Source organism: Lycium barbarum, chromosome 5 (genome assembly GCF_019175385.1).
Source record: "Lycium barbarum isolate Lr01 chromosome 5, ASM1917538v2, whole genome shotgun sequence".
NCBI lineage: Eukaryota > Viridiplantae > Streptophyta > Magnoliopsida > Solanales > Solanaceae > Lycium > Lycium barbarum.
Window position 1 is genome coordinate 923974 of NC_083341.1, and position 144179 is coordinate 1068152.

General features: G+C 34.6%; 10 protein-coding genes, 2 long non-coding RNA genes and 2 pseudogenes across 15 annotated transcripts in view; 7 read left to right on the forward strand and 7 right to left on the reverse strand.

The window, feature by feature from the left end:
• The first annotated feature begins 28325 nt into the window (after nucleotides 1–28325).
• On the forward strand, nucleotides 28326–29273 carry LOC132642152 (uncharacterized). Its single transcript, XR_009583055.1, has 2 exons — nucleotides 28326–28561; nucleotides 28656–29273. It is a non-coding gene; the product is annotated as an uncharacterized LOC132642152 (long non-coding RNA).
• Nucleotides 29274–33380: 4107 nt separating this feature from the next.
• LOC132642153 (uncharacterized) lies at nucleotides 33381–41744 on the forward strand. Its single transcript, XM_060359416.1, has 11 exons — nucleotides 33381–33577; nucleotides 34515–34624; nucleotides 35054–35149; nucleotides 36557–36613; nucleotides 36693–36845; nucleotides 37594–37678; nucleotides 38006–38096; nucleotides 38213–38383; nucleotides 38474–38587; nucleotides 39137–39528; nucleotides 40143–41744. Exons 1-11 carry the CDS (start codon nucleotides 33544–33546, stop codon nucleotides 40793–40795), a joined length of 1956 nt encoding a protein of 651 aa, XP_060215399.1. The 5' UTR covers nucleotides 33381–33543; the 3' UTR covers nucleotides 40796–41744.
• On the forward strand, nucleotides 35250–35367 carry LOC132643231 (5S ribosomal RNA; annotated as a pseudogene).
• Nucleotides 41745–47667: 5923 nt separating the features above from the next.
• On the reverse strand, nucleotides 47668–52918 carry LOC132640030 (patatin-like protein 6). The gene is made up of 4 exons (XM_060356438.1): nucleotides 52190–52918; nucleotides 51246–51440; nucleotides 50351–51003; nucleotides 47668–47972 (listed from the first exon to the last, which is right to left on the reverse strand). The coding sequence occupies exons 1-4, from the start codon at nucleotides 52461–52463 to the stop codon at nucleotides 47694–47696; spliced, it is 1401 nt and encodes a 466-aa protein (XP_060212421.1). The 5' UTR covers nucleotides 52464–52918; the 3' UTR covers nucleotides 47668–47693.
• A 4545-nt stretch (nucleotides 52919–57463) lies between these two features.
• LOC132640031 (V-type proton ATPase subunit G 2) lies at nucleotides 57464–64670 on the reverse strand. The gene is made up of 4 exons (XM_060356439.1): nucleotides 64512–64670; nucleotides 59513–59626; nucleotides 58534–58634; nucleotides 57464–57956 (listed from the first exon to the last, which is right to left on the reverse strand). Exons 2-4 carry the CDS (start codon nucleotides 59601–59603, stop codon nucleotides 57813–57815), a joined length of 336 nt encoding a protein of 111 aa, XP_060212422.1. The 5' UTR covers nucleotides 59604–59626; nucleotides 64512–64670; the 3' UTR covers nucleotides 57464–57812.
• A 4405-nt stretch (nucleotides 64671–69075) lies between these two features.
• LOC132640032 (protein MAIN-LIKE 2) lies at nucleotides 69076–74673 on the forward strand. Of its 3 annotated transcripts, none has more exons than XM_060356442.1 (6): nucleotides 69076–69256; nucleotides 72009–72138; nucleotides 72241–72885; nucleotides 73033–73200; nucleotides 73285–73674; nucleotides 73800–74673. In XM_060356442.1, exons 2-6 carry the CDS (start codon nucleotides 72043–72045, stop codon nucleotides 74406–74408), a joined length of 1908 nt encoding a protein of 635 aa, XP_060212425.1. In that variant the 5' UTR covers nucleotides 69076–69256; nucleotides 72009–72042; the 3' UTR covers nucleotides 74409–74673. The 3 variants fall into 3 exon arrangements, with proteins under 3 accessions (XP_060212425.1, XP_060212423.1, XP_060212424.1); XM_060356440.1 differs by having other exon boundaries at nucleotides 69077–69256; nucleotides 72024–72138; XM_060356441.1 differs by lacking the exon at nucleotides 69076–69256 and adding an exon at nucleotides 69342–71548 and having other exon boundaries at nucleotides 72024–72138.
• Nucleotides 74674–75944: 1271 nt separating this feature from the next.
• Nucleotides 75945–79697, reverse strand: LOC132640034 (caffeoylshikimate esterase-like). Its single transcript, XM_060356444.1, has 3 exons — nucleotides 79285–79697; nucleotides 77178–77445; nucleotides 75945–76452 (listed from the first exon to the last, which is right to left on the reverse strand). Exons 1-3 carry the CDS (start codon nucleotides 79653–79655, stop codon nucleotides 76084–76086), a joined length of 1008 nt encoding a protein of 335 aa, XP_060212427.1. The 5' UTR covers nucleotides 79656–79697; the 3' UTR covers nucleotides 75945–76083.
• Nucleotides 79698–82265: 2568 nt separating this feature from the next.
• LOC132642102 (aquaporin PIP1-2-like) lies at nucleotides 82266–85373 on the reverse strand (annotated as a pseudogene).
• Nucleotides 85374–88128: 2755 nt separating this feature from the next.
• Nucleotides 88129–96410, forward strand: LOC132640033 (probable protein phosphatase 2C 38). The gene is made up of 6 exons (XM_060356443.1): nucleotides 88129–88320; nucleotides 89682–89740; nucleotides 90453–91082; nucleotides 93600–93967; nucleotides 94324–94560; nucleotides 95948–96410. Exons 3-6 carry the CDS (start codon nucleotides 90749–90751, stop codon nucleotides 96176–96178), a joined length of 1170 nt encoding a protein of 389 aa, XP_060212426.1. The 5' UTR covers nucleotides 88129–88320; nucleotides 89682–89740; nucleotides 90453–90748; the 3' UTR covers nucleotides 96179–96410.
• Nucleotides 96411–97650: 1240 nt separating this feature from the next.
• On the reverse strand, nucleotides 97651–100357 carry LOC132642154 (ankyrin repeat-containing protein ITN1-like). The gene is made up of 3 exons (XM_060359417.1): nucleotides 99710–100357; nucleotides 98556–99085; nucleotides 97651–98417 (listed from the first exon to the last, which is right to left on the reverse strand). The coding sequence occupies exons 1-3, from the start codon at nucleotides 100284–100286 to the stop codon at nucleotides 97812–97814; spliced, it is 1713 nt and encodes a 570-aa protein (XP_060215400.1). The 5' UTR covers nucleotides 100287–100357; the 3' UTR covers nucleotides 97651–97811.
• A 16634-nt stretch (nucleotides 100358–116991) lies between these two features.
• Nucleotides 116992–117417, reverse strand: LOC132642104 (secreted RxLR effector protein 161-like). The gene has a single exon (XM_060359377.1). It carries the CDS (start codon nucleotides 117415–117417, stop codon nucleotides 116992–116994), a length of 426 nt encoding a protein of 141 aa, XP_060215360.1.
• Nucleotides 117418–134506: 17089 nt separating this feature from the next.
• On the reverse strand, nucleotides 134507–136860 carry LOC132642105 (uncharacterized). The gene is made up of 5 exons (XM_060359378.1): nucleotides 136274–136860; nucleotides 136086–136167; nucleotides 135876–135947; nucleotides 135082–135423; nucleotides 134507–134977 (listed from the first exon to the last, which is right to left on the reverse strand). The coding sequence occupies exons 1-5, from the start codon at nucleotides 136858–136860 to the stop codon at nucleotides 134507–134509; spliced, it is 1554 nt and encodes a 517-aa protein (XP_060215361.1).
• Nucleotides 136861–138104: 1244 nt separating this feature from the next.
• On the forward strand, nucleotides 138105–138735 carry LOC132642155 (protein ACCELERATED CELL DEATH 6-like). The gene has a single exon (XM_060359418.1). The coding sequence runs from the start codon at nucleotides 138219–138221 to the stop codon at nucleotides 138717–138719; it is 501 nt and encodes a 166-aa protein (XP_060215401.1). The 5' UTR covers nucleotides 138105–138218; the 3' UTR covers nucleotides 138720–138735.
• Nucleotides 138736–144128: 5393 nt separating this feature from the next.
• LOC132640035 (uncharacterized) overlaps nucleotides 144129–144179 on the forward strand; it is a 7721-nt gene continuing 7670 nt past the window's right edge. The window contains exon 1 of one of the 2 annotated variants that reach the window (XR_009582139.1): nucleotides 144129–144179. This exon is cut by the window's right edge and continues 258 nt beyond it. This is a non-coding gene — a long non-coding RNA (uncharacterized LOC132640035). The other variant, XR_009582142.1, reaches the window with a different exon arrangement.

Sequence of the window (144179 nt, forward strand, 5' to 3'; positions counted from 1 at the left end):
GACATTTATTTGCAACTTTTATTAAATGTCACTGATTTTGAAATTAATTTAATTGCGACATATAACGAAATGTCATCAAATCATACCATCCTTACTACGCATACATAGAAATGTCGGAAAATCATCTCTAGTCAATAGCATCATTTTTCTTTTTTATATACTGAAAAAATCTAATTTAATGCCACGATGAATCATATAATTCCAGTACACAAGTTATACACTACAATAGAACTTTGAATTAAACAAAAGAGTCACTTCGACAAACTTTTGAAAAATCTCGTGAACACCATTAAATATATGGTTCCGGAAGAATACAAAATTTTCTCCTAAGCTGAGAATGCTATAAATAAAATCTAATATTGACTAGTGACCACAAAAACACCAATTCATTGATTGTCACTTGTTGAGCCTTCATACAAAGCAGCATCTTGAATCTCTATGACAACATGCATCCTCTTCAAAAGACTTCTCTTCTTGACTCTAATTTTTGCATATCGACTTCTGATGAAGATGAGAAAGAGATCTCTGACAGCAAACCAAAGATAAGGGCAAATATTAGAAGTTAGAAAAATATGGTTTAAACAAAATAGCAGGCAACTTTTATAGAAGACAAAAGATCGTGAAATAAGAGTATTGCTACATTCACGGTACAGTTAAAAAAGTAAAATACAGATCTCAAAATTCAGTGTCAATCCTAAAGCCCACACCACAGAGGATTACCTTCACATCCACAAAAATATGATCCAATGCAACAATCATATTATACAATTAATCTCTTTCGGGACTCCACTTCGTAAAACCTACAAAAGAAAAAATAAATCAAGAAAAGTAAATGACAAATAAAATTCAAGCAGAGAGAGAGAGAAGAGAAATGGAGAAATTAGGCCGCCGGTGCAGCCTATGACGTAAAGGGAATTGGGGAAAGGGAAAAGGTTAGGGTTCCAGCTTTTATTCGTGGAAGTAGTATTTGATTAAGTTTAAAATTATTGGGGGGAAGATTTAGTCTTTGGGGATTTTTTAATTTTTTGGGGGGAAAGTCTGGGTCCAAATGAAAAAGAGTATTAAAGTACATAGAACCAAAATAAAAATAAAAAACTGCTCCTATTTCTATAACTACTATAATTTCATAAGCTTTTTTTTATTAGTAGTAGCAAATAGTATTCCTTGCAAAATCAATTACTTTAATAAGAGCTTAAATAAAGTTCAAATGCATATAAATAAAATAAATATGACACGAATTGTCCCGTAGTAAAATCGATTGTCGTCGATGCCTTTTTCTCGGTTCTTTCCTCCATTACAAGAGTTCGAACAAGAAAAAAATAAGAGTGCCCTATGAAGAATGTTGTAAAAAATCATAATAGAATCTGGCCATAACAATAATGAAAAGATCAATAATGGATAAAAAAGCCAAGTCATATTCTGAAAATAATTAATATTCTTTAAATATTATCCGCAATGACACCTATTCTAATACTACTAGTTAAATACTTTTTAAAAAGTCATATGTGCGATAGTTTTCTTTAATTGGTAGAAATATTCAATAGCTCTATTGTTATAATTGTATAATTTAATTTTAACTAATTTACACAAATAATTTAGTCACGTGTGGGATTACACTGGATGTGTTGTTGTTGTTGTAATTTAGCCATATTTTTAGTTCCAAACTCATTCGTTATATATATATATATATATAATTACTACTTTATGCATCCACTAATTCTTTCCCTAGAATTAAATATAAAGAGTGATGACATAATTTAAAAAGATTTAGATTTCCAACATTAGGTGTAAAAGTCAGTAATTAGCGACTAATAATATGACATTTGAAATAAATGTCATAATATTTTCGACATTTGTATCAAATGTCGTTATTTTAACGACATTTTACGCCAAAAATCGTTGTTTAGCTATATTTTATTCCAAATGTCATTATTTTAGTGACATGTTTCGTCAAATGTCACTATATTTACGACATTTTACATCACATGTCATTATTTTTATGACATTTTTTCATAAATGTCGAGAAATTCCTTTTTCCCCGACATTTATTTTAAATGTCACTAAATAAATGTCGTCGTATCTTTACTTTCTTGTAGTGAGGATTCTCTGCAAGAGATTGCGCGTGCCTAGTTTCAGAAGAAACGTTACTGTCAGTTACGTTTTATGCTGAAGTCGTAATTGCGGGTTACGACTTTAGGATCAATCAATGTCAGATTTCATAGAAAGATTGTTTGTACCTAGAATTTCTAAATTCGTTACTGTCAGTAACGTATTAGCCATAATACGTTATTGGCAGCAACGAATTATATTTTAACGCTGTTAACCGGTGACTTTTTTGTCCGTTGGAATTTTTGAATAAAATAATACCTAATTCGTTACTCAGGAATACGTTTATGCTAGTTCGGTTAACTTTCAAAAAAACGTATTATTTTGGAGAATTGGCTCAAATAATAGCTTGCTTTGGTAAAAAATTCATCTACGTGAGATGACAAATGTGTATTTTCTTCTACTTTCTACTACTCCCTCCTTTACAAATTTTTTCATATACTTTCTTTTTTATTCTGTTTCAAAATGAACTATACATTTCTATATTTAGAAATAATTTAACATAAAACTTTCACTTGTTTTAGATCATAAGTTTTCAATTTTTTTTTTTAAACTTCATATCTAGTCAAACTATATCATATAAATTGGGATGGAAAAAATATTTTATAAAGGGCTATAAGTACGTCAACGTGCCTACTATCTTATAAAGGGCAATAAGCACACAGCAGGTCAACATGCCTTGGCAATTTAGAGGGAAATGGGCATGGTAATAGAGGGAAATCTAGTCATTTTAGTTGAAATGGTGTAATATGATTGGTAAAAAAAGGTATATCACTGTAGTTGCTCTGTATATTTTTGCATTCCTTGACTATATTCCCATTCGAAAGCCACAACTGGCTTTTGACGCTACGCGGTTTGATATTGAAGGGGTTTTTGTCATCTGTGTTTTACCTTTCATTGATCATGCATTCCTTTTTTTCTCCCTCTTTAATAATTACACATAGAGATCTATCATATACATGCTTAAAATTTAAATAATTTGCTAATTAAATTATTAATAAAATATTACCAAAATTTTAGAAATAATAATAATATAGTAACTTACTGCATATTTATGTATTTTGTGCCATTTTAAACATTTAAACCAAAGTTTAAGTATCTAAACTAGTGTTTGATTTAGCTTTAAAGTTAATCAAATCAAACCTGAAAAAGAGAATAAGTCTGTTTTTGGCTGAATTTACGTACACATATAAAATAATATTCGTACAGTTAGATTATTCGAATCAAAATTTAATTGATTATAGTAGGTCATGTCCGTTTACTTCATTTTTCTTGTTATCGACTTATGCTTAATAGTATAAGTAGTAATTTCTATTATTCTAACGACTCAAATAGTAAGGAAATGAACTTCATGTATTTTGCATGTGAATCATCTTCTTAAAATACGGAGTAATCAATTTCATGAAACAAATTATATAAGAAAATATGGAGTTTAACAAGCTTTACATTTGTAATCGCACCTAATAATGAGGTGAAGGTTTTAAATGTATAATACTAACTCCAGCTGAAGCTAACAGCGGACGAAATGCCAAACTGAAATATACTTTGTGGCAAACATATCTTCATATTTTCGTATTCTTTTCAGTGTTCTTTATATCACCAAAAAAAAAATGGGATACGGGCCTGATTTACCCCGCTACTATTGAAAATAGTCCACATTTACCTCTGTTATACTTTCGGCACAAATTTGCCCCTATTTTTAACACCAGTCCGCTGTGGGGCTGATTTACCCTCTACTATTGGAAATAGTCCACATTTATCCTCGTTATACTTTCGGCACAAATTTGCCCCTACCGTTACCAATAATAATTACCAACTAATGTAAACTTATCACAAACACAAATTCACGAGAATTCAATAGTTTTTTTTTTATCAAACTTATATTTTTAATTAAAAAAAATCATTGAATAACTATGATTTAGATACCAAAAATTTTACTCGTTTTATCAAACTTATATTTCCTGACTTATAACTTTTGGCTTATAAGTCAAAGCCACAAGCCCATCCTGACGTACTCTAAATGTGAACTATATTAAATTCTTTTATTTTCACAATTCATTTGGAACGTGCTCTTTATAAAATTGCCGGTTCACGAGATTTTGTTTTACCCCAATAAATGATTAAGTTTACTAATTGGGAGTCATGTACCTGCTCTTTATTATGGACAAATTAGTGGGATTTGGAAATATTCGGTCGTCTGGATCTTTACTGCAAAATTCAACCCCATTTTATAAATTTCATACATATATCCCACATCTATCACGACAAAATTCACGAGATCAAAATTCAACATTGATCCCTTTTCGTTCTAATATAGAGTCACCACAGAGGAAGAACGACTGAAATAGTGCATCGACTTGATCTGTGTATACTTATATTCAATCAAACTTCTGATTAGATAAAACGAGTAAAAAAATTGGTATCTAAATCATAGTTATTCAATGATTTTTTTTAATTAAAAATATAAGTTTGAGATAAAAAAACTATTGAATTCTCGTAAATTTGTGTTTGTGATAAGTTTACATTAGTTGGTAATTATTATTGGTAACGGTAGGGGCAAATTTGTGCCGAAAGTATAACGGGGGTAAATGTGGATGATTTCAAATAGTAGAGGGGTAAATCAGCCCCACACTAGATGGTGTTAAAAATAGGGACAAATATTGCTACTTAAGTAACGGTAAGGGCAAATTTGTGCTGAAAGTATAATGGGGGGTAAATGTGAACTATTTCCAATAGTAGAGGGGTAAATCAGGCCCTTATCCCAAAAAATATTAAAGAAATTGTCATTAGTTCTACATAATTCATATATCAAATAAAATTTTCATGGTGGGCCCATGCTGAGCACGAGCGTCCTTCCATCTAGTCGTTTATAAAGGTGTACGGAAAACAGAAAATCGAATCAAATCCAAGAAAAAAATACAATCCCGATTTAAGTATCTTAGTTTGGCAGGGCACGGATCGAGTTTAAGAAATAAAGAGATATTTTTGAATCTTTCGATCTTAAATTAAAGATGCATATAGTCATTTAAATCTTGTCACGTAGAATATAACGTTAGAATTGGAAAACTTACTAAATATAGAAAAAGACACTTGTTCAGGATAGAACAAAAAAAGAAAGTGAGACACTTGACATCCATTTTGGCCACGAAAATTATTCACTTTATTTGAAAACCAGAATTTAAAAAACACCTAAAACTTTATTTTTATTTTTTTCACTTTTAGTACATTCAAACAATCAAATATTTTTTGCAAAACTATAACCAAACACAACTCTATCTTCAACTCCAACTTCAAAAATTCTAAACAAAATGAAAATATTTGGTTTGTATGGCCAAACGCCTACTTAAATTAGGACGGTGGGAGTAGTATATATTTTTAATTTGATCTGATTTTTGTTTTCAATTTAGAAACAGTAAAATTTAGTTTGGTATTAATTTTAAGTAAAACATATAAGAAGAGATTGCACGTTGAGAGGAAAATTTTCCTCCTCAACATTCTTGCAATCCTTCACAGTGTCAAGATATAGCCTTATAAGAAGTGGTAATACTAAAAATAGGGGTGATTGTTTAATAGGAATATGACATAGACTACCGACTTAAGACTTTTATTACAAAATATAATGATTCTTTTTCTTATTTACAAAATATAATGGATCTTCATTTTTCATACTTTAAAAAAAAAATATTCTTAAAAAAATATTTTTTAAAAAATTTGCTCAATGCTTAAAACATTCAGTCAATTTGTTGTGTACAAAAACTATATAAAATATGTATATGTATGCAAAAAGTTTAATACACTTTTCATACACAAATTTTGAGCGAACTTTTTAAGCCTTTAACGAGATATACACATTTCATACATTTTTCAATTTTGAGCGATTTTTTTAAGCCTTAAATATTGTATGAATGTTGTATACAATGTTGTTGTAGTTGTATAATTTTTTAGAAACCTAACATGAACATTATAGACAAAAAATGTGACTGAAATTCTAAGCCTTGAGCGAGATATACATAATTCATATTGTTTTTATACACAAAATGTGTGAAAGTTTTAAGCATTAAACCAGATATACACATTTCATACATTTTTCATACACAAAATTTTGAACGATTTTTTAAGCCTTGAGCAGAAAAAAAAAAAAAATTTTCTTTTAAAAAAATAAAAAATATTTTTAAAATAATATTTTTTAAAAAAAGCCATGGAGACTTTAAAAAATGGGTAGACTTTATTTTGTTTAAAGCCAGGGTAGACTTTTTTTTTTTAAGCCAAGGAGATATTTTTTTAAATGAACCACACCTGACCCACCAGAAATAAATTTATCATGTGGCGTTAGAAAAATATGTCTACTAAAAAAAATGATTAGACTTTTTTTTTTTAAAGCTACATGACATTTTTTTAAAATCCCGTTAGCTAAAACGGTATATTTGCACTAATTGTGTAAAGACAGGGGTATATTTACACTATTTTGTAATGGGAAGAGTATATATACACCATTTTTTTAACGGGAAGTATATCTGCTCTACATCACAAGGTTGAAGGTATATTTATACTTTGCCCTAGTTAAAATTGAGGGGTAAATGTTGAGATCCTTTTTTCTCAAAGTTTGGACGTAAAATCCACTCTTCATGACTAGAGCCCTCTTAATGGCAAGGGTATGAACCAGTGATAAAACCAGGAATTTTGCTTAGGGCGTTCAAGATTTAATATTTACTTATAAAAAATAATTTTTGACCTAGCATATTATTTTCTTTATACATAGTATAATCTTCCAATAAATGGTGTTGACTGGTCACTTTCAATCAATATAACTATGCCACTGATTTGAATGACCAAATGGGTAACACATAACAGATTTGAACAATTTCTCATTGTAAAGTATACAAGTAGTGGTTCTCTAATTACACAATATTTAAGTCGAGTAATTCTTTATGTTGTATTTTAGTTCAATAATTTGTATACGTTGAATTTATGGTAATCGATTGAATTTTTTTTCCTTTTTTCTGAATGTCATCAACATACAAATGATTTAATCACTGATCTGTGTTCTGTAAGTTTTAGAAGAATAATATGTGAAAATTTTCTAAAAATATATTCTGCATTCTGTAGGTTCTGAAAAAGGAGCATGTACTTGTAAAGATTCTAAAAATATTCAAACTTGCATGCATCACCCCTCCCTCTTTTATTCCTAGTTTGATATCAATAATTAACCACCAAGGGATTCGTGGTGGAATATGGATGACATCCTCACCTTAAATTAGAGATGATCTTGGATTTGAATCTTGTGAATAGAGAAACCCTCGATAGAAAGTACTTTTCGTTATTAATTACTCCATCCGTTCCAATTATTATGCGGCACTTTTAGGATTTTGAGATTCAAACGAGTTATTCTTTGACCGTAATTTTTTCATATGTCTTTTATATATTTTGAATTGTCAATTATTGTGATTTATAGTAATTTTTACATAGTTTTCAAATATGTAAATTCTATATGAAAAAACTTAATGATTCAACGTTCAAATCCATGGTCAAAATAAGAAGGTTTGACTTTCGAATTCAACCTATGCCATATAACGACAAAGGGAGTAATTATCTTACATAAACTGAAACTCGGATTAACGGATAGACAAGAAAAAAGGACTCCGAGTTGGTGCATAGTTCTATAAATCTCTGAATTAAAACATCCTTGCAAATCTTATATCGATAAAACACGTGAGAGATGTTATATATATATGTGTAGAAAAGTAAACCTTAGGTTATATATAATGATACATTTAAAGTCGTACGAGTTTGGGTCTAATGTGATCAGTACTACTAGTTGATTATATTTCTGTTTTCAATAATATTACTAGTAGATTGGATTACTTTAATAGTATCGAAGCCCCTTTAAATGCAAACCTTAGGCAATGTGAGACAAATCTCGGTGATCTTGAGGGAATTTAAAAGGCGGGGCTTGAAAGCTTACCTTATTATTAGAGAAAGGTTTGAAACCCTAACCAATGTTTTGGATTTTGAGTGGTATATGTAACACTATATATATCCCACAGTAACAAATTAGAGGAAAAATCTCCTGAGTCACAGGGGCCTAAGTTTAGGATTTTCATGATATAATTGGTGTGAGTGTTCCATTTTAAAATACAGGGGGTTTCTCTGCAAGTGAGTCATCGTATATATAGCGGTGTTTAATGTAATTAACCCTACAAAAGTTTTAGATTTTAATGACACGTTCCGTATTATTTATTTACTTGTGTTTTCATTTACATTGCCTATTAGAGGAGAGAAATTAAATTAGGATGACAAAAACATCGAGCTTATGCATGCAGTTCCCATTAGGATGAAAAAAAAGACTCGTAATAAAGCTGAAGATGAGGTGATAAATAAGCGCGATTTGGATCAAACTTGAATAGATAAAAATGGAATAAATAAATAAATGGATTATGATTCAACTGTTCAAGTTTGATTTGACCAAAAAGGGTTGGGTGTAAATTGTCAAATGACATGTCATAATTCAATCCTGTCAAAATAGTTCGTTGGATTGCACTATTGACAAGCTTTATTCAAAATTTTGATGGATCATTAAAAGTTCATTACAGTTTTTGAATGAATCTCTTTGTTTCCACCGCCTAAATTCCTTGTAAACTCTAACTATCATCTCTTTTTGGAGAGGTTTATCTTCTCTAACATTAATAATTGTATATTTATATGTTATAAATTAGAGTTTTAGGATGACAAGCTGATGGGCTAATCAACACCCTTTATGGACTTGACTCCTGAGAGGCAATATTGATATATTTAGTTTTTGGACCAGTTAAGCCAAGTTGAGTAAATAACCTCAGTTAGAATTTGGAACGAGGTACCTTATGATCATTTTAATCTTAAGTCCAAAGATTATGGACTATTTTTTTTTTCTTTTTCTACGTCATCGTAAAAGCTCTTATCAGTGCAAAATTGGGCTCTAGCTGGTGTCTTTTAGTTAGCACAATTCTTAATTTGTGATATTTTTATGTTCTATTGCAAATTCTTGACTTCTTAGCAAACATTGGCAGGGGTCGTTTGGTACACGGACTGAATTATTCGGGGATTATAATTCTGAAACTAATTTATCCCATTGAGAGGTGGGATAATATAATCTTAAGGTTAATGGAAAAAGGTGGGATATCCCATCATTAATTTTGAGATTAATTTTGTACCATGTTTGGTAGAACTAATTTATCCCATTAAGAGGTGGGATAATATAATCCCAATGTTAATGAGAAAAGGTGGGATATCTGTCACACCCCATTTTAACCCGGAAGTTAAATTTAGGGTACAACATATTGGTGATTCCTATTTGTTTATTTTAAGGAGTCGCCACCTAATTAATTTAACGGTGAATTAGGACACCTAAGTATTAACTAAGGGAAAGTTAAAACTAAACCTCAATTAATAGTCTGCTTAACCAGTGTGATTCTAAGTAAGGGCTCTATATTATCCTAAAGGGAAGGGGTTAGGCATCCTTTAGAATCCGTTAACTTACGATTATCCGGCCAAACTTAGGTTAATTAATTGAAGTTAAAGATGTAGCATTTAAATTTTAAGAAGTGGACTTGTAATGCTGCTAATGTTGCAAAAGAAAAATATGAACTGCTTAAAATAAGACTTATACATATTGCTAAGGCTTTAAATAAGAAGGTTATTAAAATAAGACTAATACTTTGTATAAAAGAAAATCTTAAAATACTATTTGAATAAAATTTATAATAGTTGCTAATAGTTTTAAAGGAAGTAGCATAATAAAAATGAAGTTTACAAAGTATGATAACTTACATATGAGTAGAAGAAGATGCAGATTTATGCAATGTTTTAATAAATATTTAAAAGACTAAGCAATGAGGTATTAATTGACTTTGAGTTTTAGAAGTGTGAAAAAAAATACAAAATAGCTAATAGATTTCCTTTATCCATTTTTATTATCTTTATCAACTATGCTTAATGAAGAATATGCGTGATTGACTCAAAAACTTGAAGAGTTATAAAAAATGTGTTTGAATTTATGTTTGCATATTAATGATGTTTTGAAATTTCTAGGATAGTAAGAATAAAATACGATTCTCTTAACTCGAAATATAAAATCATGCCATTTTGCAAATCAAAGAAATGAAACCAGAAAAGAAGAGAATAATCTTATGGGATTAATTGTTAATCTTCCTTAAACTAACTACCCATTACTAAAACTAAACCTACTGATTAATTATGATTTATCTAAACTAATAAAAACAAAACAAACAAAGAGTTAGTCACATAATACAAATTAAATGCACAAAATAAATAGAGGAGTAGATAATTTAAATGGGCTCAGCCCATTTTCGGACTGCTGCTGTGTGGGCTTTGGCCCAGAAAATTTTATGTCTTTCTATTTTCTTTGCTGCGAATGGGCTGGACACAAAGGAGATTTCGTTGGGCTCTTAGCCCGACACCGAATGTGGAAGAGGAACGAATCCCTCGGACTCATATGTGATGGTCCTTCTTCGGGTGCAGCGAAGTGGGTACGGGTCTTCGATTCACACTCGAAACACTTCAAATTTGATGTTGCGGCAATCAACAGAACAGATAAAAATTGTTTGAGTATTTTTTGATCCGATATTCGAACTATCACAACGAACTGCGAATTTGATGTTTTTGCAAAAAAAAAAAAAAAGACTTTGGGGTGTTCAAACTTTAATTTCAAGAGGGAATTTCCTGAATCCCCCCAAAAGATCCCCTTTTCTTGACTTGGAAAACGATCATATATAGGGTGAATTTTGGGGTTTCTTGTGACGAAGAGAGAGAGGAGCGGGGAGACAGCGTGTAGTGGGTGACAGAGAGCGTGGGGGACAGAGGAGCGTGGTGGAAGTAACGTGGGAGAGAGAAAGTGGGGGGGGGGGGGGGGGGGGGAGCGGAGAAGATGAGAGGAAGGGAAAGAGAGGCGGAAAAAAAAAGAGGAAAAAATGAAGGGGAAACCTTTAGGGTTTCTCTTATCACGAAAAGGAATGGGTCGGACCCGGTCCCTTGTGGACTGGGTCAATTTCTTTTGGACCGGTATTAAAAAAAATGGGCTAGTGAATTAAAGCACGGACTGGTCCTAAAAATTGGGGTCAAAAATATGGGATGGTCCAAAAATATTTATGAGTTGATTGGACTTTGATTTGGGGTCCGATAAATCAAAAATACGGACTGAATGCAAGGAGCAGTTTGGCTTCTAATTTTAAATAAAAGGCTTATTTTAATCAAACATATACTGAGTGTGACAAATATTACAAAATATGTAATTATTAGGACTCGGGTAATAAAATTATATGATGTTGTAATAGCCGTGCAATAGTATTTTTTAAAAATAAACGTTATCATTTAACTGTGCGAAATAAATGCGATGCGTGGGTGTAAGCTGGTAAAATGCCGAAATGATAAGAATGTGAATTATAATAATAATAATAATAATAATAATAATAATAATAATAATAATAATAATAATAATAATAATGGCTAGTAACTGTAATAAAATAATGAAATGCCAGTATTGATAAGAGGCTAATAATTATAGTAAAAAATATAAATATATATTTTTTAATTTTCCAAAAATATTAGAAGCGTAAATTGGGTGTCAACAACTTATCCCTCTTTGCCCGGTAATGATGAAAAGAGTTGTCGGGCAAAGACGTTGAATCAATAGCCTATTTTGTCCCGGCTAAAGGAAACTTGAGAGGATTATGACCGAACTCCGGTCTCTGAGTTGCCTACATATCTCGGGCTGCACGAGAATCAGGTCAAGTGTAGTTCTGGAACAATTACGACACCTGAACCCGATTAGCGCGAATCTTGCAAAATATTGTCCCAGTGTTGAATTATGATAACACTGGGTATTATGATAGAAACTTGAGAATTCTGAAAATTGAATTGCTGGAATGCAAGAGAATACTTGTAACTAGAGACGAGTGTTCGAGGTAGATCCTTGACCCGTGTCGGGAAGTCTGATTATCTTTCCCGACAAATTGCCCCAGTTCGCTGCCGAAGAAATAGTTCCACGAATTGATGTGTGATGCCAACTTTAATATTGTCAAAAGCCACAAGCTAAAAACAATTGTTAGCAACAAAGAAATATATGTGTAAATAAGACAGGGTTGGAGAAGTTTACACTTGTAACCCCTGTTTCGAAAGTTGAATCCACAACATACTTTGGGGATGAATTAATTTTATGGCTTCCAATTGAGTCGACATTGAGATCCACTTTAACCAGAGCTAAATCCACATCCACGTTTATTTTAAGGAAAAATATAAATCCACATCCACTTCTACGGTAAAAATATAAATCCACGTCCCGAACCGCATTCTGAGGCGGGTGCCTGAACTGAAATATAAGATACCCGCATTCGGAGGTGGGCGCCTGAACTGAAATATAAAATACCCGCATTCGGAGGTGGGTGCCTGAACTGAAATATAAAATACCCGCATTCGGAGGTGGGTGCCTGAACTGAAATATAAAATACCCGCATTCGGAGGTGGGTGCCTGAACTGAAATATAAAATACCCGCATTCGGAGGTGGGCGCCTGGACTGAAATATAAAATACCCGCATTCGGAGGTGGGCGCCTGAACTGAAATATAAGATACCCGCATTCGGAGGTGGGCGCCTGAACTGAAATATAAAATACCCGCATTCGGAGGTGGGTGCCTGAACTGAAATATAAAATACCCGCATTCGGAGGTGGGCGCCTGAACTGAAATATAAAATACCCGCATTCGGAGGTGGGCGCCTGAACTGAAATATAAATCCACGTCCACTTCCACGGTACAAAAAATGTAAATCCACATCCACTTCCACAGTGCAGAAAAATAAATCCACGTCCACTTCCACAGTGCAAAAAATAAATCCACGTCCGCATTTCACGGTACAAAAAATGTAAATCCACATCCACTTCCACAGTGCAGAAAAATAAATCCACGTCCACTTCCACAGTGCAAAAATATAAATCCACGTCCGCATTTCACGGTACAAAAATGTAAATCCACATCCACTTCCACAGTGCAGAAAAATAAATCCACGTCCACTTCGACAGTGCAAAAATATAAATCCACGTCCACTTTCCACGGTGCAAGAAAATAAATCCACCCATTTCCAGAGTGCAGAAAAATAAATTTAAGTCCACTTTCACAGTTCAAAATATAAATCCACATCCGCATTTCACGGTACAAAATGTAAATCCACGTCGACTTTCATGTCCGTATTATACGGTATAAAATAAATCTACATCTACTTTCACGTCCGTATTATACGGCGCAAAAAATAAATCCACTTTTACTTTCGAAAATATAAATCTGTATCCACTTTCTACAATTATATGTATATTTTTTGTAATATAATTCTACTCCCACTTCCATGCGCGCATCCACAATGTAAATGTAAATCCACGTCCACTTTAGAAATAGTATTGTGGAAAGATATCCACATCTTAATCCAAGTCCCGTTGTGACGGAAGTTACATCTACAATTAACCTCACAACTTGATATATGATGCAATATTTCGATCTTGTCATCTTATTAAAATACCTCATTCTAAAAGAATTTGATAATGATTTGAACATGTATGAAGTGATGATGAAATTGAGGAATTCTAACCAATAACAGGTGATCAAGGTCAGTGTCCATGATTATATGTATTCGATCCATCGAGGAATGTCACGAGCTAAAACAACTGTTAGTGATAAGAATAAATAGCTGGGTCTGAAAGAATTATACTTACAACCCTTGGTTGAGAAGATGAATTTGTGTCCACTGCTGCAATCGAAATTTCGTGATGAGTGGAACGACGTCCGCCGTTCGGCATAAGCTACCTTTGCATCCACGTTGAAGAATGTTTGCCCTTTTGAAGAAAGCTAACTTTTCGATCACGCCCATAATTAAAGTTTTAAGATGAGTCGAATATGCACAACCTTCGCGTTAATTGAACCTGCCTCATCAAAGAAAAATTGTGAGTTTAAAAGAAAAATTAGTTGACTTGTGCGTTTCGGGGAATTTGGCCCTTGAATTGATCTTGTCTCGGTCGCATCCTTCATTCTTCGATGCTTCACCACACATCTTGCTTTGCCGGGGAGTTTCAGTTATACAAAATGTATTTTGAAAATAAAAGTAATGAGATTTGGATGATTTTGAAAGACAATACTCAGTGGCTCTAATCTGTAAAATGACTTGATTTTTGAATTTATTTGCATTTTAGAAATATGGAGAGATTCTTATTAAAAAATGGTTAAATATTTAAGACAACTTTTATGCCATTTCTAAAAATTTGTCCCAGTTTCAGTCCTGGAGATGCTTGATTCTGGACAATTGAAAAGCAAGAACTTATAATGAAAGTTTTTGAAAGTGATTTGACCGACTTCAAAATTTTGTCCCAGTTTCAAGTCCTGGAGACACTTGGTTCTAAACAATCAAAAGGTGAGAAAGTTATAATGAAAATTTTTTGAAAGTGATTTGACCGATTTCAAAAATTGGTCCCAGTTTCAAGATATTAAGACACATGAATTTAAACGGTGGGAAGACCAAGTCTTGTATAAAAATCTTTATATATTTTATAGGAACTAAAATGTTTTGGACAATCCGAAGATATTAAAAATTTAAAAATAGAAGGGCCGAACCCGCCTCGGGTTGCCTACGTATCCCAAAGGAATCAGGCCAGACGTAGTTCGTGATCAAAATAAGAACTTTTGAGTTTTTGTTTTTAATAAAAAAAAGGGAGGGTCGAACCCTATATGGGTTGCCTAAATTGAAATTTAAAATACCCGCTGTCACACTCCATTTTAACCAGGATGGATTTAGGAGTATGACATATTGGTGATTCCTATTGTTTTGTTTTAAGGAGTCGCCACCTAATTAATTTGACGGTGAATTAGGACACCTAAATATTTAGCTAAGGCAAAGTTAAAAACTAAACCTCAATTAATAATCTGCTTAACCAATGTGATTCTAGGTAAGGGATCTATATTATCCTAAAGGGAAGGGGTTAGGCATCCTTTAGAATCCGTTAACTTACGGTTATCCGACCAAACTTAGGTTAATTAATTGAGAGTAATAAAATGCTTAAATTTAGAAAATGATTTATAAGATATTGCTAGAGTTTTAAAAAGAAAATAATGTTAGTAAAAATAAGATTTACAGCAAATATAATAATTTTTATAAAAAAAGAGAGACTTTAAATGCCATTTTTTTCTTAAAATACGATTTATGAATGTTGTTAAGGTTTTAGGCGAAAGTATAATAGTGCTGTTTAAAATAATACTCGTAAAAAAACATAATAACGTGTGTAATAGAAGATTCTAAAATTTAAATGTGACTTGAAAATATTGATGAAGCCTTAAATAAAAGATAATATTCAATAAGATTTATAGGAAATGTGATAATTTGCATGAAATAAACTTATAAGCATTGTTAAGATAAAAAAAATGTCATTTAAAGAAGATTTATAAATGTGGCTAAACTTTAAAATAAAATGTTGTTTAATATAAGATTTGTATAAAATATGATACTTTGCCCATAAATTATAGCTGTTGAGAAGAGATTTGACAATTTTGCACTGTGAATAAATCGTATTATTTGATTATAGCAATGTAGAAAAATCTAAGCTTATAAATAGAATTTAAAAGAAAGTGAGTTTTCTTTATCATTTCTTATTAACTATGATAATTATGCTTAGCTGAAAATATACGTGATTGACTCAAACTTGAAAAGGTTATTTATAAAATATGCTTGAATTTATATTTGCGTATTAGTGGTGTTTTGAAATTAAGATAACAAGAAATAAAATATGATTCCTTTTACTTAAAATATATAGTCATGACATTTTGCAAATCAATTATTCCAAATAAATATTAGACTTTGTAAATAGTTTTAACATGAAAACAAGAGAATAACTTATAGAATCAATTGTTAGTCTTCCTTAACTAACTACCCCTTATACTAAACTAAGCTGCTAATTTTACTAGGATTCATCTAAATCAATAAATAAATAAATAAATAATAAAAAAAAAGTTAGTCACATAATACAAATCAAATGAAAATGAAATAAGAAAGAGCAAATCAAATGGACCCAGCCCGTTTGGGGCTGTTGGATCCGTTGGTTGTTGGGCTTCGGCCCATTTTGGAATGACTGTGATTTTGCTGCTGTTGGGCTGGACACCGGAGAAAATTTCGTTGGGCTTTTAGCCCAACACCAAATGTGGAAGAAGAATGAGTCCCTCGGACTCGTATGTGATGTTCATGCAAAAGAATAGGAGAAAAAAAAAGAATTAGTATGTAATCGATGGATGAGGTTAAACATGCAAAAATGTGAACTCGGAACAAATATAAACTTACTGAACAAATTACTAAAGGGATTTAAGTAATAAAAGGCAAACACGCATAAGTCATGTATTCTTATATCTATGTCAAGTGTATGTACTGCATTAAGGAGAATGAAAAGAAGAATGGTAAAAACATGGAGATTATATATGAAACCAGAAAACCATCTTGCAGCGGAACTAATCCTATGAATTCAAGGACAAACAACTAAATTGGAATGAGTCTAAACCGAAGAAGGAACTCAGTTATCAAATTCAACAAACCTTAAGACTGAACGAACCTCACTGAATTCATTATAACAACAGAATATGAGGATGACCCAGATCAATGAACAGAATCATGGAAGCAGCATAATGTGCAAAGAAAAAAATTCAGAAGCATACGAGGAACAACCATATCTTGTCACAACACTCAGCAGAGTATTAGTATAGGTTCACGAATGTTGAAATTGAATCTAACATGTTTTTTTAGCCTTATAAATAAGATTCTGAGGTCATAACACTAAAACTGGACAAACAACCAACTTCACAGAGTCATTTTAGGGGGGGAGAACATACAAAGGTATGGTTCATCCATTAAATTAAATGGAATTTCATTTTTTAAATTATATAAAACATTTTGATCTAGGCAAGTTAAACAAACTCCCATGCAACTTAACATCAAGGTCTAACAATAGTGACATACAAGCAACACTTAAACCCTGTAAAGCAAAGTCCATCTTTGAAATGCCAGCTACATCAACCAGAGACCAGTTTTATACATACTTAGCCATGATTATATGTTGTCAGGTACCAGACGGCAACTCTAAATCATGTATAGATCAGGTAAACCAACAAACAAATTATTCAAATATAGGCATTTTTTTTACAACAGTTTTGATTTACACAAGATACCAAAGTTAGCATCATATTCATCAAAACACTCAGTCACATAATTAAATAGACTCCAAATGAACAGGACCTCATAAAGAACAAGAATAACCTATTTTCCATATATCTCCAAACTTATGAAACCTACAAGTCCAAGCATGATCATACACCTATCATATACAAGTTGAGTTGACTCACTAATATCACCAGAATTAATCAAACATGTGGCTAAACCTAGATAGTTCAAGTAGAGGGATTATAAATCGTACATAAGATACTATTGCAGGCTTACACAATAATCATGTTTAGACAGAAGAAGATCATACTCCAATTTCTTACCTATTAAGTTCTAGAATTACTTGAGTACCAACAAACAGTTTGAGAGAAGGTATAAAAGTTCATAATATGCTCTTCAGATTTCTATGTTTCAGTTAGGCAGCTATGGGGGGACAGGGTAAGATAGATTGGCTTAGTAAGCTGATAAAGTCAAAACATTGCATGGAGGACACAGAACAGATAGGAAAGCACCAAGTATATACATGCAGTGAAGCAAAGAAAGGCATACATGTGAACCAGTTACACCCAGATCAAGATACAAATAAAGTTACACCATATGCAGATGAGCAGATGCTCATTAAGAATGAATTCAGATGAAGCAAGGTGCAGGCAAGGATACAACATGAAACATTGAAAACTCAGATTCTTTAAACCAGAGACACTATATTGTATAAGCTAATTGAAGTTGAATTTAGATCCTTATTAATTCTATTCGGATCTAATGATGTCATTTGAATCCTATATCTATCATGCTGAAGAAACATATAAACCAAAACAAATTCAAACCAAAACCCAACAGAATCAGCATATAGCCTGACATAGAGACATTAATGACATCCTGTTTGTACAGCTCACACTGACCCATAATCATACTACTAAACTGGAAGTTAAGCCAAACTAAATAGGAAAAACATCCTTATATTTGCCTTCTGAACCGAGACTGGCCTGACTGGACAGGAATATTACATAATGCTACTGAGCTTAACTGAAAATACGCTAACTGAGACAACAATCATGAATGAATACCTAAACATTTACCAGGCCACCAGACTGCAATCAATTAAATAACAAAGAGTTGTACACATACTTAAACAAACTAAACTACATAGTTATATAAAAAAAAATGCTCAACCACATAAACAGGCCAAACAGAAAACAGACTTATCTAACAAATTAAATCAACTTAACCAAACTGGTATGCTCGAATCACGGAATAATAAACCCAAGTAACGCAGGACAAACAACGAATGCAAAATAGAATGAAGATAAGGAATGGAGAATTACCTCCTTCGGGTGTAGCGAAGTGAGACCAAGGTTTCGATCTAACCTCGAACACTTTAAATCTACTGCGAAATACTAAAAAAAAAAGATTTTTTACACCCTTCGAATCTAGACAGATGCTAAGGACAAAAAACAGAACAAAATGGTATGGGTCTTAGACTTTGATATCGAACAACACAGCTAAAAAAAAAAATTAATCTCGTCTATGGGATTTCTTGTGATTTCAGAGCTTTAATTTTCGGCCTCTTTTTGCGACTAAAAAAATACTCTCTTTTTTTTTTCGATTTTTTGAGATTCAGGAACTCGCTTTTTTTCTGTCTTTTTCTAATGGAACATCCCCCTTTCTTGATCCCACTCCCCCACTACTTATAGGTTTTTTTTTAGGTTTTTGTGTTGAAGAAGAAGAGAGGAGCGGGGGGGCAGACGAAGGGCAGGCGTGGGGGACAAAACTAAATGGGGGGTGACAGTGAGGGTAACGTGGTGTAGTGGGAAGTGGAGGTGGCAGAGGTAACGTGGTGTAGTGGAGGTGTCAGACGCGTGGGATGGAGAAAAACAGTGGGGTGTGTGTGTGCGGCGGCTAGGGTTTAGGGGTAAAGGGAAAGGGAGTGGCAGAGAAGGGGATGGGGAGACGGTGGTGTAGTGGAGGCGATGGTGTAGTGGAGGCGACGATGGGGAGGTGGAGGAGACGGCGGAGAGGAAGAGGAAAGAGGGGAAGGGAGACGGAGGTGAGAAGGAAAATGAGGGGAAACCCTTATTTTGAATAAAATGGGTCAGACCCGGTCCATTTGTGGACTGGGTCAATTTTAGACCGGGTATTAAAAGAATGGGCTAGCGAATTAAAACACGGACTGTTCTAAAAAATTGAGATCAAAATATGGGCTGGTAAAAAATATTTATGAGTTGACTGGACTTTGATTTTGAATCCGATAAATCAAAATACGGACTGAGTGCAATTAATAGTTTGGCTTCTAAATTTAAATAAAAGACCCATTTTAATTAACGATATACCGAGGGTGACAAAATATTGTTTAATACAAAATCTGTGATTATTAAGACTCGGGTAATAAAATTATATGGTGTTATAATAGTCATGCAATAATATGTTTTTGGAAAATCCACAGTAAAATAAAATACTATTATTTAATTATGCAAAAAATAAATATGATGTGCGTGCGTAAGCTGGTAAAATGCTGAAAAAATGATAATAATAATAATAATAATTAATAACTGCAATATAATAATGAAACACCGGCTTTGATAAAAGGCTAATAATTATAGTAAAATATAATATATATATTTTTTAATTTTCCATAAAACGTTAGAAACATAAATAGGTATTTTGGAAGAGAGGCGGGACAAAATTGGGTGTCAACACCCGCATTATGAGGTGGGTGCCTAATTCAGAATGAGCTGGTCGAGAAAAGGTAAAATAGCTTGCTTGGTTTGAGAATCTGACATAGGCAAAGTCTGACGAACCCATGAGATGGAATCATATGTGGCGGAGTTTGAGAAAATGACCGATTTTGAAGTACCATACGACTTAGTTTATCAAACCGTTGCTCCAGACGGGCAATGATCTCCAAATGTGTTTCTGGTTCATTAGAGGATGTGGGATTACTTGTGATCGGTAAACTAATAGATGGCTCAGATGAAGTGGTTGCATTGATCAAAATTTGCTACATTTTAGAACGAGTCTTTTTGGTTAACCAGGTGATTAGTGATGAGCTAGAGTCTAATTTATTAGCTTTAGACTGTGTGAAATATGGATACTCCGCCAATTCCCCTTTTAGCACAAGTCAACCTTCTTGTTTTGAAAATAAGTTTAAAGGAAAAAAGATAAAATAAGAAAGAAAAAGGAAACGAGTCAGTATACAGTAAGGACATATAATCACATTATTGCACATAATACATCGCGTTTTATAATGCAAGGGACCTCTTTATGCCAGAGGTAGGCCTAACGAATATTTGAAGGACAAACATGTCTTTATGCATCATTCCATAACTCCTCCTAAAAGTAATTTACAAGAATAATAAAAATTATTACACGCCAATCAATAATACATCTCAAAATTGACCTAAGATATCTAACACTTCATCTTCACTAATTATCTTTGGTTGTCTTCAACCTCCGGCATTAATTTGGATGCTCCACGGCAACCTGCAACAAAATGTCAACTTCCTCGAAATATTTATTTATAGAGCACTAGGTCCACATATTCCACATATTTGTCCTTCAAATAATGCACATAGATAGTGAATAGTGTCCCTTAGAGTCATAGACTCATTTGGACATTTGGTAAGGTTGACTAATGAACTTAATACACCAAGGGTATTAAGCCTCTTAGGTTTAAAATGATGCATGTCCTTACAAGGTTTTGGTTTTCGCTCTACCTAGGTAGACTAAGAGTGATTTTCCTATGACACAAGGCTCCCCCAAGCGGACAACTTGGGAATGGAAAGTCCATGGCCGTCGACTGCACCGCCGATCGACTAAATCCACAAGAATGATCCAACTAAAAGGATAATTTAGTAGTGCACGGGCGCAAACTGTGAAGCCGCTTTAAGTGTGAATATGTGTGAGTTTTCCAGGAGTGGAGGAAATATGAACGGAATGTCAATTTAAGGAAAGCAATAACATACATATTACATAGAAAATTTACATAAGGAATAAAATAAAAACATTCAAAAGCATATAAGGGAAAAGCGATAATAAAGGCAAAAAGAAAAGCAAACAAAATATCCGACAAATTAACTATTAACCTAAGTCTGTTATGGTTAGACCCTAAAGTCCCCAGCGGAGTCGCCAAGCTGTCACACCCCATTTTAACCCGGAAGTTAAATTTAGGGTACAACATATTGGTGATTTCTATTTGTTTATTTTAAGGAGTCGCCACCTAATTAATTTAACGGTGAATTAGGACACCTAAGTATTAACTAAGGGAAAGTTAAAACTAAACTTCAATTAATAGTCTGCTTAACCAGTGTGATTCTAGGTAAGGGCTCTATATTATCCTAAAGGGAAGGGGTTAGGCATCCTTTAGAATCCGTTAACTTACGATTATCCGGCCAAACTTAGGTTAATTAATTGAAGTTAAAGATGTAGCATTTAAATTTTAAGAAGTGGACTTGTAATGCTGCTAATGTTGCAAAAGAAAAATATGAACTGCTTAAAATAAGACTTATACATATTGCTAAGGCTTTAAATAAGAAGGTTATTAAAATAAGACTAATACTTTGTATAAAAGAAAATCTTAAAATACTATTTGAATAAAATTTATAATAGTTGCTAATAGTTTTAAAGGAAGTAGCATAATAAAAATGAAGTTTACAAAGTATGATAACTTACATATAAGTAGAAGAAGATGCAGATTTATGCAATGTTTTAATAAATATTTAAAAGACTAAGCAATGAGGTATTAATTGACTTTGAGTTTTAGAAGTGTGAAAAAAAATACAAAATAGCTAATAGATTTCCTTTATCCATTTTTATTATCTTTATCAACTATGCTTAATGAAGAATATGCGTGATTGACTCAAAAACTTGAAGAGTTATAAAAAATGTGTTTGAATTTATGTTTGCATATTAATGATGTTTTGAAATTTCTAGGATAGTAAGAATAAAATACGATTCTCTTAACTCGAAATATAAAATCATGTCATTTTGCAAATCAAAGAAATGAAACCAGAAAAGAAGAGAATAATCTTATGGGATTAATTGTTAATCTTCCTTAAACTAACTACCCATTACTAAAACTAAACCTACTGATTAATTATGATTTATCTAAACTAATAAAAACAAAACAAACAAAGAGTTAGTCACATAATACAAATTAAATGCACAAAATAAATAGAGGAGTAGATAATTTAAATGGGCTCAGCCCATTTTCGGACTGCTGCTGTGTGGGCTTTGGCCCAGAAAATTTTATGTCTTTCTATTTTCTTTGCTGCGAATGGGCTGGACACGGAGGAGATTTCGTTGGGCTCTTAGCCCAACACCGAATGTGGAAGAGGAACGAATCCCTCAGACTCATATGTGATGGTCCTTCTTCGGGTGCAGCGAAGTGGGTACGGGTCTTCGATTCACACTCGAAACACTTCAAATTTGATGTTGCGAGACTCGGATTTACGACAATCAACAGAACAGATAAAAATTGTTTGAGTATTTTTTGATCCGATATTCGAACTATCACAACGAACTGCGAATTTGATGTTTTTGAAAAAAAAAAAAGACTTTGGGGTGTTCAAACTTTAATTTCTAGAGGGAATTTCCTGAATCCCCCCAAAAGATCCCCTTTTCTTGACTTGGAAAACGATCATATATAGGGCGAATTTTGGGGTTTCTTGTGACGAAGAGAGAGAGAGGAGCGGGGAGACAGCGTGTAGTGGGTGACAGAGAGCGTGGGGGACAGAGGAGCGTGGTGGAAGTAACGTGGGAGAGAGAAAGTGGGGGGGGGGGGGGGAGCGGAGAAGATGAGAGGAAGGGAAAGAGAGGCGGAAAAAAAAAGAGGAAAAAATGAAGGGGAAACCTTTAGGGTTTCTCTTATCACGAAAAGGAATGGGCCGGACCCGGTCCCTTGTGGACTGGGTCAATTTCTTTTGGATCGGTATTAAAAAAAATGGGCTAGTGAATTAAAGCACGGACTGGTCCTAAAAATTGGGGTCAAAAATATGGGATGGTCCAAAAATATTTATGAGTTGATTGGACTTTGATTTGGGGTCCGATAAATCAAAAATACGGACTGAATGCAAGGAGCAGTTTGGCTTCTAATTTTAAATAAAAGGCTTATTTTAATCAAACATATACTGAGTGTGACAAATATTACAAAATATGTAATTATTAGGACTCGGGTAATAAAATTATATGATGTTGTAATAGCCGTGCAATAGTATTTTTTAAAAATAAACGTTATCATTTAACTGTGCGAAATAAATGCGATGCGTGGGTGTAAGCTGGTAAAATGCCGAAATGATAAGAATGTGAATTATAATAATAATAATAATAATAATAATAATAATAATAATAATAATAATAATAATAATAATAATAATAATAATAATAATAATAATAATAATGATGGCTAGTAACTGTAATAAAATAATGAAATGCCAGTATTGATAAGAGGCTAATAATTATAGTAAAAAATATAAATATATATTTTTTAATTTTCCAAAAATATTAGAAGCGTAAATAGGTATTTCGGAGGAGAGGCGGGACAAAATTGGGTGTCAACAATATCCCATCACTAATTTTGGGATTAATTTTGTACCATATTTGGTAGAAGGTACTTAGTGATGGGATATCCCACCTTATACTGTGCACCAAACGAGCTCAAATTGGCCACTTTGTGGTTTTGAGTTTTATAAATTTTAGACAATATATTGTTTTATGCGTTCCTATTGGGCCGAACCTACGTGTTGAATATTGGGCTGAATTCAACTATATGAACCAGAAAACCATCGGGTCATTTGCAATATTGTGCCTATTTTGTGCTGGTCTTTAATATTTGTCCTTTAAATGGGCTGGTCTTTAAATTTTAGCCGTCAAAATTGAAATTATGCGTCAAGGAGCATAAGTTACGCATCATAATATTCATAATTGTGCCAACACTCTTTAAAAACTTATGTCTCGCTATACATAAATTTGATTTTGAAGGTCAAAATTAAAGATCAGTCCATTTATGAAGGACAAACCGTGTAATTACTTCAAAACCGTCTTATTGGTTCTGGCATTCTTTCAGCTTCTTGTTCATCCGATACATGATAAAAATCTATAATCCTCGTATTTTCTCATCAAATGGTGGAAAAGTATCATAAATTATAAACTATAGATACATTTTAAAATTTCTGGTCCATATGTTGATGAAGCTGAAGAAATTTATCTTTAGTTGTACAAAGTACTTTATGAAACAGACAGAGGGTGTTTGACTATGCTTATAAGTTGATTAAATTGGTTTATAAATATTTTTCTGCTTATTTACTCGTTTAGTAAATACGTAAAGTATTTATAAGTTAAGTACTTATAAGCTGAAAGTCATAAGTTGATCACCTCCAACTCATATTTTTTCAGCTTATAAGCACTTTTTATTTGATCAAGATTTTTATTATTTTAGCCTTACTATTTTTATAAAATCTCAAATAACCCTTTTTTGAAACAAAACCACTAACTTTCTCTCATTTATATCAGGCGTTTCATCTTTTTCTTTGCAAAGATACTTTTATATTTAAGTATTTTAGTCATTTTATCAGAAGAACAATTTAGCATTTTTTTTACCGAAGTCTTCAACTATGAGATAGTCATAAGGGATGTGTCTGATGAACGTCAACAGGGGCGGATCTATTTGGGGGCCAGGGTGTTCACCCGAACATCCTCGGCAAAAAATTACAGTGTATATATATGATAAATTTTCTGTGTTTATGTGCATATATTAACTTTTAAACACCTTTGACAAAAAATTATAGTGTATATTTAGTTTTTTTTTTTCGAACACCCTGAATGAAAATCCTAGATCCGCCACTGAACGTCAAGTGGTTGATATTATCCCTCATGGACCAAAACTGTTTACTATTCTCTCTGTTCCAATTTATGTGACACCCTTTCTTTTTTAGTCTGTCCCAAAAAGAATGTCACATTTCTATAATTAAAAAAACTTAACTTTAAAATTCTATTTTCACCCTTAATGAAATGATTTATAGCCATAAAAATAGATAAGTTTTATTTTAGACCACAAATTACAAAAATCTTCATTTCTTTTTTAAACTTATGCCAAATCAAATAGTGCCACATAAATTGAAATGAAGAGAGTTTCACTTTTACCTAAACACGTAATTACTTCCTTGCAAAATTACTTTCAACACTTTCAATCAGCTAATCCAAACGGGCTCTTTTTCACTAAAAACAGAGGGAGTGGTATTTGTTATATAAAGAGGGAGAGTATTCTAAGCTTGATTTCTTCGGCTCTGTGGAAAAGTATCATAAATTATAAACTCAAGATTCATTTTAAAATTTAACAAATGCTTTGTTCTGGTGCATATATTGATGAAGCTGAAGAAATTTATCTTTAGTTATACAAAGTACTTTATGAAATAAACACAGAGTGTTTGCCTAAGCTTATAAATTGATTAAGGGCCTGTTTGGAAAGTCACCCAGGTAATTGGAATTGGGTGTAATTACACAGTTTGGCCTGTTTGTTTGACCAAATAATTACACAGTTAGGTGGAAATTTGGTGTAATTGACAGGGTGTAATTACACTCTCCAATTGTCAAGAGAGAGCTGAGAATTGGGTGTAATTACACCCTGTAATTACAGGGTTACTTTTTAGTTTGTTTATTTTTTTACTTTAATTTCTTTTTATTTTTAATTTATTTTTAATTTCTATTATTTTAGTTTTTTGATTTTTAATATTTTTTTATTTCTATAATTTTAATTTCTTTTTTATTTTTACTTTTGAATTATTTTTATTTTTTAAAATGTATTTTTATTTTTATATTATTTATTTTTCATTTTCTTTCTTCTCAATCCCAACCTTTACTTCTTGTGGTTCCATATAATTGCTCGTATTTTTTTTATTTTTTTATTTTATTCATTTAGCATAACCTTGTTATTATTCTAATATTTGAAACTACACCTCTTAATATTGGAAAGAATGAGTCATTAACAAACTTGACATACAACAAGTGACGTTATTAAAGTAGAATTTCATTGTGAATGAGGTTATAGACTTATATTTTTCCTTTCTTTTGAATTATTTACTTAAGTTACGATGAAACTTATTTATGTAATGTTAGAATTTGACATAAGAGTATTATGTTGAATTTTTTCTTCTGGATTTTGAATTTAGGTTATATTTTCAATTTTAAGTTATTTGCTTTCACATTGCATGTTGTTTATTTTTCACTTACATTGTTGGATTTTTTGTGTCAAACATTTGAATAATGTTATGGCATTATATTTATTAATATTATTTTTTTTATCAAACATCTAATCCATGACGTTCTCACAAAAAAAGTCTTCTTTTAAGTTTTATAATTAATTAAGATTAAATATTAATTTGAAATATATATATCAATTATTTTTGTTACAATATTAGTTACAAATATATGATTATTAATTAATATATTTTCAAGAAACAATGTGTTATTAAATAACTAATTTAATATCATTTATAAAGGCAATATTTTTTAAATATTAATTTTAAATTTTTTATAATTAAATTTTATTTGTAAATTAAACTGATTGTGTAATTACACTGATGCAACCAAACAACATACTTGTAATTACACTGTAATTACATCATGACAAACAAACAGGTCGTTGTAATTACACTATTGTGTAATTACTAGGCTGTGTAATTACTACCCTAGTAATTATACCAATTCCAATTACCAGGTGGCTTTCTTTCCAAACAGGCCCTAAATTGACTTATAATAAACACTTTTTGATTTATTTACGCATTTGGTAAATATGTAAAGTATTTATAAGCCGAAATTCATAAGTTGGTCACCTTCTACTTATATTTTTTCAGCTTGTAAGTACTTTTTATTTGATCAAGATTCTTATTTATTTTAGCCTGACTATTTTTATGAAATCTCAAAATGCCCTTTTTGAAACAAAACCACTTCTTTCTCTCATTTATATCATACGTTCATCTTTTTCTTTGCAAATATGCTTTTAAATTTAAGTATTTTAGTCATTCTATGAAAAAAACAACTTATCGGCGTTTTTACCAAATACAACAACTACGAGATAATTATAATGGATGTCTCTGATAGACTTCAAGTGGTTCACTAAAACTTATTCCACCCAAACACATCAACTATGACATAACCATAATGGATGTGGCAAATGGACGTCAAGTGGTTGATATTATCCCTTATTGACCAAAACTGTTTACTATTCTCTTTGTTTCAATTTATGTGACACTTTTTTTTATTTAATTTGTCCCAAAAAGAATGTCACATGTCTATAACTAAAAACAACTTAACTTTAAAATTCTCCTTTCACCCTTATTGAAATTATTTGTAGCCAAACAAATGTCAAAGTCTTCCTTTCTTTCTTTAAACTTGTGTCAAGTCGAATAGTGCCACATAAATTGAGATGGAGAAAGTATCAATTTTTAACACTTTTACCTAAACATGTAATTACTTTCAAACACTTTCAGTATGCAATTAGCTAATCCAAACCGTTTCTAAAAAGAAGATGGGTTCTCGCTAAAAACAGAGATAAATCAATGGCGGATTCAGGATTTTCACTTAGGAAATCTGAAAAAAATCAGCAAAAGCTAAATATAAAAAATAATGTTGTCCCTAGTAATCGAACCTAGGACACTAGAGCTAATTTTAAATATTTTGGACCGCTTGAGCTAACCTTTTGCATTTATTCAGAGTATTCAAACGTAAAATATGTATATAAATACAAAGAATCTAGCCTATATCCACCCTCTAAATCCACCCCTGAGTAATCTATATCTATATAAATATATAAAAGCAGGACATAAGCCCGCTGACGTGACGCAACTAAAACTCAGGAACCCTATTTATCTTTTCCCTCATTTTTTTTTTTTGATCTTTACCATCTGTTTTATAAATAAATAAATAAATAAATGTGCACTGTTCCCGTAAAAGGCCAACACATCGTTTCCGAAAAGAAGCAACGTTTCCGAAAAGATAAACGCACGCTAAATCTACTGTAGAACTTCAACAGCCACTTAAATTCAAACGTCTCTGTAAATAGTTTCAAACATCCTGTTATTTGACCCACAACATAATCTTCATCTTATCATCTTCTCTAACTGTCCATAAGTCCATTCATCTCATCCAGACATACTATTTCATTGCACTCACAAGATTTTCAGAAGAAAAAATCAAGTGTAGGATATACACAACCACGAAAAAAACAATATTGAAGGTATTGAAGAAACATACTGCTCACCTTCGCTGCCAATTTTTTTAATCTATATAAACAATACAATGCTATGTTCAGTTTTTTTTTTTTTTGGCAGGAATCTATGCACGTGGCAGGAATCTATGCACGTTATGACTAGAGAACATGGAATTTCTGTGTTATTCTTATTGTTTAAATCACTGGTATTCTCTTTATTTTCCTATTGTAATAGGATGCGGTCCGGCCCTTTTTTGGATCCCGCACATAGCGGGAGCTTAGCATACTGGGCTGTTTTTTTTTTTTTTTCCACTTAAATTGTATTCATTCTTATCATTTTCTTAATACAATTAACATTATCCTAACAATCCAATGAGTATGTTTTCAGTTACTAATCTATTCTTTAAACCTTATTCATTCTCTCTCATTTTTCATGCGTAGTTGACCTTCCAGATAGTGAAAGTGGAAGTTTTCCTTATCAAATTTTCAAACTGAAGGCCGAGATCACCTTGTGGTTTTGAGGATGAAGTACTTAAAAGGAGTTTTCCTGAATTTCGCGATGATTCAACGGCAGGAGTAGGATATTGTTCAACGACTGAAGAAACAAGGCAACTCTTGAGGTTCTTGACGTAATGTTATAATCTCAAAAAGTCCATAATACAACTCCAGCCTCTGTTTTTCTTTTTCTTTTTAATCTTTATGTAGAAAATAAAAATTAAGATGAAACTTATCTTTAAGATATTCGGCTCCCTGCTTTTTCCTGTTATTTATATATAGCGAAAAGGATTCAAAACACACTCAAACTATGGTCAAAGTTGCCATAACAAACCTGAACTTTGCGGGGGTCCGTCCTATGACCCCCTGTACTTATTTTTTGTGTATTTTGTACACTTTTATATGGTGACCTGTACAAGTGATTGTATCTACTCTCTTTGAGCGCGTAAGATTCCATATAAAAGTGTAAATAATACATAAAAAATAAGTCCGGGGGTCATAGGACCCCCGCAAAGTTCAGGTGTGTTATATCAACTTTGGCAAAATCTGGTCAGCAAATTACTGTTCATCTTCTTCATAGAGAATTGGACTGAAATTTGATCCTAATGCACTTCAAATCTCAACCAAACATCACCAAATTTTATATTCGAATTTCTCTCGACGTTCCGGTTCTTTTGATATATCACCCACTCAAAATGGAGCTCATTTGCGGCAACCCGAAAATTCGAGTTCGAAGCTTCAAGCTTTGTTCATGGCGGTCATGGAGTCATTCAGTTCTTCTTCACGTTCCAGACGTCTTCTAAGCTCGAGTTCAACTTCAAACAATCAGCAACCAAGAATTTTATTCATCAAATTCGGAATTTGAAAACCCAGATCTGAAAGCTTCAAGTCGAAACTCGACGTCCCTAATGGAGTTTTTGTTTACTGGTTCTACTATATGAATCCACTATGATTAATCATGTTTTCAATGTCGACAATGTCACAAATCCTATATAATATCGAAAAAGACCCGTTTGATTTGGTCGTTACAATGGAGTTTTTTTGGGTTTGAAATTTTGGAAAGTGGAGAAATGAAAAATACCCAATTGAAGAATAATTAAATCTTTTAAACTCAACACAAAGGAAAGCAAAAAAGCACAAATTCTTGAACAATCACAAACTCAACACAAAAGGCACAAAGCAAAAGACACGATAATTGAAAGAAAAATTAGCTCTAACGACTGGAAAAAAATTTGGTCACTATAAGTGCACTTATAACGACCGGATTCATCTCCCTTCATTAAGAAGTGGTCGCTAAATATCAAATTTCCTTTAGTGGAGCACGTGCATACACTCAAACTAGTTTGGGTGACTTTGTCCATTTGAAAGCGTAGATAATACACAAAAAATAAGTCCAGGGGGGGTCATAGGACCCCCGCAAAGTTTAGGTATGTTATGACAACTTTGGCCATGGTTAAAGTGTGTTTTGAACACTTTTCCCTTATATATATATGTATATATGTATGTATACATATACACTTTAATATTTAGTTGCTAATTTTTTTCACACCGACTCCGTCATCGCTCTGAGAAAAAATGAATTTATTTAATTTACAATAAGACCTTTCAATTGATAGTACGTGAATTTTGTTCGAGATAATCTAATTATTTTTTCATAGAGTAGTATTTTAGGTTTAAGTGATATCGGTCAATAATATAGTGGGTTGCATTTATGCTTCTATCTTTTGAAAATATTTAATTGAAACAAAAAACTTTTTACCTTTATAAAAATGTTTTAAGTTTATCCATTTAGATCCGAGGCCTAAAATACCTTTTTAAATAAACAAATGCTTAGAACCATGAAATTCACTTATATTTTACTCCCCCGTTCCATAATAAGTGGTATTTTTAGCTTATGCACGTCCTTTAAGAAATTGTTCATTCCTAGAAAATTATGAGTGTTTTACTAACTTATCCCTAATTAATGCCTAGAAAAAGAAAAGCTACTTAGTGATTCTTGATTATAAATAAGGATAAGTTTGGAAGAATAAGATCAATTTCTTTTTGAAATCCTAAAACACCACTTATTTTAAAGGAATTTTTACTCATTGTAACTTCTTTTAAGACCTAATTATTAATATTAACTACCCTTTTATTTAATTATATTTAGTAGCTAATTAACTTTTCTAAATTACAATTGGTAGCTATATAAAAAATACATACCCAAGCACATATATCTTTCTTTTTTCCCGATCACTATCAATTTCAGACTTTTCATTTATTAAAACCCTAAAAAATCTCTCTTCCCTTCTCTCAACCACCACACCATGGCCGCACCTCTCTCTCTTCTCTCTCTCCCTCTGTGTTCACCCCTCTCTTTCTCCGTCGCACCTCTCTCTTCTCCATCTCCCTCTGTGCTCACCCCTCTCTCTCTTCTCTCTCTTTTCACTCTATCCGATGAGGCGATGGCACAGATCTGACCGTGTGTGTTGTTGTTGGTGGTGGCAATGACACTGGTTTTGAGATAGTGGCGGAGAAGATGACGTGGAGGTGGAGAGATTAGAGTTTTATTAGTGGTGGAAAGATTAGGGGTTTTTGGGTGGTGGTGGTGTCTCAGATTTGGGTTTTTGGTGGTGGTGGAGAGATTAGGGTTTTTAGTGGTGGTAGTGTCTCAGATCTGGTTGTGTGTATTTGTTAAAAGCCAAATTCAAATACATTAAAAAAATTACATCTCACAAATACACTATGTTTGAATGTATTTGTCTTTGTATTTTTTGAGTGTATTTTGTTAATAGCCAAACACACTATTTTTGAATGTATTTGTCATGCATTTGAATTTTTTTCTCTTGTATATGAATATATTTGTTGAAATCCATTCAAATACACGAAAATTTGAATATATTTGGCTTCATATATAGTTGGAATGTACACAATGTATTTGAAATACATCGAAAAAAAATCACTGAAATACATAAAAAAAAAAAAGACACGAAAATACATTATAGCAAAAAACAAAAAAAATCACTGAAATACATCAAAGCAAAAAAAAACAAATCACTAAAATACATCAAAAAAATATATTAATATCTAATTTAATAGCTCCACCGTTAAAGGCTAAAATCAAGGATCCTGTTTTTTTTTTTTTTTAACCATGTTCTCATGTATTTGTTGGCAACAAATACACGCGAAAACATACATTGTTTTGCCAAAATGTAGCTACAAATGGTAATATTTAAAAGGGTAGCTACAAATGGTAGGAAGTTACAATAAGGTAGTCATTTGAGTAAGTTTGCCTATTTTAAAACAAAATGAAAAGCTAAAACACCACTTATTATGGAATGGAGGGAGTAGCTCATTAGATTCTTTTCTTATTTGGACATTTTATTCCGAATTCAGGGAGTGAATGTAGTTTGGTCGACCAAAAAAATGAATAGCAAATTTCAATAGAGTTACTCATTTCAATTCATAGTTCAGTTTGATCATTCGTGTATTCTACACAAAGAGGTTAACGGTCATATGAAAGTATTATATATATATTGAATTGATAGACTCTTGGAGTTGTGGATACCAGACATATATATATGCAATCGATAGTTAGTAAGGAAGGGCTCATTATGCTTTAGTTTACTACAAATATAAAGCGGGGCAGTAGTAAAGTGACGTAACACCTTTCATAAAATAGAAATGCTATTTATTTCCCTCATTTTTTCAATTTGGTGCTCTTTTATATTTTTATGGTGAAATTTGAGAAGACTACTGTTGTAAAGGTTGCCTCATTAGATATTTAAAATAACTACACCTTCAATGACTTTTGTAACTCCTCAAGAGTTAAGGTATTCATTATTTTACTCTTTGAATATGCCATTGTTGCTACTTGTGAGAAATCAATGAAACAAATTAAAAACATCTTCGTTAGAGGTTTTGGAATACGGATAATTGAAGTTTCTCTTCACTTTTAAGTAAAAATGGACTGTGACGTGATGCATCTTTGATTTATTTTTGTGATATCTTTTCACATATTTTTTTCATATATATTTGATTTTCAACTTTTTTCTTGTGAGTGTCATACATTATATATTTATACAAATCAATTTTTATTTCTTCCATATTAACAACATTTTTTTTAAAAAAAGTTCAAATTAACTATTATTTATATAAAGAGAGGGAGTATTCTAAGTTTGATTTCTTAGACTGTGTGCATGCGGGTCCTCGTATTTCCACACCATCCCCACACAGTGACGTGTTTTCGTTGACTTAATGAAAAAATGAAAAAAAAAAATAAACAGAGGAAACTGAAAGAGACAAGAACATAATATGAAAATGATAAAAAAGGTACTAGGAAACATCAGCATATAATTAAAGCTTGTTTTTGTCCTTGTTCACCTTCTTTCTCTGTAATTGTCACTTTAGCCAAAAAAAGATTGCTTTTTAATCATCTTTTCGTTTGATAAGTCGAATTTGGACTCAAGAAACAGATGGCTATGTTTGATTAAATTGAGTATTTGCAAGTTGTTGTTGCATGGTGTGTCTCAGTTATGGAGTCAAATTCACAGCTAAAGCATTTTGAAGGTCATTGAATTTTCCTTTTACAATTTCTTGATTTATTTCATTATTTTCTTGATCTCGTTTTCTAGTGTATTTGTGCTAAGCCTCTGTTTGGATGGTCGTTACCCATGGTTTCATAATGTACAATATGATATGATATAGTATGGTATCGTATTGTACTGTACTGTATTAATGAATACATTATTTGGATGGATTGTATCGTTTGTTATGGTTTAATAACATTTTTATTGTTTGGTTTAATTGTGTGGTACTGGATAATAACATGTAAGTTTACTAAAATACCTTAACCCTTAATTACAAACTAGTTTATATATGTTAATAAAACTAAGATAAAGAGTAAAATAAGAACTTTAAAAAATAAGTAGGTGATGGGCGGGGGTGGTGGGGGTAGGTGGTTGTGGGTTGGGGGTGGGGGTGGGAGTGGGTGGCAGAGGGTGGGGGTTGGTTGGGTGGAGGTGGGTGAGGGTATAATGGGGAAATAAAATACGTAACCACGCAAAAAACACCAAATTCGTAGTTACCAAAAATTGATTTATTTCTAGAGTCTAGTGCAGCTTTTTGAGGTGTAATTTCAGCTATTTTTTTATATAGTGTCTAGTGCAGCTTTTTATGTTGCATATTTTAGGATTTGAGGTTGCTTTCTTGGTGTTTATGATTGAATCTTTTCTTTCCATTGTTCTCCTCAAAAATAACATATAGAGTTCGTTAAATATTTGAAGGAAACTAAAAGTGTTTAACTTTTGGCAAACTTAAAGAACTAAAATTGTTCAGTGCATACTTAAGGGACTATTGAACCTACCCTCAAACATAAGGGACCATTTTTGACATTTTTCTCTTAAATAATTCAGTAGATATAACACATTAAATTTAGTACCTATTATTAGTACCCATAAAGTTGAAATTTTAGCACCACCTTTGGGTGGGTGGTGATATTTTTCAGGGGATGATGCTCTGTGTAGGGAAATATGGAAGGCCTGTTCTGGTTCATTGTTGGATGTTCCCAAGGTTGGGGAGAGAATTTACTACTTTCCCGGACTTCACATGGAGCAGGTTAGTAGTAACTTATTTATTAGTACTTTCGGTTTCAATTTATATGTCGCTCTTTTCGTTTTACTCTGTATTGAAAATAGCTACAGTTTTCTACATTTGGCAATTGTTTAACTTCACAATTCTTAATTTTGTGCTCAATGGCATTGCTCTTAGGGGTTGTTTGTTAAACTGTATTAGGTAGAATAATGCTGGTATAAAAATTTTGTATAATGTTTGGTTGCAAATTTAAGTCAAGCGCCGCCATGTAAAATGAAATGGGTGGAAGTATTAGAATGAAATGGACCACTACAGCGGAATAGATGTAGATTCATATTGTGGCTCTAACTGGTTTTGGTTGAGGCACAGTTGGTTTATTGGTTTGTTTGCTGGAAAACTTATGTTAAATTTTAGGTAGTTTTTTCCCTAATATATTGCTGCATTTCTGGTCAGCTGGAGCAATCGTCCAATCTGGAATGGATCCAAGGACTACAATTGTCAAATCTTCCCCGAAAGATATTATGCCGTGTTCTTCACATTCGTCTTCTGGTATGCTTGACGTTACTATATCGTTCACCATTTCCTTTTCCCTTTTTCAAATGTTTTAACATGTATCCCATAAACTTAGATATGCCTCTTGTTAGGGGGTGGATGCGTCATACCAACACTAACGCACCGGATCCCATCAGAACTCCGAAGTTAAGCGTGCTTGGGCGACAGTAGTATTAGGATATGTGACCCCCTGGGGACTCCTCGTGTTGCATCCCTCCTTTTATTGTTGCTTCTTGTTAGGGGGTGGGAGTGGACCTTTTGAACTTTGGTTGTTACTTTTAGGACTAATTAGAATGGCCAATCTCCTTTATGTAAGTCTCATTTATTCTCTTGGAACAGTCTTATTTAAATTTGTTGCATGGACTCTATATACTCATTACTCGCAAATATAAAAGGTCTCGTGAGACATAAACATTCTCGAGTTGGGAAATTATTGTTATTGCTTTGATAAGGTAAAAGTTTTATTTATGAAGGTACCATGAAGGTAACAATTATAGCAGACTAAACTACTGCCAAAAGCAGAAAAGCAACTACATATGTCCTATCTCCTCTAAGAAATCTAAATACTGTTCCATGTTTTCTGCTAGCTGTATGATAATTTGTGTATTCCATGCATCATGGAAATAGATCATTCATGTGGATCTTACCCTATAATTTCAACTTTGAGGTCTAACGTGCATGATCCAACCATGATCACCAACAGAGTCTAAGCCTTCAAATTGACGAGGAAGTATGATTAGTGCATTGAGCCCTAACAGTTCGAGTATTTTACCTCGCAAGCTCCCTATTTGCTTTTGGGTTTTTGCAAATCTCATAGACTCTAGAAAATTGAGGTACCCAAATTATCTGAGGCTTATGGTCCATAATTCCAAATAGTAATTATCTTCCAGCACCTAAAGAGTGTGGCCTAGTGGTCAATGAAGTGGGTCGAGAACCATGAGGTGTCTCAGCTTCAAATCCTAGCAAAGACAAAAAAAAACTAGGTCATTTTCTTACTGTATATCCTAGCCCCCCCGGTGGACAGAGTTACCTGATACCTGTTGCTGGTGGGAGGTGGCAGGTATCTCGTGGTGCGCGCAAGCTTGCCCGTACATCATAATTATAAAAAAGAATTAATAGTAATTATATTCCATTTTCAAAGTGATACAATTATTCCTGTTCTGTTTAGTGAAGGAAAGTAAATAATGAAGTTCCTTATTTTCTTTTGTAAAATTGAACTTTCTTGACTCTTTTCGTATTAAGCTTATTGCTATACTTGTCTATACATGCTGATATTCCATTTCATATTTCTAGGTGCCACTTAATGCATTTTGTTCTAAAGAAAAGGAGCCGAATTAGGGAACAATGCCTAGCTCTAGATATATAACGTATAACTCATTTTACAATGATTGTTTCTATATGCAGGTCGAACATGACTCGGAAGAAGTTTATGCTGAAACTATATTGTTGCCGAATCAAGACGTAAGAATTTAATTTAGGAGTACTTGTTATTTCATGTTTTTCTGGTATCACTTACAGCACAAATAACCTTTTCTCTCAGCAAAATGAGCCAACAACTCCAGAGTTTTATCCTCTTGAACCTCCAAGGCCCAAGTATCAGTCATTTTGCAAGGTTTTAACTACCTCTGATATAAAAAGTAACTGGGGATTGTCCGTGCACCGAAAAGATGCCAACAAATGCTTCCCTCCCCTGGTAATGCACTAAGTTCTTATACTTATTTCACCAATTTTTCCTGTATGGATTTCTCTATATTTTTTTATATGAATGATTGATTATCTAGCACCCAAGAGCAGTGTTATCAAAGGCGAAAAGCCACCTGGACTTTAAGTGCAAAACGCAAGAATAGCATGGGCTTTAATGAAGAAAGGCGCAATGGAGAAAATATACAAATATTTATGTGTAGAATAACAAATATACTGACAAAGAAACCGAATAAAATTTACGATAAAGTGAAATATCAATTGCTTGGTTCGCCTCTTCAGGATTATGCTCATGGTCAAGGAAAATTGTGCCTTAGGGCGCTGATGAAGACACTAAATCGCCCGCTAAACGAGGCTCAACATGGTTTGCTCCTCGCTTCAGGGCTTAAGCACGCCTTTGACATCACTGCCCAAGAGTGTGACCTAGTGGCCAATGAAGTGGTTTAAACCTTGGAGACCAGATTTCAAATCTTAGTATAAACAAAAGTCACTAGGCGATTTCTTCCCATATAGCCTTAGTAGGAAAACTTACCCGGCACCTATGCTGGTGGGAGGTCGGTGGACTAATCGAGGAGCGCAAAAGCTGCCCCTACAACACCAACAACAAACAACAACATACCCAGTGTAATCCCACAAAATGGGGTCTGCCCCGACACCACCGTTTTTAAAAAAAATATGAACAATTGTTTATCTGGTTGACTAATTTTGATTTTCTCGAACTCTTTCTTTCCCACAATCAGGACATGATGCAAGAAAAACCGACCCAAGAATTGATAGTCAGCGATCTTCTGGGCAATGAATGGCGCTTTAAGCATGTATACCAAGGCAATTCCTCCTCTCTATGTTAGATTGAATATTGTCAGACTGGTTTCCTTTTGTGTTATTCTACTATACAGAAGTATGATGACTAAGAATTGAGCCTAAGACACTACTTTCTGTAATATATCGTAGAGTTTATTGATGATCATCATTAAACAATGCTAATGTTAAAGGAAATCATCATTGCTTTTAGTTTGTCTGAATCTGGTATCCACCTTTGCTTAAACTAAATTAATTGTAGAGTGTTAGTTTAGTCTGAAATTAAGTGATTGAGTTATATCCTGCTGTCTTGTTCTCACTCTCCAAGTCAATTTCTCCATGAATTACACTTAGGCCAACCTCGGAGGCATTTATTCACAAATGGCTGGAGTACATTCGTTACTAGTAAGAAATTGCTTTCCGGGGATTTAGTTGTGTTTTTAAGGTACTCCCATGGCATCGCATGTTTTTGACTTTACTGTTGAGCTGCATGTCCTTGCAATTTTGTATCTTTATCTTTTCATACCTAATTTGATTTCTTTCCTTTTGATTTGATTCAAGGGATGAAACTGGAAAACTACATGTTGGGATTAGACGTTTATCTAATCAACGCTGCTCCATTGGGTCATCAACATTTTCAAGGCAAAGCATGGAAGGGGTTCTTGCAGTTGCTTCCTATGCATTTGCAACCCGAAGTCTCTTTTCTGTCTACTACAAGCCATGCTACAATAAGTACAACTTGTGAACTAAAATGAAATTTGCTATGAAAAGAACTTCACAGCATCATATTTATGTGGATATGTTTTTGGTTGAACATTACAGATCAAGTCAACTTATTATGAGCTTGAGCAAATATTTTGAAGGTGGAAACCATGGCCGTGGAGCTGGCATGATCTCTAGAATGCAACACGGGGATGAGGACTCTCATGTGAGAAGGTAATGGAACAATGAGTTCCTAACTAAGGGTGTGTTCGGTATGGAGGAAAACATTTTCCGAAGGGCGTTTTTCAATTTTCCCATGTTTGGTTGGTCAAAATTGTAGGAAAACATTTTCTTTAGGAAAACAAGTTCCTTAAAATTTAGGAAAATGACTTCCCCGGTGGAAGGAGGGGAAAACAAGTTCCGCAAGTGGCATTCCACATTGATTATGTCCTCCCCACTCTCCAACACACCTCATCTTCATCCCCACCACCCCACACCCCTACCCCCACTCCCACCTCCCATAGCATTTGTCTAGATTATGTACAAATGCTTTTAGGATAATATGTTTTGCTTACGTACCGAACACAAGCAATAAGTAAGAAATTCACTTATGTTCCTGGAGAACATGTTCCAAGTAAACCTTTTCATTCATACCAAACACACCCTATATATTCCTGGAGAACATTTTCCAAGTAAACATATTCATTCATATCAAACACACCCTATATACAAGTCTTTGGCTGAAAGAATTGTTGTATATTAATTTGCTATTTTGATATGCAGAACAAATGATTTCGACCAGATATCTTTATCTCAGGGTCAACAGACAACAAATCTTATGCTCGAGGAGGATCAATACATGCAAGACTCGGGAGCAATACTCAATTGTGCTCAACCTACTATGATGGATTTGGAGATCAGACAACAGACAGTTGGATCGCTTAATAATATCCATTGTTTTGCTCCTGCAGAGGACAATAGACTGGAATTGCATGCAGCAGTTTTGAGGGAGAATAATGAGGGTTCTATTCCGAATGAAACTGTAGCCATCCAAGCTCAAGATGAGGACTTTTATGAGCTATTCAAGGAAATTGACTTTCCAGACTCTATAAACACTAGTCTCGACACTGTAGCTTTGGATTTGGACAGTGATTGGTTCAGATCCACGCTACAAGGTAATTGTCCATTTCAATTTATGTGTCTTACTTTCCGTTTTAGTCAGTTTAGAAAAATAATATAACTTCTCTATATCTATTAAGTTTATAATTCCAACATTCTCATTTCACCATTAATGATACTCACTTATAGGAATGACATGGCATGTAAAACCACAAGATTCAAAGAGTACTTTGGTATGTTATACATACCGTTAGTTGAAAACCACAAGATTCTTAAGTTTTTTTTTCTTTTTTTTTTTAAACTTCGTGTCCAGTCAAACGAAACTATATAAAATGAAATGAAGGGAGTGTATCATAGAATGACTATACCACAAAGAATATTTTCTCGAAATTGTAAGTTTTGTCCGTCCATATTCATGAGTCATGATTCCCACAATTGCCGAGGGTCTATCGGAAAAAACATCTCTTTTTTCCACAAGGTAGGGGAAAGGTCTGCGTACGCACTACCCTCCCCAGAGCCCTTGGGATTATACTGGGTATGTTGTTGTTGTTGATTCCCACAAGTTGGATAGTCTCGCAAGGCTGCTGTTCCATCATTGCATAAAGGCCTGGCTGTAACTAGTTTATTCATGCTCCTCTATCTGGATTTGTCATTGTACTTGTCCTTGTAGATTTCGATGAATGGCTTGAAGAGCAAGAGGAGACTATTCCTCCCGGTCAGCAGAATTCCTTAGAAGATCACTCTAGACAGACTTATTTTGTATTGGAGCATCCGACTTCCTCCCAAGTGATGTCTATCTCTTCAACCCCGAGTCAGATTCCCTATGAAGGACCTGGTCGTGGTGACGAGCAAGTTCCTTGGGGAGGCTATCAAGTAGCACGACGATGTTTACCAATACTCAGCAGGGTTGTCTCGCGGTACCCTGATTCACTCGTGAACTTCAGGGTCGCAACTAGCATACTTCAGTCGGGGTATTTGGAAATATTGGCCGAGTTAGTCTACTTTCTTGATAATCTTACAATAGTGAATTTGTCCAAGGATCAGTTCAATGTTGCTAGGCAACATATCTGGGACTTAAAGTCAAGTGGCATTGAAATAGGTTGGCTTGAAAAGCATTTACTGCACATCGATGAAGTATTTAGCATGGAAAGTTTACTGCAACGGCGACAAGCAGTCACCCGTAGAATGGAGGAGACGTTAGCTACGTTTAGGCAGCTGGATGAGGAACTAGGATATATAAACAAGGAGCTTCATGAACTATGTCTAAAGGTTGGCCCAAATCCCCCTATGAGATTGCACCCTGTCTTGGAGGGTTTATTGTAGTTTTCAGTAATGTTATCCTTGCTATTTGACTGCATGATAAGGAGAAAAGGCCCAACATAGTCCACCATATCTTTGGACGGAGACTCAAAATGATCGTATTTCTTTCACAGGAAGCACCTATAGTCCGTTTTCTTCAAAATGGGTCATTTGCACGATTATCCTTCGAAGGCACTGGTCTTTAATTTTTGTCCCGGCGATCTTTAATTTTTATCTTTCGCCTAATATCATGAGGTTTGGGTTCAAATTCGGACTCGGTCATAAAAAAAAAGCGAGACAGAGTTTTGTAGCAAAGTTAGGCCTATTCGGGCTAAAGTTAGCCCTCAGGCCTGCAAGCAGAGTTTTGCATTCAAAATTCTGCTTGAGGTAGAGTTTTGCATGCAAAATTTTGCCTTGAAAATTCTTTTTATTTTATTGAGCTGGGGTTCGAACCCAGAACCTTAGGGTATTAGGCGAATGACAAAAATTAAAGACCACCAATTTGAGGGCCAAAAATTAAAGACCAGTGCTTTTGAAGGACAATCTGCACAAAAAAAAAATGTCTTGAAATTGTATTACTATTGTTGTTTCTTTTGTTTGGGATACCCTTGTAATTTTTGTTGTTTACTTTTCTTTAAAAAAATGTCTTGAAATTGTATTACTATTGTTGTTTCTTTTATTTGGGATACCCTTGTAATTTTTGTTGTGTACTTTTCTTTTTACAATATTTTCACTGGGTTTTGTGGGTGAGAAATTGAGAGAACCCCCTGAACCTAACCCTCTGTTTGGATGGTTGTTTCCCATGGTTCATTAATGTACAGTATGGTATGGTACAGTATAGTGTTGTATTGTATTGTACTGTATTAATAAATACAATGTTTGGATAGACTGTATCGTTTGTTGTGGTTTAATAACATTTGTATTGTTTGGTTTAACTGTATGGTACTGTATAATAACTTGTAAGTTTACGAAAATACCCTTAGCTCTTAATTAGAAATTAGATAATATATATTAATAAAATTCAGGTAAAGAATAAAATAGGAATTTTAAAAAATAAGTAGCTAGTGAGCGGGGGTGGTGGAGGGGTGGGTGGTTGTGGGATGAGGTTGGGGGTAGTGGGTGGTGGTGAGGGGTAGTAGGTGGTGGAGGGGTGGGCGATGTGAGGTGGGTGGTTGTAGGATAAAGGTGGGTGGGGGTAAGTGGCATGGGTGGGGTGGGGTGAGTGGTAGGGTGGGGGTGGGGCGGATGGTGGAGCGTGGGGCAGTGGTGGGGTAGGGGTGAGTGGTAGGGTGGGGTGGATGGTGGAGGGCGGAGAGTGGAGCAGGGTGGGGTGGGGTGAGTGGTAGGGTGGGGGTGGGGTATAATGGGAAAATGAAATACGTAACCACGGAAAAATCACCAAATCCGTGGTTACAAAAATTGGGACTTTTCATGGTTATATAACCATGGGATGAACCATAGGTTTACAACACCATACAACATAATTTTAAGAACAATGAAAACAAATATGATTTCATACAAAACCATACATTAATGAACCACACGAAACCACCATCCAAACAGGGGGTAAGTCTCTCATAGTTTCTTCCTGGTTTTCATTTTTGAAAACGCTTTTTGAAACCAACGATCTATCGGAAACGGTCTTTCTACTCAACAAGGTAGAGATAAGGTCTGCCTAAACCTCACTCTCTCCAAACCCCACCATGTGGGATCATGGTATGTTGTTGTTGGAAGAAAACCGTCTTATTGGTTCCTTTTGGGTTCTTGTTGAAAACATCTCCCTTTATTATTAATTACTGCATAAATAACACTTGCTTTATAATCTCCACATAACTAGTAATTGACAGATGATCCCTAATTCCCTAATTGGAGGTACTGATGAAAAGGTGCAAGAAATCGAAAGGTAAAACTTTACCCTACTGAGTGTTACCAAATCATTCAATGCAAGATATGTGTCTTATATACATCTATTTAATCTCTTAACCATTGTTAGGTGATGAATTTTCCCTTAAATTCTTAATTCTCATGATTATATATTTGATTTGATGTAAACATCAACGTCAATATTTACTGAATCAAAATAAACAACTTCTTGCCCCAAATTCTAAAATAAATATACATGGATTTTGAAATAAGTGTCATTTTTGTCTTTGACCTTTTCCAAGGTGTAACAATCACCACAATGCCTATCGGCAGGCAAAAAGTTCCGACCAAGAGCATCCAATCCCTTCTTCTGTTTCCCTTTTTTTGTTTTTATATTGTAAACAATTGAGTGTCCCTTTCACTTCAATCCCTGGAAATTTCCCCATTTCACTCTTCAACAAAGTAAAGGTTGACATTTCATCATCTTCATGTTTTTTTTTTTCTTTTCTTTTTTGAAAGCATCTTCTCCTGCAGAGGATATAATAATAAATATTAGTTGAATATAGTAAAGGGTTGGTTTGTAAAACATATGAGATGCAAAATTTAGGCAATCAAATCATTGAAATATAGGGTATGTTTGGTGTGAAGGAAAATGTTTTTTCAGAAAAATAAGTGATTTATTTATTTATTTTTTAGTGCTCGACAAGTGTTTATTTATTTAATATTTATTTATATATAATTGAAGCAAACATTATGTGGGTGTAGGTGAGGTAGGCACAAGAGGATTTACAATACATGGTTACAGGTTTGGCAGAACCTATAGCTTTGGCGCAAACTCTATATTATGTAAAAAAATTCACTTAATATGTATAAATAATCTAATCTCGAACCCAATAAACAAAAAAGATCGTGAATTCAGAACCTATACACTTAAAATCATGCATCCGTCTCTGATAGTGGGTGGGGGTGGAAGGGGTTGGTGTTGAGATACTCATACCTAATCCTGTTCACATTGCTTTTAAAGGATTCAACACATACACAAACATTTTTAGAGAATTCGAACCACGCAGCTCAATAGTTCGACAAAAAGCAGCACCAGTTTTTTTCCTTTCTCCCTGTTGCATACACTCATCAACAACAACATACCCAGTGAAATCTCACAATGTGGGGTCTGGGGAGGGTAAAGTGTACGCAGACCATATCCCTATCTCGGAAAATAGGGAGGCTGTTTCCGAAAGGCCCTCGACTCAAGAGAAAACACAACGAGAAAGGTTAGATAAGCACAAGCAGTTCAAAGCAAAATGCAAATGAAACTAAAGAAAGCGAATAAGTCAAAATAGAGCAGTCTGAAAAAAGGGAGCAGTAGCTACCACAGATAAATAAGATAATCGAAGTACAAAAAACAACATATAGTAGCAAGAAACAAAGGACAATAGACTATAGATCGAAAACAGCGAATACCTACTAGCCTTCTACCCTAATCTGAGTCCTCCAAAATCTCCTATCTAAGGTCATGCCCTCGGTAAGCTGAACCTGCGTCATGTCCTGTCGCAGCACCTCTCCCCAATACTTTTTCGGCCTACCCCTACCTCTTCTGAAACCATCCATAGCTAACCTCTCACACCTCCGCACTGGGATATCTATGCCTCTCCTCCTCACATGCCCAAATCATCTCAGCCTCGCTTCCTTCATCTTGTCCTCCACTGATGCTACTCCAACCTTATCCCGGATATCTTCATTCCTAATCTTATCTCGCCTGGTGTGCCTACACATCTATCGCAACATTCTCATTTCCGCAACTTTCATCTTTTGGACGTGAGAGCTCTTGACTGCCCAACACTCTGCCCCGTACAACAAGGTCGGTCTCACAACCACTTTGTTGAACCTGCCTTTAAGTTTTGGTGGCACCTTCTTATCACCCTGCACTCCTGAAGCAAGCCTCTATTTCATCCACCCTGCGTCAATACGATGTGAGACATCATCGTTAATATCCCCATTTTCTTGTATAATAGACCCAAGATATTTGAAACTTCTTTTCTTTGGGGTGGCCTGGGTACCAAGCCTCACTTCCACGCCAGGCTCATGTGTCACGTCATTGAACTTGCACTCCATATACTCTGTCTTGGTCCTACTCAACTTGAACCCTTTAGACACCAGAGTTTGTCTCCAAACCTCCAGCTTAGCGTTCACTCCGTTGCGTGTCTCGTCGATCAAGACTATGTCATCCACAAATAACATACACCATGACACCTCACCTTGAATTCGCCGCCTCAGACAATCCATCACTAGAGCAAATAAAAATGGGCTAAGAGTTGATCCTTGGTGCAACCCCATCTCCACTGGAAAGTACACTCATAAAAGTATAAAAAAAAAATAACCATAATAGCCTGCTTTCTCCTCCTTTTAACATGATGACTTTTCTTTTGACCCATTCTTCCCTGTTGAATTTGATCAGAAATAATTGAAAATTCTGTAGCAAAGTACTATAAAAATTAAATAAGTAGGACCAAGGGATTGCACATCACTATCTACCAAATAGTTTTCTTATTTTATTGTCCCTACTCTAATAATTGTGTCCAAATTACACACTACTCTTTTTATAAGAAAAATGTTTGGGTCAACTTACACGCACTTAACTTAAACTAATTTATCGAGTATTTATTATCTCCAACCTATACGAATACCGAATAACTCTATTTTTCAAATTTAGACAGATAAGAAGAAATCACCTAGCATTTTTCCATCTTCTGGAACTTATACAAATACTGAATAACAAGTTTTGATATTACCAAGATCTGGACAATTTTATTTTCAGTTGGAGATGAGAAAAAAAAAAGAAGGGTAACATGAAAAGACAGTAGATTGGCCTACAAACCAAAAGAAACAATCAACTTAAAAAGAAGTGAGAAATAAGTAAACAGATTTCTGATAATAACATATCCAAGTGTAACTTTCAGCTTTAAAAGTAAAAGTGACACCATGAGAAAGACAAACTAGAGAAAAATAAGGCGCTCTTTCTACCACTTTTTTATAACCCTCTGCTATTCGAAATTCATTGATACGGTTAATTTGGATTTGTGGTGGGGCTCATTAAAGGAGAAGCGCTCCCAGACAAGAATTTTTCCACTCTCAGTATTCAAACCCGAGACTTCTAGTCAAGAGTGAAGAGACCTCATCCATTCCGCAACATTTTTTATTATGCTTTTTCTAACCGTCACCCACAACATGATTCATGAAAACAGGGAAAGCTAGCTGTCCCTTTTCTTTATATCTTTCCTGACTATGGACAGTAACAATGCAGCAACATTTATACCCTACACCGTCCTCCCCTAATCTCCTTATTCAATGGTAAATTTAACTTATATACACCGATAATATACATATTATTTTACATTATCATATAAATGTGACATGGAATAACAAATAACTGTTTATAATAAATGAGTTTATCTTCTATATTTTAGTTGTATTAAAAAATATTTACACTATCAAATCATTTACATAATAATTAAAGGTAATGATCCATAAACAGTAGAATTAGTTACCCCAACAATAAAACAAATTACCTACTAAAACATGCAAAACAGGCAGTATAGAAATTATTTACACTTCAGTATATAAGTTATATCCATAGTGAACAGCTACTAAAACAAACAAGTATACGGATGTTATAAAAAAAGTTACCCTATTAAGTTAAATCACATGAGGGAATTTCCACCTATGTTGCCTGGACTCTTCAAAAATGTCGACGATACGTGTTGGATCTTCAGAAATAGTGAATCTTTGGAGGACCCGATGATGGTTCTGACAACATTTTTGAAGAATTCAAGCAACATAAGATTTCACAAGGTCACCTGCAATTTTATTTTATTTTTGTTTCACTGCAAATTGACTAGAATGACCTCAGTTCCAAAAAAAAAAAAAAAAAAGTATTGTGGGGTTTCAATATCAATATAAGATGATTCAAAATGTCATCTTAATTCAAGAACCAAAAGTGTCGGTAGACTAATAGGGAAAGATTCTCTTCCCATCACCTATTTGTCAAGCATCTCTCATAAACTATTACAACCACCACCAAGTGATTGATCTTTTAAAAACAAAAAGATAATGACAAGATTGAGCCCACGGATGCATAGAAACAAACACCTAAATCTTCTCGTGATTTCGACTAAACCAAACCTAAATTATTGCTAAGAAAAAATGTTTTAGGTTCATATCATAATGTTCGAATAATGAGCCTAAAAGGTCCTAGTTGACAATAGCAACGGCTCTGGATTATAGGATAACGACCTCAAGTGTTAGTATTTGAGTTCTGAAATTATTTTTTGTACAGATTTAGCGAATTTCTTTAACATATACAGGATTTGGACTAAAACTACTGAATTCTAGCAAACTTGTATATTCAAGCCTACATCTGCCCTTGAACATGCTTGGAACATAAAATATGGTTGTCAACATCATCAAACCTGAAGTTATTTCAAAAAATAGAGGCGGATTCAAAATTTTAAAATTATTGCATCCACTATATATACTTTTTAGTTTGGAGTAATCTCGGGTAGGCTTTTGGCTCGATTCCAGTTGGGGCACAGGTTAGAAACTCTAGGGAGTATAGCTCCACCCTTTTACCCTTCTCCCAACTTAAAAACCAGGCTTTGTAAAGTACGGTTCAAACTCGATGTCAGGAGGAAATCTACAATATTACGCGTTCCGCAGAATTCAGTAGGTTTGGCCTACACCATACTTAATATGTACAAATAATCTATTTCGAATCCAATAAGAAAGAAAGAGTTGCGTGTTCGTAACCTATAAATTAAAATTCTGAATTTGTATCGGCTCGACGTACGCCTAACTCACACTTCACGTGTTGCAAACCAAAGCCCTTCAGGCAACACCACTACTACTTTGTCAAAATGGAAGCGACTTTTGTATAAATATGTATATTGATATATATTTCACTAAAAGTTATATAGTACAAGTCGAAGGCAGTGGACAGATCATACAAAATGGAAAGATGGGATAGATAGAAAACTTACCAAATATTTTTTCTGATCTTTTCATTTTATTTTTCTTGGTAACTGTTTGGGAGATGTTGTTTAAATGCAACAGTGGGAGCTATCCTGCAACTCCTCCTCTGATGCTCTTGTACAAGTTCTCCAGCGAACCAATCAAGTTTCTGGAAATTGCTCTGCTCTGCTATTTTCTTTCCACCAAATAGTACAGACTCTACATTTTTCTGTTTCAGCATTTCATCTGCAATTCCCACAAGCTTTTTCACATTGCTAGGACTTGGATCGGCATCTATGTTCACCCCACAACGACAGAAGCTCGATCCATTAGCCTGTGATTGAGAAGAAGAGTTTAACTTCTACATACTTATTGTATAAAGAAATTGTATACTATTAAATCATCTTAAAGATAACAGGTAACTGTTTATAAAAAAAGGGAGATTAGTAACTTGGAAAATAAAGCAAGTTAGTCCTACTACATCAGGTCAAAATGTACAGATTGTGTAATAAAGGTGTATAAGTTAAATTCAAGAAATATAGTCGAGGCTTGAAGTTTGGAGAAAGCATTAATCATTTACTATACAAAGAAATCATACAGTAATAGTTGTATGGTGACAAGTTGTTCTACTTTGCATGTCAATATAAACCTAGAACTCAAAACTGTCATATGGTTTTTTTGTTTCCCACTCGACGTCCACGTAAGGTCCACTAAGGGGGAAGCATTCCCTACCAGAATTTTTTCCATACTCAGAGCTCAAACGCGAGATCTCTAGTTAAAGATGGAGGAATTATATCTATCCCACCACAATCTTTGGCGTTTGTGAGTTATATGGTTAGCAAGTGTAGCTAGCATATATTCCATACTAGAATTTTTTAAGTTATCCCATTATTTTCTGAATCATCCTCCACTGGAGATTATTATATGTCATCAAGTCAATTATCTTATCTTTCTGCATATAGTATTATAGTGTATACACCATTGTCAATTTCCCCACCTCACAACAGTACCAAGAGTACCTTTTTTACATCCACTACACAATATATATGGTAAGCTTTTAAGAAACACGGTCTTTTTCAATCTTCCTTTATAAGTAATCTGTAAAGGGTAAAAACCCCACCTTTGGCTGAACTGTAATAAATCAACACGAGAATATTTGTAACCAATCCATACTTTGAACAACAGAGTCTCACCAATTAGACTTCAGGTTATATAGGAGTACTTTAAATGCACTGATAGTGAAAAATTTTACACTATCAGATGATCCAAAAGATAACTATAAGTAACTGTTCATAATAAGTAGATTAGTAACCCAGAAAAAAAAAGTAAGTTACATACACAACAAGTTAGTGTAAAATTCTTTACAAGGTAAATATGAGCAAGGGCGAATCTGGAGGGTTGGCTACGGTTTCACATGAACCCCGTAGCTTTTGTCTAGATCCTGATATATTAAGAAAATTGTTTATTAAATATCTACAAATATCTGACTAAAATCCAATTATTATTGCAATATTAACTTGAGGTCGTTGTAGAGCACATAAATTTTAAATCCTGAAACCACCTTGCAATATGAGTAACAAACTTTTGCTAGAATATGATGAATGGTCATTCCCATCTAAATATGGAAAACCACAGCTGTGAACAATTATTGTACTAATTGGCACAGAGTGCCACATTGATGATTCTGCAACTAGCTACCAACAGATATCATCCATTTCTGCCAGTGAGACTACAGAAAAGGACTGCCTTTTATTATATTCCCAGGTGGAAAATTCAATCTTTTATCATTATTACTATTATATATTATTAACATCCACATTTTCCCCTTTCTCAATCAAGATCAATATATCCCCTTTGTCCAGTTGTTTGGCAACGACAACATTGTTTCTAGTAGACACATTCATTACAAAAAATCCCCTAGTTTGTAGTGACAACTATGATTTTCCTAATTATGCATCAAGATTCAAGAATTAAAATGCACCCAAAAATATGAAGGAAAAAAAAAATCATTTTAGACTCACCCCACCCCTTCCATGTCAAAGACACCTTTCCCAGCCTGTCCCCTTGAGGCCCAATGCAAATTGTAATCAAAATTGTCCTAAACCAATAAAACCCATGTCATATTTACAATGTTACATGCATTGGTAAGTGTATCTATACGTTAGGCTGACTTCACAGGTTTGGAATTTTGGGAACTCACATTTCATTCATTTCTTTGAGCTCCAAACATATTCATTTTATATGTACTTATCTAGTGTGTTTTCAACACACACACATATATATAGTGGATGAACCGAAACTATTGGTTCGATCGAACCTGCTCGTTATACTATAAATCCGCCCGTGACTCGGTGTTAGAACACAAACGGGATAAATTATTAACAATTGAGACTCAATCTAATTTGCACACACATCAAGATACTTGTTATCTTCTACCAACAAAAGTATTGGGTAACTCTGTCCATTAAAGGCATAGTGAGACGTAAAATATCACCTAACTTTACTCGTCTATACTAGAATTCGAACTGTACTCTCGTACGTTTTTCACATTCATTGATCACTAAGTCACGGCTCGAATGTTTCAAGTAAACTTCTATCATCTAAAAATTAGTAATGTATATTTTACTTTAATTTGTGACTACTATGTTTGTGATTATCATAAAGTTAAGTTAATCCATTGTAAAAATATCGAGTGCAGATAAATATGTTTACCTGAATGCGGACGTAGTTACTACTCCGACATTCCCCGAACGCCATGGCGACGGAATGATCCACCATATCAGCCGCTCCGTCGCCGGAGATTCGGGCCATTGGTTTAGCCCAATCCTTAGCCTTCCATTTCTTAACATGCTCAAATTCGAAGTTTCCTTCTAGAAGCTGCCCTGTCCCAAGTGAAAGTACCAAAATATCCTCAACACCTCTCACAAAAGGAAATTCCTGTTTATTATGAAGCACGTGCGTGATCGCTGCAGCGGTTGGGTTACTCATAGCTAAACCGCCGTCAACTGCCACACACCCCGTTTTTTCATCGACAGATTTCATACAAACCGGTTCAAAAATTCCCGGTTCAGCTGATGTAGCCTGGCAAACTTCCCATAACCGAAAATCAAAGCTTTCCGACTCGAAAGCATCGGCTCGAGAGAACAAAAAGGGTGCCGTACTGGATAAGTCATAACAGGGGATTAAAACCGGTTTAAGTGTATCCTTTAACGTAAGGCTTCGACCAGTTTTTTTATCCATAAATGCTTCTTTCATCACTTTATCTAAACCGGCAGCATCTGAATCTGTTGCCCCACGTCGGAAAACACGCCGGAGAAAACCATTTCCAGCGGAACTCGACCCCTTCGAAGGGTAAATTCTTCTACCTTGAAGGAAAAATATATTATTCAAAAACTCATAAATCTTTGAATGCTCACTACAATTTTCCAAAATATGAAAATAGCTAGCAGCACTTTTATTTATAATAGTACGAAACCTACTTTAACTCAATATAGGAAAACCTATTCCTATATAATTCTGACTATAAATCCTAACCATACATGAATTAGAATATCAAGTCCTAACAAATTTTGACTTTCTACAACTTTGAATTATTTTACCAACATACCTTGTTCCGCTAGAAGCTTCCACGTGTCCTCGGCGTGAAAAACCGGACGGTTTTGATCCTTTGTTGAGAATAACATCGCTGCGAAAATTCCTCCGGTGCCGGAACCGACAGCAACGTCGAAATAATCGGCGATTCGAGCATCTGGATTTCCCGATTTAGCCTTCAATGCTTGTTCCAAATACGCTAAAGCTTTCCCTGATGTTAGAAAAATAATTCAAAGTAGTAGGAAACCAAAATTAGTTAGAATTTGGTACTTTAATTCATGTCTGCTTAGAATTTTATAATCAAATTTATATAGGAATAGGTTTTTCTGTTGTCAGTTATTCGTACTATTTTAAATAGAGATGATGCCGCTAGCTATTTTCATATAATAGAGAGTTTGAAGAACGGTAGAGAGCATAGGGTGTGTTCCATACGGAGGAAAACATTATCTGGAAAATGTTTTCTAACTTTCTCATATTCGGTTTGTCAATATTTTTGGAAAACATTTTCTCTAAGAAAATAAATTCCTTAAAAATGAGGAAAATGAATTTTGTAATGGAATTAAAGAAAACCAGTTCCACAAGTGGCATTCCACATAGATTATCTCCTTCCCACCCACCCTACCCCACCATCGTCGCCCTCGCCGCCCACCCCTACCTCCACCACCCAACTCCCTCTCACCCCCACTTCCACCACCCAACCCCACCCCCACCCCCACCCCCTGTCTACCACCCACGCTACCCGCCCTACCCCATACCACCCACATATCCCACCTCCTACCCCCCGTCTATCCACACCACCACCAGAAGTTGCACTCCGAATTCAAAAATTTCATACTTTTTTGTTTTGGATATATGCACATGTTCTTAAAATGATATTTACACAAAAAAATGAATAAGAAAAATCACTTATTTTCCTAGAAAACATTTTCCAACCTTAGAATAAAATATTTTCCATCTCACCTGATAATATGTTTCGCATTCCACCACCATCAATGCTGAGTATACATATTTTTCCTCGTTGATTTTTAATCGCCTGAATATTCTCCATTAAAACTTCATCATTTTTCTTCTTCTCTTCAACAATGGCAGATGTTAAATTTTTAGGTACCCAAAGCTTTTGATCATCATAACCAAATAAGAATTTGCTTTCAAGAATTGAAAAAATCTCATAACTTAACTTATCTGTATCAATACTAGGTTCTAATCTCATATCTGATATACCATTTGACTCCATTTTTCAACCAAAAAAAAAAAAAAAACAAGATTTCAACAACCCTTTATTGGAATTGCCTCATTTGTCACAAATCATCAATACCCATATGCTAAATTTTCCATCTTCAACCCATTTTTTAAATTTAATAGGTAGAACATATATATGTATATGTGAGGGAATTTTGGTTAAATGTTTGAAACGTGAAGACAGTTTTTTTTTTTTTTTCTCTGCAAAACTATAAGAGAAGATTAAGGGTGTGTTTGGTGTAAGTTTACTTTCCTTTTACCTCACAAATGCTTGACAAATTGAAATGAAATGTGATTTTGAAGAAGGAATTGATCAATAGATGTATATATTTTTTGGTGGGTATATTTCTGTTTCTGTTTCTCTTTTTCCTCACTCTGTATGTATACAGAGAGGGATAGATACACACAAAGGAGGAGTATATCAGGAAGAGAAAGTTATGAACAGAAGTCAATCTAGAATTTTAATTCAGGGTTCGAAAAAAATAACAAAAGTTAAATATAAAATGTATAGCACTCAAGATAATTTTGAATATCCTGAACCACTTGAGCTAACCTTTTACATTTATTGAGCATGTTCAAAAGCTAGTATATATACATAAACACAAAAAATCTATTCCATATATACACTGTAAATTTTTGCCGAGGGTATTCGGGTGAACAACCTCGGTTGGCTGTGCATCCGCCCCTGAACAATATAATCTTTCTTTTTCTTTCTTTTGGTTTCCACTCGATATTTGATACCCGCATTAGAGCCCGATTATATTCAGATATGTGCTGCGTAGAGTCCCATTCGAGGGGAAGAACTCCCGATAAAAAAAAAATCATATCTAAGACTCGAATCTGATACCTCTAGTTAGGGAGAAACAACTCAATCTGTTGCACCACATTTTTTAGTTACTTTCAAATGTACAAGTTGAGCACTTGTTTGATCATGGGCGGAGCTTGCTCATCAGATGCGGGTTCGGCTGAACCAGTAGTTTTAGTCAGAATCTTATATTTGTAATAAAAATCTATTGAACATATACAAATTATTAATTAAGAACTCAGTAGCTTTAAAAAACTAAAATCCCGAGCCCATAAACGTCAAATCCTTTCTCCGCCTCTTTGTTTGAGAGTTTTGGTTCTCTAAGTTTTTGTTTTGTTTAGAAGTGCATATTTTTAGTCTCGTTTAAATATTTGATAAATTCTGACGGTCAGATGTTAGTAAGAATTGTATTGAAAAAGCATTAACCAAAATTATTAGAAATTACCACCGTCAAAATTCTAGAAATCGTAACACAAAAATGATATCCAAATACAAGAATATCAAAAATTATGCTTCTAAAAGCTACACCAGACTCTAAAAATAGATCAAAAATTGCAAAAAAAGACACCTCCAAACAAGGGCGGAGCTAGAGATCAAGGTGTGTGTTCGGCTGAATCAAGTAATCTTGGCTTAAATACTATATTTATCTTTAAAAATTTATTTAATATGCATAAATTATTGACTTAGAAATAAACTTAAAAGGGCAAGAATCTGAACCCATAAGCTTTAAAGCGTGACTCTGCCTCTACCTCCAAATGTGAATTCATGTTAAAATCGTATTTGTTTTAAAAGTTCCTTTTAAATCTACCGACCGGAGAGTTTTACATATTTTAATAGAGACAAAAAATATTCACTATTTGCAAATTTAAAGAACTAAAACTGCTTAATTACTGTATTTAGTAAGTCATATAAGATTTTCTTCTATTACTTAAAACTATTTAAATACTTTCAATAATAAAATTTGATTCCTCATAATCATTCGTACCAATATTAATGGCGAAATTCTAAATTAAAAAGATGGAATCCTACCAAAGTAATAAGTCACAATAAATGCCATATTTTTTATTAGAAAATTTGTTGATATTGTACGTACTTATACTAAAGGCTTCAAAAACGTGTGATAGCATTTGTTCTGTCATTAAAATCCAGATATTTGGGGGGCCAATGTTAATGTCCCTTCCTTTTTCCTTTTATGTTTTATAATAAACAGGATTTTCTGTTTTGATATATTTATATTTTTGTCGGCAAGTTTTGGGAAAGCACTAATAATTGCACAATTTGCAATATCTAAAGTTATTCCCTTTTGGAGGACAAGAAAAAGAAAATCATTTCCTTTTTCATAGTTGCTACTTGCTAGTTGCTACTTCTACTTGCTACCGATGTAATTGATTAAATTCTTAAAGACAGATAATATAAAGCGTATAGTGGAGCGGTAATTAGTTTGACATCCTTAATTAGAAATCTCGTTTTGAGTTGGAATTTTGAGAATAAAGTCACCTTTAATAGAAATTATTTTACCAGTCAAAATGAAACTTTCCAATACGAATCCCGATTAGTCATGCCCAACTTAAAGCAGTATCGCGTGAAAACAAAAAAGAACATTATTTATAAGCTAAAATGTTGAAAAACTCATGTATATGGTAGGGCGGCCTAACCATCGAGGTGAAATATCGAAACTTAAAGATGGAATAGAACATATATAGACAAGCAAAATTCGTTATGATTTTCAAAGTACTCCTTTTATTGTTAAGAGCTATGAGATTTATCATTTTAATCGAAATAGATTATTCCAGAATTTTCAATTTTACATATTGAAATTAATTTGAATATAGAATTAACAGAGGATGTAATTATTAAAATCTTGCTTCAGTTTTACTGGGATCTTAAGTAAGGATTAGACCTTTTTATTTTCGAATGATTTAAACTTTGAAAAAGATAGTTCTTTTTTCCTTATTTGGTGTACCTACTTGGGTACTTCAGTTGAAAACTTTTCACGTACTAAGCGTCAAGAGTCTCATGCACCTCGAGAGTCGAGTATTAAGGGACTCTAACATGATTTGACTGCATAACTCCAAATATAGATTATTATGATATCTCGTTACTATTAACACTTCATAATCAAGTTTTAATAATATTCTTTTCATGTCTAATAGGTTTTGTTCGCCAACCCCATGAAGAATATGATGTTCCTGATATTGAAGTAATTGTTAATTAAAAAATACAACATTGTTAATTAAACAATACAACATTAATTAATTAAATTTTAGTTCAATAAAATGAAAAATTAAACATGAGTTGTAATGTAACTACTCTTTAATATAACGGAAAAGGGCCAAATATACCTTTTGTTATACTTTAGGTCCAAATATACCCCTGTCGTTATTAGGTTTAAGTATATCCTTTCTCCGTTAAAATTGTCCAAGATAGACACCAGATATGACGTGGCACTAACAACTCAGCGAGGTGTACCACCTCACCACCCAACTCACTTACCCCTCTCTTCCCCTTTTCAACCACCACTACCATCTCCTCTCCCTTCACAACTACTGCCACTGTTAGCACCACCACACCAGCCCAATTAGCCATTTCAAGAAATACAACTGTTGAAAATTCATTTACTGAGTTGAATTCTGTTTAACTGATCGTATGCAATTTATGTTGTTTCTCGTTTTGAAATTTTCAGAAAAGGTATAAATTCAATTATCAAGTTAAACTTATTTTGAATGGCCAATGAAGTTTTTCTAAGTATCCAGGTTGACATGAAAGCTCCAAGAATCTCAATTAATCTTTGTTGGAAGCATACACTTCTTAATTTTTATCCAAGTGAGGATAATGTTGCATTTATATTTGGTTTTTTAACTTAGGTTGAAATTGTCTAGGCTGTGGTATTCTAGTTAATCTTATTGCTTCATTCGGAAAAGGAAAAAGAGAGAAGCTAAAGTAACTGAACATGTTCATCATTCAGTTACTGACCTAATCGCTATATACATGTATTTAAAGAGTAATCTGAAATGGTGGTGTGGTGGTGCTGATGGGGACATTAGTTGTGAAGGGAGAGGAGATGGTACTGGTGGGTGAAAAAGGGGAAGAGAGGGTAAATGCGTTGGGTGGTGAGGTGGCATGCCACGTGTTGTCCACCTCGCTGAGTTGTAGTGTTACGTCATATTTGGTGTCCACCTTGGACAATTTTAATGGAGGAGGGGTATACTTGAATCCAAAGTATAATGACAAGGGTATATTTGAACCCAAAGTATAACGAAGGGTATATTTGACCATTTTCCAATAGTACAGGAGTATATTTGGCCCTTTTCCGTTAATATAATCCTCCAACATGGTTAGTAAGAGTAACTTTGTTATAAATATACAATCAACTTGTAGATCTTTTAATTTTTTATATAAATGGTTGGTAAACATGATTGGTAAATATATCTATCAACTTATGGGTCAACTTTTACATTTAGAAAAATTGAAATCATGATTTGAAATCCCAAATCACGTCTTTTTAGATAATTTGGGATTTCATCTCATGAGATGAAAACGCATGTCCAAACGCCTACTTAAAAAGAACAATTAATTATGTTGGGTGAGGTGAGCTTAGTGAATGTTTCAACAATTTAAAGGTTGCAGTGGCATGGCTAGAATTCTAGTCCTTAACTAAATATCTCAGGTTTGAGCCTGGATATGAAAAAAAATCCTGCCAGAAAGTATTTCCCATTTTAATGAAACTTATGCGATGCGAATCCGTAATAGCTAAAGGCCCAATGCATCGAGTGAGAAATGAAAAAAATGCTTTCTACACACTACTATTCGTCTCCATTTATTTTATTTTCTTTGATAACGTGATGTCTGTACGCGTGTAATTACATTGTAATTAAGTTATGGCAAACAAATAGACCGTCGTAATTTCTAAGTTGGGTAATTACTACCCTAGTAATTACACCAATTCCAATTACCAGGTGGTTTTCCAAACAGACCCTTAGTGTTTTGTCTCTGTTGAATTTGAACCTGAAACCTTACAGTGTTCAATCCACTTCATTGACCACTATTCCATTCCATTACTCAACAATACTATTTGTCTCTATTTATTGTTCGTTAATATATTAAATCAATAACAATTACTCTCCATCTTTAACTACTTGTAACTTCCAATCTCTTTTCAACTTAAAAGTAGTAGAATAGTCCAAGGAGAATGAATCAAAGATTTTAATATAATAAATAGAAAGCACCAAATCAATTATTTTTTCCACAGTGAGAATACATATCGCTTATCAATGTGCATGACACCACTTTTCATTCATTTGTTTAATGTAAACACACAGTGTGGGTAAGTTGAAATAAAAAAATTGCCCTCACAGAATATCGGTACATGATTTCTTTTATTCAACTAGGGCCAAGAAAACCAATAGTGATAAATAAAAATACAAATGGACGACACTCATTAAACTGGTGTAGCAAGAAAACCAGCAATAGTGGTAATCAAAAATCTGCAAAAAAAAAAATGACCATAAACTTGAACCTGCTCATCGTTCAGAGATGATCTTAGTTCTTTACTGTTGTCACTTGCCTCAGAAGCATCTGGACAACATCGTTGGAGATGCTTTTGGATTCTGCTTTCAAGTTCTGGATCTTTGCAAATGTTTCTTGATCAAGGCGTTTGACATTAGCACCCGAATCACCACTAGTCTGTAGACAACACGGATATTAACAAGTGTGCTTAATCAAGGGTAAAGTAAGTTGAATAACACATTACTTCCCCTACCCCCCTCCGCCCCACACACGAAAAAAAGGAAGTTCGAATTGAAAATAAAAGACAATTATCCTCTTAATCAGCATCCTAAATAACGGACTGACCAAACATTCTGATTACCATCAGCAAACAGACGAAAGCAGAAAAGGTAATCATGTTCTAAAGATCTAAGAGGAGATCACCTACAATATGGGCACTGATCAAGAATACAGCAAGGGGAAAATGTAAAGAAACACTAGTTTTGGTCTTAAATGTTCATGTTTGCTTTTTTAAATATTCGAGTTCATATTAATACATGCAACGCAGCATGTGTAAACTTGCTCACATAGCAGCGCCAAGTCCGGATAAAAGAAGAGGGTTGCAATAAGTTTGACAGCCAACGTAAAACTAGTCAATATGTGAAGAAATACCCGATCTTAACTTGCTTGGGATTGAAGAGTAGTTGTTGTTGTTATTGTCATACAGGTACACGAAAATTGGTTTCTTTTCTGAAACCATTTGTTTCTTATTTACCTGTTCAACCTTTCTCTGAAACTCGGCTTCCATGTAAGCACGAAATTCAGCTATCTCCTTCTCAGCTTCTTCCTTTGCCTGTCTCATTCTAGCCTGTTTTGCTGCATGTGAAACCAAAGTCAGGATATAGAACTTGTTTATACAACTGATTGATTCCAGTCCAGGTGCTCTGAAAGACGATAGCCACAACTCATACTATTAGTTAAGACATGGGAATAAGTATAATTAGTTAAGACATGGGAATAAGTATAAGAATTATCAGCTTTTTGCTGCAATAGTTATTAAAGGCATGACATCCAAAATTTTACCAATATCCAATAACTTGGGCTCTCATCCCATATTCACTCCCTATTGAAAATATCCATTACAAGAAATGCCTGAATTTGCATCTTTTCTAGACATGCCCTATATATGAATTAAATTCCTTTTCGAACATAACAAATGCATATTAAGTGGAATGTTGCAGTTTGATCGGAAATACAACTTACGGTATTGAGAAAATGAAGTGTACTTAAAACTGTGAAGGCAAAGTGGCGTATTGTTAGGAAGAAACGTCCAGCTTAGATTTTACTTATTCAGTGCACATCAGAGATGAAAATCCTCCAGCTTTTCCCTTTTATTGGAACTGAGTTGGTTAAGACTGAAAACAACCCCTCAATAAGTACCGCACACCTAAGAATGCAATTAGTGTCTGTCAAGTAATAGGTTCAGAAAGTGTGACACTATAACCAAAACGTGGTCTTAAGGAAATTTACCATGCACAACTACGCATGAAGGGAAAAATTTGAACTGCAATGGAAATAGACGTTATTATGTGGAAAGAGGAAATTATAGCAATGAACCCATGACTTGAAAATAGCATATGTATGTCGCTGATGAACTAGGTCTCCTGATCGTTGCACTACAGTTAGTGAAAGTAACAGAAATCCAATTCAAAAATCAGAAAACTGGAGGTGCTAAAAAAGGGGAAATCAATTACCACTCTTGGCAGCATTGACAATGTGTTGAGCTTCTTGCTCTGCAGCTAAAAGTTGTTGAATACCAGTCTGGTTGCCCCTGTTGGATTCCATCCTTGCCTGATATACTTATAAAACTACAAAAAAAGAAGAAAATATGTGTCTTAAATATATCAATGAGATATTTGAAGAACACAACAACCATTATTCAGCACAATGTTAGCAAGCTGTGAAACTATGCTAAAAAGAACAGCCAATGACGTCTTTTATGCAAAAAATTTATGGCCTTGGAGTAATTGACAAGACCAAAACTTATAAGTATTATGTCAAAAGAAAAACCACACATAGTTCATTTACAACACGGTTCAATTTAAGGACCAGTTTGTACTAGGATCTTTTCTCGTGTGTAGTCCAGGTTGTAAATTTATAGGCCAGACTTCGAACTACCCAACATTTAGGCTAAACAGAGGTGGATCGCAAGTGGGACAGGGAGGACACATGTATTTTGCATGTTAGCACACTTCAATTGCTAATTTTATGCCCGCAAAATGTGAGGATGTCCCTGTAATAGCTTTGGTGTCATTGCAATTTCAGCTATCCTATAGTTTATTAGCTATAGTTCCCAATCTACTGCGGCAGCCTGGTCTAGAATGAAAAGAATCCTAGGTCAAATACTTATGAGCTCAGAACTTGGTAGATAGTTGAAGTAACGCATGCCTCACAATTAGCTTTGAGCTGACAGAGAAAAAATATTCTTGGCTCAATAGGAAGCTATTCCTACAACTTCTTAATGGCCAACTAAATGGGAACTTAAGTTAAACTTACAATTAATCAGCCATGCCAATAAAATTTAAGAGTGGCATCGGTGGAGGACAAGATGCGGGAAGCGAGGCTGAGATGGTTTGGGCATGTGAAGAGGAGAGACACAGATGCTCCAGTGCGGAGGTGTGAGAGGTTAGCTATGGACGGTTTCAGGAGAGGTAAAGGGAGGCCGAAGAAGTATTGGGGAGAAGTGATTAGACAGGACATGGCACAGTTTCAGCTTACCGAGGACATGACCTTAGATAGGAGGTTGTGGAGGACTCAGATTAGGATAGAAGGCTAGGTTGCTTATCCTTTCACCCTAGTAGTTGTAGTTTTGCTCATTCGTTTATTGCCATTTGATTTCTGCATTTGATTGCTACTTATATTTGTTGGGCATTTGTACTTTGACTATCTTATTTATCTATGGTAGCTAATGTTCCTTTCTTTCCAGACTGTTCTATCATGACTTTCTCGCTTTTGTTATCCCTCGTTTTCATATTGTTTTTGATATGCTTGTCCCTATCTGACTTTTTGTCTTGTTTTCCTCTCTTGAGCCGAGGGTCTTTCGGAAACAGCCGCCCCACCTTTCGAGGTGGGGGTTAGGTCTGCGTACACTCTACCCTCCTCAGACCTCACATTGTGGGATTCTACTGGGCTTCTTCTTGTTGTTGTTGTTGCCAATAAAATTTAACTCCTCTCTTGTGGGTCGACTAAACAAGCTACAATAAATTCAATCAGGAAAGAGAAGAGAGGTATCAAACAGCTATGCTCCAACGACTCTCAAAATACAAATCTTTACTCAATCAACAGTTTCTCTTGTCCAAGTACTGCACAATCTCAACAAACCAGATGCAACACGAGTCCGGAATCATGCAACCTCGTTGTGTTGGGTGAACTTGGAGCTTCCCCAAATTGGCATGTACACCAATCTCTTCATATGTTTGTACTACTTTGATTTTCACATTGGAGCCCATATGAAGCGTAACTGTGCATGTTGCATTAGATATGCTCAAGGAAGCTTAATTTTAAATACTCATACATAAGACTTTAGAGAAACCACCACCTGACCCGTCCATCAATTTCATAGCCTAAATTTGAGGCAAAGCAAAATTTATATTTAAAAAAAAAAAAAAAATCTGAATACCAAACTGGAATAGTCATCTAAATGGTACTTCTAGTCAAACAAAAACATGGAAACATAAAACTGGAGCCTGACAGAATGATACAATTTTATTCTAAAAAAAAAAAAAAGACGGGTATAACCTTTTCAATCAGATACAGAACCTACTTAGAAATGAAGGAAAAACTAGAGGATTAGCAGTTAACTTCAGAAAGAATCAGAAAACCACGTCAATTCTCCAAAGTAGACCACAGTAATACTGCTACACATAGCTTAGTTGAATATTCAGAAGGCTACTGGACTGTTAGTTGAATATTCAGAGGGCTATTGGACTGTTTCCTTTAGGACCATGAGCAAACACGAGCAGGCAATCATATTCATATCAAAGGAATCTACATTATACAAAATCCAAGACAATAATTTCAAACCCGGATCAGAAACTGCTAACCGTCAACCATCCCCTCTTTCTTCCCATCCCAAACTCAGAAAAAGGATATTTCAGAATAGTTACTCTTCCTAGAGCCTCGGGATTAGTCGGGGCTCTAAGAGCCTCGGACACCCGGTGCTTAATCAAAAAAAAAAAAAAAATAGTTACTCTTCCTAGAATCTCTCTAGAAATAATAGATCCATCAATACAAATACATCATTGTCAACAAGTCAAGCAGCTAAAGCTGAATCATTTTCCAGAAGCAAGTCAATCAATCACCTAACCTCAATTGCAAACTAATTAGAATCAACTACATTCTGCTTTAATCACAATTCGAATATTTTTATACTGATGATTCAAGGTCAATTAACTGCAAACCTTCTATAACTCATCATTGTTTGCGAATCTCACGTAAACCTCAAATTACTATGCAGAAACAAATAGTTGATTATAACTAGTTACTATTCCTAGAATCGCTCTATAGAAATGATAGATCCGTCAATACACACAGATATCAATCAAGTAAACCTCAATTTCAAGCTAGTTAAACTCAACTACATTCCGCTTTAATCACAATTCGAATACTTTTACACTGGCAATTCAAGGTCAACCAACTGCAAACCTTATAATAACTCATTCTTGTTTGTGAATCTCACATAGACCTCAAATCATTTAGCAGAAACAAATAGTTGATTATAACTAGTTACTATTCCTAGAATCGCTTTATAAAAATGATAGATCCATCAATACACACAGATATCAATGAATTACCTAAACCTCAATTCCAAACAAGTTAGAATCAACTACATTCCGCTTTAATCACAATTCTAATAATTTACAGTTTTACACTGCCTGTTCAAGGTCAACCAACTGCAAACCTTATAATAACTCGTTATTGTCTGTGAATCTCGTGTAGACCTCAAATTATTAGGCAGAAACATATAATTGATTATAACTAGTTACTACTCCTAGAATCACTCTATAGAAACAATAGATCCATCAATAGACAAAGATATCATTGTCAACAAGTCAAACACCTAAAGCTGAAGCATTTTGCCAGAAGCAAGTCAATCAATCACCTAAACCTCAATTCCAAACTAGTTAAAATCAACTACATTCCGCTTTAATCACAATTCGAATATTTTCACACTGGTGGTCCAAGGTCAACTAACTGCAAACCTTCTAGAACTCATTATTGTTTTGCTAATCTCACGTAAACCTCAAATCATTATGCAGAAACAGATAGTTGATTATAACTAGTTATGATTCCTAGAATCGCTCTATAGAAATGATAGATCCATCAATACACACAGATATCAATCAATTACCTAAACCTCAATTCCAAACAAGTTAGAATCAACTACATTCCGCTTTAATCACAATTCCAAAAATTTACACTGGCCGTTCAAGGTCAACTAACTGTAAACCTTCTATAACTGATTATTGTTTGTGAATCTCACATTAACCTCAAATTATTTTGCAGAAACAAATACTCGTAGTTGATTATAACTAAAGCGGAGTAACAAATCAAATTCATAGGAATCACAGATCAAAAGTAGTCAATCAATCACCTAAACCTCAATTCCAAACTAGTTAGAATTAACTACATTCCACCTTAATCACAATTCTAATATTTTTACACTGGAAATCTTCTACTATTCATTATTGTTTCAAATCTAACTAGACCTCAAATTATTATGCAGAAATGAATACTCATAGTTGATTATAACTACAACGGAGTAATTAAATCAAATTCATAGGAATCACAGATCAAAATTAATCAAACAATCACCTAAACCTCAACTCCAAACTAGTTATAATCAACTACATTCCACTTTAATCACAATTCAAATATTTTTACACTGGTGATTCAAGGTCAACTAATTGCAAACCTTCTAATAACTCATTATTATTTGCTATCTCACGTAAACCTCAAATTATTTTGCAGAAACAAATACTCGTAGTTGATTATAACTAAAGCAAAGTAACAAATCAAATTCATAGGAAATACTCGTAGTTGATTATAACTAAAGCAGAGTAACAAATCAAATTCATAGGAATCAAAGATCAAAATTAGTCAAACAATCACCTAAACCTCAATTTCAAACTAGTTAGAATCAACTACATTTCGCTTTAATCACAATTTCAAATATTTTCCAGAAACAACTAGTTGATTATAACTAAAGCGGAGTAATAAATCAAAGGAATCACAGATCAATATTAGTCAAACAATTAAACTAGTTAGTCTCAACTACATTCGGCTTTAATCACAATTCGAATATTTATACATTGACGATTCCAACTGCAAATCTTCTATAACTCATTATTGTTTGCGTATCTCAAATAAACCTTGAATTCATTTGCAAAAACATATAGTTGATTATAACTATATTAGAGTAACAAATTCAGATCAAAATTAGTCAATCAATCACCTAAACCTCAATTCTAAACTAGTTATAATCAACTACATTCTCTGCTTTAATCACAATTCAAATTATTTTACAAAAACAAATACTCGTAGTTGATTATAACTAAATTGTAGTAACAAATTCAGATCAAAATTAAGTCAAACAAATCATCCGATCTAGATCTAATCTATTTCAAGCTAAAATTAGCACATTTCAAATTAAAAATATATCTATATCCATATATATATATATATATATAGTACCTGTAGAAACTGAGATTTGAAATCGGTGCAGAGAAATTTGAAGGTTTTGTTTGATATTTTTGTATAGAAAGAGTCACGTACTCACGTTAGCTCTTCCTTTTTCTTTTTCTTTTACTTATAAGTTGTTTTATTTATTTAGATTTTAGAACTACCCAACTGGTAATTAGGAAATTTTGTATGAACCAAAAAAGGTGTTTTTACGTAAATATAGGCATTATTCTGTTAAAGTTGAAAGAGTTTCAATTAAAAAAAAAAAAAAAGGGTCAAAAACACACCTCAATTATGGTTTTTTTTTTTTTTTTGATTTCTTACCTGAAGTATTAGGGATGAGATTTTCCTACCTAAACTATCACCGACTAGTTCAAAAAATACACCTTAACTATCATTTGTTTACTTTGATAGGAAAAGTGAATAAATGATAATTTAGGTGTGTTTTGCTAAGGTAGAAAACTCAAAAAAAAAATGATACTTGAAGTTGGTGGCGAAGCTGGGATTTTTACTAAGGAGATTAAAAAATATAAAGAAGTAAACAAAGAAGGAGCTAAGGGGTTCAACATCTACTATATATACATAAAAATAATTTGTAATCTTGTGTATTAGTGTAATTTTTTGTCGAAGGAGGTTTGAGTTGCCCAACCTAGCTCAGCCCCTGCTTGAGGTGCATTTTTGACCCTTAAATCTTAAAAAGAAATTATTGTTAACTATTATTTAACGATGGACCAAAGAGAATTACCTTATTATTCTTAACCAGATGTCTCTGTTCGAGTCACAAGAATAGAGTCGTCTTTTGTATAGAGCCTTTTACTTCTAAAGTGGAGTTTTCCAATGAAAAAAATTAAATTAATCGGACTCAGGGTCCAATATCGAATGGGAAAAAAAAATTAGGATGGTGAGAAGGTTTTTAGATTTAACAATAAGATATTTTCTTGGGAAGACACTAAACTCTCAATTATAAAAATACTAGATGGCCTATGCCCGTGCTGCGCACGGGCCCAATATTTCGGATTATAGTGTATCTATGTATATGTAGTTGTGTTTAGATAATGATAATATATATATATATATATATATATATACACACACACTATGTTCAAAATACGATTAATATAACATTGTAGTTTGTGCTCCGTATCTAAAACTTTATTTTATTCGTGTTTGCTACGAAAATTTCTTAATACTTTTTAAAAGAGAAGATTTGTTTAAAAGAAAACTATTTTCTTCTCTTTGAGATAAAATAATAGCAATATTTAAGCATCAGTTGATACTTTCAATTTTAATTCGATTAATTTAAAAGTGTAAAATACTTATTATTTTTTATCAAATTTTAATTTGGATAATTCTAATTCAAATTATTAAATTAATTTTACATGTTTGAAACGAAACAAAGTAGAAATTAATTTTCTATTTAAACGAAGAAATGCTATTTTTTAATTTTTGGTAAATATTCTCGGTTTAACTCATTTTACTTGTCATGTTGTCTTTTGCATGGTTTTTTTAGGAAACGCGAATTAGAATTATAATTTGACTAATTTATCTTATTCATTATTTGATCTTCATTTGATATTAATCTATTTTCACATTTATTAGAGTAAGAATAAAAATAAAAAAGTAATTAAATTGTATGTTATTTTTTAAATATATGTAAACATAATAAATAAATGACATGGCGGAATAGAAAATTGAAAAAAAATAATAATATGAGGTCCATGTTTTTTGCTGTGCAATAATTTCATTTGCTCTCACTAATGGGTTAATATGCATGTGGCAATGAATCCACTATTATTGACTTGATGGGGATACTTTGGGAATTATATGAATATTGTTTGATTTTTTAGTATATGAGATGCACGTTTTTTTTTTTGACGTTGCCTTTTTTTTTTAAATATGGGGTCCATTTTTTTTTTCATGAGTTTGAAGAGGATGGGGTCCACTATTTTTTCATGAGTTTGGGGAGGGTGGGGTCCAGTTTTTTTTTTTTTTTTTTTTAAGAGTGACTGTCGACGAAGCATGGGTAAACCGATGCTTCTATATAGTAGAAAAATAGAAATATAATAAAGTATTTCTATCTACTTTTTAGAAGAGTTGGTAATATAAAGTATAAAACGTTATTTTTTTTTTTGCCTTAAATAATAAAGTGGGTGGGACCACAAAGGATTTTTTTTAATCTTAAATAAAAAAATAGGACCGAACACGGACGACGATGTTGCCTCTATAAACTGGCTCTTCTATATAGTAGTAATAGTAAAGTAATACATATAATTTTTTTATCAAAATTTGATTTGGATAATTCTAATTCAAATTATTATATTAATTTTATATGTTTAAGATGAAACGAAGTAGAAATTTGATTTTCTATTTAAATGAAGAACTTTTATTTTTTAATTTTTAGTAAATATTTTTTGTTTAATTCATTTTACTTGTCATATTGTTTTTTACATGTTTTTTAAGGAAACGTCAATTAGAATTATAATTTCACTAATTTACCTTATTAATTATTTGATCTCTATTTAATATTATTTTTTCTTTTATGACATTAATCTCTTTTCACATTTATTAGAGTAAGGAAAAAATGAAAAAGTAATTAAATTCTATCTTATTTTAATATATAAGTATTTTAAGTATGTTGCTGTACAATAATTTCATGTGCTCCCACTAATGGGTTGATACGCATATGGCAATGAATCCATCATTATTGATTTAATTGTTTGATTTTCCAAGCACTTTTTTTTTAACATTGTTTATTTTTTTAATATGGGATTCATTTTTTTAATATTAGTTGTTGTTTAATATATATGGGGCCCACATTTTTTTCCCCAAGAGTTTGGATATGGTGGGTTTCACTTTTTTTTTTTTTTTAATACTGATTGGTGTTTAATATGGGGTCATGAAGAACTTTTATTTTTTAATTTTTAGTAAATATTTTTTGTTTAACTCATTTTACTTGTCATGTTGTTTTTTACACGGTTTTTAAGGAAACGTCAACTAGAATTATAATTTCACTAATTTAGCTTATTAATTATTTGATCTCCATTGAATATTATTTTTTATTTTATGACATTAATCTCTTTTCACATTTATTAGAGTAAGGAAAAAATGAAAAAGTAATTAAATTCTATCTTATTTTAATATATAAGTATTTTAAGTATATTGCTGTACAATAATTTCATTTGCTCCCACTAATGGGTTGATACGCATGTGGCAATGAGTCCATCATTATTGATTTAATTATTTGATTTTCTAAGCATTTGTTTTTTAACATTGTTTGTTTTATTAATATGGGATTCACCTTTTTTTTTAATATTGCTTGATTATATTAATATGGGGTCCACTTTTTTTTCCCGTGAGTTTGGATGTGGTGAGTTCCACTTTTTTTTCTTCCTTTTTTTTATTGCTCGATGTTATTTATTATGGGGCCCACCCTTTTTTTTGAAGAGACAACGGACGATGAAGCATGGGTCTAAACCCATGCTTTATATAATTTTTTTTTTATTATTGGATTCACCTTTTTTTTTTTTTAAATATTGCTTGATTCTATTAATATGGGGTCCACTTTTTTTTTCCCGTGAGTTTGGATGTGGTGAATTTCATTTTTTTTATTGCTCGGTGTTATTTAGTATGGGGCCCACCTTTTTTTTTTAAGGGACAATCCCATGCTTTATATAGTTTTTTTTATTTTTTATATTGCTTGGTGTTGTTTAGTATAGGGCCCACCCTTTTGAACATTATTAGTTTGCACTATTTTTATGCATTATATATATATATATATATATATATCAAGCTTGGTGTTGTTTAGTATGGGGCCCACTCTTTTGAACATTATTAGTTTGCACTATTTTTATGCATTATATATATATATATATATATATATATATATATATTCAAAACACGATTGATATAACATTGTAATTTGTGCTCCGTATCTAAAACTTTATTATATTAGTGTTTGCTAAGAATACAAAGTCTGAACTTTTTTTTTTTTTGACATTGTTTATTTTTTTAATATGGGATTAATTTTTTTTTTTATATATATTGCTTGATTTTGTCAATATGGGATACTATGTTCAAAACACGATTAATATAACATTGTAGTTTGTGCTCCGTATTTAAAACTTTATTATATTAGTGTTTGTTATGGATACGCATGGTGTTTAATATGAGGCCCACAATTTTTTTTAACATTGTTTATTTTTTTAATACGGGATTCACTTTTTTTTTTTTAATATTACTTGATTTTGTTAATATGGGGTCCACTTTGTTTTCCTGTAATTTAAATGTGATGGGTTCCACTTTTTACGGGGGGCCCAAAATTTTTATTTTTTATTTTTGTGGGCCTGTTTAATAGGGGGGAATTTTTTTATTTTATTTATGAGGGGGCCCAATTTTTTTTTTTTATGGAGGGCCCACGACGGACGAAGAGTGAGTAAAACTCACTCTTCTAAATAGTAGAAATATATAATAATAATTATTAATTTTTTTTACTTTTTAGTTGGGAAAAACATTTATTTATTACATTTGTCCTTTTTCCCCTATTCCAAACAAGAAGTTTTATGTTCCATGTACATCCAAACAAAACCTTATCGACTCAAATTTCCCAATTTATAATCTCTTTAAAATGAAAAACCTAACCCTACGACATCGTATTCATCAATCTCCCTAATTTTGCCCGCCGATTCCAATCCCTACGACACCGTATTATCAATCGATATCTTTTTTCCACCCATTGCCTTAACTTGCTGTTTTAACTGGTACATTTCTATCTCTCTCTATATGTATGTATTTTTTATTTTTTAAAGTTAAGATTTTTCTTTTTCTTGTTTTTGTCTATTGGTTTTTTTTTTTTACCTATAGATTAAAATTGTTCTGTGTTTGTAAGTTCTTTTTATATATGTATGTATATATGTCCCATACTCCCATTGCCTTGACTTGCTGTTTTAATTACTCCGTGTGTCCCAATTTATGTGATACATGTTTTTTTTAATCCGTCCAAAAAAGAATGATACATTTTCTTATTGGCTTAATACATATTAAGCCCCCTAAACTTGCATCTTTTTTCCATTTTGGCACACCTCAGTTAAGCGTTATTCCTGCTGAATCCCTGAACTCGTCCTCAAGTACTTACATAGCAAATTTTGCAATAGGATAGAATTATTTTTTGTATGCGCGAGTAGATATCCAGTTAGTTTCATTAGTGTCATTTCTTACTTAATTACCAACTTCCAGTTCACGTGCCACGGTTTTTTGGTTGATCATTGATTGAATTGATTTCTAATAGGTGTTACTGTTTTGTTGCATTTAGGTAGTCAAATAATTGAAAATATTCTAAAGATTTTGTTGCGGGGTATCTGATTTAGTAATATAAACTACATGGGGTTTACACTTTATAGAAGACAATTTTGTTTGAAGTTTCTGGAAATGAAAAAAAATATATGGAATTTTGGTATAAGATGGTCCATTGACCAGATGGCTAGTTTTGTAATAGTATGCTTTGATAGTCAAAGAAATGGGTTCGTATCTACTATTTGAAAAATGCTATTTAAGTTGGATTGTGTTTGATAGACACACTTGAGGATGAGTTTAAGGGTTCAATAGGAACAATGGTTAGTTGAGGTGCCAAAATGAAAAAAAGGTGCAAGTTTAGGGGGCCGCATATGCATTAAGCCTTTCTTATTTGACAACAATTTAACTTTAAACTTTACCTCTTTGGCTTGTTTTAGAGCACAAGATTCAAAAGTCTTCCTTTATTTCTTAAACTGCTTGTCCAGTCAAACTATATCATATAAATTGGGACGGAGGGAGTAGTACATTTCTCTGTATCTATCTTTATGTATATGTATGTATTTCTTGTCTCTACCCTGGCTGTTATAAAGTTAATATATTGTGTCTATTGTGTTTTTACCTAGTAATTTTAGTTACTGCGATTAGATTGTATATATTGGTTATTCTGTGTTTGTAAGTTCTTTTTTAAATTTCTTTTCATCATTTGGAAGAAAACTTATCTTCCATATAAATCTACTCTTTTCAATTTGTTTGTTGTACTTTCCATTTTAGTCTGTTTAAAAAAAAAAAAGAATGTCTCTTTCCTTTTTTGGCAACTCTTTAATTCCAACTTTCCACGTGACATGTTTAAGACCACATGATTAAAGGGCAATTTTGTACATTCTACACATCTTTAGTTTAAGACCACAAGATTCAAAAGTCTTCTTCGTTTTCTTAAACTCTGTTCCAAGTCAAACCAGACAACCAAATTGAAACAGAGGGATTATCTTTTTTTGTGGTATAGTGATTTATATAATTGGATACAACTAGTTTGGGACTGAGCAATAATTGATTGATTGATTGGTAATTATCATATTTCTAAGATGATTTATACGGTTGATCCTAACTGCGTAGAACTGATGCAGTAGCTCAACTATGTAATCATAGTGGACATCTGATAGAAAACCAAGTCTGGTTTAAGTGCAAAAACACTTGAAGATTAACCAGTGAACCCACAGTTACAGAATCAACTAGGAAAATGTTAGTGAAAGCTTGACATTCAATCAAACACAAATAAGAATAAAGTAACTATACGGTTATTTAAAATCCATGGGGAATAGCGAAGAACAGAATACAATGGAAGGAAAGTATCCATACGCGATGCTAAGTAGTGGGGATTAAGGATCTTACGTTAAGTAAAATGTTTAACATCAGTCTTGTTAGTTATAGTCGTGGTTGTTTGGCATTGTAGGATAGATGTGACAGTTAGAGAAGTCCTTGTTTGTCCTAAAAGTCAAAACTATTAAGTAGTGAAATGAGGCGGACCCAAATGAAATGGAATCAATAAGGAGACCAGTGCAATTAAAAGCCATTGCTTTGTCGCTTAGCAATCAAATGATGCAAAGCGAGGGGTTGTTGTTTCATGTGGGTGAGGCCATGTGATTAAAAGAATTGTGCTCTTCAAAGTTCAAACAATGACGCCGCAAAGTGATCCAAAAGAAAAGGCGGTTCTTTGAATCTCAGCTTTGAGGAGTTGGATTAATATTAGTGTATATTTATTGGTAAGCTTAGTTATCTTGATTATTATAATATTAAGCTCGTATATGTTTGGCATTTTTAAATTTCCGTAAATTATGCATTTCACTTCAAAGAAGTGTGCACTTCGCTTCTCATTTTTTTTTTTTTGCTTCAAGCCCATAAACCTTGTTGCTTTGTTGTGCTATTTCCTTTTAGAAACACTGGTTGAGGTGTAGTTGTTTTGTTGTTGTAACGTTACAGTTATTTGGACACTGTCCTTTCTAGTTACCCTTAGATCATACAATTATTTGGAATTTCCTTCTCTAGGTACCTTCCCCAAAAAACCTAAATGCTAACAGGGAGTATATTGTAAACAAAAGAAGATAAGTTAACTTTGTAATATAGAGTTGCTATAATTCTTTTCTTTGCAACTTTGTAATGTGGTTAAGTTGCATTATATTTTTCAAATAACTCCGTAATTTTATTTTAAATAGGAATCTTAAGTTTGTATTGTTGCAGAGATATGTCATAAGTAGTGATGGTGGACTACTATGCAAGTAATCCTGGACCAATTGAGGATGCTGTGTTATACGATCAAGATAAACATGTATCATCTGCTATTTGGGAGGGGCAGGTATTCACTAAGATAAACTTCCTCCCCTTCTTTTTAATTGACACTTGATAGCAACTCTGTGATTTAGACTTGACTTGAACGGCTTATTTTCATTGTTGACAGGAGCGTGGTGCTCTTAGGTGTCATGAACACACATCAAAGCTCGATCAGTGGATGCTCACAGAGAAACAGGTTGGGTTGGTTAAAAAGGCTGGATTTGGCTATTTGAGAATGATACCGGCAATCAGTTTGGATAACCCACTCATATCTGCCCTAGTTGAGAGATGGAGGAGAGAAACAAACACGTTCCATTTCACCGTGGGGGAAATGACTGTGACCCTGGAGGATGTCGCCTACTTGCTTGGGCTACCAGTTGATGGTGAAGCTGTTATAGGTGTGACATATACTTCATGTGAAGCAGTCTGTATCAGATTGTTGGGGCAAGCACCCGACTCTGGATATACGAGTGGTGGGATGGTGAAGCTTAGTTGGTTGAAAGAGACCTTTTCCCACTGTCCGGAGGATGCTTCCATGGAGGATATTGAGCGTTATACACGTGCTTATCTTCTATACCTGGTCGGTAGCACCATTTTTTCAACTACCACTGGCAATAAAGTACCTGTCATGTACCTTCCACTGTTTGAAGATTTTGATGAAGCTGGCAAGTATGCTTGGGGTGCTGCAGCCTTATCCTTCTTGTACAGAGCGCTTGGCAATGCTTCCCTCAGGTCCCAAAGCACAATTAGTGGCTGTTTGACACTGTTACAGGTATGATGAGGCTAGGAAACTTTTTGCCTTTGAGGTTCCACGGGAACACAATTGACCTGGCTGTCATGCTTTGACAAGTAATTGAAAATGTAATCACTGAATTCTTTATATTAAATCTGCCTGTGATTAGTTTTCCCTCTCTTGCAGTGCTGGAGTTACTACCACCTCAATGTAGGTCGGCCAAAGCTTAATCACGATCCAATCCATGAGTGTTTCCCATTTGTTCTTAGGTGGAAAGGTAAACAAAGCAGTCCAACGTCAAACCGTGATGTGGCATTCTACCGAAAATCATTGGACTCTATGAAGCCATCTGATGTAAGTTAGTTTCCAGAACTTGCTTTGTGTGACTTAATCATTTACCTCTTAAAGAGCTTTAAAAATGGATAATTCTATGTCCAGGTCGACTGGTGTCCTTACTCAAACATTAGTCATACTGTCATACCAGACCATGTATTGCGCAGCCTCATTCTGGGGAGATCAAAGACCATGTTGATATGTTATGACAAGGCAGAAAGACACCTCCCAGATCGTTGCCTAAGGCAGTTTGGCATGCATCAAACAATCCCCGAAGAAGTACAGAAGTGGGAGAGGAAGAGTCGGGGAGTTGATGGTGGTGTAGATCTATCAGCAAAAATGGAATCAGAGCTTAATGAATGGTCAAATCGTCATCTCTACATTGTGGAGGCAGAGGAAGATGTGGAGGAAAGTGAATACATGCAGTGGTACTTGGGAATTACAAGGAAGTTGGTGGGGAGGCCTGTTCCTATCTCGTCTGAGTTTCAAAGAATGGTAAATTATCAGATAAATGTAATTTAGGATTTTCGCAATTTTCAGTTATCCGCAACCTCTTTTCCCTCCTTACTCCATGTCGCACCTCCAATTTTTTGTTTTAATCTGTTTGTTTGTTATTGCAGAATGCCGCACTGAGGGAGATTGCCCACATAGTGGACACCGTTTCAACTCATGGGATGGATGATCAACAGTTGCAATCTGTCACAAGAATCCGATATATTACTTATGAATGCCTGAGGGATCAGATTGCAAGTACAGTAGTTGCATCGAACTCACAAAGTGAAACTGGAAAGAGAGCACGTGGAAAGGAGAGAGTAAGAAGAAAGGGGATGGGTGGAAAACGTAAGCGTAAAGAAGAGGTAGAGCAATATTATGCAGCAGGGATACCCATGCAATCTCGGATACCTTCTGCAACTTTTGATGTAGATCCTGCTCACCTATATCACGTGGGGAGTGAGGTGGATAATTCTCATTTATGCATTACAGTAAGTGAAGATGATCATGGTCGGATATCTCATGTAGGTCAAAGTGTCGATGATATTGATTTCTGCGAAGATGCTAAGGAAATTGACGAATCACACTTCCATCATATAGCTGGAGAAGAAGATGGACAGCTCACCAGTGAAGTAGCAGAAGATAAACCTCATGCTTCAATTAATATTGTTCCTCAGGTCTCCCATGAAACTAGAGAGGATGTTGCACAGCAGAACGATTACGGAGTTCTTGTTTAGACCAGTAGACCAGTAAAGATGAGATTTTTATTTTGTTGGGGGGTTATATTCTTTCTAAGATTTATATAACTTTAGAAGTCCAAGCTTCTCATCTTAGGCTTGTTGTAATTAATTAGCTAGAGATCTTTATTGTGGCTTTCTCAATTTTCAGTTCATTTGGAGATGATTCCCCCCTTTTCTAGTTGAGGAGAAGAAAATTATGCAACATGTAGTACTTGTGAATGGTAATGTTATGCTTTATCTTCTTCAACCTTTATTAGACCTGTATCCTGTATCCTGCAGCTAGCGTACCTGCTTTTACAAGTTTATTTTCGTTGTTTGATTAAAAAATTTACTCTTTGTTTTTCTTTCTCTACTAAAAGGATTATTGAGTGAAAAATGTTTTCAGCCGATGCTGGTATCCAGATAATGCAAAGGACGGTGATTGAAGGTGTTAAAAAAAACGAAGTGGACCTAAAATACGAAGTGACAGGTGCAAGCAAGGAAAGGTTCCTTGGATGATTTGATCATATTTGCATTTACTTAAAGATGCAGATGATAGTAACTAAAGGTGGTAGAGGGAATGAGAGTGATGGGAGGTGCTAAAAGGAACGAAGAGAGACTTAAAACTACAAGGAAATTTTCTCGAAAAAACCTAAAATCTCTCTGAAGTCGTACATAGAGCAAAATATGACACAACGGAAGAGGATTTACATACAAGCATTACCAATTAATTGTGGTTATGGTTTAGTTTGAAAGGGATTCTTTTTAGTTTTGTTAGATATTTATATGCCACTAAAAGAATAACATAAACCACCAAATATTGCATTGATATAAGTTTAAATGGAACCACAGGACTAATGAAGATTCATATGAAAAAGTGCTTCTAAAAGTTTATTTCCCTTAAAGTTACATCACACTGTTTGTCTGTTCTTTAACTAACTTACTGCATTTCTAACCACTCCTCAACTACAATATCCCAAACTAAATCCCACTCGCCACTTCCTCACGGGCCTCCGTCCACGGTGGTCTTCTTGCCGGTTTTACCCTCGCTCTAGTTTTAAGCCACTCGACGAAATCTCCGATCACTTTCTCCACATTCTCCTAAGGTTCGCCAACGAGCTGGTGCCACATCCCGAGATATATTTTCAACGTCTTATCCTTACTCGTTGATCGGCGATACAGCTCCTCCACACACGCTGATCGCCTCAAAAGATTTGTAATCTCATATCTGCATCGACTTCAAGATACAAAGGTGCTGACTGAAGGTGTTAAAAGGAATAAAGTAAACCTAAAACTACAAGAAAATTATCTCGAAAGACCAACAATCTCTCTAAAGTCATGCAAACATAGCGCCAAATATGGAAAAAGAAATCATACATACAAGCATTACCAATTAAGTTGTGGTTATGGACTAATGGAAAGTGGACTTTTAGTTTTGCTAAATATTTATATGCCAGTAAAAGGATTAAAAATCTTAGTTTAAATAACCTAAAATCATCAAATATTGCATTGATACAAGTTTAAATAGAGCCACATAAATAATGAACATTCATATAAATGAACTGCTTCTACAAATTTATTTCTGGCACTTTTAAGTTACATCACACTGTTTGTTTGTTCTTTAACTAACTTACTGCATTTCTAACCACTCCTCAACTACAATATTCCCAACCAACTCCCACTTGCCACTTCCTCACGCGCCTCCATCCACGGTGGTCTTCTGATCGGTTTTACCCTCAGCTCTCGTTTTAAGCCACTCGACGACATCTCCAAACACTTTCTCCACATTCTCCTCCGGTTCACCAACGAGCTGGTGCCACATCCCGGGATATATTTTCAACGTCTTATCCTTACTCGTCGATCGACGATATAGCTCCTCTGCGCACGCAGGATCGCAGATGATATCATCACTGCCGTGTACTATCAGAAATGGCACTTTCACCTCTTCAAATCTCCCCTGTAACTCCCTGCATACTCTCATCAACTCACGCGCCGTCGCTGCGCGTGGTTTCATAACTGGCCTCTTTGGACTTGCTACTGCCAACTTCCTCTTCCACTCCTCCTTCGTGAATTACCAGAAAAGAACCAAAAATTAAATAAAAGCCACAAAAGAGAAATGCTCAAATGGTAAATTCGGTTAGCTTTTGCTCATATAGTATATTCGTGTTTAAAAATTAACTACATCTTGACCATAAAAGTTAGTATTCACTTTTTTCTGAAATAATTTTTCACTTTATTTGAAAATTAGTGTTTGGTAATGAAAATTCCACATCCAACTTGAAGTTGTATTTCAAATTTTTGGAAAACAACTTATAACCTGTTTTTCAACTCATATTTCACTTTTGAAGTTGTATTTCAAAAAAGTACATTCAAGCATGAATATTATTCCTAATATTCTTTACACAAGGTATAGCCAACACAACTCCATCTTCAGCTCCAATTCCATAAATTCCAAAAAAGGAGGCAGCCCGGTGCAGAACTCTATAAATTTCAAATAAAGTGAAAATATTTGAAATCTATGGTCAAACACCTACTATGTATATTGATGTTTAGACAATAATTGGAAAAATTCAGGACGGAGCAAGAAGCTTGGATATGGATAAGACAACTTTGGCTCAAACAGTGTAATTTGCATTTAGAAATTTATTAAATATGTCTAAATACCAGTATAATTTAGAACTCAATTATTAATATTTGAAATAATCGTTCTAAAATTCAGAACTCATAAAGTTAAAATTCTGGCTATGCTTCGATCTGAAATCACATTTCACTTGATTTATCACATACCTTGAATGCAACCATAGGCAACGAGCCGCGAGTGGGAACCACAGGCCAAGTCGGAATCAAAACTGCAGCAATATCAAGTAGATATTCCAAAGGCCACGGCGGTTTAAACTTATTGCTGATCCCACACATAGCTCCATTTAAAACAACACCGTCAAACGGCCTGTGTGGAGCAGAATCGCCCTCCCGGAGAGTTATAAGTAGCGCGATAGCACCGCCAAGCGACTCCGCGTAGAGAAACGACGGCAACGATGGCGGAGCGTGGTGATCCCTAAAGGAATCGAAGAAGTTAATACAGTCATCAAACAAGTTAATAAAGTCATCAACAACGAGATTTAAATCAGGTATACAAACAACAACATACCCAGTGAAATCCCACTAAGCGGGTCCACAAAGGGTAGAGTGTACGCAGACCTTACCTCTACCTTGGGAGAGGTAGAGAGGCTGTTACAAAGTAATATGAAAAAAGAAATGACGAAGCGAATAAGCCATGGCAAAATCCTATAAAAACCATGATAAAGTAGTCTGAAAAAAGGAGCAACAACTACCACAAAGCAATACGATAATCGAAATACAAGAAAAATCAGTCTCAATCGCACATACAATGAATCCGTGTTTTTGACCAGTTTTCAAGTGAAAATTTGTTTTGCTCATAAAATTTTAACTTTTTTCCATGTTAAATGCACGTTTAAACATAATTTTTATGTTTAAATACTCTTTTTTAATTTAAATTCTGTTACAGTCAGGTCTTTCTATAACTGTCGTCCTCTATCACAACATTTCATTAAAGCGGCCAAGTTTTCCGTCAAACCGTCAAATGCTGAGAAAATGATAAAAACAGTCTCTAATCATTGGTAGTAGGTTCAAATTAGTCCCCTAAGTATTAACTTAGCAGTTCCAATCCTTTAAGTTTGCCAAATATGAGCATTTTTTGTCTCCGTCAAATATTGACCAAACTCTGACGGTTAAAGTTTATGTGATAAGAAGAATTTAACCAAAAAAACACCAAAAATTCCTGTCAAAGTTTCAGAAACCGCATCACTCAAATAATAGATAAAGAATAACAGAAATTGCACCTCAAAAAGTTCACCAAATTCTTGAAAAGGACCAATGATAAACATAAACAACAAAATATGTACTCTTAAATGTGACTTCCCGTTAAATATTTTATTTTCACAGTTCCAACTAAATAGAGTTTGGTAAATATGCGACCTAAAGAACTCACTTTTGGCAAACTCAAAAGGACCAAAACTGCTAAAGTGATACTTAAGGGATCAGTTTTGTCATTTTCTCCTCAAATGCTATATTGAAGCAACTTATCTCTTGCAGAAGCAATTAATCCATCAGAATATCCATTTCCTTGATGATCAATCGCACATACAATGAATCCGTGTTTCGCGATGTTTTTAATTTTAAATATCTAAAATTTTAATTTTAATTTTAAAATGTTAAGTTGATCTAATTTAATTTAGCTTAAAAAATTAGTTAAAATTGACACTCTAAAAGATAAAGTGCCACACAAATTGAGACGAAGATAATAAAAATTACTCCCTCCGGTTGAAATAAGTGTCCACCTACCATTTTTTCACACCCGAAAACACTAATTCCTGGGAGAAAAAATACGTATTTTGACTAAACTATCCTTAATTAACCAAACTTTTACTTATTTATTGTCTTGAGTAAATAAGAACAAATCTGACAAAACAAAATTAATTCTTTTTTCGATTACGTAAGTGAACACTTATCTTGAACCAAAATAAAAATGCAGTATACACTTAATTTCAATTCCAAGAGTAATAGCCTATTTGGTCCGGCTTATTTTTCTAATAAAAGTACTTATTTTTTAAAAAGCGAGCTGTTTGGCTAAGCTTTTTAGGAATAGCAAAAACAATTTTTTAGAAATTAAAAAAAATTAATTTTTTCCAGAAGCACTTTAGAGAAAAATATAATTGCACTTTTTAAAAGCTTGATCAAACGCTAATTGCTGCTTAAATATGTTTTTTAAATTAATTAACCAAACGCAAATTGATTTTAAAAATTTGGTCAAACAGGCTATAAATCTAAAACTCAATTATTAGCACTTTGAGATAAAATTGAAATTATCTCATACCTGAAGGAATCAAAGAAGCTAATACAATCATCAACAACAACATTCAAATCAGGTATATGAGCAATTAACCCATCAGAATAACCATGTCCTTGATGATCAATAGCACATACAACAAATCCATGTTTCGCTATATGAACTGCTGTAAGTTGAACGAACCAACTCGATTCTCCAGTGAATCCGTGCACTACGCAAACTACACCAGTAATTTTTACAGGTGGAAGTGGGGACCACCATTGAGTGAATAGTTTTAAGCCACGTGGATTTGTAATGAACTCGGAGTTACGAGTTACTGAGTGATGCGAGTAAAACTCGGATTGACTCAGTGAGCCAAATGGACTTGACTCGTTTGCTTCACAAACTGGATGCTTCATTTTTTTCGCTATAATGCGCCTGGGGATAGGATAATGTATAATGTATGTATATATAACATATGGAAGGAAGAAGATAACAAAGATGATAGGGAAAAATAGTGTGTTTTGTCATGTATTGGATTATTATTTTTTTAAAATAAAAATATTAGTGACAGTTGGAAATTGCAATTAATTATTTAGAGCCCGTTTGGATTGGCTTATAAGTTGTTTTCAATTTTTTTTGAGTGTTTGGCTGACCAGCTTAAAGTCATTTTGTGCTTAAAGTAAGCTCAAAATAATAATTGGACCTATTTAACTTAGTTTATCTAAAGCAGTTTATAAGCTGAAAACAGCTTATAAGCTAAAAAAAATAAGTTAGACTACCTTAACTTATTTTTTTTTAGCTTATAAGCTATTCGCAGCTTATAGGCATAAGTCCATCCAAATAGGCTCTTAATTTCAACTTGAGTGTAATAACATTTAAGTAGATTAATAATTTGTTTATTTATTAATTTTATTTTATGATCAACTCAAATTTAATCCAACCCGATCAATTAACACTTTTATATAGGGGTGTTAATAGTATGATTCGGTCGGTTATTTAATATCATATCAATTTCTCAATTATTTCATTATGTATAATTAAAATTAGACTTTTCGAAACTGTCTCATCATCTCAGATACAACGATTCACCACGTGCACAACGCAAACTACGCCAGTAATTTTTACAGGTGGAAGTGGGGACCACCATTGAGTGAATAGTTTTAAGCCACGTGGATTTGTAATGAACTCGGAGTTATGAGTTACTGAGTGATGAGAGTAAAACTCGGATTGACTCATTGAGCCAAATGGACTCAACTCGTTTGCTTCAGAAACTGGATGTTTCATTTTTCACGGTGTTGTTGCTATAATGCGCCGGGGGAATAAGATATGTATATTGCTAAAATAGGGGACATGGAAAGAAGAAGATAACAAAAAAAATAGGGAAAAATAGTGTGTTTCGTCATTTATTGGATTTTCTTATTTTAAAATATAATAATATTAGTGACAGTTGGATGTTGGAATTAAAATAATACAGGTAGGAGTGCCCGTCTAATCCTCCAAAGTTTGGATGAATTAATAATCCATCCAATTATAATATTTTTTTAGGATTTTGCCTTTTAATGAAAATAACTTTTTCACAAGATTTAAATTTATATTTTCGTATTAGAATATTCTCTGCGCTCTTAAAGAACTTATGCGACATAAGTTCAATTGATAAGGGCAAAAACTAAAGGACAGCCCGCTTGAAGGGAAAAAGTGCAATTTTTTCATTATTGATTTAATTTATTTTGCTCGTTCAGTACAACTCATCTAAAAATGCAGTTGATATATAGACTAAATTGACTCATGTGAGACCATTTGATATATTTTTGTTTGATATGCTATATACAACTATAATAAATACAAAAAATAAAAATAAAGGTAGTTTAACAAATTATAAGAAAACAAATAAAAAAAAAAAAACTTGATGAGAGTTGTGGTTAGACTATGAACCTACCCATTGTATAGTTCATTTTGATCAAGCTAATAACATTTAATGATCGATACATTTATTAGTTTAATCAGTTACGAACTGCTCAAATTCGATTTAACCCGCCTATTTTAACACTTTTATATGTAACTATATGGTAGAAGCAATAATGGAAGAAGAAATGAACCAGTGACAATTATTAATGGGAAGTTCCTATCAGTACTATTGCATTATAAATTTTGGTAGTTAAATTGGAACTAGATTGACGGCTACAAAAGGGCAGTGGACCTATGTGTCAGGTTAATTTATTATACTTAATCAGGGGTTATTAAGATTTTATTGGGCTAACTAATTTTGATTCGGATTGTGTAGAATTCATGAAGAAAGAGCGTTTTCTACTAAAAAAAAAAATTCCGGTTCATTCTCAAGATTCACATCCGAGACATCTGACTAATGATGAATGAATCCTATTCATCTAACTCACACCCCTAATGGCTAAAAAAAGGGAAAAAAAGAGTTTGATAGCATGTCTGTTAGCTCATAACAGAATGCACACTTAAGAAAATGGCCACTGAGCCCAGCATCGGAGTAACATGATGATCCCACCCTTTTAGGGGTGGCAAAAATTCACTCATAAAAAGCATGATCTGTCTAATCCGTTTAAGTTTCTCAACTCTTTTTGATCTTTTAATTTGGTTCAACTAAAAGTTTAATTAATAAGTAGCTTCAATCGATCCATGAGAAATATTTTAAATCTTTTTCTTTGTTTGATATGTTATATAAAGCCGTAATAAAGAAAAAAAATATTAGGTAAATATACAAATTATTAAAAAAAATAAACAAGGAAACAAAAATTTAGAAAAGTTGGGCGGGTTGGACTATTTTGTTTTACTCATTCTGACTCAGTCCATTTCATCCCAAGTAACTCTTGGACGGGTTAGACTATAACCATTTATTTTGTCCGATTCAATAACTTTGGGGGTTGGGGGTTGACTGACTCATTTATTGACACAACTCATTTTGACCTGCCCAAATTTAGCTCGACCTGTCTACTTGGCACATCTAACCCACTACAAAAGTAAAATGAATTGCTTGCAAAAGATACAATTTTGAGCTGAGAAATGCAATTAAAACCAAAACATAAATCAACATTATTTCCACACACTAAACTTCACAATCACAACTACTCAATTTGAGGAGTTGTCACATATTGTAATTTATTATATGTCACGCCATTTTTGACATTACAACCAAAAGCTTTATCTCCACCTGCACCCCCTCAATATTAGTTGGTAGATTGCTGCAATAATTGTTCTTGTGAAAGGTCCTCCTGGAAATATCCCAAGTAAACGAAAAAAAAAAAATCCCAGCACGATGTAATATTTATGTGTATGAAAATACTATTTAACATATTTACGTAATATACTTTTTTGGCAACAACTTTGATCAACCGACCACCCCTTGGCATACGTAACTATGCCTCTGCGGTAGCTCGTTAGAGGCAGATCTACTTAATAACCTATGCGTTCATATGAACCTAGTAACTTTTGTCCAGATCTTGTATAGTTGTATATGTATCAAAGAGTTCATTAACCAACAAGGGGTTGTGGAAGAGTGTTAAGTTCTCCTCCATCCTTAACCAGACTCTCAGGTTCGAGGAGTATAAATCCGTCCTCCAATGTGGGATAAATCCGTCCTCCAATGTGGGACTTTCCGACACGAATTTAAATTTAGTTAAGCCCCAATGTAGATACCTGACACCATGTGGAGAACAAAAAAACAAAAACAAAAAAGTAACTCAGTTGTTATTGTATATATATTAACTTGAGGTTGCTGTACGGACTCACAAACCATGAAGGGGGAAGGAGTCCAGATCATGTATATGCGGGGGGGCTCTTACAAGATCCTTCCATGCTATGTGTTTATTGTAGATGACAGCAGCTCCAAGACTTCTAGCGGGGTTGATCCCTGTGCCAGTGATTGAGATTGTGGCCAAGTGAACCAAGAACGCTGCAAATCCAATTGGAAGAGGTGCCAACACCTACAATTCAAGAAAATAACATATACATTTTTACATCATTATTTAATGTACAAAGTGTAAGAATCTTGATGATGTTAGCAATTTACATAAACATTGAATGTGGTATTATATTTTTAGAAATGTTTTGCTAACACGAAATTGCTTTGTCCATATTGGTACACTTTCTTTCAAATGCCATTATTTGAAACAATAAAAATTGGGAATATGCTAAAGATGACAAGATAAGTCTAATTATCTTAAGGGAGAAGTTGTCATAAAATAATTGCAAGCTTTCAAAATCAAAATAGATCGTGCTAAAAACAGAAGTAAATGTAAGCAAAAGCTCTATATAGGTTATTTTACTAATCAGATCCAAGACAGCTCTTCAAATTACTTTTTCGAAAGCACTTCTCACAAAAAAAAAAAAAGTTTTTTTTAAAAATATACCTGCAGATTATAGAAGTTTGACCAAACCGGCTATCGTCTACTTAGGAACTTAGATTAGATAACCTCCCATTTTAGATAATTCCTATAATTTGTCTACGTTTTAAGTAAAACAAATCCAAGTAAAGCTAAATACATATGCGAGAAGTTAACAATATCAAAAAAAAAAAAAAAAAAGAGATTAACCAAAGGTGTTCAAACAGGCATAGGCCAACTAAGCGGCTTTCTCGAAGTAGCGCAATTGAGGTTATTTTAAGGACTAAACTTTAAAAAGCACATATTTTTACGCGGTACAATTTAATACTAGTATGTAATAACAAGTTCATTACCAATTTTAGTAGATTATCAGCTTATCATATCGATTTACTTATAATATTGCTATGACTAATTAATCCGATCGTACAAATATATATTACACATCTATCAATATGTAGAAGTTTAAGTCAAACGGTACTATAATATTACTCATAGGGACATGAGAGTCTCTGGCGTTCCTCTTAGAATATGTGGCTGATAGAACCGTGTAGACAAGAACAAAAGTTCCGATCATCTCCGCCGACCACGCGATGCCCTTACTGTAGCCAGGGGAGATCAAGTTAACACCACCACCATAGAGTTCGTAGTTAGATTTATAAATGGCTTTTACTAGAGCAACACCACAAATGGCTCCCAAATATTGAACTATAATGCACAAAAATCCTCTAAGGATATTTTGCTAGAAAGGAATAGCCCAAAGATCACTGCTGGATTAATGTGACCACCTAAAATAACCCCAAAAGTAGAATATCAGAAAATAGGTAAAAAGAACTTATAAGTGTCTGGTGTTTATATTGAGTCAATAGATATACATATGACATGTATTTGTATATAGACTTTTGGCACGTACGCGTAGTTAATATGCATTATTACCTCACTAAATTACTTAACTATAATAAATTTACATGAATTGGTGGGGGCCAGTATTAAATGAAAATTTTCTGGAGTTTCACATATGGAATTTGAAATTCTATAATAGTGACTATTTTTCAATTACAAGCTAAAAAGTGGCTACTTAAGGCTATTACTACTTTATTGCCTTTATCCATTTTGTTGACACGTTCAAATTTAACTCAACATGCTCATTTGCCACCCTTATCAAAATAGAAAATAAATAATAGGGAGAAAACTCACCAGAAATGCCAGCAGTGCAATAAACAAGAACTCTTTTTTTGCGCGGATTGCCCTTCATTTGGGGTGGTCTTTATGTTTTACCCCTCGCCTAACACTCCAAGGTTGTGGGTTCGAACCCCAGTTCAGTAAAAAAAAAAAAGCGCAAGGCAGAATGTACCGTGTAAATTCTGCCTGAAAGACAAAATTTAAAGACCACCATTTTGAGGGATAAAAATTAAAGACCACCCCCAGCGAAGGCCAATCCTGCAAATTGCCCAAACAAGAATGAAGACCATGCCATCAAAGGCCCAAGTAATTCCAAGAAGCCCAACTCCACTACATGGATCATCTTATCTTTGCTCTTTCACTCACATTTCCAATTATGGTCGACACTCCAGTGTAAAGCAGCAAAAGAGTTGCTACAAACTCTGCAATCAAGGCCCAATACAAGGACCACTTTTTCAACTCCGCCGCACCGATGAATGGCCCTGGCGGTGGCTCGTGGCAGTCCCTCGCCGGAGATGAACTTTTGTCCGGCAATGCACTACTTCCTTTGCCATCTTTTGTTATAAATGCTAAGAGTGAGTTTGGCTGTACAAAGTTTGTATACATAGTGGCAAGAATCAAGGTTATATAATTATAGGACTTGAAAAATACACAGACAAGGTTTCATTAATATTGGTTATTGGATAAGAGTGATGAGGTTGTTGACTTGGTCTTTCACTTCACTTTCATTCAGTCACAGAGCCAGAAATTCATACAAGAGATTAAAAGTGACGAAATTAGCTATGAAAACATAACTCGTCCAACCTGTTCATTTATTATCTGGCCCATTGATTCACTCAATTTAACTCATCAAAATGTTGGAATGCTTTGAATTAAATATGTAAGTTGTAACCCAAAATGACCCATGGTAACAAATTATTTTGTTTGATATATCACATATAGCCATAATAAGGAAAAAATAAACTATTCAGCGTCATACAATTTGCTTTATTACTCATTGTTTAGCCAATTGACCTAGTTCATCTCAACCTTTAATCGGTTTAAATGACCCGCCCATTTATGAACTCAACCAATTGAATCCCCTTGTTGCTAAACTAAAGTTTTACCCATTTCAAGGATATTCAATGACTTATATATAATCGGATAAAATTATTTTTTTATTTTATTTAAACAATGTAATTTTCTGGCGGCTCTTGTCCCATTTTCTGCATTCTCCTTTAGATAATCTTAACAGAAACATGACATGAAATACAGAGAAGCAGCATTCAGATGGACACGAAGTTAATATAAACCTACCAATGCGAGAGCCTAACTTCCACCCACAGGTCTAAAGTTTGAATTGCATTAATGTATGTCTAAATACATTATAAAAGCGTATGTCTAAAAGCTTTCTACCGAGTTCGTCGAAGTCTATGGGCTAAACTGTTTTTTAGTCCAAACACTAAACAGAAAGTCCAATAAATGTATGGGAGAAAGGCCCAAAGGCAAGTCAAAAACTTATTGTCCTTCATATGGACTTGCATTTTTTTTTATTTTTTTTTTGTGCGGAATGGCCTCTGTTCTTTAATTTTTGTTCCTCAAATTGGTGGTCTTTAATTTTGTTCTTTGCTAAAAACCCCTTAGTTTCGGGTTTGAAACCCCCGCTTAGTCAAATTTAAAAAAAATCGCAATGTAGAGTTTGAATTTGCAAGGTAGAGTTTTGCCTCAAACTCTACCTGATCAGGCAGAGTTTTGCCTTAAACTCTACCCGATCAGACAGCGTTTGAGGCAAACTCTGTCTTAAGGCAAAATTTGAAACTCTGCCTGATTAGGCAGAGTTTGACTGTAAACTCTCCCTGATCATACCGAGTTTGAGGCAAACTCGGCCTTAAGGTAGAGTTTTGCCTTCAGGCATGGGTAAGGCCTAACTTTTTTCCGAATAGGCCTAATTTTGCTATGAAATCCTGCCTTGGGTTTTTTTATTTAGTTATTGAGCCGGAGTTTGAACCCAGGACCTCGGGGTATTAGGAGAAGGGAAAATAAATTAAAGACAACCAATTTGAGGGGAGAAAATTAAAGACCAGTGCCTTTGAAGGGCAATCGTGCAAATGACCCATAATTTTGCCCTTCAAAATAGCTAGTCTTTAATTTTTGCTCTACTTCTCATTTAATGAAATTTGTGGGCCAAAGTATGATCTACGAAAGCAGAGATTCTGTATTTTGCAAGGCAAGGTTTCATAAAAACTATGCCTATTCGTGTAAAGTTATATAAAAACTATACTTTGTCTGGCATAATTCTGTAGAAATTAAGTTATCCTTCCAATCGTCAACCTAATTCTCGACCTCCATATAGAAATGTACACTTTCAATCTCTATGAATGTTCACAAAATTTTAAAATAATTAACTGTTCCGCTATTTAATTATCTATGTATTATATTAAACTTGTCCTGTTACTCCATATTTGATGATAATATAATTCTAAATATAATCCAAATGCCACATACTTCCTACATAAAATGACCAAAACATACTTTTTAAGTAATTAAAAGTTAAACGCACTTAGTTAAGTATCATAAGTTTAATCACTTCAATTACTAGAAATGCACACTATTAATCCTTTCAATTACTTGAAATGCACATATTTAATCCCTATGAAAATTTACAAATATTTAAATTTTTAACCTTCATGTACCTCTATATTTGACAATAATATAGTTTAATAGTAGTCCAACTATAAATCAAGTATAACACACTTCTTACGTAAAATGACCAAAACATACTTTCTAAGTAATTAAGGTTAAACTCAATTAGTTAGATATCATAACAACGCAATTCATATTCACACTGAATGTTTACATCAAATCCATACACTGTATCATGGTTAAGTGATTTAATGAAGGAATATATGATTAGTTAATCATGGTTCAATGATAGCAGTATATATTTAAAAAAAACGTCATACATCCATTGATTTGGTGTAAATAGCCTGTGTGGGTAAGTTTTTACATAAAGTTTTATAACAATAATTGAGAGATCAAAAGTGTATTCCCTCCGTCTCAATTTAAGTGTCTTATATTTGACTAGACACAAAGTTTAAGAAATAAATAGAGACTTTTGAATCTTGTGGTCTTAAGTTAAAGTTGTGTAGAGTAAGCAAAACGTCATTTGAATCTTGTGGTCTTAAACTTGTCATATATGATGTTTGAATTAAAAAATATATTAAAAATAAAAAGAGACACTCTTTTTAGGATAAACAAAAAAGAAAAATAAGACACTTAAATTGGGACAAAAGAAATGTTACCCAAAATATATTTTATATTTTTTGTGCAACCTCTTTATTTAAAAAAAAAAAAAAAAAAAAAACCAAAAGACACTCCACTCTCACCCCACTACCCCCATTTTTTTCTCCCCACGCTCCTCTTTCTATCACCCTTTTCCACATTGTAAAGAAACAATTTTTTTTTTCTCTTTTATTGCAAGAGAAAAATCTTCTTTTTATTTTATTTTAATCAAAATCTGATTTAAGAGGTCGATATTTTCATTGCCACATCAATTGGGTATCTCTGATTCAAGGTATTCAAATGCAATATACAATCTTGGTTTGATATTCCAATGTGCAAAATTCATTTTTTCTGTATTTGATTTCTATATTGTGTATAATAATATTGAAAATGAAAACCCATTATTCATTTAATCTCAAATTTTTCATTTCTTGTGTCAAAAGTTGTTCTTGGTTATGTTGTTATGCAGATTAATGGTGTATACATTGGTTGCTTTCTGTATATTGTGTATAATAATCTTGAAAAATGAAACCCCATTATTCTTTTTAATCTCAAATTGTTCATTTCTTGTATCAAAATTTGTTCTTGGTTATGTTGTTATGCAGATTAATGGTGTATACATTGGTTGATTTCTGTATATTGTGTATAATAATATTGAAAATGAAACCCCATTATTCTTTTTAATCTCAAATTGTTCATTTCTTGTATCAAAATTTGTTCTTGTTTATGATGTTATGCAGATTAATGGGGTATACAGTGGTTGATTTCTGTATATTGTGTATAATAATCTTGAAAAATGAAACCCCATTATTCTTTTTAATCTCAAATTGTTCATTTCTTGTATCAAAATTTGTTCTTGTTTATGTTGGTATGCAGATTAATGGTGTAAACATTTGTTGATTTATGTATATTGTGTATTGAAACCCCTTTATGTTTCTTATCTTAATTGTTCATCTTGTTGGTCTGTAATGTAGTTTCTCTGTTTAGATTGTTGTTCTTGTTTATGTGGGTATGCAGATTAGGGGTGCCGAATGGGCGGGTTGGGCTAGATTTGGGCGGGTCAATGAGTTGGGCTAAGGGCAAAAAATGGGTCATAACCCAACCCACACAATTCTTATTAAGTTTTAATTTCCTTGTTTATTCTTTTATAATTTTTTTCTTTTTTGACCTGCTTTGTTTTTGAGCGGAAGGTCTACCGGAAACAACCTCTTTACCTCCCAAGGTGGGGGTAAGGTCTGCGTACACTAACCCCACTTGTGGGATTACACTGGGTATGTTGTTGTTGTTGATTCTTTTATATTTTTTGAAGTACCTAATAAAACTATGGTTACATGTATAACATATCAAATGAAAAATATGTCTTTTTAAAATATTCTGACAAGGTTTCTATGAGTCAATTTAGGCTACATGTCAGCCCAATTTTGAGATGGGCTGAAATGTGTTAGGCTAAAATGAGTTGAGCTAATAAATGGGCGGGTTAATGACCAACAAAACTTGAACTGGTTGGGCGGATCATGTTTTCATGGGCTAATTTTGTTACCGCCAATGCAGATTAATGGTGTTTGCATTGCTTGGTCTCTATATTGTGTATAATCTTGAAACCCCATTTACTTTTTAGATCAAAATTTCTCATTAATTGTGTCTCTAATGCAGGTTTTTTGGCTACATTATTTATTTAGGCAGCTAATTGTTTCTGGGTATGCAGATTAATGGTATGGATTTCTAGATATATGCATAAAGTTTGAACTTTTGGCAAGCTTTGTAAGAGAAAATGACAAAAATGGTCCCTTATGTTTGAGGGCAGGTTCAAAATAGTCCCTTAAGTATGCACTTAACATTTTTGGTCTGTTAAGTTAGCCACAAATTAACACTTTTAGTCTCCGTAAAACATTTATAAACTCTGTTTGTAGATTTGACGGAAACAATGGAAAAGAAATTAACTATAAACATCAACAAGTCTCGTCAATTCCTAAAAACATGCAACATAAGAAACTACACTTAACATTAAGAAGATATAAAAAATTACCGAAAATTGCACCTCAAACAGCTGCACTAGACTCTAGAAATAAATTAAAAACAGCCGAAACTACATAAATCGTACCTCTGAATGTGAGTACCTGGTAATTTCCTTTTTTCTCTTGATTAAAAAAAAAATCCTTTTTTCTCATAGGTTCCATCAAAACTAACAGACAGAGTTCGGTAAATATTTGACGGAGACTGTAAGTGTTAACTTTTGGCGAACTTAAAAGACTAAAACAGTTAAATGCATACGTAAGGGGCTATTTTGAACCTACCCTCAAACATAAGAGACCATTTTTGTCATTTGCTCAGCTTTACAACACAGGTCTCGAGCAGGGGTTTGGAATTTTGAACAATTGTTGTTTGATGAATCTTCTGATCGCTGGATCATTTGGTTGTATACAGATTAATGGTGCCTGCATTTCTTGATATATGCACAAACGCCGGAACATTTGGCAAGATTTTGGAATAATTGTTGTTTGGCAAGTACTTGATTGCTGGACCCTTTGGGTGAGTCGTAACACAGTCAGACCTCTCTATAACTACCATCCTCTATCACAACCAAGTTTTTTGGAACTGATTTTCATGCTATGTTATATTATATGTTATGTATAACAACATTTCACTATAGTGGCCATAAAATATTGGAACAAACGACACCGTTATAGAGAGGTTTAACTGCAACAATAACATGCAACGGTATGGTGACAACTACATGGAAAAAGTTTGTGTACCCTTGTTGGAAGCCATCATTAGATAATGAAAGTGAAAATAGCAGCAGTAGAGGAGGAGACCCAGGCGGCTGTGTTGATGGATTGTGGTGGTACAAAGATTCGGGGCACCATGTTAATGGGGAGTTCTCGATGGCTGTAATTCAAGCGAATAATATATTGGAGGATCAGAGCCAGCTTGAATCGGGGTCAATGAGTTTGGTTGAAACAGGTCCTCAGGGCACCTTTGTGGGAATATATGATGGCCATGCAGGTGCGGAAGCTGCCCGGTTTATAAATGGCCGCCTTTTTGAGAACGTCAAGAGTATGTTTTTTCCTTTTTTCCTATGCTTTGCTTCAAATATCAACTATATCTGTGGCATTTCATTTGTGTCTTACGTATATCTGCTTCACAAGCATGACTTATCTACTTTATTCGGGCACCTCGACTAATTCCACGGGGTACCTGCTACCTCCCACTAGCACAGGTATTGGGTAACTATGTCCACCAAGGCTTGGACATATGTGAAGAAATCACCTAGTATTTTTGCCCCGCTTGGATTTGAACCTCAAACCTCATGGTTCTCAACCCATTTCATTGACCACTCCTCCTGTTTGTATTAGATCATTTTGTTAAATGTGCTATTGAGGTGTGGTTAGACACTAAAGCTAGAGTGTCGTAGATCCCACTTAGGTTGTGGTTCGTGCAGACACCAAGGTGCTAATGCTCGTTCCTTAGATGCCAGGCGCTCTTTCTCGGAAAGGGCGGTACAAGAAGATACAGGTACACACACCCTTTAATCAATAAAGCACGTTCTTTGTTTGCACCATGCACTAAAAGTTCCAGTAGGCCTTGGCATTTTTCTTGAACTTTGCGCCTTGGTTTACAGTTTACACTGTGTTGAACTCCCTTTTTTTTTTTTATTTTTTTTAAGGATAACTTTTAGTTCTTCTGATCATATATGATGAAGTATTAGGTCAAATGCTCTCATATGTTACCATTCTGGTATATAATGCCCTTACTGAAAGGATAACTTTTAGAAGCAGGATTCTGGATTCTAATTACGCAAAAATAAAAAAAGATATAACTAAAATTACAGATCATAGTTTTTTTTTTTTCTGAAAAAAAAAATTGTATTACTCTTCATATTTCATCCAGCTTTCTAGTAATTTCTGATGCGTTCAAGGCTATGCTTGATTTTGGACATGCGATACCTTTTGTTGGGAGTTATTCCTTTTAGGAAATGTTTAAATATTCTTTGCAAGTTGTAACAGAGAACTAACACGAGCTCTGTATCCTAGCCATATGGATTACTCAACAAAAGAGTGTTTTTTTTTTCCTTTGTTAATCACCTGAAAGAAAAGCTAGAGACAGGAATTATATTTTTCTGGATAAGTAAGATTGTGATGGGAAATATTGAGCTTATGATTAGAGATGAAGCAACTGACATGAGGTTCAACAAAAATAATCTTTTAGTTTCCTCATCCAGGGATTGCAAATTACTGGATTTGAGCCTTATTTTTTTTTTTGTTTTCCAGTACTGTTATATGTGGATGACACACTGTTGTTGTGTGGGGCTGACAAGTTGCAGTTTTTATTTAAGTTTAGTACTCCTTTCTGTTGAAGCGACTATCTGTTGTTTTCTTGTGCTTCGATTATCGTATGCATTTGTGGTAGTTACAACTACTTTTTTTCATATAGCTTTATAATGCTTTTTATATTATTTTGCCCCGACTTTTTATACTGCTTTGAATTGCTTGTCATTATGCCGAGGCTCTACCAGAAACGGCCTATCTGCCTCTCGAGATAGGGGTAAGGTCTGCGTACACTCTAGCCTCCCCAGACCCCACTGAGTGGGATTCAAGTGGGTGTGTTGTTGTTGTACTCCTTGCTTTTGAAGCAGTTTCTGGTCTAAAGATTAACATGGGCGAAAACAGGATTTTTTCTCGTAGTGCCAGTAAATGTATCATGGATCTGGCAAGCATTATGGGTTGTAAAATTGATGTTTTTCTGCACCAAAGGGTGTGGCTAGTGTTCAATGAAGTGGGCTGATGAGGCCTCAGGTTCAGATCCGAGTAGAGACAAAAACACTAGGTGATTTCTTCCTATCTGTCCTAGCCTTAGCCTTGGTGGACAAAGTTTCCTGGTACCTGTTGCTGGTGGGAGGTGGCAGGTATCTGGTGGAATCAGTTGAGGTGCTTGCAAGCTGGTCCGGACACGATGGTTATAAAAAAAGTTGCCACTGTTTATCTGGGGCTTCCTCAAAGGGGCCAAATATAATAATCAGGAGGTGTGGAGGTGTGATTGATAAATGTGTTAGGATGCTGTCAATGTCAATCTTACATTGATTAGAGACAAACACTCATGGTATTAGGATAGCAATGTAGATCTTACAGGTTCCATGTCCATGAAATATCCATATAACTTAGTGTCATCACGAAGGTGACATCTTGTAATTCAAATCATGATAAGTCGCTTGGGTTTAAAGTCCCAACACCCATTTGCTAATGGACAAATACCTACAATCATAAAAGAGATCAAATCATATTGGTTGTACTAGACCCCAGCTCTGGTAATAAATCTCATCACTAAAAACTAGCAGAACAACCAATTAAAATTTCTACCTGTAAAAAAAAAAAAAAAAAAAAGATCTCATCACTCATGTATTATGTTATAGAAAAGTTGGTTAATGCCATCTGCTTATTCCATAAAATAGCATTGGATCAGCCTCATTTTCTGCTTGCTCACTCCCTCCTCAGAACAAAGAAAACAATTGGGTAAAGAAAGCTTTGGCGATTCTCTCTCACCCTTTGAAATGTTAACATACTCTTTGTGATGCAGAATTCACCTCAGAGGATCAAGTAATGTCAGCCGATGTTATAAGCAAGGCATATTTGGCAACAGAAGAGGAGTTTCTCTCTCTAGTGAGAAAGCAATGGCAAACTAGACCCCAAATTGCTTCAGTTGGATCATGCTGCTTAGTGGGTATTATATGCAGTGGGATATTATACATCGCAAACGCTGGAGATTCTCGTGCGGTGTTAGGAAAACGGGAGAGGGCTCTCAAAGAGGTCAAAGCAGTTCAATTATCTTCTGAACACAACGCGAGTTTGGAATCCGTCCGTGAAGAACTGCATTCTCTGCATCCTGATGATCCACATGTAGTAGTTTTAAAGCACAAGGTTTGGCGCGTGAAGGGAATTATACAGGTACTTTACTTCCATGTTATCATAATCAGTTAATCACTGTGCAGCTCATTACACTTATTTATTGGATGTTCTGACTGATTGCCGTTTCCACCAGTAGGTCAAAACGGAAATTTGTATAAATAACACTATTTTAGATTTTTGGTCTTTCCTATCCTACCTCTGACCTTCATTTCGCTGCCCATCATTATGTCTGACTCTCTTGAAAGAAGCATGAATAGAATACTCTCCTCCTTACGCTAAGCTTCAGTGAGGAAGACAATAATGCTTCAAAGAACTTTTGCCACATTCCTAAGCTTTCTGAAGCAGATGACATCAACTCGATATCGTGATGCTGAAATCTCAATGCACTTTTGCAGGTTTCAAGATCAATCGGTGATGCATATTTGAAGAGAGCGGAGTTTAACAGAGAGCCTTTGCTCCCTAAGTTTCGATTTCCTGGAACCTTCCAGAAGCCTATTCTCCTTGCCGAGCCATCAATATTTGTACAGAAACTCCTTCCAGAAGACCAGTTTCTCATATTTGCGTCAGACGGCTTATGGGAGCATCTAAGCAACCAAGAGGCTGTGGACATTGTCAGCAGTTGTGAACACCATGTAAGATTGTTCTCAATTTTTTTTTAATAATGAAAGAATTTCCTCTTTTGTTAATATCTTCTATTCTTTTTCTTGTTATCATATCATTCTCGTTTGTTGGTGTGTGTCTGGTGTGTGTATGAGTGAGAGAGAGAGAGAGAGAGGTGGCAGTAAGATTTCTCTAGTATAAATCTTTCTTAATAGATCTTCTCCTTTATGGATCTAGTAGCTCAGTTCGTTGACTACTTGAACTTTCACCTAGTTGGTGACGGTTGGAATGCCCACGTTGTAATCCCCTCCCCATTTCCCCTTCCCCTACCCCCTATATAATTATAAAAAAAAAATAAAAAAATTAAAAGATCTCCTGTTCCTCAATCTTTGGAGAATACGGCGTTTTAGTATCTGTTAGTTCTCTGTTTGCCAGCAAGGAGTGTGGTTTTTTAGTAAATCTGTTGTTTAGTGTGTGCTTGAGATATTTACTCGTGTTTATATTTTAATTTTGAAAACTTGGGACGAGACGAGAAATACGTAGAACTAATAGATTAGTGTACAAGTTTAACAAGCCATTTCCCTGATTAAACCTTTGATTGATGTCATTTAAAGATGACTTGAATTAGTCGAGGTGCGCACAAACTGGCTTGGATACCACGGTTGTAAAAGAAAAAGTCTTAGATTGCAGGAAAGGAAATGAAACAAAGACTACACAAAAGAAAAGAGATGAGAGGAGAGGAGAGGAGAGGAGAGGGAGGGATATCACTCTCTTTTGGTTTTACCAAAAGAGAAGGAAGTACTAGGCATTATTTGACATTAATACCTACAATTACAAAAGGACCTTGAGATTATGAATTAAATATGTGTTTTCTTATCTACTTATCAAAGAATTATACATATTACACTTGTCAAAGTACAATACATATTACAGTTACGTATCAGAGAATAATACAATTTTAGAAATTTTAGAGGTGTAAAGTATTATTTGGAATTTTTTTCTTTCCTTTTTGTGGTTTTGGTCTCGATTCAATGGGTATCCAATTCCACATGTATGCTTGTACTTGTGTATTGTGTTTCACTAGACATCAACACTAAGTTGATTATTTGCGTATAAATTTTGTTTTCTACATGACCCGTCTACTTCAAGAAACAGCAATTGACATTTTACCGTCTGTTGGAACTTTTGCTCATGGGGAGCACATGATAAATAGATCTATGAAGTTATTGCGTCAGCTGTTTTCTCTACTGAACTCAGTGGCGAAGCCAGGAATTTTAATGGGTCATGGCCCCTGCACATATTAAGTGAATTTTTATAACACAAATACAGGGTTTGAGCCAAAGCTACTGTTCCGTCGAAGTTGTAGCCTCCATTGTGGCTCCGCGCCTGAGTGAAACTAATATTTACAAATTTGTGCAGGGCATTGCTAGAAAACTTGTAAAAGCTGCTCTTCAGGAAGCAGCAAAGAAACGAGAAATGAGATACGCGGACCTGAAAAGGATAGATAGAGGAGTGAGGCGGCATTTTCATGACGATATTACGGTCATAGTTTTGTTTCTTGATTCTCATTTGATTAGTCGAAGCTGCTTCCGTGCGCCAGTGGTTTCGATAAAAGGAGGCGGAGGAAGTCACCGAGATGCCAATACCTAGAATAAGTCACCTATAACCTACCTACGTTTAATCCCTCGAGTTTATTAATGAAAAGTTTTCTTAAAACAGAAAGTGAAACAGAGAAAAAGAAAAAAATATGTATAAATGGTAAGTTGATGATTATGCCATGAACATTACTTGGGGCAAATTCTGTCGAAAATTTCCATATATTGGCATATGAAACTTTGAAAGTTAATGGCAAAACTGAAAGCTGATTTAGTTTCTGAAGTGATGTTTAAGACTCCCATATTTGAGTGTTCACAATTACTTTTCTTGAATTCAATTGTTTTACTGTCAACTTCCATTTAATCCAATTAAATTTCTTTTTGCTGTGTTATAGATGTTTGTAGTAATTTGACTCACAAATTTTGTTTTGCTTTTTACGTACATACAAAAATGTGCAGGGTAAAGTTAAATCCATTTAAGTTATATTTACTGATAGTGTCAAAAGCAAATCGATGCTATTAATGCAGTTTAGTAGGTTATAGTAACGTAGTTATCATTTCCTCCACGCTAGTAAGTCATTTTGCTATCGATGTGAACTCACATTTAAATGTTGATCTTCTAGAATTGTCATCCACTCCAATGATTAAATTGTATTTGTTACTCTCTCTGTCTCAATTCTCATTTATATGACTCAGTCCCAAAATAAATCTTTTCTTTTTAGTTAGTCCCAAAAAAATGACACATTTTCTTATTTAACAACAATTTAATTTTAAACTTTACCTTTTACATTTAACGAGATGATTTGTAACCACACAAATATTCTTGGCTTGTTTTAGACTATAAGATTAAAAAATCTTCATATATTTCTTAAACTCCATGTGCAGATTAGCAACAGCTGAGCGGTTAGTGAATTCAACTTGCACAAAAAATATACTCCTCAACTTTGCTATTTAAAGCAGATATACCTCTCGTTAAAAAGTGGTGTATATATACCCCTGCTGTTATAAAATGGTGCAAATATGCCGTTTTTGCTGACAAATTATTTTGTCAAAATCATTTAGCTTATTTTTTAAATTAAAGATATGCCACGTAGCTTTTAAAAAAAGTATACCCATTTTGTTTAAGTAGACATATTTTTCTAAAGCCACGTGGTAATTTTTTTTTTCTAGTGGGTCGGGTCTGCACTAGAAAAAAATTACCACGTGGCTTTAGAAAAATATGTCTACCCAAAAGCCACATGACATTTTTTTAATTAAAAAAATAAGCTAAATGACTTTTTTTTTTATAAATTTCCGTCAGTGAAAAGGATATATTTGCACCATTTGCGTAACCGCGGAGGTATATTTACACCATTTTGTAACTATAGGAGTATATATAAATCACTTTTTTAATGAGGGTATATCTGCTCTAAATCGCAAAGTTGAGGGATATATTTACACCTTTTTCCTTATATAAATGCTCATTAGAAATAATGAGAGATGACAGAACATATTAATTAGAATAGTTCATTACGAGTTCCGCAAAATTCAGTAATTTTGATTCATTCCTTGCATATGTGTTAAGAAATTTACCAAATATATATAAAGCTTTAATTCAGAATCCAGTTACTTAACACACTTGAGATCCTATCTCTGCTCGTGTTCACTAATCCCTCTAGCCCTTTTCTGAATATTGATATATCACGAGTTCAGTAGAAGGCAAACCACAGAGCACTGTACACAAGGAAAGAGGCGCAACCGATGACACAGACAGTAACAGCGAGGCCAACTGAATGTGCTAAAGTAGCATACGTACCAGTTACAAAGGCAGTTACTACTCCTAACATCGCCCCATGCTGCAAAACATCCCCCATCCCAAAGAGCGGAAGTATAATTTTTAACTTCTTTGTAGCTGCTGTATTATCTCCAATGAAGAAGTAGCTGAATACAGCACCAGCGGAGCATGTAAAGGCAATGGCATTCGAAACAGCAAATACATGGAACGCTGTTTTCCTTATCAAAATCGCCATTCCTTTATTAGGGCCGGGATCGCTCTCAAAACCTCCCGGCACTGTCAAACCGGCTGCGAAGGTGACCGTCACTAGTAAAGCGGCCACAACTAGATGTATTTGAGTTGCCGTCATAATATCTTGCAATTTGCGTATTTTATCTCTCCTAGCTTTGTTCTCCCTCTGTTGTGTATTTGTGCCCCTTGACTCCATTTCATCCTCTGGCTCCTGCATGTTCTTCCCTCTTATCTCGAAGTCGCGTCCCCCCAGTCGAAGGCGAAGCCTTCGCTTGAATGACCATTTCTCCTATTTTGGAAGAACATGTAATTTCAGTAGCTATATATCCTCTACTTCTATCAACTATGAGTATCAAACGTGATATTTTAGATGACAAGAGTATTCAATAAATTTGAAGATTCACATTTCAGAATAAACAGTACGTACCATTTGTGTTGTCTCTGTGCCAGACAATGCTATGTCAAGTGGAGTCTGTTTTTTCTTGTTAAATAACATCTTTGCACGGGGATAACCACTTAGGTTTAGAGGCACACGTAACCTAGTAGAGGCAGCGAGCAAATGGAGAGGAGTGTTGCCATCATTATCCGCCTCGTAAATAAGGTTATGAAACTCTTTAGAATTCTGTATGAATCTAATTACTCTTATTTTATTGTTCGATATGGCAACATGAAGAGCATTTTGGCCACTGCTGTTAAGCATTTCCCAGCAATCTGGACAATGATTTAATAGCTCATTTATCATGTTCGCATAACCTTTACTGGCTGCAATGTGAATTGTTGTCGTCCAGTCATTTCCACTGCCTGCTTGAATGTAGGCTAATGATTTCTTCCACCCCAGCATTTCACGAACTACTAATTTCAATCCTCGTTTAACAGCATAATGCAGTGGATTCCAATCCCATTGGTCTGATTCCTCACATAACGATTTATTCCATTGCCATAGTGATGTCGCACAATCTGAATGTGTCAAATATTAGTAAAAAAAGAAAGGAAGAAAGAAGGCAGCTTGGTGCACGAAGCATCCCGGGTGTAATGTAAGCAGCCTACCCTAACGCAAGCATCAATAGCTGATTTGACGGCTTGAACCCATGACCTATAGGTAATTCATTAGAATCTAACTTATATATACCCACAATATAGAGAATTTTTACACCGTCAAGTCATTCCATAAAAGGTGGGATTTATAATCTTGAAAATAAGACAAGTTACCTGCTACGACAAGTAAAGGTCACCTGATAGTGAAAAAATTCTTAATAATGTCCGTTTACATAAATTAAACTCAATTCTATATAACAAGCATTGATGGTGACCTTGAATAAGAAGTTAACTAACATGCTATAGTAAGTTACTTCACAACTGTAAAAAATTGTCAAGTGTATATAACTTAGAAGTATTCAATATACACTTCCAGAGTCAAGTATACACTATTAATTCACTTTAATCGAATATAGGAGGATATTACTCTATTTTTCCAGTTACCTTATCAGGCTTGCTATGATTATTGTAAGTCAACTAAACCTGATTGTGTAAAGAATCTACACACTTACACACACAACTTAACTTAAAAGCCGAAATAATTACCACTGTGTTTCTGGATCATTGCCGCATGCAAAGCCGTTCGACCACATGGACCGCCATATGTTGGTCTGATGGAGGATCTCAAGATTTCCAACAAACAGTCAAGAAAGCCAGACTCCGCCGCCAGATACAGTGGTGTCTCCCCTGCTTTGTTTGCTGGAAATTCGAAATCAGGATCTTCTTTCACCAAGAGTCTGACAGTGTCTACCCCTCCACTCCTCACGGCCTTGTGTAGGGCTGTATCTCCATCGTCATCTGTCATCCTCATGAGTGTCTCCTTATTCCCCTCTCCAGCTGCGCGAAGTAGCACCCGGGCTACTTCACTGTGCCCTTTGTTAGCTGCCAAGTGAAGTGCAGTTTCATTTTTCTTGTTCTTACAGCATAACAATGCGGAAGTAATCTCAAGGACTTGTCCCAGGAAACCTGATTGGCCATACAGCGCTGCGACGTGGAGGACAGTGTTGCCCTTTGGAGTGACCTGGTACCCATTTTCCTCATCCCTTTGTAGATGATCAGCAAGTATAAAATCGGCATCTACGATAATTCCTTCCATCGCAGCATTATATAAGGTTGGATCCATCCCTTTCGATCTCCAAAGTCTTCCGATGTAATAATATGATTTTGTGAGTAGTCTTCCGATGTAATAATATGATGTTGTGAGTCCTTTGCTTTCTCCGGGTGAAACATCATATAGAAATTAGAATTCTTGACTTGGTCTTTGATGAGTCTTTGTCTTAGAATAAAATAAAGGGAAAGGCTCAAATATGCCATCAATCTATCGGAAATGGCTCATTTATGCCACTCGTCAATAGGTTGGCTCATTTATGCCATCGCCGTAACCAAAATGACTCATTATATCATTTTTCATTAACGGCAGTTTTACAATATCATATATGACACGTGGCCTCCAATTAAAGGTCCATGCCGTTTAATTAATCCAGCTCAATTTTAAATCCCAAATTAATAAAAAGAATTTGATCCATACACCAAATCGACCCAAAGTCCTTTTAACCCACACCCATAATCTCATCTCTCTCCCTATCATTCAATTTGTATTGAGAGAGCAATGGTAGCGGTAGTATACCATCAGTTTGTATTGAGAGTTGGAACAGTAAAAGCTTTGGGATCTTTCCGCAGCAACCCAACTAAGCAAGGTATCCACCAACCTCATAACCAGAGAAGAGAAGAAGAGAAGTGCATTCACAAGTTCAAATCTTCCTGTTTAATTGTTTGATTTGTGCATGAGGATTATTAATGTATCTTTTTTTTTTGTTCGTTTGGTAAGTTTCATCTTTAATGTTATCGTTGGATGTGTCTGAGTAGAGTTGGTGGTGCTTTCTTTTTCAATTTCTTCTCTCTTATGAAACATACACATATCTGATATTGTAAAATTGTGTGGGCCGAGTGTATGAGTCGGATTTTTTTTATTAATTTGGGATTTAAAATTGGGGTAGTTTAATTAAACGATGTGGAAGTGGAGGTCACGTGTCATATCTGGTATTGTAAAACCAATGTTAATGAAAAATGACATGGATGAACCATTTTGGTAACGACGATGGCATAAATAAGCCAAACTATTGACGAGTGACGTAAATGAGTTATTTCCGATAATTCGATGATATATTTGAGTCTTTTCCTAAAATAAATTTACAAATATCAGGCTCATCTATTTCACATGGTGCACGCGGCCCAACTTGGCATCTCTAAGCCATGTTTTATTGATTTTGAGAGTGTGATCAACAACCCCTCACTAACCCATAGAACGTCTCTTTGTCGTTTTCGCATTAGAGTATCTTAAAATGTCATACTGTTCATAAACTTGTGGAAGAATATACATATCTTAATGAAGTCTTTGCTGAGTCTTTTTATAATTAGGATATCTTAAAATGCCATACTGTTCATAAACTTGTGGAAGAATATATATATCTTAATGAAGTCCTCGCTGAGTTTTTTTATAATTAGGATATCTTTAAATGCCACACTGTTCATAAACTTGCAGAAGATATACATATCTTAATGAAGTCTTCCCTGAGTCTTTTTATAATTAGGATATCTTAAAATGCTATACTGTTCATAAACTTGCAGAAGATACACGTATCTTAATGAAGTCTTCGCTGAGTCTTTGTATCATATTATTATACTAAAAAGGAAAGCTCCTACCTTTAAAGTTAGATTATCATTTTACCCCTACATTAAATCAAAATCTAATTAAATATCTAATTAAGCACTACATTTAATTAAATAATCATATTTTATTTTATTTACGTAAAGACAGAATTAGAATTCCATCAGTTGCACTTTAATTCTTTAGTTATTGAATTGTAAATTCCCTTAGTTATTGCTAATTAATACAAACGTTATTCAACTTAGACAAACAACTTCTCTTTCTCACTCCAAAACTCTGAAGAAACTGAAGAGTTGCAACCGAACTCAATATAGATTATAGGACAAATTCATTTACATAGTGAAAAGTCTATATGAATAGTCATACTCTTTATTGCTATTTAGTGATTCATGAAAATTATAAGTATCTCAGAATGTGGAAAAATTAGATAATTAAAGGAGTTATAATTAGGTGCATATGATCTTGCTTCATTCGACAAATTCTTTCAAGAGTTGCATTGAGTAATTAATAGATTAAATTCATTTAACTAATTCAATACATGAAGCATATTCATCTAACCTGGACTTTTGGACTTTGGATAACCCGGTTTTAAGGACTCATTTTCCTCAATCATTTCTTCCATTCAATTTCCTTTAAGTTGGTACATAAAGTCTTAAGTTATAATTCTCCAACTTAATTTTTTTCTCCTATTTATTCTTTATTTATGGCTTATGGCATTGTAAATTTCCTTAATTATTAGTACTAATTATTTTTTTCTTTCATCTTCCCTGGTATTGCCTTTTCCTCACTATCTTTTCACATTCTCTACACCACTCTATAAAGGTTCGCAATTAGGTGTTTTTGTCCCATTATCCTATTTGTTTTCTCCCTGCCTCAAATACATTTTCCGCAGGTATATATGTTGTTTGGTATACTGAATATATGTTCTAATAACTTTCATTTGTGTCCTTTTTATATTCTTAATTTGTGTATCATCTCAGATGCAAGTGTTAGTGCATTATTGTCACGACCCAGCTAGGGGCCGTGACGGGTACCCGGGGCTGACCACCGAGCACCACTCGCTCTATGTCTCATCATACTCATTTCATGCTCTTTTATTACTTTTATACTCAAATCGTAGGAAAATCATATTTCATATAAAACATAAATACTTATATATATGCCTCTTGGCCATCAAAATAACATTTATACTATATAGCATCTCGTGAGACCATCTAACCCACACTGCGTATCTGCGAGCCTCTACTAGAGTACTAGTCATATGGACGGGACAAGACCCCGTCATGCCCAAAATATATATATACATATATATACACAAAAGTATAAACCCGATTAGCACCTCCGGAATAATGGAGTGCTCCTGAAATTCTGCTGATAGCTCCTATAAGTCTGCACCGTCTCCCTGTCTACCTGTGGGCATGAACACAGCGTCCAAAGAAAAAGGACGTCAGTACGAATATTGTACTGAGTATGTAAGGCATAACAATGAAAATACGTCGATGAGATGAATGAAGCATCAATAAGGATGCAACTGTATATGACTGTAACTTATAGACGAAATAACACATGCTGACTTACTCATAATCATCATCATCTCATGTATGCAACAATGTAAAAGCTGCCCGTCCATATAGGTACGGTGTGATAATATATAAGCTGCCCGTCCATGTAGGAGCGGTGTAATAATCATAGCCTGCGTCCAGGCCTCCCGCGTCCGGGGCATAAGCTGCCCACTATAGTGGTGTGTATGTCTGCCCGTCCATATAGGAGCGGTGTAATATCATCATCATAATATGCTCATCATAATACATGCATAAGAACTCAAGGACAACTATACTTTGTCGGGGTGACGTAGAGTCGTGATCCCCCGACTTCATTATGGACATCTATACGTATTCTGCCTCACCCTGAAGGGACAATACATAAAGTGAGTATATACAATACATGACATACTTAACTTAATGGTATTCTGCCTCACCTCGGAGAGAACAATTTATGAGGTGAGTGTATACATCATACGACATAACCAGCGTTATAGGAACGTCATGACATGAAATCTAGAGTCTTTAGACTCAAACTTATCATCATTGTACTCATAGCATATCTCTTATCTCATATAGCTATTCATGATCATAGACTCTTGACTTTCTGGGGTATATATAGAGAATTCATGTAGAGAAAGGAGATTCATACCATCGGATTCATGCCATAGAAAGAAAGGACTAGCCTCACATACCTTTGACGTTTACTATTCTTATCGCTTGCTTGCTTCCCCTATGATGCACTCATGTATACCTTCAAGAGAATTCGTGTCGTCGTTAGCTAACCAATTATAAGAACGGACTACTATTTTTAGGGAAAATTAGGCAGCGTTTCCTTTGTTTCTAATACTTTTCCCGTGTTTCATTTCAGCTACCAAACATTCACAACAACACTCACAATATCGTATCAACAATCGCAATCTATTTGCATTTACCACATTCCACCATTTTCTCCAATCTCCCCATATTTATGAGTTTTAGCTCATCATCACATTTTCTCATAGATCACACCTATTTCATGGTCTATACGCCATTTATAACATGTTTATACTCCCAACTCATCAATAATCATAATCTAATCCAACTATCATTCAACTATGACACTATTCATGTTTTATGACCCATTTACTACACTCTTCTATAATCCAAGTGTTTCAACGTATAAATACTTCAATCATCATGAGAAAGTCACGAAAGTTACCTTAGATAGTGATAGAACAAGTCTTGAGTGGAGTTCCCCTTTCTAGCACCAAAACCCTACCTCACCTTCCTTAGGGTTTTCTTGAAGAAGATAAATCTTATTTGAGTTTCATACACTTTGATTCCTGAATTTGATGTTGTTAATCTTGGTTTCCTTTGATTTTCTTGTGGATGAGATGTTAGAGAGAGTTCTAGAGGTTTTTAGGACCAAAATGGTGAAAAAAATGAGTTAGAAACTGTGAGGACCCACAGCTGGGCGCTAACCATACTGTGAACCTCGGGCCTTGGCCCCATGCATGACATGACATACTCAGGTATTGTGCGTGAGAGGGTGCTTAGCCAGTTCGATATACGCTGCAGCGGCTGGTATCGAACCCGCGACCTTGCAGTCACCTTTACATTCCCCTGAGGGAATCGACTCTTATCAATTGGTAAGAGTCGATTCCCTCAGGGGAATGTAAAGGTGACTGCAAGGTCGCGGGTTCGATACCAGCCGCTGCAGCGTATATCGAACTGGCTAAGCACCCTCTCACGCACAATACCTGAGTATGTCATGTCATGCATGGGGCCAAGGCCCGAGGTTCACAGTATGGTTAGCGCCCAGCTGTGGGTCCTCACAAAAAAGATGACTTTTTGTCGAGGATCCACAGTGATCTGCACTGTAGGTTGCCCCCTCTGCTGACATGCATCTGCGCATGGACTACTGGGTCATTGTATGTGAAAGGGTGCTTAGCCAGTTCGCACACTCTGCAGAGCTTCGAACCCGCGACCTTGCAGTCACTTTTGTCCTCCCAAAGGAAGCGCCTCTTACCAATTGAGCTCTTTGTCACGCCCCGAACCATGGCCTGGACGTAACACGGCACTCGGTGCTTGACTACATGTGACCGAGCGAACCACATGACTTGCTGAATCATCATGATGCATAACATAAGCGGAATATAACGTGAATGCATGATGAGCCTTTTTAAAACGTAATAATTCATAATACTTAACAAAGTACTTGTTTAAAACATGAGTGAGCCAAAATGGCTATACGACTCCAAATGTCTGACATAACATAACTGACTGGTCTAGTCTATGAAACCTCTATCATGAGTCTGACTGGAAAACATAATTACTGGGACAAGGCCCCCAGCATACCTTTACATGCAAAACTAAACAGAGAAATACAATGTTTAAACCCCGAATGAGATGGGGCTCACCGATAAGCTGGTACGAGTAAATCCTAATGATCAGAAGCGTCGTCCTGTAACTCCGTACCTGCATCGTGAAATACAGGCCCCCGGGCAATAAAAGGGGACGTCAGTACATTGAATGTACTGGTATGTAAAGCAACCGGAAGAAACAACATGGGACATGGAATAACATGATAAGAACTGAAACTGAAAACTTAGACATGAACATGAGCATGAGCATGAGTACATATACGTATACATAACATGAGTAAAACATGATAAGTAGGGAGAGCATTTCATAAACCGACATATCATATCATATCATATCACCACGTGGGTACGTGGAGTCTGGTACCTCGCCAGACCAGCAGAGCCCCTATACCTTGCCAGGGTATAAGGTAGTAATTTACCACGTGGGTACGTGGAGTCTGGTACCTCGCTGGACCAGCAGAGCCCTCATACCTTGCCTGAGGTAGTAAGGTACCTGATGGATCCATTCAGTGTAAAATTAAGGTATCGTCTTATCTGGGCGGAGCGATCCTTGTCCTACGGTGGCTCCGTAGTTTCAGGCTATCTGAGCCTTCTCGGTAATTTGTGCAAATCCCAAAAACATGAACATAATATAGTTGGCTAAAAAGCCCATGAATTTCGTGAATTTACTTGTACTTGTCTTGAAATCATGATTTCACGAAATGACTTGTAAACATGGGTTCATGCAATAATCTTGTAAACATGGTTTCATGAAATAGTCTTGTAAACATATCCTTGAGTTATGAGTAATACAATAGTTCATAATCATATATTTGTAGTTGACTTGAAAACATGTTTATAACTTGCAAAATAACTCATGCAGTTTCATATGAACGTAATGAGAACACATGAGAAAAGAATTCATAATTCATGGATTAAGTTAGGATTCCTAATATCCATAATGGAAGGTTAGGAATACAATAACGAACATAGATACGAAACTCGTGTACATACATACATAATTACGGGCTACCAATATGTTGGGTTTAATGCCCTAGGATTTGAACTTCATAGATTTTACGAAACGGATCATGGGGAAAACGTAGAGGTTCCCACATGTAGATGGAAGTTCTACATACCTTAACTTCCCGCTTTTGGGCGTATCACAATGTCCTTCAATCCCTTCAACTTCAATCTATAGCAATACAAGTCATAGGGATTCTATATTAGCAACAATATCCATGTTTTGTTCATCTAAGCATTTTATCAAACACTTAGTGGGCATGAAGCTCTATAACCCTCATAAATGGTGTTTTCTTCACCAAATCCCCATTCTTTTACTTCTAGATAATACTAAAATCTCAATTAGATGTAATTAACATCATTCTTCATCATCCATATGAATACATCAATCCCATTTCAACAATCCAACAATTCTAGCATAGTTCATATAATTCTCTTCAACAAACCCAATTATTATTCTCCCAATAATTCATCAATTCACAACTATAAATGATTAGGGAGTAGAAACATTACCTTTTTTTTGGGTAGTCACCACGAAATCAACACCCCCAAGTCCGATTTTTAGCTTAAAATGACGGCAACAACTTGTACTACACTTTATCCTTCACGAGCTTCGGGATTTGGGGCCTTAAACTTGGTTGATTTTCTACTTTCTCTCTCTATCTCTCCTCTCTCTCACTTCCTCTCTCTAAAAATCTGAAATTTGAGGGAAATGGAGGCTGCTAGGGTTTTTATTTCCCTTAAATACTAAGGGGGAAATGGGTTGACCCAACTTGAAAACGGGTTGGGACCTATCTGTCTTAAAACGTCCATATCTCCCTATCCCGACGTCGCCTATGAACCCAAAACCTATGGTTGTAAAGGTATTTCAATTATCTACAACTTTCATTCTTTGAGTTTTCCCAAATTCTCAACTTACGATAGGGTTATGGCCTCCCGAAGTCAGGTGACCCGAAACGTACATACAGACCAAGATACGGTCACTGTTACGGTCCCGTAACACAAAGGACGGACCGTAACTTGGTACCGTAACTTGGTAAAAATTTCTAGTGAGGTTCTGGAAATTTTTGGTGCGTTACGGTCCACTGTTACGGCCCGTAACACGTGTTACGGTCCGTAACTTCACGTTACGCTGGCAGAATTTCCAGCGAACGGTCTTCAGTAAAATGGGCATAACTCTTTGCACAGATGTCCGTTTGACCCCCATCATATACCGTTGAAAATCTATTTCAAAGGGCTACAACTTTCATCAAGGAAGTTTTCCCAAATTCAAAATTAATAATGGGGTTATGGTCGTTGGAAGTAAGACCTTCTATAAACTCACTTGCAAACATGCCCCGTAGAGTGGTTTTCAACTTTGCTTTGCCCAAAGACTCTTCTCATGTATTGATTGGGTTTCAAACATCATTTATACACTACTCAAATTGGGTTTATTATACCCCCATCTTATGATACAAATCTTAGCCCGAAGCTACGAGGTGTTACAATATCTCCCCCTTGGGATCATTCGTCCTCGAATGATAAACGTTCGGGATTCTACAAAAATTTCGCCAGAGTTTTCCCTGTAATATGACACTAACAACCTGTCACAACAACTCATAATATCATTGCCTCACAGGGCTACATCACAATAGCACTATAAATTTGCCACACACAACTAAAAGCATGAAAAGAAAGCTTACATACCTCAAAATCTTGGTGCTTCATCATAAACCTCTTCTGGGGGCTGAAACAAATGCGGGTACATGGATTTCATATCCTCCTCGGCTTCCCATGTAGCTTCCTCAACTTTCTGACTCCTCCACAGTACTTTCACTGAGGCTACTTCCTTAGTTCTCAACTTGCGAACTTGACGGTCAAGAATGGCTACGGGGATCTCCTCATATGTCAAACCATCCTTAACTGTTATAGTATCAGCAGGGACAACCAACGACGGGTCTCCCACACACTTCCTCAACATGGACACATGAAACACGGGATGTACAGCAGCCAAATGTTGTGGCAACTCAAGTTCATAAGCTACTAGACCGACCTTTCGTAAAATTCTGTAAGGTCCAATATATCTGGGACTGAGCTTCCCTTTCTTGTCAAATCGCATAACACCCTTCATAGGTGAGACTTTAAGGAACACCCAATCATCAACTGAAAATTCTAAGTCCCTTCGCCTCACATCTGCGTAAGACTTCTGGCGACTCTGAGCCGTTTTCAAACGCTCCTGTATTAACTTGACTTTCTCCATAGCCTGATAAACCAAATCTGGTCCTAACAACTCTGCTTCACCAACTTCGAACCAACCGATTGGTGATCTGCACCTTCGCCCATACAGAGCCTCAAATGGTGCCATCCTAATACTAGCATGATAACTGTTATTATAAGAAAACTCAATGAGAGGTAAATGGTCATCCCAATTACCTTTGAAATCCAAGACGCATGCTCTCAACATGTCCTCTAGAGTCTGAATAGTACGCTCTGCTTGGCCATCTGTCTGCGGATGAAAAGCTGTGCTAAGGTTCACCTTGGTACCCAATCCTTTTTGAAAGGATTTCCAGAAGTTCGCTGTAAACTGAGCACCACGATCTGAAATAATGGACACTGGTGTCCCATGCAATCTGATTTCCAGAAGTTCTACTTTCTCTCTCTATCTCTCCTCTCTCTCACTTCCTCTCTCTAAAAATCTGAAATTTGAGGGAAATGGAGGCTGCTAGGTTTTTTATTTCCCTTAAATACTAAGGGGGAAATGAGTTGACCCAACTTGAAAATGGGTTGGGACCTATCTGTCTTAAAACGTCCATATCTCCCTATCCCGACGTCGCCTGTGAACCCAAAACCTATGGTTGTAAAGGTATTTCAATTATCTACAACTTTCATTCTTTGAGTTTTCCCAAATTCTCAACTTACGATAGGGTTATGGCCTCCCGAAGTCAGGTGACCCGAAACGTACATACGAACCAAGATACGGTCACTGTTACGGTCCCGTAACACAAAGGACGGACCGTAACTTGGTGAAAATTTCCAGTGAGGTTCTGGAAATTTTCGGTGCGTTACGGTCCACTGTTACGGCCCGTAACACGTGTTACGGTCCGTAACGTCACGTTACGCTGGCAGAATTTCTAGCGAACAGTCTTCAGTAAAATGGACATAACTCTTTGCACAGATGTCCGTTTGACCCCCTTAATATACCGTTGAAAAGCTATTTCAAAGGGATACAACTTTCATCAAGGAGTTTTTCCCAAATTCAAAATTAATAATGGGGTTATGGTCGTTGGAAGTAAGACCTTCTATAAACTCACTTGCAAACATGCCCCGTAGAGTGGTTTTCAACTTTGCTTTGCCCAAAGACTCTTCTCATGTATTGATTGGGTTTCAAACATCATTTATACACTACTCAAATTGGATTTATTATACCCCCATCTTGTGATACAAATCTTAGCCCGAAGCTACGAGGTGTTACAGAAACGAAGTTGGGTCTATATATAGTGGTCCAGAAAATTCTAGATCGACACAACCTGCGGCACGCTTCGCGAGTCGCGAGCATGATCCGCGAGTCGCAGGTGGTGTCGCGGAGCTTGCCAGCTGACCGACCCTCACTGGCACAATCTGCGATGAAACGGCGTTGTCGCGGGTCGCGTCCGCGAGTCGCAGGTCATCCGCGATTCGCGGATGGTGTCGCGGATGGTGCCAGAAGGTGCCCGTAACAGTCTGTCGTAGAATGGCCATAACTTTTGATCCCGATATGTTGTGGGGGCCCACGACATATGGTTAGAAATCTCTTTTAATTTTCTACAACTTTCATCCTGTGGTGGTTTTCCCAAATTCCAACTTTATAATAGCGTTTTGGCCCCTCCAAATCAGATCATCCGGAAATACTTCCTTAAATCGCCCTTTTGGGATGGCTTATGCCCACATTTGGCTTATGGTTCCTTCTTGAAACTTACTTAACACTTCATTACCAATATAAGGGAAATTATAACTCTTCTCCAAATTGCCATTAAGACACCATTAATTCGACACTCGTAATTCTGGCCCGACGCACCACATATACCTTGCTTTCCTTAACAACTTTCGTCTCCTACCCCAAATATCTTTGAAACCTCATTTAAAATCATTAAATATTATTCCTTACTTATCAACACATCATGTGCATCATGCCCTTCGTCAGTCAATCCACTGTGCATGAACGGAGAATTTTTCCGGGGTGTAACAATTATGTTGGTTGTTTTCATGAACAACGCCTATCATTTTTTTTTTGTGGCCTAATTAAGTTGCTGGAAGTTCTCAATCTTGATGAGCAGGACTATAAACTTCTACGACAATTTAGTTTCTAATAGCTGCTTTGTAGGTGTGATGCATGCTTAAGAAATTTTGCAGAAAAGAACAAATTCATTGTGTTCCCTTCTATTTTCTTTTTCCTCTTAATTTAAGTCAAATAACAAACTTTTTGAGTGCACTTGAAGCCGTAAAACTACGGTGGTTGCTTTTGTTGAATTTCAATTTTGGTTAATGAAGAGGTTTGTTGTATCATAGCTTCGGCAAGAGTTAAAGAGACTATTTTTTTTCCCATTGTGTAATAAGCTTATAGTAATAACACATTTGATAATTCGATAAATGAAACTATCAATTTTATTCGATTGAAAATTACATTTATCATCTGTTAGTTTATTAGAATTTGTTGATGGAGGCTTCCGGATCAAAAGAGTTTCAAATTATCCATAACTCTTACTGCTAGATGCATGGGTTGACTATCTTACTGCTAAGAGATGCTATAGACTTGAATTTTAGTCTTCTTAATTTTGGGTTGTATTTTTGTCTTCACATTATTTGTTGCTTATTACACTCCAGTTTAATTATGATTTATAACATTTGTACTACTTGACATGGGATGCACGTGCAACGCACGTGTCAAGAACTAGTAATTAGAATTTCATAAAATGCCATATTGTTCATAAACTTGCAGAAGTATATACATATATATATCTTAATGAAGTCTTCGCTGAGTCTTTGTATAATTAGAATTTCTTAAAATGCCATACTGTTCTTCAACTTGCATAAGTATATGTTTTCCAAAACTGTGTTCAAAATCAGAAACTGGAAACGAAAAATAAGAGTACATAAACCAAAAACTGAAAACGATCAAAATAATAATTTAGAAACTAAATATCCGAGTCCACAGAATTCACTGTGTGTCCTTAAGGAATTTAATCCCCTCAAGTATCCGAGGTTAAGGATTACTTCCTCCCAGGATAAAACGGATAAACCTGTCAAAGGAGGAGCAGTACCTCAAAGGCCTATGACTTCACGCGAACTCAAAGACGGCAATGAATCACATAAGACACTGATTTATTTTGTAAAAGTATGCAAAATGCAGATGGTATGTAGAGTATATTCGAAAATTTAGTGCAGAAAATAAGGCATTACCTCTGTCCGAAAATAAAAATGTCTGTTGGGAATTATTTTGCGAATTTATAAATTAATCTTAGCGCAAAAAATTTTTAGAAATGGAAAAATGAATAAAATAAATCATTTGACCAAATCCGAAGCCGAAGCCGAGTGATGACAATGGCGCGAGGAGTTCCTCTTCTAGACTCTTTAAGAGCTAGAAGAAGTGCTTCTCTATTTAAGCACACTTATTTTCCTGTAACATCCCGTAAATCATATTAGTTTGAATGTGTTAAACAAGTATTAACGTGAGATTTTAGCCATATGAAGCCCCATCGGGATGAGTTTGAGTGGAAATAGTTGGTTTAAGATCAAGACGAATGGCGAGCTACATAAGATTCGATAGAATATGTTAAATTTACGGTAGGTCTGCCTTCTATCCCGATTTAGTGAAAATTCGTTGGGAATTTGAGAAAACTTTATACATGAAAGTTGTATTCCTTTAAAATACCTTTCCAACGATATATGGTGGAGCTCAAACGAACATGTGAGTAAAAAGTTATGACCGTTTTACTAACCTGCGACAGTCTGTGGCGCAACTTGCGTTTCGGAGGTTGAATAACAAAAATCAATCACATCTTACTGTGACAATCTGCGTTCAGTCTACATCCAGCAGGTCGCACCTGCATTTTGCAGGTCGAGCTCGGCTATAAAAGTACAGATCGTGAAATTTTCGAAAATTATTCTTTCCACTTCATTTTTGGCCGAATTTTTGAAGAGAAAAGACCCTAGAACTTCCCCAAACCTCTTAAGGTAAGTTCTTCCTCAAACCCATATACGGATTAACACCCACTTCATTCCATTATATTAGCAAGGATTAACATCCATTTATGGATTATTAATAAGATTCTACTCTACAATCCTAGGATTTTTCAAGAAAACCCTTCTCAAGGATTCAAGTTCAGATTTTTGGGATTCTTCTTCAATGTCTGAATTCTTCGTTGGGTGTTGAGGAGCGATTAAGGTATGTAGGGCTCCTATCTACGTGTGGGAACATCTTTGTTCTTCTCCACGCCACGTTTGATCCATGTAAAGATGTTGTTCCTCAGAACCAAGACTTTAACCCTAGTTCATGAAAACCTTAATTAGTTACAGGCCATATAGGTTTGGTTATGCTTTCGTTTATTGAATTCATGATACGTTATTATGACTACCATGAATCGGTCCATAATCCATGAAAGACTCATGCTTGAATTCCATGGATCCTACATTTGCATGTCATGAATTAATATTGCTCAAGTACATGAATCTTACGTGTTTTTCATGTTTCATACAAGTTATTATATATATCTTTCATAAAGTTTTAAGGAGAACGATGGAAAAAATATTTTGGACGTTGAAGAATAAGTTACTATGGTATGTGTGACAATAAATGACATCTTAGTGCTTTAGAGTTAGATGGTATTATCTCTGAACTTAATTTCTAATACAGGTGTCCTGTTATAGAGGTGATGCATTTGTAACGAATATAAAAGGGCAACATAAACAATACCTTCTTTTGCCCAATGAACTCAGTGTCTGGTGTAAATAGAAATCACAAAAATTGTGCTACTTAAATAGTGTCTGGTGTAAATAGAAATCACAAAAATTGTGCTACTTAAATTATGCCCAGTTGCTTAATTAGTATGATGGTGATTTCTATTATACAAGTTATAGGCTTCCTAGACAATCATATCCATGTTCATGTTTTGGGAGTTGCACAGGTTACCGAGAAGGTTTAATACATGAAACTACGTATGCCAATGTAGGATAAGGATCGCTCCGCCCAGTTAGGACGATTCTTTCATGTTACCCATTGAGGGTTATTGGATCCATTCATGTCATGTTCATGTCTCGTACCCCAGCAAGGTATGAGATGGCTTAGCTGATCGGGCAGAAATCATACGCCATGTGCTCACGTGGTGGTTACATGTCAGTTATACTAAGGCTCTCCCACTTAAAATGTTTTACTCATGTTATATATATTCATGTCAGATGTTACCCATGTTCATGTTCGACTTACAGTTACAGTTTCAGTTTCAGTCCTTTGTTACTTCATGTGCCATGTTTGTTTATTCAGTTACTTTACATACTAGTACAATTCAAATGTACCGACGTCCCTACTGCCCTGAAATGCAGGTATTGATTTGCAGGACAACGGATCTGCTCGTTAGGACATTGCTCGTATCAGCTTTTGGTGGGCCCCATCTCATTCGGGGTGTTATCTTTATTTATGTTTATTTCATGTTAGTTAGAGATATGTCGAGTGCCATGCTTTATTCATGTTGTTCATGATTTAAGTTATATTCCGCATTAGTACATGTTCCATGTTGATTCAGCAAGGCATGTGGTTTGCTCGGTCACATGCAGCAAGGCACCGAGTGCCGTATTACTCCCAGGTCATAGTTCGGGGGCGTGGCATTTCCTTTCCACCACCTATGTGGGACAAAGCTCCTTTCCAAAAAAGACTTTGCTTTAAATCTCATATTCCCTCCATTTTCTTTTCCCTCAATTTTTCATTCACACCCACTTAGCTATCTTCAACAATATATACATATCCTAATGAAGTCTTCACTGAGTCTTTGCATGAATAGAATATCTTAAATGGAAAAAGTTCAACTATTTCCTCAACTATTAACTACTACTATTGTTTAATTATACCATCTGCTAGAATCTGGCAACAAAAATACCTCAAATTAGCGGAATTTAGAATTGAAGACACTACAACACAAGGCATATATTGCTACAAAATCTGTTGTAGCTAAACATGAAATTTTTTGTGGCTAAACACTTTAGCTACAGTTCTTTTTCAGTAGCATCTGTAGTAAAATGTAGCGTAGCTAAAAGTTAGCTATAAACTTTACTTGGTCTGTGGCTAAGGACATAAACTTATTGATACGAGTTTTTTTTTTTTTATTGTGTTGTAGCTGTGATGGTAGAACATTATTGCTACGAAAAATATACTTGTAGCAAGTGATTTTATTATTTTGCCACGACTAATAAAATTTGTTTCTACCTTCATATTGTAGGCACAAGATGTTATATTGTAGAAAATATTTAATTTGTTTGCCACACAAACTCAAATTGTATGGCTATTTCTATAGCTTAGTTTCGTGACAATAGTACTCATATTTAGTTACGAATTAAAATTCATAGCTATGAATTAAAGTATTTTCCACAAATATTTTCATGTTGTAGCTAAGAATCAATACCTTTAGCCATGAAATAAATAGCATTATAGCTAAAAAGAATCTTCATTTGCTACGGAAATTTAAAATTTATAGTCTTGTACTTGATACGTGGCAATATGATATGTCTAGCTATGAATTCAAAAGCTCATAGCTAAAAGTTCATACTTTTTTTGTCACGAGGGGTAAAATTGTAGCAAAGGATTTTATTCATTTACTATGGAAATAAAAATACGTATCCATGTACTCATTTGCGCGGCAATTATATGTATGCTCAACTATGAATTCAAAAATTACATAGCTACTAATTTTCACCATTTTGTTTTTATTAATTTGTTTCATCACTTACAGAATACTCGTTAAAATTCACGATTATCCAACGAATTGATACGAGTGACACATGTAATATAAGAGTGTAACGTTTATTTTGTTGGGGTTGACTTTTTTTTTTTTGGAGTTAATAATAAAAAACACACCTGAACTATTATTATTTCGCGAGTTTCACACGCCAACTATCAGTTGTTCTCTTTTCCTAGCAAAAAAGCAATAGTTCAGATGTGTTTTTAGCCATTATCTTCTTTTTGTTTGATATCCCTTAATCTACACTCTCAATTACCCTCTCAAATCCGATACGCCACTGCCTCGCAACAATGGTGGAAGCCCTTTTCGGAGCATTTTGTTGGTGTCCTTCTATTCCCCCCCCCCCCCCCCCCCCAAACCTTTTTTTTTGTCTATTCTTTAGTTCTAAATTAAGTGTAAGATCAACTTAATTCACACAGGATCTTGAACACAATAATCTTACATGGAGATAATATGGAAAACATAATTGATGCGGAAGACATTATCATGAAAGCGGAAGCGTTAATTGTATAAATTGATTTCTACCTCCTTGCCCTAGTCTTACATTGCCATAACCGTCAGTGATGGAAAAAGCATATAGAATAAGTGGTAACCCTAATGGGTGGAGGGAGGACCAATTTATAGGAGTTGAGACTTAATCCAGTACGTCCATCAAGTAACCGATCTAACAGGCGAGATTTATTCTTCATTAAATAATAGTTATGGCCTTTACATTAATTGGGTCACATATTAGAATTAATAAAATTCTAACATTCTCCCACTGGGCCCGATGACCGAATAACACAAATATTTAACGACATAAACATTAGTTGCGCATAAAATAAATCTCTTATATAACGTCCATCATACATACCATAATATAACAAATCACTAATGCGAGTTATGGCGGTGATACATAATTTTGTGCTACATACTCCCTTCCATAAACTACAACATTAGCAACTTATCATACTAGGTTCATAAGCTATAAAACATTTAACATTATGGTCCACAATAATGTCTCATTGAGACTCATCCTGTAATATCTCAAAACAATAATGTGTACACCATTATGAGAAACAAGAAATTCTTTAATGTATATCAGAAACACATAATTGAGCTCAGAGTGTCAAACATTATAACGAAAAACATTAATCATAAGTACAACCAAGACCCATTCTATGTACATGTTCTTTAAATGTCTTTGGTTGTAAACCTTTCGTTAACGGATCTGCAATCATGAGATAAGTTCTAATATGTTCAAGTGACACCCTTTGTTTCTGAACTTCATCCTTGACGGTAAAGTACTTTAATTCCATATGTTTGGCACCTTTGGAGTACTTATCATTCTTGGAGAAGAACAATAAATTTTCAGTGGCTTTGTAATGGTGTCGACAACCCCAAGTCCTGAAATAAAGTTTCGCGGCCATAATTCATGAATTGTGGCTTCAAAACATGCCACAAATTCGGCTTCCATTGTGGATGTAGCAATGACGGATTGCTTAGCACTCTTCCACGATATTGCTCCTTTAGCTAATAGGAACAGGTAACCAAAAGTGGAATTTCTAGTGTCAACATATCCACCATGATTTGAATCCGAGTATCCAATGACTTCCAAACTGTTGGATCTCCTATATGTGATCATGTAATCCTTCGTTCCTTTCAGGTACATCAAAACTTTCTTTGCAGATTTCCTGTGATCAATTCCTGGGTTACTCTGATATCTTCCTAGCATTCTGACCGCAAAACTAATATCCGGTCTTGTGCAAGTTTAAGCATACATCAAACTTCCAACAATAGAAGAGTAAGGAATTGAATCCATTTTCTTTCGTTCTACATCATTCTTTGGACACCGCATCAGACTAAATTTGTCCCCTTTTTGAATTGGAACAACTCCTGCTGAACAATTATTCATGTTAAATCTCTCAAGAACTCTTTCGATATAGCCTTTCTGAGACAGTCCCAATAGTCCTTGTGATCTATCACGAAATATTTCTATCCCTATCACATAGGATGCCTCACCCATATCTTTCATTTCAAAATTCTTAGAGAGAAAATATTTCGTCTCACGTAACATGCCCAAATCATTAGCAGCAAGCAAAATATCATCAACATATAGGACTAAGAATATAAACTTGCTCCCACTGATATTTTGGTATATACACCGATCAACGGTGTTTTCCTTAAATCTAAAAGATGTTATGGTATCATTAAACTTTATATACCATTGTTGTGAGGTTTGTTTGAGTCCATATATTGACTTTTTAGTTTACACACCATTTTACCTTTTCCTTTAATTTCAAAACCCTCTGGTTGATCCATATAAACTTCCTCCTCGAGGTCTCCATTAAGAAAGACAGTTTTAACATCCATTTGGTGTAACTCTAAATCATAGTGAGCCACCAAAGCCATAATAATTCTTAATGAGTCTTTCTTTGAGACCGTGAAAAGGTCTCTTTATAATCGATGCCTCCTTTCTGAGTAAAACCCTTGGCAATAAGTCTGGCTTTATATCGTTCAATATTGCTATTTGAATCGCGCTTGGTCTTGAAGATCCATCTACACCTGATTTTTTTAGAACTTTTTGGCAATTCAAAGAGATCCCAGACTTTGTTGTATTCCATTGATTTTAACTGTTCTTTCATGGCATCAATCCATTTGTCAGACTCAGTGCTTTCTATGGCTTATGAAAATAAAACCGGATCTTTATTAAGTCCAAAGTGTTCTTCGACAACGGGAACAATATTTGTTATTAGTGTGGAAGTAGGCACATTCATGGGCAATAGAACATTAACCCTTGCCTCATTTATTTCCACACTTTGTCGTTTGACACTCCTACTAACTTCACCATTTTCAGTGAATCTTGCATTACCGGTTTCAACAATTCTTAAGCTATGGTTTGGACAGTAAAACCTATACCCTTTAGATTTTTCTGGGTAACCAATAAAGTAACCACTTACTGTTCGAGAATCTAATTTCTTTTCATGTGGATTATAAATTCTAGCCTCTGCTGGGCAACCCCAAACATGCAGGTGCTTTAAACTAGGTTTCCTTCAAGTCCACAGTTCAAAAGGAGTCTTTGGAACTGCTGTTGACACCCAATTTTGTCCCTCCTTTATTTAATTCTATTCATTCAGACGTCTAAATTTATTGACGAGCTAGATACTTTATTTTCACTGCTATTTATATTCGCTACTTTTATTTTTAACATTACAAGTATTAATTTATCACAAATTTTAAATGTTCATCGTCATTTCACTTTCGGGTTGGGAATCGTTAAATTAATTACAAGACAACACTTTGTAAATCCTTACTTTCTATATACTGTTGACACCTAATTTTGTCCCGCATCTCCTCCGAAGTACCTATTTATACTTCTGGTATTTCGAGAAATTAAAAAATATGCATTTAAGTTTTACTATAATTATTAGTATTTTATTCTTCTGCAGTTTATTATTATCATTATTATTATTATTGTTATTATTATTATTATTCTTAAATTATCATTTATTACTAATTGTCATTTATTATTATCATTCTTGTTATTTCCATTATTATTATTATTATTATTATTATTATTATTATTATTATTATTATTATTATTATTATTATTATTAATTACTAGTCATTATTATCAGCGTTATTTTTGTTATCAATTATTTATCATCATTATCATCGTTATTTTATTATTAATTATTATCATTGTTTTATCAATAATTGTTATTTATTATTATTATTATTATAATCATTTGTTATTTATTATTATTATCATTATTATTTTATTATTTCCAGTATTATTGTTATTAATTTATTATCATTTTGTTATTATCAATAATTGTTATTTATTATTATTATTGTTAATTATTATCATCTTTATTATTATTATTATTAATTATTCTTATTGTGATTTTGTTATTAGTTATCCATATTTGTTAGCCACTATTATTATTATTATATCTATTATTATTTTTTATCACCATTATCATCAGCATTATCATTATTACCATTATCATTATTGTTATCATTATTAGCAGTATTACTACCGCTATTTATTTGCTGCTATTATTTAGTATTGTTGAAACTTGCATTTCTCAACGTTTCTACCAGCTTCCGCATACACATCGCATTTATTTCACACATTTAAATGACAGCGTTTGTTTGTTATTAAATGTTTATTGCACGGTCATTGCAACATCATATAATTTTATTATCCGGATCTTTTATAATTACATATTTCCGTATTAGGTGATATTCTGGCACCCTTAGTACATCGTTAATCGGAATGGGTCTCTTATCCAAATTTAAAAGCCGAACTATTTCTTGCACTCGGTCCGTATTTTAACTTACCGGACCCCAAATCAAAGTCCGATTAACTCCTAATATTTTTGGACTAGACCATATTTTCTATCTCAATTTTTTTAGACCAGTCCATGTTTAAATTCTAGTCCATTCTTTCAATACTCAGTCCAAAATTTGACCCAGTCCACAAATGGACTGGGTCCAGCCCATTTTCGCCCAAAATAAGGGAAACCCTAAGGTTTCCCTCTTTTCATTTTCCTCCATACCCACGCCGCACCCCTTTCTCTTCTTCTCCTCCTTTCCCGACTCTCTCCGCCGCTCCTCTCTCTCCCCCCTTTCCTCCTTCTTCTCCGCCTCCCCACTCACGCCTGTCCCCGCTCCCGTCTCTCTCATACGCTCCTATCTTACTTTAATACAAACAAAAATCCCTTTAAATTTGGGGGGATTCAGTGTTTTTGAAAAAAAAAAAAATGGGACGGTTTCCTTGAGAGGAGTTTTGAAAATTCCAAACCTTATTTCTGTTTGCTCTTTTATTTTTTCGAAGTCAAGCATATAAAAATTTCGGGGGATTTTCAGTATTGTGAGGGATTTTTTTCAGATTTTTTTGAGAAAATTGATTCAGTTTTGAGGGACACAACTATCTTCCACACTTGATTTTTCCTTTTCCGGTGAACTTTAGCCGCGACCAACAATTACTCTATTTTCATTTTTTCGTTTTGAAACTTTAGTTACTTTAATCGGGTTCGGGTTCGTTCGAGTTCGAGCATAGATTCGAGACCCCGACGACCTCCATTTCACTGCATCCACAACAGGTAAAATCCTTATCCTTAATTCTATCTCTTGTTGTTCATTACTGTTAAGATAAGTTCCCATGTAGTATAAAATGTGTTGTTTGCAGTTTTGTTGCTCTCTTTTGCTTGATATGATTTTGTGAATATGAGTGCACATGTTAAGTAGAATGCACGTTTGTTGAATTTTATTTCCATTTTTCCGAATTTGAAGTGTGGCTGAAACTTGATTTTAAAGTTTAGCTTTATCTTTTGAATTTTATCCGAAACGATAGTTGATAAGCATGGTTAGTTCCTTGGTTTAGATTAGTTTGTTGATTTGTTTGTCTCATATTGGCATGTACAAATATAGGATGAATAGTTTGCCTCTTATATTTCCTGTATCGATTTTTGCTTCTTGTGTCTTTGGTTTATGGAAGTAGTACACAGGCATAGCCACTACTATAAATGTTGTTAACATCTCTCTAGCTTCGTTTAATCAGGGGATTAGTTTAAGTTAATTGAATGTATCAGTGTCTCACCCTTTTTTTTAAAATCTGCCTAAGCTCTAAATTATATCTCAACTAGTCCCAAAATCTGAGTTCTTTTTGTCTCTTAAAATGCAAAATATGCTGCTCACTGGTTTGTGAAAAATAAGTCTTTAGCCAAAGGGATTTCAAAACTAAGTTGTGGCTCTCCTATTCGTGCCAAGTGATAGATACGTGTGTTGTCTTGTTTTGATGCATAGAACTCGTCCATATCTTGTAACCCATGTATAGATTAACGGTTAGTTAGTGTTTATGCTTTGAGCTTATGCATTGCATAGAAGAACTTATCAGGTGGTCTCTTTAGACGCCCTCATTTGTGCATGTAATTTACTGTAACTTTGAGGATATTGGTTCTCTGTTTTCTTTTTTTTTTTCTTTTTTTTTAAATTTGTCATTTGGAACTTTCGGGTAGTTAGAGACATGCCTTCAGGATCACTTAAATATGAGATTAAGTTACTTGTGTCGTGTACAGAAAATGCACAGAGCTGAAGCATAAAATCGAAATGTGCAAGGATTAATAACTTTGTTGTAGTTAATGTCTTGTTTGGATCATATATTCCCTTTCCTTCAAGTCTTCTTAAGATTAGTTTACGGTCTTGAATGCTTATTCGGACGGGATGGATGCAGTATTTAACTTTCTTTAGTTGCATGACGACTAGTTATTATCAAAAATGTTAAGTTGGATGACTATTTCGAAGGCTTGCTAATCTTTATTATTTCTTTGATACATATGACAACTTGAACGAGTCTGTCGGACTTTGTAGTCATCCTCCACGTTCCGTCTTCGGCCTGTGGCCCAACACAACATAATATTCTATATCGAGTATAACCCTAGTAGTACCCTGTATCAGTAATGCAAATAATCTGTTTTCCATAAAAATACCCTATTAGTATCACATCATATATACTTATATATCATTGGGATCAATGATATTAATAAATTTTGCATATTAAAAAAAAAAACCATCTGCAAATCAGATCAGTAGCATGTATTTCCTCTTCCAATTTAAAGTCTACAACGTTTATGGGGTCTATGGTTTGGGAGAAGTGCAAAGTAACATAATTTCCTGCAACTTTTGGTTTTGGCTGTTTGCTAGGAAACCACAGTGTTGTATTCTTTACGGTATAGAGATGTAGCAGGTTTTATTTTTTTTGTTGTCTTTTCATAGTGTTTCCGATTAGTTATGAGTAAAAAATAAAATCGTGTGGTTTCTTTTACTAGCCTTCGCATGCTATTAGACAGCGGAGTGTATTTTCTAATTTTTTATCTTTTTACATGTATACCTGAGCATGTGGTTAAACTATCCATTTGTAATCTGACTATAATACCTTGAATATGTGTTGGCATACGTTGTCATTCTCCTGTTTCTTCATGGCATTCTTTAAATTTGATTGTGATGGTCTCTTTTTGGGCCAATCTTGATGTCAATTCTTATATAATAAGAGTTTCTGTGCTAGACTATCACAGTTATGCAATAGAATGTGTATACATGAGGCATATTTGAAATATACACAGAATATACAATCTACTGGTTTGTTTCGAGTATATACTTTACATGTTTAATCTTATTCATCGATTATATATTAATCCTTTTCTTTCGTTTATGCATGACTACCGCATACGAGTCCGAGGGACTCGTTTTCTTCCACATTTGGCGTTGGGCTAAAAGCCCAACATGATCTCTTCGTGTCCAGCCCGTCTGCAGCCAAAATAGGAAAACAAATTTCTGGGCCAAAGCCCAATAGGCAGGAACAGCGTTCAACAACAATATATAAAAGATTCTGGGTCGAAGCCCAACAACAAACAGATCACAGCAGTCTAAACTGGGCTGAACCCATCCTCATTATATCTACTCCTCTATTTTTATTTGTGTGCATTTAATATGTATTGTATGACTAACATTTGTGCTTGTTAATTAAGATAAACCTTAGTAACATTAAGGGTTTTAGTTTAGTATGGGTAGTTAATTTCACAAATTACATTCATTTCTATTTTTAAAACTATTTATAGTATCTATAACATTTATTTGAGTAATTGATTTTTCAAAATAGCATGACTACATCTTTTGGCTAAGGGAATCATACTTTATTTTACTATCTTAAAATTCTCAAAACGTCATTAATATGTAAATATTAATCCGAGTATTCTTTATAAACATTATTTTTAAGACGTATTTAACTATGCATACCTTTAGCCGAATTAGTTGAATAAGTTAATTAAAAAATAAAACTCACCTCCTTTGCATCCTATTTATAAAATAAGTCTAGATTTTTCTACACCATCGTATTCATATAACATTATTTTTTATCTAAAGATCACATTTGACGAATCATCTTTTAAAAAGCTATCAATCATAAGCAAATTACCCTATTTTTTACGAATCTTATTTTTGAATAATATTACTATATTTTCTATTTAGGCTTTTAGCAATATCTTCATGCCTCATTTAGCATTTAGAATCTTCTGTTACACAAATTATTATGTTTTCTATAAGTATTATTATTATACTTTTGTTTAAAAACTTAACAACATTTATAAGTCGTATTTTAAAATAGCGTTAGAATTATTCTTGTATACAAATTATTACCTTCTACAAATCCTATTTTTTCAAACAACATTTCTATATATCTATCTGTAACTTTAGCTATATTTACAAAGTTATTTTCTTTCCTACAATACTATATTTACACTTAGCCTAATAAATCATAAGTCCGGTCGGTTAACCATTGTTAATGGGTCTTAAAGGGTGCCTAATACCTTCCCTTTAGACTAATTGAACCCTTACCTAGAATCTTAAGTTTCGCAGACCTTAAACAGAGTTAAAAAAATAATAACTTTAATAAACTTTAGGTGTCCTAATTCACCATAAATAATTAGGTGGCGACTCCTTAAAACAAACGCAAACAAAAACAGGAATCTCCAATACGTCATACTTCTAAATTTAACTCTCCGGGGTTAAAATGGGGTGTGACAACTGCCTTACTAGGAATCCTGTTTAATAAATACACAATGGTACTAAGAGCATACATCCACAAAGTTTTGGGTAATGAGGAATTACTTATCATACTCCTAACCATACCATACCCCTTTCTACAACCCCATTGTGTTGACGTGTTCCTGGCATAGTATATTGTGCACATATACCATGTTCCTCGAGGAACTTTGCAAATGGACCTGGACATTGTCCCGATTCGCTGTATTTTCCATAAAATTCACCACTTCTATCTGACCTAATGATTTTTACTTTCCTATCTAATTGCCTTTCAACCTCATTTACGTACACTTTGAGGGCATCCGTTGCTTGAGATTTTTCTTTCAGCAAGTAGATATATCCATAACGTGAAAAATCATCGATAAAAGTGATAAAATATTTTTCTCCGGCAGAAGATGAAACATCAAAAGGTCCACAAATATCAGTGTGTATAAGTTCAAGAAACTGGGTGTTTCTTGTGGCACCTTTCTTACTATGCTTGGTTTGCTTTCCCTTAATGCAATCCAAACATATATCAAGATCAGTAAAATCTAGATTCTGGAGAATCTCATTCTTTAATAATCTTTCTAACCTTTCTTTGGATATATGACCCAAACGCCCGTGCTACAAGTAAGCAGAACTTTCATTCAGTGAACTACGTTTAATTCCAACATTTTGATGTATAGCCAGAAGGGATTCAGAAAAAACATTATTGAGTTTCAATTTATATAAACCATCAATAAGAACACCAAAACCATAAAAAACAACATTCTTATATAAATTGAAACATCCATGTCCAAACTTAAAATCAAATCCAGAAACATCAAGTCTTGAAATATAAATCAAATTCCTAGAAACTGAAGGAACATAAAGAGTTTGTAATAGGTCAAGGTGATGTCCAGTCTCCAAGATCAAACGATAAGTCCCTATGCCTTCAATTGGAGCCTTCATACGATTTCCCATGAACAAGAAATCCTTATTTGAATTTGTAGTTTGGATCGTAAGAAATCCCTGCAACATAGTGGATACATGAGTAGTTGCACCAGAATCAAGCCACCAAGTATTATTAGGAACTTTTACTAAATTTGATTCGAAACATAAAAAAGCACTAAAAGTACCTTTCTTTTCAAACCAAGCTTTACGTTTCGGGCAATCTTTCTGATAGTGTCCTTCCTTCCTACGGAAACGATACACATCTGCCTTGAGTTCCTTATAAGCATCCTGTTGAACTTTAGCAGGTGCTTTCTTCTTCTTGAACTTGTTGGCCTTCACTTTAAGTCCTTTACCGGCTCCTTGACCCATGAGGTTAATAGAATGACTTCCTTGTTTCTTAAGTCTTGATTCCTCCTGAGTAAGCATACCAGACAATTCACTAACTTCTCACTTATCCTTAATAGTGTTATAGTTAATTCGGAATGATCCATACTCAGGAGGCAATGAGTTCAGAATAAACTGAACCAAGAAGGAGTCATCCACTTTCATCCCCAAGGTCCGGAGTCTTGCTGCAATGTTAGTCATCTCGATGATATGATTTTGCATACTACACGACCCATCAAACTTCATGGTCGTGAGTTCAGCCATTAGTGTACCAGCGAGAGAATTATCAGCAGAACGAAAACGTTCTTCCACAAACTTCAGGTATTCCCTGGCACTTTCTGTCTGTTGTTGTTGGCAATAGTCATTCGCATAATCATAAGGCTCAATCTGTTAGAGCGTTCCCATGCTTTATGGAAATACTTCTTATCCTCACTGCTCGTATCAGTAATAGCAGCAAGTTTTTCTTTCAGCAGAGCCAAGTCAAGATCCACCACACCTAAGTGGAACCGGAATTGTTCATGCCACTCAGAGAAGTTCAATCCGTTGAACACAGTAACAGATAAAGCAAGCGAATGAAGAGGAATAGCTGTAAAATAGATATACATGCTGATATATTAGAAAATAATGTGGATTTAGCAAAACAATAAAAACATATCGTAATTCTTCTTTGGGTGATACTACGACATACTATCATAATTTAAATGCCATTTTCAACTTTAACAGGCAATTAAATATTTTCGATCAAACATATACGACATCTTTGGATATACAATACATATTTGATTAAATAATATTAATTTACCTCATTATGTTCACTACTCATAGAATAATTGATTCACCTTTGGGCAAATCCTTAAGTTCTAGCAATAGTGAAAGTCAATTTATCCATTTATTTTCAATAATAGGCATTTCATTAGTTTAATGGATAAACGACAATTTTTATGCATGCATATTTTTCTTAAACATACTAGTTCGGCCACTTTGGTGACTAACAAACTATATTAACATAAATGCACACATAAAATAGTATCATAAAGTTTCATGCACGTGAATACTTTAAACATTCTAGTTTGACCACTTTGGTGACTAACAAACTATAAAAACATAAATATGCATAAAGCAAATATGAATATATAATATATGTGTATATTAAACATTCTAGTTTGGCCACTTTGGTGACTAACAAACTATATTAACATAATCACATACATAAGCTAAACAATTAATGGCTTTATCAATTTATGGCCAAAATAGTTTATGACATGGCCTAAAGCAAAACAATGACGAGTCTAGTGTTAAATCAATTAAAAGTGTGAGGACCCCCAGATTATTACAAATTACAACGGCGACCATAAAAGCAATCCAGTGATCCCGTTAACACAATAATACATACATCATCATATATGTTTTCTTACACGAAGATTATTGGTTCAAATATCCAGGCTCTTGATACCACATGTAAGATTAACTTAATTCACACAGGATCTTGAACACAATAATCTTACATGGCGATAATACGGAAAACATACCTGATGCGGAAGACATTATCACGAAAGCGGAAGCGTTAATTGTATAAATTGATTTCTACCTCCTTGCCCTAGTTTTATGTTACCACAGTCGTCAGTGACAGAAAAAGTGTATAGAATAAGTGGTAACCCTAATGGGTGGAGGGAGGACCAATTTATAGGAATTGAGACTTAATCCGGTACGTCCATCAAGTAACCGATCTAACGGACGAGATTTATTCTTCATTAAATAATAGTTATGGGCTTTACATTAATTGGGCCACATATTAGAATTAATAAAATTCTAACATTTTTTTGCGCGGATTGCCCTTCTTTTGGGGTGGTCTTTAAATTTTTCCCCTCATATTTGTGGTCTTTAAATTATGCCCCTCATATTGCTGGTCTTTAATTTTTGCCCTTCGCATTGCAACTCTGAGCGTTCACGCAGAAATCATGAGGTTCTGAGTTCGAACCCCCGCTCAAGCATAAATTAAAAAAAAATCAAGGCAAGGTTTGGGTCGCGTGTATGCCGGACCCGACATATACTTGTTAAGGAATTACAAAATTTATGTCGGACCCGGCATACTCATGCCTTATGGGCAGACTTGGCATAAGTATGCTGGGTCCAGCATAACTTTGGTAATTCCTTAACAAGTTTATGCCGGTGGGGGCATACTTTTAATGGGCAAACTTTTATGCCGGACCTGGCATAAACTTGTGAAGGAATTACCAAAGTTATGTATGCCGGACCCGACATACTTATGCCAAGTCTGCCCGACTTGGCATAAGTATGCCGGGTCAGGCATAAGTTTGGCAATTCCTTAACAAGTTTATGCCGGTGGGGGCATACTATTAATGGGCAAACTTTTATGCCAGACCCGGCATAAACTTGTGAAGGAATTACCAAAGTTATGCCGGACCCGGCATACTTATGCCAAGTCTGCCCATAAGGCATAAGTATGTCGGGTCCGACATAACTTTGGTAATTCCTTCACAAGTGTATGCCGGTGGGGGCATAGCGAAATTTAAACTCTGCCTTGCAATTTTTTTAAAAAATTTTTGATTGTGTGGGGGTTCGAACCTGGAACCCATGGGGTTTAGCCGATGGGCAAAATTTAAAGATTTCAAATATGAGGGGAAAAATTTAAAGACCACCCCAAAAGAAGGGCAATTCTGCGAATTGCCCAAATTCTAACATTAAGAACCCGTTTGGGTTAGCTAATTAAAAATAGCTTATTAGCATCACGAGTTAGAAATCAATTTTATAAACTCTATGTGTCAATTTATGTGATACACTTTCCTTTTTAGTGTGTCTCAAAAAGAATGTCTATATTTAGAAATAATTTAACTTAAACTTTCCCTTTTATCCTTAGTGAAATGATTTACAGCCACACAAATATCTGTGACTTGTTTTAGACCACAAGTTTCAAAAGCCTTCCGTCCTTCCTTAAATTTTGTGTCTAGTCAAACTATATTGTAGACATCGAAATTTTATAGGACTCTACAAGATGAGCCCAATATCTGTTAGGGTTTCTTAGAGACCTCTATCTCTAAACCCTAGCTCACACTTATATAAGGGACACATATTCCCTTTGAAAGGCATCTCAGACATCCCATAAACTCATGGGTATTCAAGAAGAAGTCAATATGTGGCCGGATATTTCTTGACAGCCAAATACTTCAAGAAGATCCACAATATCCTTTCACGGAGATCAAATACATCCCAAGAAAGTCCACATATCCAAATTCAAATCATCCTACGTTCGAGAAATAAGCTACTAACGGCCCTCGAATTACGGAGAAATATTAGGAGAGAAGAATCAAGAGAGTAAACAGATCTTGTACCCGCAATATTCATCAATAAAATCTCTATGTCTTCATATTTTGTTTGCGGTTGTAATTTATTTCCGCATATTAAAATCTATTGCAAACAAATTAGGACGGAGGGAGTACTTATTTGGATATAAATGCTGAAACTGATAGTAATATATATTTTGTATGCTGATAAGCACGTATTTTTCTGCCGGTCTCTAACAGATGGTATAATTAAACAATAGTAAATAAAATAGTTGAGGGATAAATTTCAAACTTTTCCATTTAAGATATTCTAATTATACAAAGACTCCACGAAGACTTTATTAAGAATGTATATACTTCTGCAAGTTGATGAACTAGTATGGCATTTAACATATTCGAATACAAAACAAATCCGACAAAGAGTGTTTAGATTGATCGATTTTTATTAGTAGAAAAAGTTATCGATTTTTATTAGTAGAAAAAGTTATCGATTTCTGGTTTTATTTATTTTTGACTCTACAAAATTTATGCTGGCCTGTGGCCATATGTAAATTATGTATTCTAAAACAAAGAGTCTTAATTTCCTATATAATTTTATTGTCCAAAGTAGCGAAGGACTCACAAAGTCAATATTGGAAGACATTAATGTCAACAATGTCAGCTGTGTGGACCGGCCTGGTATCTTAATATATTCTAATACTACAAACACTCAGCGGAGACTTCATTAATAAATACTCCCTCCATTTCTTTTTTCTTAGTTTGATTTGATACGAAATTTAAGAAATAAAAGAAGATTTTAAAAATATATGATTCAAAATAAGCCTTAGATATTTATGTAGCTATAAATCATCTCATAAAGTTAAATTATTTTTAAATATAAAAATATGCCCATTTTTTTGGGATAAACTAATAAGGAAAGTAAGATAATCTTTTTGGACAAAAGAGATATACTTCCACAAGTTCATGGACCAGTATGGCATGCTTTTAAAGATATTTTAATATAAATGCATAATACATAAACAGACCCTCAAACTTGGCTTCAGTTGGCAAGTATGCCCTCCAACTTTGGGTGTGAATAAGTAGGCACCTAAACTTGTATAAAGTTAAACACGTAAACACAAATGCTGATGTGGCACTGACGTGAAACATAAATTTTGAAGGTGTCTAGATGATCATTTTGTAAGTTGGAGAGTTCAACTGACAAAGTGGAGACAGGTTGAGATCTCTACTTGAGCACATCCAAAGTTAGAGGACATATATACCAGCTGAGGCCAAGTTTGAGGGTCTGTTTATTATGTATTATGCCTAATGAAAATGCTGTTTATTATGTATTATGCCTAATAAAAATGCTCATCAAAGACTTCAATAGACACATTCAATATAATTATAATAGAACTACTTGGGGTAGTTTGGGCTTGATGACGACTCTTGTTGAGATAATCCAGCCATGGAGTAATCAGTGATCATAACGAAGAGAGGAGAAAGAGTTTAGAGAAAATGATTCAATATTGAATGAATAACTGAATGTACAGTGCATTGATATATACAAAACAACCTCCACTAACGAGTCTAACTAACTAATCATGTACAACTAACTATTTTCACCTAACTCCTCTAACTTTAAGTAATTGCATCATTAGTCCCACAACCTTCTACACTCCCTCTCAACCTGATGGAAGAAAACAGGTTTTTCAACCCAAGCTTGCATATAAGATATTCATGTTGAGGTTTGCACAAGGCCTTTGTGAGCAGATCTGCAAGTTGTTCTTTTGTTCCAATGTGTTGAGTTTGTATGAGTCCTTCTTGAATTTTCCCCTTACAAAGTGACAATCTATGTCAATATGTTTGGTCCTTTCATGGAAAATAGGATGTGCAGCAATCTGTATAGCAGCCTTGCTATCACAGAATAGAGTTATGGGTAACATCAACTTCAAGCTCAGTTCTTTAAACAACCCATTCAACCAAGTGATTTCAGCAACAGTAGAGGCCATACTTCTAAATTCAGCTTCTGCAGAACTCTTGGAAACTGTTTGTTGTTTCTTGGATTTCCAGGATATTAGTGCATCTCCAAATTTCACCACATATCCTGTAACTGACTTTCTTGTCTCCACACATGAGCCCCAATCTGAGCCACAATATGCAGTTACCTTCATGTCACCATCTGAGGGCATAAACAGACCAAGACCAGCAGTTCCCTTGATGTATCTAACCACCCTCTTAGCAGCTTCCATATAAGAGATCTTAGGTGCATGCATATGCTGGCTTAGAACCTGAACCACAATGGCTAGATCAGGCCTTGTCATGGTTAGGTATAGTAGTCTACCAACAATTCTCTGATAGCTGCCTTTATCAGGCAACAATGCATCATGCTCAGCTACTTCAGGTTGGAACAAAGTGTCATACTCAATTGAGGTAAGTTTGGGTTTGAATTCAAGAGGTGTGTTAAATGGATTACAATCATTTAATCCCAACTCTGAAACTAACTCAAGTGCATACTTTCTTTGGCACAAATAAATCCTGTCACGACCCGATTAAGGGCCATGACAGGTACCCGGAGCTGACTACCGAGCACCTATCATTAGGCTAATCATCAGACTCAACCTGAACATATATAATCTCCAAAGCAACCCATATCTATATACATAAGCCCTCATGGCTACAAAAATGATATACAAAAGTACAATGACATCATCATGGGACACAATTTACCCACACGTACGTATCCACGAGCCTTTACTAGAGTACTAGACACAAGGACGGGACAGGACCCCGTCGTGCCCAAAATATATACCTAAAAGAATATGATCATAAGTAGCACCTCCGGAATAATGGAGTGCTTCTGTAAATCTGCGGATAAGCTCATACGGATCCGCACCGTCTCTCTGTCTACCTGTGGGCATGAACACAACATCCAAAAAGAAAGGACGTCAGTACGAACAGTGTAATGAGTATGTAAGGCATGAATAGTAATAACATAATAAAGAAACAATGAAACATGAGCTGAAGATATAACTTGCTTAACACTTAAAGGCAAACACATGTATGCATATCATATATACCATCATCGTTAACCCGCGTCCGGGTAACCATCATAACGCCGCCCACTAGTGGTGTCATGTCCGGCCCTCTAGGCACGGTGTAATCATAAGCAGCCCGCATTAGCGGTGACATGTCCAGCCATCTAGACATGGTGGAATCGTATGCAGCCCGCCTTCGCGGTAACATGTCCGGCCATATAGGCACGGTGTAATCTTATCATCATATACATCTCATAAAGCATGCATAAGAACTTAAGACAAACTATAATTCTATCGGGGTGACGTAAGGTCGAGAACCCCCGATTCTATTATGGAGTAATCATATTCATCATACCTCACCTTGAAGGAACTAGCATCATAAGGTGGGTCTAGCAACAATAAATAACATTAAAGAATCGTATAAGGATCATTAACTTCATGGAATTATCAAATCATAAGCTTTAGGGTCTCTAGGCTTAGAGTCATCATCATCATTGTCATATTCATGACATATCTCTCATCTTTATCTCATAAGAAGCTCTTTATCAACTTTGACTCATAGTTCCTGGAATGTAAGAAAGTCATGGAGAGATAAGAGAATTCATGTCATAGGAATCATGCCTTAGAAAAGAAGGGACTAGCCTTACATACCTTTTCGTCTTTCTAACTTGTCGATTATACACTTCCTTCCACGTTCGTCGCTCTACATTCAAAGTAATTCGTGCTACGATAAGATATTCGGAAGCATACTTAAGCTTAGGCTAAAGCTAACGAAAATTGGGTAGCATTTCCTTTGTTTCTATAACTTTCTCCATGTAATACAACAACTCCCAAACGTCAATAATAATATTCATAATATCATACTTAACAATCTTCATCAACCATACATTATTCAATTCTCCTACTTCCATTTCAAGGGCATCCATAACCATGGTCATTATACTACATTACATTCATCCACCTATAACGTTTCTCCTATATTCTTAATATCATTTATAACATAACTATACTCGTAACATATAAAGAATCATGATTCATATTAAGCTACTACTCAAAATGTCACTATTCTCATATTTGTAACCCATCTCCTATCTTCTTCCACAATCCAAGTCTTTCAACCTCTCAATACTCTAAATAACATGAATTGATCATAAAACCTACCTTTGATAGTGTAGGAATAGCCTTTGGACTAAAATACTTCACTTGAGAAAAACCCTAGCTTCAATCCAAGGGGATTTCTTTACTTGTACAAACCCTAGTGAGCATTCATGTTCTTGATTCCATCAACTCTTGGTGTTTTACTCTTGATTTATCTTGGGTTTATGTTAGAATGGTGTGGAGAATGTTCTAGAGTTTTCTTGAGGTGTGGAGCGAAAAATGGAAATGAAATAATGAACTTGGACCCCAAAACTTAAAATCTGTCCCGACCCGAATCTACGGTCTGGTATACGGACCATATAATTTATATGGTCCGTATAGAGGACCGTACATTTACTCCAGTATCTCACACCTCTCTGGAAGAGTTCTACGGACAGATATACGGGCCGTATCTTTTATACAATCCGTATAATGGACCGTATAATCCATAATTTCCTGAAACTTGTTCTCGTCGACCCGTTTGATCTCCAATCCTTATGGAACCTTCTTAACACTTGTTTAACACTTCATTAACAACTTAAGGAGCGTTATAGATTTTCCTCAAGACATTATTAGATTAACATTAGCTCGGTACTTTACAAAACTCTTCCGAAACACAACGTATACTTTGCCTTTCTCAACGAACTTTCTTCCCTTGGGTCAAACGTCTTTGGAATCTCAATTAGAACCATCAAGTACTGCTTCTTACTTATAGAAATATCATGAACTTCTTACCCTACGTTAGTCTATTTACTATGCAACAACAGGGAATTTTTCGAGGTGTAACAAATCCCCTTTTCAAACCTGGCAAATTCTATTCCTATAAAGAAATTCAACTCACCCAAATTCTTCATCTTGAACCTGGCTTAGAGATCTTGTCTCACTTGTTCAATGAGTCTTAAACCACTACCAGTTACCAATAGGTCATCCACATAGACTAACACAATCAGAATAGCACCCTCTTTCTGCTGAGTAAACAATGAATAATCAATGAGCCTAGGAGCCTGTTTTTTGGACCATACAATGATATGTGAATTTTGTACACTTTCCTCTGAGACTCCCCCTGGCTTGTAAATCCATCAGGAATGTGCATATAAACTTCTTCTAGCAGATCACCTTGGAGTAATACGTTGTGCACATCCATCTGAAACACATACCAAGCAGAAGAGGCAGCCAAGCCAATAACAACTCTGATTGTGACCATTTTGGCCACATGAGAGAAGGTCTCAGAGTAATCTAACCCCTCTTGTCGACTATAACCCTTAGCCACTAATCTAGCCTTATATCTTTCCACTTCCCCTGATGATTCATACTTTACTTTGAACACCCATTTACAGCCAATAGGTTGTTTATCATCAGGCAAGTCTACAATGGACCAAGTGTGATTGTCCTCCAATGCATTAAGTTCAGATTCCATAGTTGTTACCCACAGTGGGTCCTTACTAGCTTCAACAAAAGATGTTGGTTAAAAAATAACAGAGAAAGCAGTTAGAGCTGCTTTGTGATGAGGGGATAAATGATCATAAGAAACAAAACTAGCAAAAATATGTGCAGAAGTTCTAGGTTTAGAAGGCATGGCATAGTCAGTCATCCAGGCAGGAGGTTTGATGGATCTAGAGGATTTTCTCACATCATCAGAAAGAACAGAAGGAAAAGTAGGAGGAAGAACAACACAAGGTGAAGTAGGAGAAGAAACAAGATCTAGTGAGGGTACAGTATGATCAGTGTCATGGCTAAGAGAGTCAGGTGGAGAGGATAGGACTGGAGGAGTATAAGAGAAGGAAGAAACACCTTCATCATCAGAAGTAAGAGTTAAGATAGGAAAGATAGGGGAAATATCAGATTGAGTGGATTTGAAAGGAAAAATATCTTCTTCAAAGACTGTGTCTCTACTAGCAAAGATATCTTTAAAAGTTAGATCAAACAGTATGTATCCCTTTTGAGAAGAAGAGTAGCCAAGGAAAACAGAAGGAACTGCTCTAGGACTGAACTTATCAGTTTTTTTTTTACTCTAGAAGTATAACATAGGCTCCCAAAAACTTTTAAGTGATCTATTAATGGAGCAGTTTGAAACAATTTTTCATAAGCAGATAGACCATATAGAGCTTGACTAGGCAACCTATTTAGCAAGTAGACAGAAGTGGAGACACAATGACCCCAGAATTTCAAGGGCATATGAGCTTGAAATCTTAAAGCTCTAGCCATGTCCAAGATGGTTCTATGCCTCCTTTCCACCACCCCATTCTGTTGGGGTGTGTACACACAAGAGGTCTGATGGAGCATACCATGATCTTTGAGTAAGGAACTAACTTGTTCATTGAGGAACTCAGTTCCATTATCAGTTCTCAAACACTTCACCCCCAGTGTTAAACTGAGTTCTGACTATAAGAAGAAAATTTCTAAGAATCACCATTGTGTCTGCTTTAGTAACCAGCAAAAAAATCCAGATGAACTTAGAGTAATCATCAACAAGGGTTAAGAAATATCTTTTCCCATCATAGGTTGGGACTCTGTAGGGACCCCACACATCAGCATGTAACAATTCAAAAGCACAGGTAGACTAAGATGCACTAGTAGGAAATGACAATCTTGATTGTTTAGCAATGGGACACACAGTACAAATATGATCTTTAGAGTTCATATTACGAAACAAAGTAATTTGAGCTAGCACCTTAAGTGGAGAATGACCTAGTCTCTTATGCCACAAATGAATATCACACATTTTATTCTTAGCAATCATACTACTAATGTTGACAGTATTAGAAAGTAAACTGATCAGATAGTTTTGTAGTAGGTAAATTGTACTGCACATAGTTCATCTTGTGTAGAACAACTTGATCTGCCTGTAAGATATAGAGGCCATCATCCTCTCTACCAATTCTTAACACTTTTCCAATGGAGATGTCCTGAAAGACACAAAAGTCAGGAAAAAATGCCACTAGACAGCCCAGTGCCCTGGTGATTTTGGAGACTGACAACAGATCATATTTAAAATCTGGTATGTACAGGACATTCTGAATGGTTTTATTTTGCAAAATAGATACATCACCAATGTGGCTGATATCTACCGGTTTACCATTTGGTAAATTCACCTTGTTCTTATCTTTCACATCCAGCACTCTAAGCCTTTTTAGGAAATTTATGTTTTGTACCATGTGATTAGAGGCACCAATGTCAATTATCCAGTTGGATTCAACTAACTTGGATAAAATAGCAAGGTAAGTCTCTTTACCTTCCAGTAGCAGATGTACCTGGTGTGTTCCTTGAAGATCTAGCTCCTGAGTTCAACCTGGCACTGTTTGCAATAGGTTCATGATCATTTACCTTGAGCATTTGCATGATATGAGAGTGTTGCTCCTGAGTAAAGAATGACATAGGTGTGTTTGGTACTGAACTATTTGATCCTGAACTAGGAGTGAAACCAGGTGCATTAGAGTAGTTTGACTGGTATTGATCTTCTGTGGTCATTGCATTGTTAGCATATGAGTTTACAGGTCCTCCTTTCTTCTTGAACTTGAAATGAACTGGATAACCATGCAGTTTGAAACAAATATCCTTTGTATGACCTTTATTCTTGCAAAGCTCACAGTAAAGATGTGACTTATCAGAACTATTAGTCCTAGACCTGAAACTGTTGTGATAACCACTATAAACACTTCTGTTAGACCAGCAAGCAGCAGGACCAGCTGTTTGAATTCTGTTAGCCATAGTAGGTTGGATTCTATTGGTCATAAGAGCATTAGTGTCACTGGCATCATTAGTCATTCCTGTAACATGACTATGTCCAATCCCTCTTTGACTCTCCACATTAACTATCATAGCATAAGCTTGATTTATTGTGGGAATAGGGTAGATCATAAGGACTTAACTCTTAGCCTCATCATAGGTTTCATTTAACCCCATGAGAAACTGCCATAATCTTTGCAACTGAGCATGTTCAACATATTTCTTTGATTCAGGGCAAGGACAACATGGAGGAGGGATTAGTACTTGCAATTCATCCCATAATTCTCTAAGTCTCGAAAAGTATGCAGACACAGATGTAGTCCTTGTGTCAAGGTAGCAATCTCTTTATGAAGATAAAAGCCTCTAGATGCATCTACCTTGTCAAATCTCTCTCTGAGATCTTCTCGGACCTTGTTTGCATCAGAACCATATATCACTGTGCTTGTACAAATCCTTAGACACAGTGTTCATAATCCATCCTAACACTATAGCATTACATCTATCCCATGTGTCATCAATACTCGAATCATGCAATTCCTTTGTACAGGTGCCTAGAACAAAACCTAGTATGTTTTTACCTTGCAATACTAGTTTCATATACTTGCTCCATAAGGAATAATTCTCAGATCCTTGAAGTAAGACAGAGATCAGAACCGAACCTTGAGTGTCAGAAGGGTGAATATACAGTGGATGATTGTGATTAACTTGCTTCGATTGTTGAGTATTCTGAGTGCTTTGATTCTGAGTTTCAGTTTCTGCAGTAATTCCTTCATGAACCGCCATAGTTGTAAGCTAATTTTGCAGAATTTCTTCGATTTCACCTCAAAATTGCTCGAATTGTTGTTCGCAATGCACGAGCACACAGTTTCTTCGATTTCACCTCAAATTGTTCGAATTGTTGTTCACAATGCACTATCACACACAATTCCTAACTAGGAACCCTAGCTTTGATCGAAATCAGATTACAATGAATTCTCACACAAAAAACTCTAATCTCACTCTTAAATTCCTTAGTTTCTAGCTAACCTAGATACTGTAACCTGGTTGCTTTGATACTATGTTGAGATAATCCAGCTATGGAGTAATCAGTGATAGAAAGAATTTAGAGAAAATGATTCAATATTGAATGAATAACTGAATGTACATTGTATTGATATATACAAAACAACCTCCACTAACGAGTCTAACTAACTAATCATGTACAACTAACTATTTTCACCTAGCTCATCTAACTTTAAGTAATTGCATCATTAGTCCCACAACCTTCTACAACTCTGTCAAAGTAAATGTAATAATCATAGAACCACTCCGGTTCAAGATGCAACCCAACAACTAAAAGAAAGATTCAGCAAATACTTGACCAAGAGTAATGGTGTCCTATATGATGTTTCATGGCACACAAGATCATATATAATTTGGAGATTTTTGAGTAATCCCTTAAATAAAAAAGAATGGATCTAACTAGGGACGAAGCTAAGGGAGATGAAAAACACCATGAAAAGATTATGCAGGCAGCTCAAACACATTTAGTTGTTGCCACTCTAATAATGACAGTGACTTTCACAGCTGGTTTCACATTGCCAGGAGGTTTTGAGAGCAATACCAATAGCCCTAATACAGGGATGGCGATTCTTTTAAGGAGAACAGCGTTTCATGCATTTTTTGTTACGGATGCCATCGCCTTTACATCTTCAGCTGCTGCTGTTTTTACTTACTTTGCTATGGCAGCAAGTGTAATATCTGTAACAAAATTGAGTGTTGTGATGCGACTTTATAAGATCGCAGCATTTTTGCAGCTTTTGGCAATGTCAGCCGTTGTAATTGCATTTCTTACTGGTATGTATGCTACTTTAGCACATTCAGTTGGTCTTGCTGTTACTGTCTGTGTCATCAGTTGTACCTTTTTCATTATGTTCTTGTTGGTTACTTATGTTCTTGGAAGCAGGGGATAGAGTATATGTACTTGTGGGTTACTTTATTGTATTATACTTTCATGGTTTTTGTTTTAATATATATTAATGTAAGATGCCTTACTTTAGAGTAAGTTACAAAACGTGTGCACGTGGCTCTTTTATTAGTTTCTAACTTTTTGTCTGAGTTGAAAGTGTTGGGTTTTGTGCGTGTGAATGGGAAATGAAGAGGTGTTTGAGGAGAAAGGATGCAATTTGAATAGCATCTTTTCACATATAGGTTGTGACTTTTCCGATAAGGCACAATAGCATCCGTTCACACTACTCTTTGTTGGCTATAAATTCAGAGGATTAGCCTCAGTTTTCTGCATCAAAAATTCTGCTATTATTCTACATATTTTCTTTCAAACAAAATCGAGTCTTTGTGTGATTCGTCACCGTCTGTTGAGTTCGATGAAGTCGTAGGCGTTTGAGGTGCCGCTCCTCCTGCGGCGGGTATATCCGTTCTATCCTGGGAGGAAGTAATCCAAAACCTCGAGTAGAGTGAGAAATTAAATTGTTTAAGGACACAAATGAATTTTATGGGCTCGGCTTTTTTACTTGAAGTTTCTGCTTTTCTATTTTTTAGTTTTATCGATTTTCTGGTTTACCTTTATGAACACAGGATACTAACAGAAAGAAAGCTGTTATTTTCCAGAACTTTATTAGAATCTGTTAGATTTCAGGGATTTACTTGAACTTTTGGCTAAACATAGGTACATCTTGGGTTAATCCACCAAATTGTAAACTTGATACCGTTTTTATCAGCTTAAACTAAGAGTACAATCTCCCATATCATATTAGTACATCATTTGTGATTCAGAGACATCCTTGTTTGCATCAAACAAAAAACAAAAACAAATAAACAAAAAATTTACAAAATGGAAATATGTCTAGCTTGAAGCTTCACAGGATGTTTAAGTGAAAGTCCATATATATATATATATATATATATGTTAGGAACTCCTCAGGGACATTCTAAGCCTAGTGTTAGCGGCTTAACAAAGATTAAATGTGGACTGAAACATATATACATCTACGTGCTATCCTGACATAGTCACATAGATAAAGATAGAGACAGATCCAGGATTTAAACTTGATACAATCAACCTCTAATAGTTGTAGCACTGAACTTGGTATACTTGGGTTCAGAATATAATATCTGTTAAAATGTAGCAACTTATCTCATTTTTGGGGTCGAAAATGTTGGATTCAGTTGTTGGGGTTCAACTTGTTTGGGACTGAGGTGTAGTTATAATTGTTGTTCACATTTTTCGGGTCGATAAACTAGGTTCAGATGAATCCCTAACTAATAAGCTCTGCGTAACTAGACTATAAGCCAAACGATCCTTGTAAACTGCAGATGAGAGATTCTAGCAAAGTTGAAGAGCATTTTCTTCTAAAAGTCAAGATTGATTAATTGACTCTTGGAATTTGTCTAGACTGGAGAATTAAGTTTACTGATCTTCTGGAAAATCCCTTTTATTTTCACAAAAGATTAGGAGCCCCTTGTCATGCAATGAATGAGCTCATATGTTCTCAGAGGCAGATCGAGCGGGTATAGTTTATGGGTTCCTACAATGATACATTCAAATATTTGTAAGTACTAGTTCTTGGACTCGTACGTTGCACGTGTATTTCAAGTAATTTAGTACAAGATTTCGCATAATCACACAAGATTATTGGAATATGTTATCTAAACGTAACATTAAACCTGTCTATTTTAGCTAAATAATAAAATTCAAAAAAGGAAAAGATACATTAATATTTAGAGGGGACCTGGAGAGGGAGTAGCTGGTGAAAACAGAGAAAATTGCTACACAGGCAAGATGATGAGCAAGGTTAATTTTTTTGCAAGATAATACCTCACCTATATATCTATCTTAAATCTTCTCGAGAGTAATTAAGTTGGAAGGAATCAATATCGCTCGTCCATACCAATGTCTTATCCAAGATTCCTTTTTCCATCCAGAGGCGAATCCAGAATTTTAAGAGAATGAGTTCATCATTGTTGCTAAGATTTTTTTTTTTTAACAAAAAGATGCAAAAGTGCATTAAGTTGGATTCGATCCCGCGACCTTAAATGATTAAAACCCAGCACATAACTAGTGCTCCACTCAATCTTGTTTGACCATGTGTTCCTTCAGTTAATTTTAAATATAATTTAAGAATTATATACATAATAATATACCGAATTTTGTTGGGTGACCACGTGTTCACGTGACCCATTTTTCCTACCTAAATTCGCCCCTGACAATATCAATACATCGTAATGTTATCTTGAAGCGGCTTCTTTTCCTATGCCCCTATGATTCTGGCATTGCATAGCCACCAATAATATGTGCATAATAAAGAGTCAAAATATATATTCAATTCAAATGAAAAGTAACAGTCAAGACAAAGCAGCAAGTCTTTGATGATAATCGTAGAAGTTCCAGTTTGCTATACATTTTATAGCAGTAGGATGTAATTCACCTTTAATGGATAGATTTAATTTGCATTTAATTTGTTAAATGATTTTAGTCTATATTAAATTATTTAATGAAACTCTTCAAATTCACTTGATTTTTACAGAAACGAAAAGAAAATTGATCATTAATATGAGTTAGTTGGTTAATGAATTGTTCAATGCAACTCTTTAAAATCTTCCGTTTTAAATTCCAATGGAGAGATTGTTGATTAATGTAGGTTTTATGAAGGATTAATTTTTAATATTTTAAGGGTATTTTAATTTCTCAGCTTTACAATAATATTTGGTCTTTCAATAACATATTTTATGAATGCTCACAGAAGGGGAAAAAAAAAAAAACTTAGTTGAGTTAACAACAAATTGATTTCAAAGTTTACTTATAAAAGTGGATATTTGATCAAAACATAATTATTAAGTACTGTCTGATGGTTTTTTTTTTTAATGAAAAGATAATTCAACGACTATATAATGGTATATCTCTTGGTTTTCTTCCACAGATGTTGCATTCAGAGGCGGATCTGCATTACCTTTTCTCTTCGTTTCGTCAAATACACATTTAGATAAAAGACATGTGTCCTATTTAATTTTTAAAGGTCAAGATTTTATTACACTAACAAGTATATTAATCATAGTTAAGTGAATAATTTTGAAAAAACACTCCCCAACTTCGGAAAGAAAAAGATATTCCCGATAATTTTTGGTACCCATTAATATCATTAATTACATCTTATATAACAATATTTAAATGTGGTGAACCCATAATCAACACAGTGAATCCACTTTTGAACCCATAATCAATACAGTGAACCCACTTTTTGTTCTTTTACCGCTAGTTTTGCCTTTTTCTTTTTGACAGGCAATTCACTTTGATGTTGAAGAAGCGGATAATCTCTTGTTTTTTTCTCTTTCTCTTTTCGTTTACTACTGGCTTTGCCTTTTTTTTTTTTTTGTGACAATTCACTTTGGTGTTGAAGAAGCAATCTATGATGATAATCTCTTGTTTTTTTTCTCTTTCTCTTTTCGTTTATGAGTAGGCTTTGCCTTTTTCTTTTTGAGAGACAATTCACTTTGATGTTGAAGAAGCAATCTACAGTGATAACGTCTTGATTTTTTTTCTTTTACTACTGCCTTTGCCTTTTTTTTTTTTGGAAGACAATTCACTTTGGTATTGAAGAAGCAATATATCTATGATGATAATCTCTTATTTTTTTTTCTTTTTTTCCTTTTACTGCTGGCTTTGCCTTTTTCTTTTTGGGAGACAGTTCAATTTGGTGTTGAAGAAGCAATCTATGATGACAACCTCTTTTTTTTTTTCTCTCTTTCTTTTTTCTTTTTGTTCTTTTACTACTAACTTTGCATTCTTTTTGAGAGACAATTCACTTTGGTGTTGAAGAAGCAATCTATGGTGATAAGCTCTTGTTTTTTATTTTCTCTTTCTTTTTTCTTTTTTTTCTTTAATCTGGTTGCTTTTTTTTTTTTTTTTTTTTTTTTCTTTTGAAGAAGCAATAATGTAGATCTTACAGGTTCCATGTCCATGAAATATCCATACAACTTAGTGTCGTCACGAAGGTGACATCTTGTAATTCAAATCATGAGAAGTCGCTTGGATTTAAAGTCGCAACACCTATTTGCTAATGGAATAATACCTACAATCATAAAAGAGATCAAATCCTAGATTTTGGTTGCACTAGACGCCAACTCTGATAATAAATCTCATTACTAAAAACTAGCAAAACAACCAATTAAAATTTCTACCGATAAAAAAAAAAAAAAGATAATAGATCTCATGACTCATGTATTATGTTATAGAAAGTTGGTTAAAGCCATCTGTTTATTCCATAAAATACCATTGGATCAGCGTCACTTCGCGCTTGCTCACTCCCCTCCTCACAACAAAGGAAAAAAATTGAGTAAAGAAAGCTTTGGTGATTGTCTCTCACCCTTTGATATGTTAACACACTCGTTTCTTGGGAATAATTATATTCAAATTATACTCAATTTCACCCCAAAACTTTTTTTCATAAACAATCCATAACAAAAAATTCAATGCAACCCCTTATACTCTTGTATACCACACTTTCTTAACATCATTACCACCCCCTCATAACAAAATTATACTCATAATATGCTAACAATTATAACTCAAGTTAATCTACACTCAAAATATCATCAATAATCATATTTGAACTTTTTCTCATAACTCTTTCCACTCTTAAGACTTGCTAAACCTTCACATCCACTTAACACAAGAGATGAGATAAAGAACATACCTTGTGTTTGAAGAATTTCAACTCACCCAACTTGCTCTAATACTTAATCCCCACTACTCCAAGTGAAAGCAAGAACACCCCAACTTCCATAAATTAAACTAGATTTTCAAGGTTGATCTTCTCTTGATTTGATTAGGAATGATTTGGTGTGTTAAGGGGAGCTTAGAGAGAATTTAGAATTTGATTTTGGGTGAAAAATGAGGCTCAAGTCGTGGAAATGGGTATATAAAAGTTGAGAAAAAAAATTCTACCGCCCCAATTTTTAGAAATCTCAGGAATAGTACATGTTAGTGTTCATCACGTACTTTGAAGTACGTGATGAACGGTATCACGTACTTTGAGGGGCAAAAATTTTAAGTTATACACCCAAAAAGTATGGGACGTACTTTTTTGTACGAGCCGTATTTTCCTCCGTACTTTATAGAAATACGATCTGTCAGTTGCATTAGAAAGAACACTCGCTGAACTTTAATTTACATAGTTATGGATTCCGTAACTCCTCATACTCTAGGATATATTCCGCTGACAATTTGGACCAAAATTTTCGTCAAAATATTTGCCAAGTTTTTTCAAATTTTCAACGAATCTATTTTCTTCGATTCGCTTGATCCCGAAACCTTTACATACTTGTCTAACACTTGTTAAAAGTCTTCCTTGACCTGATAGGGTATCATGGCCTCTCCGAACTCAGTTAGTTTGCTTACAACGATGCGAAAATCCACG

Excerpts from the sequence above, each read along its gene's own strand:
- LOC132642153 (XM_060359416.1), top strand. The coding sequence starts at position 33,544 with ATGGAGTCAAATTCACAGCTAAAGCATTTTGAAG. Across the intron at positions 38,097-38,212 it reads GATTTAGTTGTGTTTTTAAG|GGATGAAACTGGAAAACTAC; the intron begins GTACTCCCATGG and ends ATTTGATTCAAG. Across the intron at positions 38,384-38,473 it reads TACAAGCCATGCTACAATAA|ATCAAGTCAACTTATTATGA; the intron begins GTACAACTTGTG and ends TGAACATTACAG.
- LOC132640030 (XM_060356438.1), bottom strand. The coding sequence starts at position 52,463 with ATGGAGTCAAATGGTATATCAGATATGAGATTAGAACCTAGTATTGAT. Across the intron at positions 51,441-52,189 it reads AATGCGAAACATATTATCAG|GGAAAGCTTTAGCGTATTTG; the intron begins GTGAGATGGAAA and ends TTCTAACATCAG. Across the intron at positions 51,004-51,245 it reads GAAGCTTCTAGCGGAACAAG|GTAGAAGAATTTACCCTTCG; the intron begins GTATGTTGGTAA and ends TTTTCCTTCAAG.
- LOC132640031 (XM_060356439.1), bottom strand. The coding sequence starts at position 59,603 with ATGGAATCCAACAGGGGCAACCAGACTGGTATTCAACAACTTTTAGCT. Across the intron at positions 58,635-59,512 it reads TGTCAATGCTGCCAAGAGTG|CAAAACAGGCTAGAATGAGA; the intron begins GTAATTGATTTC and ends TTTCACATGCAG. Across the intron at positions 57,957-58,533 it reads TTCAGAGAAAGGTTGAACAG|ACTAGTGGTGATTCGGGTGC; the intron begins GTAAATAAGAAA and ends TGTTGTCTACAG.
- LOC132640032 (XM_060356442.1), top strand. The coding sequence starts at position 72,043 with ATGGTGGACTACTATGCAAGTAATCCTGGACCAATTGAGGATGCTGTG. Across the intron at positions 73,201-73,284 it reads ACTCTATGAAGCCATCTGAT|GTCGACTGGTGTCCTTACTC; the intron begins GTAAGTTAGTTT and ends TTCTATGTCCAG. Across the intron at positions 73,675-73,799 it reads CGTCTGAGTTTCAAAGAATG|AATGCCGCACTGAGGGAGAT; the intron begins GTAAATTATCAG and ends TTGTTATTGCAG.
- LOC132640034 (XM_060356444.1), bottom strand. The coding sequence starts at position 79,655 with ATGAAGCATCCAGTTTGTGAAGCAAACGAGTCAAGTCCATTTGGCTCA. Across the intron at positions 77,446-79,284 it reads AGCTTCTTTGATTCCTTCAG|GGATCACCACGCTCCGCCAT; the intron begins GTATGAGATAAT and ends CGATTCCTTTAG. Across the intron at positions 76,453-77,177 it reads TGCCTATGGTTGCATTCAAG|GAGGAGTGGAAGAGGAAGTT; the intron begins GTATGTGATAAA and ends TAATTCACGAAG.
- LOC132640033 (XM_060356443.1), top strand. The coding sequence starts at position 90,749 with ATGGTGACAACTACATGGAAAAAGTTTGTGTACCCTTGTTGGAAGCCA. Across the intron at positions 91,083-93,599 it reads CCTTTTTGAGAACGTCAAGA|AATTCACCTCAGAGGATCAA; the intron begins GTATGTTTTTTC and ends TTTGTGATGCAG. Across the intron at positions 93,968-94,323 it reads GCGTGAAGGGAATTATACAG|GTTTCAAGATCAATCGGTGA; the intron begins GTACTTTACTTC and ends GCACTTTTGCAG.
- LOC132642154 (XM_060359417.1), bottom strand. The coding sequence starts at position 100,286 with ATGGATCCAACCTTATATAATGCTGCGATGGAAGGAATTATCGTAGAT. Across the intron at positions 99,086-99,709 it reads AATGATCCAGAAACACAGTG|ATTGTGCGACATCACTATGG; the intron begins GTAATTATTTCG and ends TGACACATTCAG. Across the intron at positions 98,418-98,555 it reads GCACAGAGACAACACAAATG|GAGAAATGGTCATTCAAGCG; the intron begins GTACGTACTGTT and ends CTTCCAAAATAG.
- LOC132642104 (XM_060359377.1), bottom strand. The coding sequence starts at position 117,417 with ATGCTAGGAAGATATCAGAGTAACCCAGGAATTGATCACAGGAAATCT.
- LOC132642105 (XM_060359378.1), bottom strand. The coding sequence starts at position 136,860 with ATGATAGTTAATGTGGAGAGTCAAAGAGGGATTGGACATAGTCATGTT. Across the intron at positions 136,168-136,273 it reads GGTACATCTGCTACTGGAAG|GCTTAGAGTGCTGGATGTGA; the intron begins GTAAAGAGACTT and ends TTTCCTAAAAAG. Across the intron at positions 134,978-135,081 it reads CATTAATAGATCACTTAAAA|GGATACATACTGTTTGATCT; the intron begins GTTTTTGGGAGC and ends TCTTCTCAAAAG.
- LOC132642155 (XM_060359418.1), top strand. The coding sequence starts at position 138,219 with ATGGATCTAACTAGGGACGAAGCTAAGGGAGATGAAAAACACCATGAA.